Below are 144,179 nucleotides of genomic sequence, written 5' to 3'. Positions count from 1 at the left end.
CCTGGGTTCTGAAAAGCGAAGCCTGCAAAAGCACTATCTATGATCCAGTGTTGGGAAGTAACGTAACGCAAGTAACGCGTTACTTGTAACGCGTTACTTTTTAAGTAACGTTTCCTAGTAACGCGTTACATTTTTTCCAAAGTAACTGTAACGGTAACGCGTTACAAATTTTTAAGTAACGAACCTAGTTTGCGTTACTTTTTTCGCGTTACATTTTGGATGAGTAACTACAATATATGTATATATTTTTTCGGAAACAAATGTTTCTTTCCTGTAAGTGAATTTCTCAGAATGAAACAATCGAGCATGAACTACATATGTCAGTGACCAACAGTCACAGAGAAACAGATAAATTTGTAGTGCCACTTGCTGTTTTTTTGAAGATGAGGACAGCCTTTGGGAAATCACGTGTACTGATTGCAAGCACCTGGAAGATTTTGTCGTAGATTTTGACAGCTCCATATTAATGCATTCAGTGAGTGAACTAGGAGTGCAATGATACCGGTAGTCTATTTTACTTTAATTGGTGTTGTTTTTATAAAGATGGAGAACGAAAATATTTTACTGTTCGAACATTTGAAAGAATACTTTTTTCTTAAGAGCTGAGAATGATGGTAGACAGAATTTAAAAGTAAAGTGTCTGAAGTGCCCCGGCGGAAAATATTTATCAACAACTAGGGTGCCATAATTAACGATTTACAGTAAGGGGTTAATATGAATAAACTGTTTTGATGAGCAGACCTACTTTATTACTAGACAATAGTTTGCTGATGATATGTAATATTGGAGTTCTTTCAGATCAGTTTGCTTACCCTAGAGTCCCGTTGATTATAGAGTAGTGTAATGTTTTTCTATATTCTTTATTTTTAATTTTACATAACAACATTGTTATTATTATGTAATTAGTTTAACAGACTAATTATAAGCAACCATTTTTCTAACTCATAGGGATGAGCACGAGTCAAGCTAAAATTCGACTCGACTCGAATTCAAGTCGAGTTTCGAGTCAAGTGTAGGGTAATATCCTCGAGTCGAATTCCGAGCCGATTCAGTTTTTTTGCGTCGAGTTTCGAGTCCAGTCAAGTTTGATAAATGGCTCGTTCGTTTTAAGTCGTCTTGAAATCATGGCCTGATTACACTGGAAAACGAAAGCCATGAGAAATGTAACCTAAACAGTAATATGGAATACTTTTAGTGTTGCTCACGAGATGGGACACTACTTGCATCTCGTCTCGTCTCGATAACGAGACCACAAGAGATTTTTTATAACAAGCTCAGCTCGGCTCGGCTCAACTGAGAAGATGACTCGAGCTGGCTCGGCTTGGTAGGGATGAGCCATTTGCTCGGTTTGGCTCAATGAGCCGAGGGCTCTAGCCGAGTCGGTTGGGTGAGCTGTTGGCTCGGCTTACTTCTCGGTTCTGGTCGATAGTGAATGAGCTGTGAGCCGAGCTGCTCGAGTCGTTGACAATTCTAAACCCGGGCCAAGCAGTTTTGAAGATATTTGGCCAGTGCCCTATAACTTTTAAGTGTTCGGCTCGAGCCCGAATACTCAACCTAGACCCTCAACCCAAATTCAGAAGCTCGTGAACAATGTCCTTGACTCCTAGACTTCACGACTACCGAGGTCGGCAATCAACTATCTTTTTAGTATTCAAATACAAACCGCCTACCTTGCTTTTTATATACAGTGTTATTATAATTAATAATAATAATAATAATAATAATAATAATAATAATAATAATAATAATAATAATAATAATAATAATAATAATAATAATAATAATAGCGGTAGTAATACGGAAAATTGAAGTCAATTTTTTTCACATTTTTTAAGTGTCGGACCTAAAAGTAACGCGTTAGTAACGCGTTACTTTCGAAGTAAAGTAACAGTTACTTTTTGGGGGCAAGTAACGCGTTACTAACGCGTTACATTTTAAGAGAAAGTAAAGTAACTTGTAACGCGTTACATTTTTACAAGTAACTTACCCAACACTGCTATGATCTATCATATAGGTACTGCAGGTACTATTGCCTGCCACATTCTTCCGTGTGGAAAAGTGTGGTTTATCAAGACGTCCGAGAAGAGTCTTGTGGACATTTCCATCTGGTCTATATACCGGTAGTAATCACCTTACAAAATGTAAGATTATTGGTTCAAAATTATAGCTCGTGATTTACTCATAAATCGGAATAGATATAACTTGTAATTTCGGAATGATGTGAGTTATATGTAACATAATGATTGTAATGAAATTCCGTATACTTTTAAGAGTTACATGTAAAATTAACAAAATTATGTGTAGACTTAATCTGTGGGAGATGTGGCTTACTGATAGAAAAATAAAGTCACAGTTATACAATTCTTTGTCATGTATTTGCTGTTCCTAATCGAAATACTCTTTCATCTCTTCGCCCCAGCTTTCTGAATTCCAGTTTCAGTATTTGGATTTATTTTAAATAAAACATTTATATTTGTAACAGGTGCAGATGCTAGTTAGAGACGTCAAAAAAATTATAGATGGTCTATTCTGATGGACAATAGAAGGCAAGGTCTTCTGCTCCACCTCTTCCAAGGAGAGATAAGTTGATTCTGAGCTACATGGAACTTCCCTGAACTAAATAGATACATGGAAATTTGTCTGCATCGTAATACTACAAATTATGAACATTAAAATATTTAATTATACTTTCGACGAAGTGGATACTTCTTATTTCTTTCTTTCTTCATCACTATTATCAGTGTTTTTCTCGCCTCCGACTTAAATGTAGTCTTAGTAGGCTCCAAATGCTAAATTCGTTAGGTGATCTCTATTGAACATTTCGACTTAAGTTACTATCTTCTTCAATGGAAGGAATATTTCAAGCAATTTATTTGTATTCATCTTCAAAATTGTTCTATACCTTTTTTGTGTTTATAAATATATTTTTATTTTGATTTTTTTTCAAGATTTTTTTTTTAAATATTCCTTCTTATATTTAACTAATTTATTGTTTTCCTTTACTTTTTTAAATATTTATACCATTAAGGAGAATAAATTGTATCATGCTTCGAATTGCTTTCCAATTATATGTTGCTATAATATATTTGTAATTATATGGTTCCATTCCGATATGATAATTTAATTTTTGAAGAAATGTAGATCTTTGGTTTTGTAAGTACATTCGAATAATAAATGATCTAGAGTGCCTATACCCTTATCACACCAACAGTGATAAGTCTCCTTTTTTCTAATTTGAAATAATTTAATTGGGGTAAGTGCTGTACCTAAAAGTATTCTATAATATGCAATGATTTCCTTTCTCGCCCAATGTTTTATGAATTCCCTGGGTTTATGGGAATGATGTTCGATGGTTTCCCAATAAGTATTTCCAAGTAATAATTTATTATTTTGTTGTCATTGATTTACTATTGTTGAAAAATGTGTATCTATAATATAATGGTAACTTCTATAAGGAATTTTTATATAATATGGTTTTCCAATTCTAGTTGCAGACTGTGCTGCATTGTCAATAAGGTCGCCATATTTTAGGCCAATGTAGGAAGGCATAAAGTAAAACTGTACAGTGTAATTCTTGTTTTGAAGTGTTTTGTAAAGATGTTTTATATTTAAAATTGTCCAAGTAACTTTTGCATTCCAATATGTATTTTGCAGTGTTTGAAGGACACTAAGTGAATCAGTACATATACATGATATATGTATTTTTTTTAAATATATAATAATGCCTGACGAATAGCAAAAGCTTCTGCTTCAAAAATTGATAAAGATGATGGTAATTTATATTTAAGAGTAAGATTATTAGATGATATGAATATTGCAGCGCCCACTGAAGAATCTGGGTATTTTGATGCATCTGGAAAAATTAAAACAGTGTCTGTGCGTAATTTTTGAATTTCTTCTTCCCAAATATTTTTATATACTTTATTACGTAATTCCGAATTTTCGATTTTTATAAAATTCGGAATCGTGACATTTATATTTACTAAATTGATAGTATATTGCCATGTAAAGCAAGGAAGAATGGTTGTATGTATTTAAGTCCAGTATATGCTATATAAATCCATGGTCTATTATTGAGATATGGTATCTTTTTATTCCTATTAAATAACTCTTCTATTTGTTCTAACTTATTAATTATTAATGAAGAGGTGTGACCAAATCTTGTTAAAATAAACCTTTCTGCCGCTCGTTGTACTAATATCGTTAATGGAATTGAATTGGTTTCTTCTAAAAGTGCTTGTTTAGGGCAAAATCTTGGTTGTGAAAAAATGATTTTTTGCAAATCATAAAGTATGCTTTCTACTCGATTATAGAATTGTTTGAGATTGTTAGAATAAAATATTCCTCCATAAGTAAACTTAGCCATTACTGTATGTTTTAAAATATTTCATAAACTGAAAGGATTGATACCATATTTCTTAGCTGCTATACATTGAAATAGTTTTGTAAATTTCTTTGCTTGCTGTGTAAGATATCTTAGATGTTGATTCCAATTTAATTTTTTGTCTAAAAATAATCCTAAATATTTGATATAAAATTCATTCGATAATTTGTGATTTTGTATATTAATTATTATTGTCGGTACCAATTTTCGTCTAGTAAAAATTATGAATTTGGATTTTTCCCAGTTTACTTCAAAACCATTAAGCTGTGTCCAAGAAATTAATGAATTAAGAAAGTTTTCTATTCTTTCTTTACCAATTTCCAGGTTTGAAGTCATTGTTGTGATAAGTATGCCATCCGTAAATGCTACTAGTTGTATTGTTCCCTTGTTTAATTTAATTAGATCATTAATGTATATATTGAAAAGTATAGGACTTAATTTACTGCCTTGCAGTAGCCCTATCGATGTAGTACGTGTCTCATTATAAGTATTACCAATTTTGATATATATTTTCCTATCAATTAAAGTATTATGTGTTATCCTTATAATTTTACTCGGTATATTTAACTCATATAGCTTATTAATAAGTATATCTAAAATTACAGAATCATAAGCTTTCTGTAAATCTATGCTAACTGCTAGAAGATAGTTTCTGGAATAAAATGCATGATGAATATCTAGAATTACTGGGGCCAATACATCATAGGTTGAAGTATTTTTGCGAAACCCTGTTATATTATTATGCAGAATTTGGTTATATTCTAAATACCAATTCAGGCGATTAACTATAAGCCCCTCGAAAATCTTATATGCACAAGAGAGGAGTGAAATTGAACGATAATTATCTACTTTACCAATTGATTGTTTTGCTTTTGGAATCGGGATGATTAATACTTTTTTTCCATTCTAGGGGTATGACGCTGGTGTTCCAAATATTGTTATAATATTCTAATAATAATTTGAGACCTTTTTCTGTTAAATTTTTAAAGTGAGGGTATGTGAGACCATCTAACCCAGGTGAAGAGTTTTTGTGATATTTTTGAGTACAAGTTCTAATTCTCTTATTGTAAAGTTTTTATCTAAAACAGGATTTTTGTTACATAGTAATTGTTTCTGTAATAAAAGCCTTGAATTGTTAACAAAAGGTGGTGATAGGTTTTGATGGAAATCATCTATCCGATGTAATTGACTAAGGTATAGAGGAGTATTCGCATTCGACATATTGTTTGTGTATTTTTTCCAGAAATTCAAGGTATGATGCAACGAAGACCTATCAGAAAGTTGGTTACAAAAATCTTGCCAACTTTGTCTTCTGTACTTTGTATTATTTTTTGGATTTAGCTTTTTGTGCACAGATTCCACCATATATGTTTATGTTTATTTTTTCTTTTTGTTTATATGAAGGAACAGTTGTGATTGTTGTGGTTTTCTTAATGATAGAAACAGTTGATTTAATGAATTTAAATATTTGTGAAGGATGTTGACCTAAATATTGAGATGATGAATTGGAAATTTTCCCATCCAGAATACGATGATAATCAGTCCAATTTATTTTTGAATGAATTTTTTGCAGTTTCGACTTAAATCCTAATTTTTTTCATAATTATTGATGTCTTCAGTTGGAAAAAAATGAGTTTTGAATATAATGGGTAGATGATCACTATCACATGGTGTGAAGTATGTCCACCATTCTGTATCAATATAATAATTAAGTTTTGATAACGTTAAATCTGGGACACTTAAGTCTGTGGAAGAAATTCTGGTAGGAGCTCCATTATTTAAATAGAGATACTGGGATTCCACTAATTTTGAAGTGGATACTTTCAAAACTTGATACTGGATACAAAATGGCTTCTGTTTGACAGGGCCGTAACTTCTGGGGGCATGGGAGCAACTGCTTCCCGGGAAGCTCTCCGCCGTTCGAGAGGCGGTCCATTTTAAGACAAAATTTTCTTACTCCATACACGATACAAACATGAAATTATTAATAAAGCATAAAACAGGTTCATTACATTACATAAACAAAACAGCACAGAAAAGGTAAATAAAACAAAAATGAGTCGTGAGCCTATTTCAGTAAAAAAATGTCTTATATTACGGGCCCTAGAAATAATATTTGGCGACTGGGCGAGTAAAGTGCGTTAAGTCAAATATTAGTGTTTTGAAGAAATTGCATTTGGAAGTTCAGAAATAAATTCAAAATCCAATTTAGGGAAAATGATTAACTCTTGTAACTCTTCATGTTAATTAGACTGTTTTTAACGACTTGAAAACACGTCATTCGGAACAAAGCATATTTCAAGGATTTTGATAGAATTATTGTCAGCATGCATAGAAAATAACTACTTACCGCATTTTACACGCACACATTCAGTTTATCTAAACTGAATGTGTTATGTCATTACTTTCTATACATTCGAACAAACTCCTTGAAATACTGCTACTACTCACAGTACTGGAATACAATTTAATCCCAATTACATCATTTCTCCGGTTCCCAAATGTACAGTTCACATTCAAACACTTCACTTTGTTCAAAGACAACAGCACAATTGTATATCTAAGAACGAGACCACCTACAGTTATGTATCTTCATCTCCGTCTTCGATGCTGTCAGGATGTATGTCTCTGGGTGAAAAGGATGTTGGTAGCTTTTTTGTAAAATTTGTGAAACACTACAAAAACGAACTGAAGCAGGTACAATAAATCCTTCTTTTTCACACTGATGGGAACAGGTCCTTTGCAGGCCAAATCTGGTTTCAAAATTGGAAGCTTTCCTCTTCTTACAAAATATACATGTTGGAATCCGTTCTGATTTAAGGATGTTTCGTAGTTAAAGGAAATCTTTTCGTCTTTTTCATAATTCAACAGTTTTAGTTCTCTCCAGCTTAAACGTTCTCCCTCTTGATTCTTGTTTTTCTGTGTTGCAGAGGGCCTCTCAAAAGGGCAGCAAAGCCGAGAAAATCTTCGTTTCATTTCATATTCTATGACTGACTTCTTCTTTGCTGATTGTCTCATTAGTACTGCTTAATCATGCGTGTTTTCAGTGTTTCCATTTAACTTTATTCACCTTTTCAATGATGCTATGGTCATTGTCTAACTCCATATGGGTGTGTCCGGAAACTAAAAACGTATAATCAATGGATTCGAGTGTGTCCGAGTCTTGTAAGACTACCATTCAAATGGTTGTAACAAAACTGTTCTTGTTTTGGTTACCGTATGTGTCCAAAAACATATTTTTGACGTCTGGATTTAAGTAATGAGTCAGATATTTATAAATACAAGAGCTGGCCTCATTAGCACCTCATCCTTTAATCGCTTCATGCCATACGAGGCCGTGCCGTGGAAAAATCAGCGCCCGGGGCGAGAGTATACGACGGTGCCCCCATACATATATTCCAATCAATTTTCCTATATTTTTTCCTTTTCTCTCCCGAATTTTTCGCCCCTCTTACTTCGGCGCCCGGGGCCTCGCCCCCCCCACGGCACGGCCCTGATGCCATACAATGCTATAACACTGTTCGTTGTCACAATCATGTATAGTTAAATTGAATATCCATAACTGTCTTTTATTAAAAGCAATTGAACATTGCAAGGAAGAAATCGGAAGACATTGTTTCATGTCAAATGTTACTGTCTTCCTTGTAAGGTCATTTGAAGGGTAAGGGGAAAAAACAAGAAATGTCCATGTATGTGCTTTTTCGGGTGCTTTGTCCTGTCTGTTGGCGACTCTTGGTACTATTTGACTGTATATGCCATGCATGCCTAGATGTAAAAATGTCCCTGTAAAAAGGGGCGAAAGATTTAATAATCCTATTCTTTTTACACGGTTTTCAATGTTAAAACGCCGTTTTCTCGAAAATGTAGTTTTGTGACATTCCTTCTTTTTCCCCCTTACCCTTCATTTTAGAAATAGCCCGATCGGAGTTCTTCATCTTATATGCTGTTTTTGCTTTTTGTTGATAGCCATCCAGCTCTTTCTGTATTGCTTCTTTATTCGCCTCGAAAGCTGACTTTATGAATAACGTAAGTTTGGCATGTGTCTTTATATGGTTTCTGTATCGATAATTTAATTTCATGAGGTACTTTTTCAAAAATATGTCTGCTTACTGGAACATCTTCTCACTCTGAAAAGCTCAGCCAGGATCACATAGTATGGTAAATACTTTTTCTCAGAATCATTTCTTGCATAATTGCTTTCGTACCTGGGTAGCTATTTGCCTCCCAGACCCCATGCAACTATGCATGCGATGCACAAAGAACAACTTGTTTTTCTGGGTAGAACTTAATGTGAACCGTTACCATTTCTAGTATATTCTTAACTAGAAGAGCTAAAATTTTCCTAAATACAATCCCTCATGTCAAAGCTTTAATTTATTATTTCTGAAGCAAACGAACCTAACTCCACCTAAACCAAATTCAGTATATGCGTCAATGTTCTACCCAAACTATAATCTTATTGCACAGATATATGAATAGGCTCATTTACTGCATTCAAAGACCAGGCAAGTAAGTTTATTGTAAAATAGGATAGCGCTATTTTTTATTTATAATTTATTATTTTATTTATATTTATATTATTTTTTTATATTTATTGCTTTTTAATTTTTTTTTACATATTTCATAAAACATATGAAACATATTTTTCTAATTTGTTAAGATGGTTAATATACGTTACAATTTTTATTATTTATATTTTATATTATTATACATAGGTTTATTTTAGTTTACTACCTGGCTACACTAACATTCTAACAAGATAAGTACAGAATATAAATACAAATACATGATAAAACTTTGGTAAAGCTTTCCAGTTTTAAAGAACATCCATTGAGGCACCTTTCCTTTGTTCTTTGGTTTCTTTTGGTAGAAAGAATCATCAGTCTTTCCCTACTAATTCACGAGGTATTGATTTGATATATTGCGTGGTATGCCCTTCGTCGACTATAGAAGGGATCAGTGTTTTGTGGGTTTATTTTTAGGGATTCAGGCTTGACGCGTGTTCTCCTTATGCCAGGTTAAAGTGTTCTATCTGAGGTAAAAGATTTCTTCAAGCTTATGGGAAGAAGGGATTTACTTCCTCATATTTGAAACTTCGTTACATTTTCTTCATGTTCCGCAGATTTTTCAACACCCTACCGTAGCAATTTCGGCCTCCGTGCACTCATGTCAAGTAATAGTATTCTAGAAAGCACTATATTAAACACAACGTCTGATTTCTACACAATATTAAAATAAAATAACATACATGGACACTCAGTATACAACAATCTCATTTTCTGATATTATTCAATTGTCGCTCACCGAGCGCGCGGTTTACCGATGGTTTCGGGGTTACAGTACACACCATTCCCAAAGAGCAGTGTTGTTGAGCAATCCTAAAGTCATAGTACCCTCTTGTTTCTGTTCTTTTCATCATCCTTTGTTTGAGTTCTTATCTTATTGAGCATTTCCTTATGGAAAGAGGAATGTAAAACTTGAACAGTACTTATAATAAAACATTTGTGTATGAAGAACATTAGTATTTTCAAAACGTGAAATTATTTACTAAAGTATTGTTTTCGTTTCTTAATGTTTTCAAACTAGTGAAGAATGTGTAAAGTCATGAATTAAATTTTAAAAATATCGGTGAAAAATGCGTTTTGTCAGTACATTGTCGACATAACACATTTTACACTCCCACAATCATATTTTTACACCGTGTCTTATGTGATAAGTTATGAACGCCATGACATAACGCATTCTACATACCCATTTCTGTTTTGATCTGAGATAACTCAAAATACACTTCTTCATAACTTCGCCACTATTGCCATTATGACTTATTGCACTATATACACACATTCATCTCACTTTCCTCTATCCAGTGTTTATTATAACTCAATTCGGGCGATTTTTGACTTAACGCACTTTACCCACCCACCTGTGATTTATTCGTATGGTTTTGAGCTTTGTGAATATTGTCCCCTTAATTAATTTGTCATGTATGGAACGGACCAAGGGGCGTGCGGGAGGGCCCAAAGGCTCAGGGGTCCCACAAAGAGTACGAGAAAGATGGAGAAAGGGGTCTATTTTCGAAATTTGCGGGAGGGCCCAAAGCAACTTTTTCTAGGGGGGCTAAATATTAATGCTTGCTCCCCCCAGAAAAAAACTAAGTTATGGCGCTGCTGTTTGATCAACTATAATAAACTAAAACCATACCGTCTAATAAATTAAACGTCGATTGAAAGGGAATTTTTGCTATTATTTAGTACAAACGCTCATTTCTTCTTCTGTCTTCCCGTATTTTATCGAGGAGTTTGGAACTTAAAATACAAAAGATGATAATTATACAAGGGATGGATAAAAAGTAATGGCACGACTGTTATAATTCACAAATGGCCCTATTAACGGTGAAAATACCTCAATGTACTCACCCCTCATGTCCACAACCTTCTGCCACACGTACGGAAGGCGCCGTACTCCGTCAGCACGTTCTTCTCTGGTGATGTGTCGCAGCGACCGCCCTACGGCATTGAGAATGGCTTGTCTGGTGTAGTATCGTTGTCCACGAAATGGTTTCTTCATCGTGGCAAAAATGTAATCGCAGGGAGACAAATCCGGCAAATATGGTGGATGTTCCAGAATCTCCCATTGCTAGGCACGTAAAAGATTCGTCACAACATTGGCTGTATGACAGTGTGCATTGTCATGTAAGATGATGGGGGTCCGTACCAAAAGATCAGGGCGCCTTCTCCGAAGTGCGGGACGCAGATGGTGTTGCAAAAAACTGAAGTAATATGGCGCATTTACAGTCTGCTCTTCTGGTACAGCATGATGCAGGATAACCTCTTGAACGTCATATGTAATGTCCGGATTTGTATGTAATTACATATTTTTTCCTTCATATGTAGGTTCGTCAAATCCTTAAATGTTTTTGATTCACACCTGTAGGGTGCTTCAACCCAAGTTTCATGTAACATATTTTTACATATTTTGAACAATATTACATATTTCTATGGTTTGGACATATATTTTTTTTTTTACATAAAACTGTCTTAAAATTTTGCCTTTACTGAAATTTTAATTTAAAATAAAAAAATAAACTCTCCAACTGTGCAAGGCTTGCATCTAGATTCAATTTTGTCATGTCTATCTTTTCGTTTCTTTACCGAAAGAGAAATATATATATCTCTTTTTTTTCTTTTTTTTATTTGTCAAACCATGTTTCGCAGAATTTCAGAAGAAACAAGTAAAAATCCTCCCTCCAGGGTACATTAGCAGCGCCCTTTATTCTCAACTCTGGAGGAAGACAGATCACGTGCCTGACAGACGACTGGCCAGGAAATTCGTAAAATGAAGTCTATTTGATTGTTATCGGAGGTCAGACGGGAAAAAAGACGAAAGCAAATCCTGCAATTCAAGTTAAAACTGCATGCTAGTGTGCTTCCAGGAATTTACTGCAAGAGCTCGTTCCAAGAAGCTGGCGACAATGGCAATAACATAGCAGGTAACCTAAGGTTTCAAAGAACTTCGCTTGTTCAACTGAATGACAGGAGGACAGCACTCTAGTATCACAGTTGCAAAACGCAAGTGTTCTGCATTGACTGTCGAAGTTAGAAATGGCTCCGGTTACCTCAACTTTCTCCGCGAAATTGCGGTCGTGGGTAACTATCGATGATGCGTTTACTACGGACAGTAAAGTGCTGTTGTGCCAAGTGTGTGATAAAAAAAAAATTGGATGTTCAATGAAGTCTCAGTTAGAACAACATGTACGAAGTGCACTCCATACAAGAAATAAAAATTTGCGAACTGCAAAAAAAAAAAAAAAAAAAGTACCCTTGACACAAATGCATCAAGATACTTCAGTGAGTTAGTTTTTCAAAGACTTGTGCAAAGCAATGATAGCAGCAAACATTCCTTGGAACAAAGTTCAAGTGCCAAAATACCGTGCTTTTCTGGAGAAGTACTGCGGGCGTCGAATTCCTGACGAATCCACTCTTCGAAAGCGTTATCTCGAAGTTTGTTATAGGAAAGCTATAGATACCATTAGGGCAGAAATAGGTAGTTCATATATTTGGATTTCTGTGGACGAAACAACAGACGTTTTGGGACGTTATGTAGAAAATTTAGTGATTGGAAAGTTAAGTGAAGATGCTCCATCTAAATCCTATCTTATTGGAGTAAATTGCTGGAACGCACGAATCATTCCACGATTGCTCACTTTGTAAACGATGGTCTTAAAGTGTTGTGGCCGGGAGGAGTTCAGGAAGGAAAAGTCCTTGTTCTCTATACAAACAGTGCAGCGTACATGTTAAAAGCGGCTAGAGCACTTACAGTTTTTTACCCTCACTTAATTCATTTCACCTGTGGGGCCCATGCTCTTCAGCGTGTTGCTGAAGAGGTGAAAGACCACTTTTGCGAAGTAAATCAACTAGTTTCTTTCACGAAAAAAAATGTTTGTTAAGGCGCCACAACGTGTTCAAGTTTACAGAGATCAACTGCCAGACGTGCCACTTCCTCCGAAGCCTGTGCTAACGCAATGGGCCACTTGGATACAGGCAGTACATTTCTATAATGAACATTTTCAAAAAATAATTAAGCCTGTTGTTTGTAACGAACCTTGTGCCGAGGATTGCTTGACACCCACCTTAATTCTATTCAATACAAATAATCAGTGATTAAGTTTAGCCAAACTATCTTTTGACACGGTTCTGATATCTGGCTTAAAAAATAAAGAATCCCCAAAGTGATGCAGGCTTCAAATCTCCCAAACGAAAATGCAAGGTTATTAAGATTACAAATATTAAATATTATTTTAAATAAAAGAAAATATTCAATTGGCTTTTTATTACAAATAATCAAATATCAAGGAAATAAATACAAATTAACAACAACAATTTTAATTCTGTGAATGAGCTTCTAAACTATAACAAGTGAAAAAGTAATTTAATTGCAACTGAATAATAGGAGAAAGTTACTTGAAAAATAGTTAAATAAACTTTGATAAAATGAATAATTCCAAACAAGAACAATTCTAACGCTATTAACAATTTCAAAAGTTAATAAATTTTACCCGGAATAGAAAGTGTCGAAACTTAGTCAAAAGCGACCACGACTCGATCCAATAATTTTATTACAATATAACGCGAAAACTATTAAACTCTCAAAGCAAGAAACAAACAAAATTTAATTCGACGTCGAAATCAATCTCTCAAATAGCAATATCAAAAGACTAATGGAACGCTAAATGCAATTTTCCTTTCGATATCAAATTACGAATTATTTTCATACCAAGTATTAAATCTAATAATTAATAGTCTAATAGCTACTTCTACTTATGTTAGCAGGAAAAATGTATTAGTTAAAATTGTTAGTTAATTAACCAAACCAAGGTTATCGGGGTTTAGGTTCTAGAAACTACAGCTAGTTTGTACTTACCAATTTTCAAACTGCTCTAATCTGCCATTGGAATCGTCTGTCCTCAATCACCTCTACTCGATTCTACTGTTCCCAATTCGTGCAGTTAATAGAAGAAAACTTGGTAGGAAATCTGAAGTTTTTAGAAAACGCCAAACCGAATTTAATAATAACTTCGTATTATTCCGACCCGTTAATTCAAACGAAGAAAAATTCAACTTCAAACTTTCTATTCCTCCGTCCTCCGTTAACATTCGACCAAATACAACAGACAGGTACTTCCAGAAGAACAATCCAGATGGACATTCCAGATAGACACTACGTCACGCGATTTAACCTTGAGTTTGTTGCAAACAAACTCGCTTCTACAACCTTCGCTCTTATTCTCATTACCTACAATTTTTACTCTTTTTCTTTTTTTAAAAAAAACGTAAACACAATAGATTCTCTTAATCGAGGAAATACAAAAATAGGAATGACTTATACAATCAGATATAATACATTTTTCTTTCTTTCTTTCATATTCTTGTCATTGTCCATATTTTAGTTTCACTTCCAGAGACCAGCATATACAGAGTGTTCCAAAAATACAGGCAGCTCCAACTCAATGTAGCTGAGCATGCTACATTTCTCCCCTTCCAAAGAAAAAAAAATCTGAGAAGGATTTTTTTGTATGGCTACCAGGATTCATCCACCTTAATGTCTCAGCTGAAAAACTCACAAAAAAAATTTCATAACAAAATAGGCATTAATATAATGAAACACTCTCTCCTTTAATTATATTTAAAACAATTCACAGATCACAATTTAAATTTCACTCCAAATAAAAACCATTCTCAAAGTTACTAAAATTTCAAATTATTTTTTAATTATTTAATATCGCAAATTTTAAAAGTTTTCTTTCCAAAATATTTAACTTTAAATGTCTCATTAAATTTAAAAAACATTAAGATCATGATCTTTTTCAACAATTTTAAAATTTTTAATTAACACATTAAAAATTTATATACAATTTCATATAAAATATATCAAATTACAACAAATTAAAATATAATCTGATCAAAGACATTTTACTCCCTTTACATTTTAATCTTACCATTACTGTAATTCCTTTTTCCAGAAAGCGACAAGAAAAATCATCTGATTGAATTTTCAGAGATTGCAATTAAACATTTCTTCTAGGGAAAAACTTCTTAACATCCGACACATGAACTCGCTTATATGAGTCTCGAGAATCATCAGCATCAGATATCAATAATGTATTAGGGGTCAAAAACCTCCGAATAATAAAGGGTCCATCCCACTTAAAGCTCAATGATTTTGCTACTTTATCAGCTAGAGAGGACTTAACATGAGATTTTATTAATACTTGGTCGTTAACAGAAACCACAACTGGACCTCTAATTTTTGATAATAAAGATTTCCTCTTTAACCATGCCTTTTCCATATTCTCAAGAGCATTGTGCCATACGTCAGCATTCTTATACTTGAACAATTCTTGGTCACAAATCTTCCATTTTAATTCTAATGGGGTGTTCAAGGGACGTCCAAAATATAATTCGTATGGAATCGATTTGAGACCAGAATGCTCGCATATATTTAGCGTATATTGTAACACAGGTACAAAATTAGACCACTGTTGTTGTTTTTCAGCACAATAAGCTCTTAATGACGCCTTCAAAATTTTTATGAATCTTTCCGCCAAGTTAGCCTCAGCATGGTATGGACTAATCCTAATATGTTCTATTCCTAGCCCAAATAGAGAGGATCTAAAATGGGCAGATATAAAGACTGATGCATTATCAGTAGACAAGGATTCCGGAATTCCTAGCCTACTAAAAACATCCATTAACCTGTTACAAATAACAGTAGAATTCAATGTTCTTAATTTTTCGAGAAAAACAAATCTCGAAGCATTATCCGCCCCAATTAATATGAATTTAAAGGAATTAGAGGTCGGCAAAGGTCCTATTATATCGACCATTACATTCTGTCCAACTCTTGTTGAAAATTTTGATATTAATGGACCCATTTTCTTTTTGTTGTTTTCTTTGACTAATTGACAGGTTTTACAAGTTCTGACATAGTCCTTAACGTCATTTACTACCGAGTCCCACGTGTAGCGTCGCATTATTTTCTTTAAAGTACGAAAAGTCCCGGTATGACCACCTGTCAATTCGTGATCGTGAAAGAACTCGATCACTAATTTCTGCAAATTCTTCGGAATTACTATTTTAAAAGGAAGGTTTAAGGCTTTACTCATTTTCATTAATATGCCATTATTTAAAACATAATTTCGAATGTTCTCATCATATTCCAACCTTTCTATAATATTTCTTAACTCAGGATCTTCTTTTTGTAACTCCGATAAGGGCTCTTTCACCATAGGCAATTGCCAAGAATTTGCCATTTTAAAATTCCTTTTCATTATAGCCATATCCACAGGTCCGTCCACTTGCACAAATTCAAATGGATCATACATCCGTGTCAGGAAATCTGCAACTACGTTATTTTGGGACCTAACATGTTGGATAGTAAATGAGAATTGACACAAAGTCTCGACTAAAGGACCATATTTTAACAATCTCTTAGAATTACCCAAAATCCAGGATAACGCCTTATTGTCGGTAAAGACCACAAACTCATTAATCAAATAGTGGCGAAACCTATAAATTGCTTTAACGAGACTGATGAACTCGATCTCATAAATGCTCCTGTGTCGGTCAGCTTCCGTCAACTTTTTACTAAAGTACGATACAGGAATAAGATTATTATTCTCATCCATTTGACTTAAACAAGCTCCAATCGCTTTACCTCCCCCGTCAACATGGATGAAAAACTTCTTGGACAGATCAGGAGTCCTTAATATAACATTATCTAATAATTCCTGCTTTAATTTATTCAAAGTTTTCTGATGCTCGATGGTCCATTCGAATTTCCTTTTTGTTGATTTTAACTCGCTTAATGGACCCATCAACTCCTGAAGACCACTACAAAATCGAGCATAATAAGAAAACAATCCACAAATTTTTTGTACTCCGCGCCTATTTCTAGGTGGAGGGATTTTCTTAATAGCTTCGACCCTTGATGGATCAATTTCGATAGTATCCCCATCAGTTACAAATCCTAAGTATTTTATCTTTTTATAAAAGAAAGCACTCTTATCTGGGGAAACAGTAATTCCATATTTTCTCAATCTTTCGAGGACCATTTTCAAAACTTTTTTATGTGATTCTACATCAGAAGTACATATTAAAATGTCATCAAAATAAGTTTTTACGCCTAGATCCTTCAAATCACCAAGAATTTTATCAATTACCCTCGCTAAAATACAACTTCCAGTCTTTATACCGACTGGTACCCTCGTATACTGAAAGCTACCACGTGGGGTAACAATAGTGGTTATTTCGGGTGATCCCTTTTCCAGTTGCAACTGGAAATATGCTTTGGTAAGATCTAGGCTCGTAAAGAATTTCTTACCCGCTAAACTCGTTAAACACTCTTCTAAATTAGGCGCAGGATATACGTCATCCTTAATCAAGGAATTCGCCTTACAGAAGTTACCTACAATGCGATGTGAACCATTCTTATTTCGTACTAAGAAGCAACTACTTCCATAATCTGAATGATCTACTTCAGTCAAAATACCCTGAGACACAAGGTCATCGATACAATCATAAAAATTTTTTTCTTTGTTTTTAGGAATCGGAAATGGATGCTCCTTAAATGGTTTTTGTTCTTTCAAATAAAGTTTAGCTTCAAAGCCTTGACAACATCCTATTTTTTCCGTAATAACATCAGAAAATTCAGTACGAAGACCATCAATGAATTCTAAAATATCTTTATCTTTATATTGAAAATCCGAACCCGAATCTCTCAATATATCCTTAACATTGTCTTTTGAAAACGACTCCGTATGCAAATTATCCTCAGGATCTATTAATTGTTTTTTATTTCTTTTACTAAAACATAGAATTTATTGGATTGCTCTAAATCCATATCTAAAGCTGCCGAATCACTATCACAGAAGTTCATATGAACCGCTGCAACACAGTCTTCCTTTCCTCCCACACATCGTTCCACTGATTTCTGTCTAAGTTCAGAAGAGGTAGCATTATTATTCGAAACTCGACGACTCTTCATTTTCCTCTTCTTTCTCTTCTTTTTCTTCTTCACATCAATCTCCATTGTATCCCCCTTTCCATTATTGGGTGCAGATCCAAACTTCATATCCAACTCTCCTTGATGCAAAGATGTGGAAGGAAACGATCTCAGATTCGCATCTCCATCAGATTTTTTACCCAAAAACTGAAGATAATCGGGTCTACGTTGGCTATTTCTCAAATCATGTGAAGAACCATCATACTGAACTGATCCAGTTAAATTCACACAATGGGAATCTATAGAGTGTCCAATTAAAGTCTCTTTTTGTTCGGGTTGTTTCAATCCAAAAACACGATGAATTTCTTCAAGTTGTGCTAAAGTAGGTGTTTCCAATAGTTGCCGCTCAATGGTTGATAATTCTATATCACATTGGACCCCAACATCCAATGATCTTCTGCCATGATGAACTGTCTGACTCCTTTCCAAATTCCCATATGATCTTGATTGGCCAACCGAGTACCCCGATCTAAGTCCGTTTCTTAGTGACGAATCATCTCGAAAAAACAACGAAGTCGATTTCTTAGATTTAAGTTCATTCCAACCTACACTTCCACCTTGATGGTCAACACGATCAACTGACTTAAATCCTGAAGTCGAATTCTGAATGGATAATGTATCGTCTCTAAAATACAGGATAACTGATTTGCGATTATTACGCAAATTCAATCTTCCACGAACAAAGTCCAAACTCGAAGAGGTACTTTTCAAAAATGGAGTTCCCAGAAGGCAATCACACGGCAAATCATTCACTACTAGAAAACTAACTCGCTCGAACCAACCGGAAAAATTTAGAGTGAGCTTAATCTCCTTACTCTGGCCCACAGGTTGAGAACTCGCAGATGGTAAGTTAAATCCTACCTGTCTATTAGCTATATTGCTAACACTCGAACAAACTTTTCCCAAAAGATTTAAATTACTAGCACTTCCTAACGGGGCATTATTATCAAAATACTCATTTGAAGGGGTTTGTCCTACTTCTGGCTCATTCAAAAACAAATTTCCTCCAGAATGAAAACTATTTCTTTCAAAGGATCTATGGACAGTTGAAGGAGGTTGTGGTAAACAACTAAAGTTTCCACTAAAAGGATTCTCTAAACTGGAACTATTTGCCCTACCAAACAAATTACGCTGCCTTCTATCTCCTTCTACATTTTCACTCGGGCTATTCAGCATTTCTCTATTTTCTCTTGAATTAACATATAACAATGAATCTCTAAGCGGTGGCGTTAAACTCATTGTCGATCTATCAAAAATAATATCGTCAAATCCAGTTTGATCAATTGTATTCCAATCCAAACTCGAATCTACCTCGGACATGTTTATGCTAACGTACACCTCCGACATTTTCATTCCATATAAATTACAAAGTATAACTAGCAAAATACTAAAAACAGCAAAATTATTAAACATATACTATTAACAAAGCAAACTACCACTAAATCTAAGCAAAATACGAGATACTACAGAAACTATCCCCAGGGTTCTAAATATACACAATTCAATCGTATTTTGTTTCCTCGCTCTCTGGAATTTTTCACGCTTTAGCATATATAGCAATAATATACCAAAACAGTAGTAGTCGTTACCCTAATTTTAACAAACAATTCAAAAAAATGAAAAAATTAAATGCCTTACAAATTTCAGGGAAAGATGCCTCATCAAACAAGAGGTGAGTTGCTGCGCTGAACTTGTAACGAACCTTGTGCCGAGGATTGCTTGACACCCACCTTAATTCTATTCAATACAAATAATCAGTGATTAAGTTTAGCCAAACTATCTTTTGACACGGTTCTGATATCTGGCTTAAAAAATAAAGAATCCCCAAAGTGATGCAGGCTTCAAATCTCCCAAACGAAAATGCAAGGTTATTAAGATTACAAATATTAAATATTATTTTAAATAAAAGAAAATATTCAATTGGCTTTTTATTACAAATAATCAAATATCAAGGAAATAAATACAAATTAACAACAACAATTTTAATTCTGTGAATGAGCTTCTAAACTATAACAAGTGAAAAAGTAATTTAATTGCAACTGAATAATAGGAGAAAGTTACTTGAAAAATAGTTAAATAAACTTTGATAAAATGAATAATTCCAAACAAGAACAATTCTAACGCTATTAACAATTTCAAAAGTTAATAAATTTTACCCGGAATAGAAAGTGTCGAAACTTAGTCAAAAGCGACCACGACTCGATCCAATAATTTTATTACAATATAACGCGAAAACTATTAAACTCTCAAAGCAAGAAACAAACAAAATTTAATTCGACGTCGAAATCAATCTCTCAAATAGCAATATCAAAAGACTAATGGAACGCTAAATGCAATTTTCCTTTCGATATCAAATTACGAATTATTTTCATACCAAGTATTAAATCTAATAATTAATAGTCTAATAGCTACTTCTACTTATGTTAGCAGGAAAAATGTATTAGTTAAAATTGTTAGTTAATTAACCAAACCAAGGTTATCGGGGTTTAGGTTCTAGAAACTACAGCTAGGTTTGTACTTACCAATTTTCAAACTGCTCTAATCTGCCATTGGAATCGTCTGTCCTCAATCACCTCTACTCGATTCTACTGTTCCCAATTCGTGCAGTTAATAGAAGAAAACTTGGTAGGAAATCTGAAGTTTTTAGAAAACGCCAAACCGAATTTAATAATAACTTCGTATTATTCCGACCCGTTAATTCAAACGAAGAAAAATTCAACTTCAAACTTTCTATTCCTCCGTCCTCCGTTAACATTCGACCAAATACAACAGACAGGTACTTCCAGAAGAACAATCCAGATGGACATTCCAGATAGACACTACGTCACGCGATTTAACCTTGAGTTTGTTGCAAACAAACTCGCTTCTACAACCTTCGCTCTTATTCTCATTACCTACAATTTTTACTCTTTTTCTTTTTTTTAAAAAAAAAACGTAAACACAATAGATTCTCTTAATCGAGGAAATACAAAAATAGGAATGACTTATACAATCAGATATAATACATTTTTCTTTCTTTCTTTCATATTCTTGTCATTGTCCATATTTTAGTTTCACTTCCAGAGACCAGCATATACAGAGTGTTCCAAAAATACAGGCAGCTCCAACTCAATGTAGCTGAGCATGCTACATGTTCATTCATTTCCATCGGAGTCTGCTGTGTCAGTTGGCATTGCTCAGAAACTGTTTAATAACTCAAAAGTAGCATGTGATATTGCATACATAGACAGCAATTTTGGTTGGCTACCTACAAGCATTAGAAAGCTAGAGACTGTTGGGCGGCCTCTTCCGGAATCCATGGAAATCATAGAGGATGCAAAGAGACTGCTGCAAGGTGTGTGTGGAGATGTAGGAGAAAAAGTTCGAAAGAAACTAAATGCAGTGCTGGAAAGAAACCCGAAAGCCTATTGGCAGTGTGTGAGATTCTCAGTGGTGAAACAAGAACCTCCCCTGAAGATATTTTCCCCAACTACATCCCTCTGTTGAAATATGCTCCTGTTACCTCATGTGATGTCGAGAGATCATTATCTGCATACAAGATTTTATCCGATCGCCGACAAAATTTTACTTCTGATCATTTGGAAATGTACCTTGTAACTCATTGTGCAACAACACACAGTTGAACTGCAGGCACATCTTTTGTAAGTACTTTATTTCAAATTAAAAATGTTCATTAGTAGAAACATTCTTCAATCTTAGTTCAACTGGTATTGTTTAAAATATATAGGACTGCTTTTCCCTGCATGAAATAAATAAATATATATATATATATATATATATATATATATATATATATATATATATATATATATATATATATATAAAACAATACATTTCGTCTTAATTTGCTTTTAGTATTTAAATTTGTATATTGCGTGTAATTCATTTCAAGATTGGGCAGTGGTGACGGATGCGCATTTAGTGTAAAAGGTTCTACATTTGCAATGCTTTTCTCGGGGCTTTCCTGTTTCTCTCTAGCCGATTCACATCTTCCTTCATTCGCGTCTGATCTTTATTATCCTGCAATCAGTCACGTCAGTGACGTATTGCTGTCTCAGCTGTTCAAGCATTTCACATCATTGGGGGACTTGCATTAAGCAGGATAAAGTGTAGTAGATTTTCCTTTTTATTTTCATAATTCGTTCAAATATTGCATACTCATACGCGTGTTAATATTACGTTTTCATAAATATTTAACATATGTAATATTACATATTCTTATATAATATTACATATTTCTTACATTTTAAAACGATTTTTGTTACATATTTATGTACATATTTAGGGGGTTGATATTACATAAAAATCCGGACTCTAGTCATATGCCACAATCAACATCACCCTCAATTCTCCCTGATCAGAGCGAACAGTCTTTGGCCGAGGGGCTTCCATTCGCTGAATTGGCGCTTCAATCATGGTTCGTGCGATCGAACCCAGGTTTCATCAATGGTGACTATCCTGCCTAAGAAATTGTCACCCTCCCTCTGGTGGCGGTCCAGCATTTCCTGTGGCAGTGCATAGCGTTGCCATTTCTGCACCTCTGTAATGGCGTGTGGTACCCAACGTGCTGCAATTTTGCGGAAACCAAGGATGTCGTGCAGAATGTGCAGCACAGTTTTATGGCATACTCCGACCTCTGCCGATAACTCACGCGCAGTCCACCGTCTGTCCACGTCCAGCATGGATGTAAGAAGCTGAATCGTCGTGGTATCCATTGGGGGAGGGGGCGTACAGAACGTTGGCGGCCTTCCACGTTCTCCCTACCTTCACGAAACACTTTAACCCATCGCGCCACGGTGCGGTATGGCAACGCTGCATCACCACAGGTTTCGCGCAGTCCCTGATAACATTCTCGTGCACTACGACCACATGCCACTTCAATTTTGATCCACGAGCGCTGTTCCTGTTTAGTGAACATCGTTTAGAGCACGTCCACTCGCGATATCAATTTTACGCCACTGCCCACGTTGGCTGACTGGCACTGCAGCATTCCCACTCACCTCGGTTGCTCAACTGACATTCCCTTCACAGGTGCTGCCACCTCGCGGTTTTCCGTCACTTAGATGGCGCGTGCCGGCAGGGTTGCCAGTACTTTTTATTCATCCTATGTAATTGTTGTGGTGTACGGTTGCGAAACATGGTCGCTTACTTTGAGAGAAGAACATACTGAAAGTATTTGAGAATAAAATCCAGAGGCGAATATTCGGACTAAAGAGGGACGCGAATGAGAAATGGCGGAAACTCCATAATGCAAAGCTGCATAATCGAAGCAAGTATTATCGAAGCTTTTACTATTAGACATAGGTGGCATTTACGTGTCTGTCCGTCCGTTTATACCTGAAACGTATCCGATTTTCATGAAACTTGGTGTCTGGCTTTCATCCACGTGAAAAATTAATCCTGATGCTTGGGGTTGGAATCCACCGAGTATGAGGTGGATAAAAAGGGAAAAATCTACCCTATGTTCCAGGTTTAAACATGTACTCGCAAGACAATTTTCAATATAAACCACGTATTTTTTTTTTTTTTATTCTACTGTATTATGACAAAACTTAATGTACGTTTCCTCTATGGCATTCGGAATATCCCCACAGCTTGAGGTTACACTCTGCCAAGAATGAAACTGTAGTTTCACCCCTCCCCCTCAATTTCAAAAATGTTACACGATAATTCTCGTTTAAAAAAATTTTTTGATTTTGACATAATATGACGTACTCCCATGCGCAAAAAATATTGCGCGTATACTGTAACTCACAATTTTTCGCAATTATTTCATTTTCCATATGTTTATTGGTAAAATTCAGTTATTAGTACGTGGAGATAATAGAAAGCAATCCATCTAAGGAGATATTTCCAAAAAATATAATAAAATAATAAAAATATAAGCAAAAAACAAAATTATGTTCGGTTTTGTGTATACTGGCAATAATGTTTTCGAGGGAATTTTTGGAGTAGCACAGCACGATTGCAGAGGGAATAACAAGATTAGTAGGAGAAGACCTGAACCAAGGAATGGAAATTGGAGTAAAATATTGCATTTATTGGCTTAAATCTAGGGTGTAAATTGTCTGCCAAATATAAATTAGCTTCTGTAAGCAAGATGTTATGCGAAAATATATAAACAAAGAGAAAAACTGTTGTCTTAAGTTTGGAAGTGACATGCTCTATAGCCATGAGCATTTATTTCTTAAGAAAAAGATAGGCAACAAGAGAAAATCTGTGTGGTCAAGTGGGTAGTGTGACGGACTAGTAATTCTTATATTGTTTTGACACCAGATCGAATCCCATCCGGTCCTGTTCAATTTTTTTTCTTTACAAAACATTGTAGAAAGTGTATAATTTTTATGTTAATAAGAAACGAAATAATATAATAATGAAATAACTTTTTGTTTTTCTGATGACGTTTTTTTTCAGAATTAGCTTACTATTTATTACTAATAGCGATTGTTTTTAGTTTATGGTATGGTATGCTTAACCGTTCCCTCTCCGTTTTTACACAGCTTCAACTCACTGCGAGTGTCTGTGAGTCAGGAACAGGAAAAAACAAAACACGAGCAACCTGCAGCTTTACACACAGCGTGAGGAACACAGTCACAGCGATAGCTCGTTGTCATGAAGAAAAAAAAAACTGTTCTAGTGTTTCTGTGTGTGTGTTTCTTTTTAAAGTATTGACTCTCTCTCTCTCTCTCCTTTTGTTTCATATCCACAAGTGCAACGAATGCAAGTCTGTGTGAAAAAAAAATCAAGAGTGCTTTCTTTAAACAAAACTAAATTTTACAGCTCTCTTTGTGAGGAACGCGAATGCTTCCAAAAGATGCCATGAATATTAAAACTATAATCGTACCGAATTATACAGTAGCATGAAAAATTGATAATAAAATGATGTAACATGCATAAGCTTTTTTTTCTAGAGTAACCACACATTAAACATAACAAATTTAATTTTTGGGATTACAAATTATCACAGTACGTGTCGTTGTAGGCCTATTCGTTTTCACATTCGAGCGACGAAGGAAGAAAGTGTGGTGATAGTTATAAAAACCGAATACTAGATTTCAATAAATTCAAGTTACATGGCTCCTACATATCGAAAAAAATGATTTTTCGATGTCTGTCCATCTATTTGTCTCTCGGTTCATCACGCTTTTACACGCACTCAAATAGAGGCCATACTGTTCAACGTATCTGCACCGAATTCTAGACATAACGTTTTAATAACATAATATCTTTCGAATTTTATGTCCTTCGACACCTAAAAGCAAGGGTAATTTACTGAAGGATTTAAATTTAAAATAATTCAATTTTCTCAAATAAAAAAAAGCTGTGACGATTATATTTACTTTTGATAAATATATATTTTATTAACAAATCTCCACCACATATGAATAATTTTTCTGAAAAAATATATATGGTGTAATTTACTGTATGGTATGCGTTCTTTTTGCATAATTTTCTCAACCACATTTCATAAATAAACGTATCATTAATTACCTAACAATATGACAACTCGTTCGAAGGAGTAGCTTAATCTTAGGGTGAGCTTTCCCCCGATGGTTTTCCCATTAACGCCTCAGGCAATTTTGTTCATATTTCGTAAAGAAATATTTCATTAATAAACTAACATAGAGCATAAATAGTTTATTCCGATAACATACAGAAGAAGTGGTTTTCTCAAGGGTTGATTTTTTTTTTTTTTTTTTTTTTTTTGACAATTGTCTCAGTAATAACTCAGACAAATTTGTTCTAATTTCAGTAAAAATATTTTCTGTAATAATCTTACAATATGGTATAACTCGCTTGTTCCGAAAAGAAAAATCCAAAAGAGATAGTTTACTTTGACAGTGAAATTTTTCCCGACGATTTGCTTAAAAATTACTCGATATACTGTCAAAAGTACAGATAGAAGAGTTTACCTTTGGGGGTAAGCTTTTCCCGATGACCTTCCTAAAAACAACTCAGGAGATGTTTGTTGTTCATATTTTATAAATACGTGTTACATAAATAACCTAGCTATATGGTATAATTCCCTCATCCGGAAAATCTAGAAATGGTATATTACTTTTGACAGTAAGTTTTACCCTGCGATTTTCTCAAGAACGACTCAGGCGATTGTGTTCGTATTTCATAAATAAATGTTTTATGAAAACACTAACAATATAGCATAGCTCGTTTGTACTGAAAAGATCCACAAGTGATAATTTATTCTTGGGGATGACTTTTTGCATAATTTTCTCAGAAATTACTCAGACGCTTTTGCTTATAGTTCACATACAATTATATCCTTTATAATTCTAATATATGGATCAAGTTATTTCTAACGGAAATATGACCAATGGGTACTTTACTTTTGGGCCTGAAGTTTCTTCTAGCAAAGTTTTCCAAAACATTATTTTATTCGCAATTTCCCAAATAAATGTTTCAATAACAGTTGCAGCCTAACGTAAGTCAGTGTAAAAAATTCGAGCGAGAAAGTACAGTGCGTTTACTCCGTACCCTTTCTTAAATATATTTTTAAATGTTACACCTAATCACAATTTTCCGAACAAAATCGAAACTTCTTTTTAAATGTGCCTTGTTGTGGTCAAATGGTTCAAGTGCATTGGTTCTGGATTAGATTTCCAGTGAGAGCTAGTGTATCTTCATCCAAGAGATGTGACACGTCGGTGCAAAGAAGAAAGTGTTTAAATAAGCCTAACCAAGCTAATCAACAAAAGAAATAATACAAGTTACGAAATTATCGTAGAAACGTTGTTAATATTAGGTAGGTTCGACTGGAATGTCCAAACAATTGTCAATTCCAAAGGTCTTTGTTTTCGTCCGGCGGGAGCTCATGTGGTTCGGATTTCACGTTAATCAGTAGGTCCACGTCTCATATAGCCTCGCTGCTGAAAGGGACGATAAACTCAAAATCACATCACACATCTTTGTTTTCGCCTTTGTTTTAGCTCATAAATGTCTCAGTCATAAGCTCTTTAGTGGTTAGCGTACGCGCCTTTGGCGTGGAAGACCCGGCTTCGATTCCTGGCGAGAGCTCACGTGGTTCGGAGTCCACGTTAATCAGTAGGCCGACGTCTCATATAGCTTCGTTGCTGAACGAGACGTTAAACTCAAAGTCAATGTCTTTGTTCATAAATGTCTTTGTGTATGGTTTTGCATATACGTGGCATGGACATTAAATTTTGATTTCTACGCCATATGTATCTAATTACATACACACCTATAGAACGAACACAACAAACTTGGAATATCTACATTGTTTGCGTATGGAAAATAATCACGCTCTACTGTACAGGACAGCCGTGTGTATGGAATTCCATACACATGGCAATCAACGTATTAAGAAATGTATAATAATAATAAACAGAAAACGATACGATCACTTACACAATTTATAAATATAAGTTAACATTTAATAAGCATATAACTGCAATGGAATTAAGTTGTTTCTCTCTCTCCCTGAACGCTACAGCCCTTATTGTTCTAAGGCGTAGAAGAGAACTTGTGGCACCCACGATTTGGGGCGGTGTGTGGTCACAACTTGGTATCCCTTTGTTGTTAGTCCTAGCTTTCTAGACGGATGCAGTTATTACCGGTAGAATATACAAGCAAATAGACTTTTGTATTACTATTAAAGTAAATAATTACACTCATTCCTTCAATGTGATACTTGTGGTTGCTTAACCGTATACAGACAGCTGATCCATGAAAAAATCGTTAATAATAATAATAATAATAATAATAATGATAATAATAATAATAATAATAATAATAATAATAATAATAATAATAATAATAAATAACAGGAACTCGACAAATATTCTTGCAAATAATAGGAAAAAGTTTGCGTCACACTGTTCACTTTGCTGGACACACCAGTGTGGCGCGTTATACCGATTGTGGCACACTGGAATATAGGGTATGTTTTTTTTTTTTTTTTTTTTTTCAACTATTCCAACTGCTTCAATTGAAATGGATCTATAATAATAAGAGAATGAATTTAGTCTTCTTACCCTTCAATTTAGAAATAAGGTTCGCGAGAATTTCATAAAAGAATAATATACTCAGAATTGTATATAGTAGTTTGTTTTATTCGAAATTACATACCGGTACTTCCTGCAACTGTTTTTTGATTGAAATGATTTGAAATGAAATTTTTAAGTTTTACGTTCCACGATTATGCCGGATAGGCTAAAAGAGACAGTGATGATAAGAAATGAATGAAATGGTGGAATGAAAAAAGTGGGATAAAACGGGAGAACCTCGAGAAAACCCACGCACACAGTGTTTGTCCAGCACAAGGTTCACTTGGCGCGAGCATAGATCGAACCAAGGACTCCATGCACCAAAGGTGAACGCTCTACCACTGAAATACCGTGATGTCTGAAATTACTTATGGAACTACCGAGAACTATGCTGTAATATTTGAATGTGCTCCAAGTTTACAATAATTAGTTTAGTTAAATTCATTATTAACAATTAAATAATTGCATTCATTATTAACAGGTAAATGCTGCTGATGCAAAGACTTAAATCTAGCGATACCGCGAGCGTAAGTATTAAACAGAGGGATTTTAAAGAGCCCCCTGAGCTGGGGGCCCTGGGCTCCATTGGCTCTGCCCTTAATCCGCTAATGCCTATAGATTATAAATTAAAGGGGACGGGCCGGGTCCGTTCTAAAAATTCCGGCCCGTGCAGACCTTGAAAATACAGTAGAGTTTCGCTTATCCGACATAAAACAGGCAGGCAGAACGCCGGATAATATGGATGTGTTAAGGAAAGACCTATAAAAAGTCAAACTATGATATAATTTTACACATTACGCATCTAATTATCATCTTTGCAAGAAACAAATATAATGCATTGACTCAGTGATATCCAGCGTGAGGTCCTGGAAGCTGTCCCTTACCAAACCTCAAGCACTTTTTAATAAACCTACTTTTTCCCTTTTGAGTTTTTTTTTATGTCAGATTACTTTGAGTCAGTGTCCAAACTGTGGACAATGCGTTGTTGTTATAATTCTAACAAGTAACACTTCCCAAGTGTAACACTCCGATTTTGATAAAATTTGGCAGGTAGATACTATACATAAAATAAACAAATAAGTGCTTTTTTATTTTATTTTATTTATTTATTTATTTTTATTTTTTTGCTGAAAAACGGTTTAGGGGGCAAAAGCCCTCACCCAAAATTTGAAAGTTGACGCTCGAAAGGCAAAAACAAATGGACCAAAGTGAACGAAATTGTGAACAGATATTGCGGACATAAAATTAGGGAATACGTGTTTTGTATTTTCCTGGAAAAAACGGTTAGGTGGAGCACAGATCCCTCCAAACCTTTGATCATGAAATATCAAAAGTGCTAATAACAGTATGTCAGAAGTGCCTAAATTTACATGAAGAATTGGAACAAAACTTTGTGTTAGGACAATAAGCAAAAAATAAACAAATTCGGCTTTTTTATTTCCTGCGAAAAAACGGTTTTAGAGGACAAAAGGTCCCCCCCCCCATGAATTTTGAAATTTGACGCAAGAAAGGCAAGAAAAAATGTACCGAACTGAATGAAATTGTTCACAAATGTTGTAGAGGTAAGATGAGGAAATACGTGTTTCGTATTTTCCTGAAAAGAGAAAAAAAACTTTTGAGTGGACCGAGGCGTTGAGTGTCGGAAGGATTAGACCGAAGCGAATGAAATTGTCTGTAGATATTGGATATGAAAAATAAAGCCTCTCGTGTTTAACAAGTGTCTCCATCAGATTTCTTCAAATTTGGCAGATCAACAACAAGCACAAACAGTATAGCGTATTTTGTAGTATTTCACGAGGCAACTTTAACCCTTACAATGTTTTTCCGCATAAACAAAAACACGTGCCGATTAATTTCCTGTTTGCTGTTGATGTGCCAAAATTGATAGAGACATCTTTAAAACACGAAAATCCTTATTTTACATACAGTCTATACAATATCTACACACAATTTCATTTGCTTCGGTCCACTCCTTCCTGCACTTTTACGGTAATATTAACTTTTTTTTGGAGGGGCTCTAGGCCCCAACACTGTTTTTTCATACAAATTAAAATGCATTTCATTTATTGTTTTGCAAATGTTCCCTATACGAAGTTTCGTTGCAATTCTCCATACTCTTTAGGAACTTCTGACGTATACATACTTATTTGCACTTTTGATATTTCCTAATCAACAGCTTAGAAGGTCCGAGCCCCACTCAATCGCTCTTTTCCAGGAAAATACGAAACACAATTACCTCAATTTACGTCTAGAATATCTGTGCACGATTTCAAAATTTGGGGGGGGGATTCTGCCCCCTAAAACCAATTTTTCGCAGAAAATAAACCTTTTTTTTGCGTATTGTCCCTACACAATGTGTCGTTCCAATTCTTCATGTCCTTTAAGCACTTCTGACATTGTTTTGGAGGGGTCTGTGTCCCACCGAAACGTTTTTTTTTTTTTTTTTTTCAGGAAAATACGGAACCCATACTCCCTCATTTTTCGTCTACAATATCTGTGCACAATTTCATTAATTTCGGTTCACTTCTTCTTGCCTTTCGGGCGTCAACTTTCATCATTTTGGATAGGGGATTTTGTCCCCTAAAACAGGCATTCGTTTAGTTTTTGCGTATTGTCCAAACACAAAGTGTCATCGGAATTCTTCGTCCTTTACACACATCAGACATATTGTTACTAGCACTTTTGATATTTCATGATCAAAGGTTTGGAGGGGTCTGCGTCCCACCTAACCGTTTTTTCCAGGAAAATACAAAACACGTATTCCTTCATTTTACGTCTGCCATATCTGTGCACAATTTCGTACACTTTGGTCCACTTGTTTTTGTCTTTCGGGCATCAACTTTCAAAAATCGGAGTGTTACACTTGGGAAGTGTTACTTGTAAGAATATACCGTAATGCCATTGATACCAGGTGGAATTAAAGAACACTTTTAAATGGGATTACAATTTCGTTTCCAGTCTGTTTATAACATTACTGTATTAGAACGATACACTCATTGCCATTTGCTATTTTTGTTATGTGATATACGTAGCAGACAGTTTTCCTTACATGTCTCTAGAAAATATTTTTTGATTTCGTGTGAGTTAGAATTAAGTTTGACCGGTTCATAAATGACAAGTAAGAAACGTTTAAGAGAAATACAGAACTGTTGCATTATTATTATTATTATTATTATTATTATTATTATTATTATTATTATTATTGATATTTTTGAAACATTAGAATTACGTGCTTACGAGGATTCGTGTCGGGTCCCCTCCGAAAAGAAAAGCTGGATATGTGCCTGCACTGAATGATAGACGTATGAGTCAAGGTATAGACGAGCGTGCTAGGCGATCGAGTCCGGAGCATCAAAAACAGACTAAGACCACAACTTGCAGTTCTTCTTGCCGATTGATGCTGCTTTTTACCTGCTATGATATGTCGGATAATAATGTGAAATAAAGAAGGTCAAGACCATGGCGTATTGGTGTTTCATGCACCTAAACCTGTAAAATATTTGTGCCGAAAACATCTTTCACTCACTAGCTAAATTTGAGGGTATGATCGCTAATCTTGCCTTATAAAGTACAGTCTTATAAAGAATACATATAGCACAATAAAAACCTTAAGACCAAATTCAATGATTTTCTATAGTTTTCTTTTTTAATAACGGGAAACTTATTCATTTCATCGTGTCGATAAATCACGTTTGATACTAAGATGTCTGTTTCTGACTATATATATTTTTCATACTTTAATGGAGATATTTTTTTTTTTTTCAAGAAAAGACGATGATAAAGGAAGCTATACAACACCATAAACTGAAAGCAATCGGTATTACTAATAGTACACTAATTCTAAATAAATACGTCATCAGAGGAAACAAAAAGTTATTTCCTAATTGTATTGTTTCAGTTTTATCAACATAAAAATTATACACTTTCTACAATGTTTTGTAAAGAAAAAAAATTGAACAGGACCGGATGGGATTCGATCTGATGTCAAAACAGTATAAGAATTACTAGTCCGTCACACCACCCACTTGACCACACAGATTTTCTCTTGTTGCCTATCTTTTTCTTAAGAAATAAATGCTCATGGCTATAGAGCATGTCACTTCCAAACTTAAGACAACAGTTTTTCTCTTTGTTTATATATTTTCGCATAACATCTTGCTTACAGAAGCTAATTTATATTTGGCAGACAATTTACACCCTAGATTTAAGCCAATAAATGCAATATTTTACTCCAATTTCCATTCCTTGGTTCAGGTCTTCTTCTACTAATCTTGTTATTCCCTCTGCAATCGTGCTGTGCTACTCCAAAAATTCCCTCGAAAACATTATTGCCAGTATACACAAAACCGAACATAATTTTGTTTTTTGCTTATACTTTTTTTATTATTTTATTATATTTTTTGGAAATATCTCCTTAGATGGATTGCTTTCTATTATCTCCACTTACTAATAACTAAATTTTACCCATAAACATATGGAAAATGAAATAATTGCAAAAAATCGTGAGTTACAGTATACGCGCAATTTTTTTTGCGCATGGGAGTACATTTCCGTTGAGACTTCCGAATGATCTCATCCGCAGGAGTTAAAATCAGAAAAGAATAAAGTAGTGGATTTACCCTCGTAGCCCCCTCCCAACTTATTTTAGAGTTCCAAGATAAAGTTTCTCATAGTTATTTCCATTTCGTGGATTTGAAATCAATTGAGAAGGAGAGAGTAAAGCTTTCCCCTCCCAAGCTCTTAAAAAATGTATGCTCTGTGATAACTTTCGTAAATATTATTCAATTTTAACATAACATGGTGTTTAATTAAGTTTTTACATAATTTCCACTATTCCAGTTGACGTCAATCAAATATCAGGACTTACTTAACATCCCCACCCGACTCCGGAAGATTAAAATAAAAATTCTGTGATAACTTTCATAAAAAGTACAGTATTGTCGAATATGGTCTCTTTTTTGTCAAAAAATTCCAATTGTCTCAAACGCTTCCAGTTCAAGTGAGCCAATGATGAGGGAGTTGTTCTCCCCAATTTTATATAACATATTTTCCTGGATATTTATTAAACACGCTTGATTTTTATAGGACATTGTGCATATTTTGCAAAATAATAGAGACTTTGCGGTTAAAGTTAGAGAGAGGGAGAATCGCTGGCTTAAGCGACGAATAGCATCACTATTTTATATGTTTACCTAACATTATTAGGGTTATTAAGTCTAAGTGGGCAGGTTAGATAGCCACAATGGAAGAAAGTAAACACGATCCCAAATTTTTAACTGAAAACCAAATTGGGAAAAGACCATTAGAGAGATCTAGGCGCAGAGGGGAAGACAATATATTCTAAAATGATCTCGTAAAAATAGGAATACAAAGTAGAAACTGGATTCACTTGGCTAAAGACAGAAGTCAAGGTAGAGGTTCCATGAATGCGACATGGAGCCTTCGGGTTTCATAGGGCATAGGGTTAGTTAGTACTAAAACACTAAACCTGAACAGTGGTGAATCGCGAGGAAAGTCAAGTCACTAACAATTACAATTTTATCGTTACAAACAAAGGACATGAAACTTAACAAATGCTCTACTTCTCTCGTGATCCGATACTGAATCTCAATTATCTAACCACCAAAGACACCAAGTTACGTTGTAATGCATCATTTCCTAATATTAGCTAAGATCCATGGAGTCGAGGTAGGCCTACCCTACGTCCAAAGTCAAGCATAAAATATGTAGGAGTTATACAGTATTTGATTCGAAACTTAACTGGAAAATACACGTTGAAAATATTAAAGAAAAAGTAACCAAAGGAGCAAATGGAACAAGTTTTTTTTTTTTTTTTTTTTTTTTTTTTTAATATTTAGCTGCAACTACTCGTAGACTATAATCTGATACTCTCGTTAAAATTTGTGGGCACTTTCTTCAGCCATATCTTACATAGGGCGATACAGCCTGAATAGGTGCTAAAAATGGCTTGTATATACAACGGATTCTGAGCGTTATATTTAACAATTCGTATATATCACTAAACTTCCTAGTGTCACTTCTTTATTCAGAGCGCAATGATTTTCTATCTATTACCACATTATATTCATTATACATAATCGCATTGATTTTTCACCTATTACACACATCTTATTCATTACACACAAATAAGCACATTGATTTTCCACCCTTACACACATTTGAGCGTATTGATTTTCCATCTGTTACACATATCTTATTATCATACATATCTGAGGGCATTGATTTTCCATCTATTGCACACATCTAAGAGCATTGATTTTCCACCTTTTACGTATATAAGAACCTATCGATTTTCCACGTATTGCACAAATCTAGTTCATTAACGCAAATCAACGCATTAATTTTCCACTCATTACACTTATGAGTTCATTGATTTTCCACCTATTACACACATTTTATTCATTACACATATTTGAGAGCATTGATTTTCCACTTTATTATACACATCTAAGCACACTGATTCTCCACCTATGTATATATACAGTATATTATTCATTACACACATTTAGGTGCATTGATTTTTCACCTATTGCACAAAGGTTACGAGCTTAGCGTGTTCAGCGTTTCTTGTAGACATATTTCTGAGGCAAGTTTTGCTCTCTTCCCTTATGGAGCTAAGAAAAATAATGTTGCTACTGTGCAAAATAGTCCTTTACTAAGTAATGTTCCAGTCCAACTCTTCACATTTTGATTTTTCCCCCTCCCCAAGGACAAACTTTTCTGGAACTAAGCCTACTTATATGGACAAAATCTGGTCAGAGAAATTTTTCATTCTATTTTCTATAATAGTCACGAACTCCGAAAGGTCATTACAACGCTATGCAACATATTTTGATATTTTGTTTTTTTAATTTCACCCGTCGATCAGCCCGATTACCATATCTTCCAAGCTTGTCATTCACATACCCTCATTCCTTCTTTTATTCATCTTTTGTGCTATGAACAGCACATACCCTCATTCCTTCTTTTATTCATCTTTTGTGCTATGAACAGTCACACTAATTAGATTTTCCCCATATTTTCCATTCAGCAATTGAATTCATATCAAATTGCATAATAACCCCAACGGACGGCAACTTTACGTATCTTGTTCAATCACATTGTGACAGTGGCTTGTATGAAGGCTTTCCTCATATTCATGACTCATTCATTCATTCATATTGAAAAAATATATTAAAAATATACAAATGAAAATAAAGATTAAAAATACAAGCTATAAAAAGTTGAAAATGAAGAGAAATATGAACAGCCACACCAAAATATAAAATTAAGAAAGAAGTCATCTTTATAAGAATTATCGGCTTAAATTATTTTGTAATGCATTCTGCACTTTGATTATTCAATACCGTACATCCCACACTGACATGAAAAACATGGAAGAATGCGGTGGCTCAGTGATACAGCATTCAATACTGGCATGTGTGGTCTATGGTTCGATCCTAGCTCCTGGCAAGTGGGCTTTGTGGTTGACAAACACCATATACACGGGTTTTGTTGGGGTTTCCCGTTTTCTCTCACATTCTTCATTCTACCATCATCATCCACCTCATAATCTCCACGTCTCTCTTAAGTGCTTAATTGTGGGATATTAAACTGAAAAACAATGGGTAGAAATTGCTATTTTGCTTACATTGACATATTTGTGGGAAAATTTTTATAATGATTATGTTTCAATTTGCTTCTACAACATTACAGCGAAAGTTTTGGTAGTTGTAATTACGGGTTTTAAGCAGTATTTCAAATTTTACCAATGTTTACTGCATTTTTAAAGCGGTTTGAAATATCAATTTGCTGTAAACACATTGATTTCTTTTATTTATATTAAAAACTATCTACGTGATAGAATGTAATATTTACCTAAGCAGTTTTTCGAAATAAAAACCTTTTAAGAAAAGTGAAATTTTCAATCTTTTGTCACACTGTTCTTATATACACCGTATCATGGTTGTAGTATTTAACTGTGAGGTACTTCGGATGTGCACTGTTTCGTCTATCTCACTTGCTATTACTGTTCTAGAAGTTTCCAAAATTTAGATGTTTGTGATACTGTAGCGTTCTTAGTTCGTATCACTGGAGTAGATTTGAAATTGTAATAATAACTTGACGTGTTGCTATTTGAAAAATATAACTGTATGTCGAGTTGGGAAAACTTTTAATCTGGTGGGATTTATGAAACAATGTTTCACTGCCTATATTGACATAGCATAAAATGTCAATGTTTATATATGCAAAATTCCTTATGTCATGTATTTGGTAAAAATAACAGTAAACATTAAATATTACTATTGTGAGCTGAATTTGGAATTAAACGACATCAGAAGTGTCACTCTTCATCTCAGTTACCCTGAAAACTATGGATTCGACACTAATATCGGTCATTTTCGATCATTTTTATATATTTTCTCCCTCCCCAAGTTGTGGGGCAGAATTTTATTTAAACGGCGTCGGAAGTGTCATTGTTCATTTCAGCGACCCCGAAAACTATGGATTCGATACTAATATCGGTCACTTTCTATCATTTTTTAAAAATATCTCCCCCTTTCCTAAGTTGCACCGTCAAAGTGCAATGATAAAACACTCCCAGGCCGAATTTCAGCTATGTGGCAAATTTGATCGAGATCGGTCTCGTGGTTCAAGAGTTATTTATTTTTATGTATTTTTCCATATCGCCCTCTCCCCCTCCCCTCCGTTGTACCGTCAAAGTGAAATAATAGAAACATTCCCAAGCTCGAATCTCATCTACGTTAGAAATTTAATCTAGACTGGTCCTGTGGTTCAAGTGGTGCGAAGTCACATAGTCACTTTAATTTTTAAATATAGTATAATAACTACTATAATATAATAGTAGCCTATATAGTATATATCCTATAATAGTATATAGTATAATAACTACTATAGTATAATAGTAACCTATGTAGTATATAGTATAATAACACTATAGTTTAATAACCTAAGCATAATAACTATTAGATCTAGTTTAAAAGTTGGAAATGCTTTTCAAGATAAATGGTCCACCTTGTATATGGTATGTATCATTCTCTTTGCGTTTCAGTGTCACTTTTTTCTCTATCTGTACAATTTTCAGTAATTTTCATGTCTACATGGTATGTTTACTTCCTGTTTGTTTTCTCTCTCTATTTTATAAGGAAGCTAACTCAAAATTCATATAAACTTAAAAGAGAGTAGTTTGTCACTTTTTACGATAGATGTTACTGTAGTTGCCGTTATGTTGCTGAAAGATTTTCTTAGGAATTTTAGAGCAAAATAGGTTGACTATTTTATAAGTTGGTCAATAATTGACAAGACTATAAAATATTTAAATTAAATAACGATATAGCCATCACCTTTTGCACAGAAAAATCGATAATGTTAATATGTGCCCATTGTTGCATATATTTTAAAAAATATGTGAACTTCATATCCTTAGTGATACATGGATATTTTAATTTTTCCTCGAAATTAAGTGCTAAATTCAATAGACACAGGTAATGTTAATGCAAGAATTTTACTTGTTTTGATTTAAAATGTGATTTAGTAAAACGTAGAAAAATTAGAATAACACATGTTAGTATTCAAATGTAATTTATAATAATACTTTAGTTACTTAACAAATTTAACGAGCTTGGAATTCATTAGAATTAATAACCCATTTCGGCCTTGGTCTGTATATATATGCACCGAGGCTAAGGAAGATAATGATAATGAGACGGATTGCAATCTAATTATTCAGTGATATTTCAAGCTTGATGTAGCTTACTAGATTGTGGATTACTCCCCAGCGGTGACAACGGAAAATGGAGTGAATGTACCCTTATTATGACTTAAAATTTAGTTTAAAATGTTATTAATATTGTGATACACGAATGTTTACTTACAACTAATATAGGCCTAATGGACGATAAGTATGGGCATGTTTTGCAAATGACACAGAATCATTGCTCCAATGAGAGCAAATGAACAGTTTGAAAAACAAAACAAAACAAACAAAAAAAGCAAATATATTGTAATTATGTAAAACAACAGTTGTTTTTAAAAGCTGATGTGTTTTGCTATTTCATATCTTTGGCATCGAAGAAAGAAAGAAAACGTATTATATTTCGAAAATAAGATTTCCTTTTGCTTGCAATTCAGGTCCCCAATATACAAAGTCTTCGAGAAAAAATAGTGGGGGTTTCTTGGGGATGCTGTTCAAGAATGATGACACTTGAGTAGTTGAATAATGTGATGCGTTGTTTGGGAATTCAAATATTGTTTCGTGTAAAAACAAAAGCAATGCTACCAGAATTTACAATAGTAGGCCTAAATGATAAAGTGTGTTCACATATCAGTATACGGGTATCGTTAGACGGGGAGACCATTTTCTAGGCAAATCTACAATTTTATTTCGTGGGATATGTGATTTTTTTCATAATATATCGTTTGCTTTTTCTTATATTTTAATCCAGTATTTTGAATGTCTTTTTTTTGTGTGTTCACGGGGAAAGGAGCATATATCTCCTGACCCTCCAGGGTTCATCTTTGTATATTTGTACTGTTATGCATGCGTTTGTTGTTTTTTTAACTACATGAGTCACGTTAAATCACGAAATTTTTTTCTTTAAAATTAAACCAAATCATAATGTGGACTTATAAAAGATTTATGAATGTGAAATATACCACGTCCTCCCAATATATATATATATATATATATATATATATATATATATATATATATATATATATATATATATATATATATATATATATATATATATATATATATATATATATATATATATATATATATATATATATAAACTAACGAGGCCAGTGATCAGTAGGTTTCTACGTGTGCATCATTCACAACATGACAGACTTCTATAAATAGGCTTGCTGCCATACGTCCCGGTTTGATCGGGACAGTCCCAGTTTTAAGGGGTCGTCCCAGCGTCCCGGCCGGTTTTGTGTTTAGTCCCGGTCAGACGGAGAAATTTAGTTTCTGGTCGCAAAGTTATTTAACAACTTCTAGCGCTTTTTTTTTTTTTTTTTCATAGGGAAGCTTAATGGGAGAGTCAAAAAATGAAAGGATTAATGCTCTGCAAAAGAAACTTCGCAATGCCTTACAGTCAATACTTTGATAAAATAAAGGACAATAAATGCTTTTTGAGAAAGGTCCATTTAGGTGAAAAGTATGTTTGAATAATGTGCAGTAGTTTTCTCCATTCCTCCTCTTTCCCGCCAAGTGAACTTTGTGGTGGACAAACACCGTGTGCATGGGTTTTCTCGGGGTTCTCCCGTTTCCTCCCACTTTATTCATTCCACCATTTCATTCATTACTCATTATCACCGTCTCCTTTAGCCTAACCGGCATAACCGTTGGACGTAAAACTCAAAAATTTCATTTCTTTTTTCCTTTCCTCCTCGTTTTGCGGATGTTATATATATATATATATATATATATATATATATATATATATATATATATATATATATATATATATATATATATATATATATATATTTGTATTCAGCAGAAACAAGTCTTGAGAGAAATTAAATTGCCAGAGAAAATAGAACACCAAACTTTGAGACTAAAATACTTAAAATCTGCATTCTTCTTCTTCTTCTTCTTCTTCTTCTTCTTATTATTATTATTATTATTATTATTATTATTATTATTATTATTATTATTATTAATAAGTACTAAAATAAAAATAGTCTTTGTGCATACTAATACTTATGCAGCGTAAATTTGTTTGAAACGGGGGCGGATCCAGGGCGGGCGATTTCCCTCCAGAAGGAGAAACTTTCTTATTTTATATATAAATAAAACCCATCCTAGAGTTTGGAGCTCTTAAAAGTAGCTCTACGTAGCAGTATTACAACCCACCGCTACCCCCCCTTCCCCGAAGTCCGTCCTGGATTCGCCCCTGATTTGAATTCTGAATGGAGTGTGAGATTCAATCTTATATTAAAATTTTGAAGAAGAAAAAACTTGCACAATGAGTTTTCATTGTGCATATGTATTGTCTAGTTGAGAATTTATCACGAGAATTTTTGATAATATATTGGTATTAACAATGTCCCGGTTTGGAGCTTCAGAAATCTGGCAAGTCTATCTATAAACGGTAACCGATCTCACACGAGAGGCTGAGCAGGGTATGTCTGGTGCAACAGTGCCAATTGCCTCGTTGAAGGCAGTGCAACTAACAAGGGAAGAGAGGGAGATTATATATCGAAGTGGAAGATGGTTTATATACCAATCGAAAGCACGAATGATGCCTATTACGAAAATATAATAAAAAATTTCCAAATGCATATACTGTGCGATTTATATGAATATACAGTGTGTCCAGAAAATCCGTTTTCACCCCTAGAAATCGCAAACGATGAGACAGATGCCAAAACAGGAACACACGTGTTTGATCATTTTACAAGTACAATGTATTAAAGCAAAATATGTTGTCCCTGGGCCACCTGCAGGGTCCCAGGCGGAGTCCAACTCAAAAATTGCAAAAGGTAAGGGGTCAAGTATTTGGTCTAGGAATTAATTCGTGCGGTTGGTACGCACACATTGAAGCTGTAGTACAAACACAAAATACATAAATACCTTAAGAAAAATATTGTCCATCGCTAGCCACCACTTTCGCCCATCTGTCAGGCAATGTACGGATTCCGTGGCGAAAGAAGTCCTCATCCTTGGAAGCGATCCAGTCAGAGACCCATGTTTCGATATCTTCTGAAGAAGTAAACCGCTGTCCAATCAAATCGTTGTTCATGCAATCGAACAAGTAGTAGTCCGAAGGAGCAACGTCTGGTGAATACGGCGGGTGGGGTAAAACTTCCCATCCGACATTTTCTAAATAGGTTTTGACCGGTTTTGCGACATGTGGGCGAGCGTTATCATGTTGAACAATAAGTTTATCATGTCTGTTCTCCCATTCTGGTCGTGTTCTGGCCAGAGCTTGCTTCAAACGCATTAATTGTCGTCGATAACGTTCTCCATTCATAGTTTCACCCGGTTGCAGCAGCTCATAGTACACCACACCTTTCATATCCCACCATATGCACAGCATAACCTTTGCACAGTGAATATCTCGTTTTGGTTGTGATGGACCTGGTTCACCTGGTTTCACCCAGGCCTTTTTTCGTTTAGGGTTCTCGTAATGAATCCACTTCTCATCACCCGTAATAATTCGATGCAGAAACCCCTTTCTGCTCTGTCGTTGAAGCAGCAATTCGCAAATGGTTTTTCGTCTTTCAACGTCTCTGTCTTTCAATTCATGTGGAACCCAATGTGACATCTTTTGAATCATTCCCATGGCTTTCAAGCGTTTGGAGACTGTTGTTTGATCAACGCCTAATGCTGCTGCAAGTTGTTCCTGCGTTTGACACGAATCCTGCTCGAGCAATGCTGTCAATTCTTCGTCTTGAAATTTTTTTGGCTGTCCAGCTCGCTCTTAGTCTGCCAAGCCGAAATCACCACTTCTAAACCGTGCAAACCACTTCTGACACGTTCGCTCAGCTAGAGCATGGTCACCATACACTTCCACCAAAATACGATGACTTTCAGTCGCATTTTTCTGCATGTTAAAGTAATGCAGCAGGACACCCCGCAAAAACACTTTATCAGGCACAAATTGCGCCATGTTCACTTAACTACAAACTGGTGTTGTTGACACTTTAATCCACTGCCCTATACTACGAACGATACGCGATGACAGGGGTTTGCAACACATGTGTGGATACACGGAACTGTGGGACGCTCCGTTCGTTGCGCCATCTCTTGTCCACCCGCACGAATTAATTCCTAGACCAAATATATTGTTGCACACCTATTGGGAAATGAAAGAAGATAGAACAAGTCTCGACTCTCTAAAATTACCCTGTGCAAACTGGCGACCGGTCAAATTGTCAGCTAAAACGTCTTGGAAATTTATAGGCACCACCCCCACAAAAAAAAAAAAAAAAAAAAAACGCCATCACGGTGAGAAGGATGTCAGGAAAAAACGTGTGTCATCTCTTCAAAAGTACAATTATTGAAAGTAAAAATACTTGGCCCAGGATCTCAGACGGGGTCCTACTCAAAATTTTCAAATGGCAATGGAAGTCAAGTATCATATCGTAGGTAAACTGTTGGGAAATGAAAGAAGACGGAACAAGTCTCGACTCTGTAAAATGATTCTGTGTAAAATGACGGCCGGTCGAAATGTACCGTACACCTTCATTTCGATTCTCCGAGGGCATTCACTTTCCATTTTGCAATCGGCACTTCTTGTCATTGTGAGACATTTGCACGTATTCGATGTTTTTTTTTTAAATCATTTTAGAATTGATAATCCAGACAACGAGCATACATACCACTATTGTACAGTCATAAACATAAATAAGTAGAGGCAAGAAAGAGTCTTTATTTCTTATGGCTCCAACCTCTACGTATTTATGTTCGTGGTTGTGCATTATATGAAAACTAGTCAGTTCTATACTCAAAGATGTTATATCTTTTCTTTTTTTCTCTTTAGTTCTTAATTTGCTTTTATTTCATTATATTTTTTTTTAAATTTATTTAGACGTTACTGGGCCCAAAGAGCAGAATCTTACAGTAGGGAAATTTCCTTTCTTTTCGTTGAGTGCAAGAATTAAAGTGAAAATAAACTAAAACCCAGTTACAGAAACAGGAACTAAAACACAAGATGTTTGCACAGTGTTATCCTAGAGCGTCCACACTTGTTCCATCTGCTTTCATTTATCAACAGCTTTAAACGATGTGCTACTTGACCCCATTCCCTTGCCATTTGAAAATTTTCAGTAGAACTCCGTCTGGGACCCTGTGGAGGACCCTGGGACAAATATTTTTACTTTCAACCATTGTACTTTTGAAATGATGATACACGTTTTTATCTTCCTGTTTTGACATCTGTCTCACTGTTTCAGGTTTTCTGGGGGTGGCCATAGATTTTACAATGACGATTTTGCTGACATTTTAACATTCCGCCATTTTGCACAGGATTTTTTTTTTTTTTTTTTTTTTTTTAGAGAGAGTCGAGAGTTGTTCCGTCTTCTTTCATTTCCCAACAGGTTTCCAACGATATACTACTTGACCCCTTACCTTTTGCAATTTTTGAGTTGGACCCCGCCTGGGACCCTACAGGTGGCCCTGGGACAACATTTTTTTTTTTTTGCTTTAATACGTTGTACTTGTAAAATGATCAAACACGTGTGTTCCTGTTTTGGCACCTGTCTCATCATTTGCGATTTCTAGGGGTGGAAACGGATTTTCTGGACACCCTATATATTCATATAAATCGCACAGTATATGCACTCGGAATTTTTTTATTACAGTTTCGTAATAGGCATCATTAGTGATTTCGATTGGTATATAAACTATCTTCCACTTCGATGTATAATCTCCCTCTCTTTCCTTGTAAGACAACTATTAACCCGTCTGTGAATTAGCAGCGAGAGGCTAGTCGTCTCCCGGGGCAAGAGCTCGCCTCAGTGCTCCCTCTCCCGACCAACCAAACCAAAACGTTCTTCAACTGCACTTGATATTGGTATCAGACAGTAATCCCCCTATTCTTTATTTTCTTCAAGTTGTAAAGCTTGATTTCAAAATTACAGTGTATAATTTAAAGCTTGATTTCAAAATTACAGTGCATAATTTAATTTTTAATATACCAAACTAATTAGTATTTGATTGCCAAATAATCTGAGAGGAGCACACTTGCCATAGTCTTATGGTCTTATCATAATAACTGCAAATCACAATGTTTTTGGAATCATATCGGGATGTGCATATGTGTAAAATGAATCAACAGAACAGTCTATTGCTTTAGAATAGACTATTTGCCTCGAATATTATATTCGGATATTTTGCAAATCTCTTAAGTCGATGTAAGTTAAATGAAAACAAAAAGCTGGAAGTAAAATTTAACTTTGCGCTCTCTTTTGGCTGCAAAAGTTTTTACAATGTCCTCAAAAGATAGCTTTGAAGCTAACTTATGGTGTACGGATATGATCCAAAAGTTGGTCCTGTTCACTTTTTTTTTTTTTTTTTTTTTTTTTTTTTGGGTGTGTGTAGGGGTGTGTGGGTGTGGGTTGGTGTGATCTTTAGTTTGCTAAAACTCCTTTCCTTGCCTTAAAGTAAAAATATATATTTCCAGTTTTCCGGCCCCAATCCGGCGTCCGGGGCACAAGCTCCGTTTGCCCCCCCCCTTAGTTACATCACTGTGAATTAGGAACGTGATTGACAGACTTAGGCGTCTTGCTCTTATAATAAAGATTAATTGAATTTTGCGTCAGCCCATACAACAATCTAGAATTGTGAATATCGTGAAGATCTATCTTTTCTTCCGACTAATTCTATTCTTCTGTAGTCATTTACTCTTCAAAATATACAGTTCATGTGTTTGCTGTTACAAAATCATGTCCAAGAATTATGAAATGCTGTGTAATAAACTGCATATATTGTAATGATGTAGAAATAAAACAAAACTGCTAACTCATGAGAAAAACAGCAACAACAAATAAAAAAAAATAAAAAAATGTCGCATTGCAAAGTTGAAGCCGAGTGAGCCATCAATATAATAGCAACAGGATCCAAAGTACAGAGAAACAAATGGTTCACGAGGTTCAAAAGTCTGCTGACTCATTTCTCTGTAATTTCCAAGATGTTGTTAGTAATGACTCTTGAATATATTCGGCATAGATGTAGTTGGCTCACATTTCACAGTGATCTATATTACTTGATAAAAATATCCACTGAAATGTCTTTGTTAAATGAAAAGAAACATTTCAATTTAACGTCCCACGTTTATGCCCTAAATGAGACGGTGAAATGAGAATGTGGGAAGAAACAGGAGTACCTCGAAAAACCCCCATGGACACGATATTGTCCACCACAAACTTACTTCGCCAGGAATCGAACCAGAAAGCCCACGGATCGAAAGTAAGTGCTCACTCCCTGAGCCACCGTTCCCCCAAATGCGTCCTTGTCAAATTAGGATTAGAAATTAGATTTCTGCGCGTTCGGCATCTACGGCCATTTTAGCCCGTCACGTATGAGGAATGAAATCCCTCGGCAATCACATTACCCGGGGAACTGAAAAGGAAGAAAGGAATGGGGAAGGAAGAAAGCGGTCTGGAGCCATTACAGTATGTGTTAGATACCATCCCGGCATTTTCCTTTTGTGAATGAGGAAAGTCCAAGAAAACTTCAATCAGGATCCCTGGTTTGAAAAAGTAAGACTTTCTCGAGTAAATGTCTCCACCAGGAAGGAATCCGGGACCGCTTATACCAAAGACAAGAGCATTTGCGATTACACTCCGCGGGTCCACTTCCTCGTCAAATAATTGGTTACAATCAAATATTTGCTCAGTTGATTGATTTGTGTTTCCGTTCTTTATTAATAATGAGGCTATATAAGACGAAACTCCACAGCTTAAAGCGATATCCCAACCACTGTAGTGGGATAGACGGTCCCCCCCCCACTGGAAATCGAATTCAGAACCTCATGCATCAGAGTAACGTGCTCTTTCTCGCTAGCCTAGGAACGAAGTCTCAAAAATTTGATGTCGCATTTCTCAATTAAACATTATCATATAACAATACGGAATATTTTAGTGTTTTCAGTGGAGACCTCGCTCAGTCAGAGAGCATGCGTACAATATCTACAGTCTAGTACAAAAGGAAATAAAATATTGTTTATACAGTATGTATAAGAAGCGTAGGGACTACTATTTTGTTTTGACGATGACTGGAGAAACTCGCTAAGACACAAACGTACAAATACAATCATAGCAATAAAAGAATAGTTCTACTTGTGTACTTGTGACAAACACAGACACAGTGATGGAACAGGTCACGATCTTCGTATCTCGTGACCCGCAAGCAGTCAGACACATTACTCAACTGACCTGGCGATCCAGCATGACCCATCCACCCGGATAAACCCGTGACCTGCCTAGACCCGGTGTGATCCGGAAAAAAACGAATCTCAATTGTGCTAAGGTAATTCTAACCATCATGATACTCCCCTCTCTTCTCTCCCATTTTCTCTAAATTTATAGTTTTAATTCTTGTTACATGTATATGCCAAAGCACAACACTAAAAGATAACTGTAAGAGTATCACGGTGTAAGAGCTTTAGAAACAAGAAATAAAAGCCACATGTTTTTCTCATGAAATTATATTAAATTTTCAAGTCTAACGTCCCACGTTTATGCGCCGAAGCTAAGGAAGACTGTGATGGTGATGAATGAAATGGTGGTATGAAGAAAGTGGTTGGAAACGAAAGAACCTCGAGAAAACCAATGCACACGTGTTTCTCAACCATAACTTCCATTGGGCACGAGCATTTTGTAGCATAAGCGTTGGCGTCTCAGGCGTTGAATAGGTATTTAGTTAAGACTTCTTCTTTTATATCGAAAGACTAGCAGAAGTCCCCATGCAAAGAACGGAACTCTATGTGCACTAAGGTGGGTTAAAAATTGTCCACATTTTTATTAAGATAAGAATTTTTATGAATGTTTCTTTAGTATCATGTCTTAAGTCAAGTTTTTTGTCAAAAATAATATAAATCTTATTTTCTACACAATTTAATGCTTGTAATTTCTAGAAAATAACCCATTTAAAAAAGTGTTCGTGATGGACGTGTTACCATAATAATGCATTAGGTTATTTCTAGTTAAAGTTGAAGATTCTGGCATCAGCCGTCGCTACGAGTACAGCTGACACAAAACGTCGTACACCTAAACGGAAAAGACCTGCTGGTTTCAGATGGTAATAAAAGTAGAATCCGTACGTACATCAAGGAGTTACGCGTAACACCAGACACTAAGGGAGGGTTAAAAAAAAAATGTCTACCACACAAATAGTTAATTTCTGTCCCAGAAAATATAATATTCTTCTCTGGGCAGAATATTACATTGGTTTAAAAGACAAATTTCACTGGCAAGGAGGGCAGAAATACAAAAGTGAGAAGTTGATTGTGAGAAAATGAATATAAATATCAACATTACTAAATTATTATTATTATTATTTTTAATATTTCTCACAGGTCTTCCACCGCAATAGGTGAGGCCTCCCTCATACAAGATCAGGATGCAAGACCATCAAGTATAGCTGGTGAATTTGGGTTTAGATCCAGAAGCATAGACAGGATGGACCGAAAGGGACGAAAGAAGATCACCTTGAAAGGTGTTGGAGATGCTACTTCCCCTGTAGATGAAAAGGACTTAGCCGACACACTCAATATCCCAATTGATCAAATTTGTGCAGCCACAGAACGCCTTGTGAGCCATGCAGAGGAACTTGTGTCTTACACAGAGGAAATCATTTCCGGAGGCAAATCTCGAAAAAGTTCCAGTATTAAGGTAAGAATTTTTAAACAAACGTGTTTCGTTTCAGATTATAAAACTACAGCAAACTTCCGATTAAATACTGAAACCCGGAGTAATACTTCTGTAACTTCTGGTTGGAAAAGAGGGCAAAAGTCAGGAATACAATCTATTCTTTCGGTATTGAATTCATATCAGAAAACTACTTCACGATATTCATGATCGTTTTTTTTTTCTTCACTACGGTGATCAGTGTTGAAACCGAAAGCCGTAGATTTACACTACTTCCGGTTTGAATAGAAAGACGACCTGTATCCTTTCATTACACCAAACTCTTTGTGTTTCAGGTGTGTAGTAGGCCTTACGTGATTACTCATGAGTCATCGGTTCTAACAAAACAATGTTGAAAATCATCACCTTCACATTCGTACCAAGCAACAGATCTTAACAAATCGCAACGCTTGACGCTTTTTAAAGTAGGGATGGTATCGAGACGAGACGAGACGATACTTTGTACAGTCTCGGTTGATAAATAGCGGTCTCGATCTCGATCTCGTCTCGAGTCAAAAATCGCCGTCTCGATCTCGGTTTCGTCTCGGTTAACAGATGCTTGTCTCCATCTCGGTCTCATCTCGAAATAAATAGTGTGAAATTAAAATTGTGAAATATTATTATCTTGCGGTCTTGCGTTTCCGCTTGTTTCCCCCTTCATTCTTAGAGTTATGGAATGGTGTACCTCTTCCTAAATTTGCTTGCTCTAATGCTTTCCATGCGTGTATTCCAGGTTCAGTCATCAGTGGGTATATCATATCTGGAATAAATCCCTTTGGTAATCCATATTTCAGTTTAATCAATAGACTTTGTCTCATATAGCCTCAGTACTGCCTGTACAATTAAACTCTATAGGCCTTACGCAGAGTCGTTTTGGCGTATGATTAGCGTCATACCAAAGGCCTGACTACTGCAGGAAACATGTTAGTCGAACTCTTTAGTATGGCACTAATCATGCATCAGAACGACTGTGCATAAGGACTATTAAATTAACTCCAGTACTATACAGCCAGTGGCGTATTTAGGGGAGGGCTTCCGGGCTTAAGCCCCCCGGAATCTTACCATAGTAAAGTATATGAAATATCTTGCAGAATTTTCACATTTTCAGGCAAAGCCCTCCCCGATAATTAGCAAAGCCCCCCCGAAACAAAATCGTAAATACGCCACTGTATACAGCAGTTTATTTCTTTTCTCTGAATCAGAATTGATCAATACATCCTAACGGATAACGCAACACACAGCAGCACAAATGTATTTTACAATTTCTCATTTATTATCCAAAACATTCTGCTTTGACTGTCATTTTAAAAACAGAATATAAAGTTCATTATTTTTAGAAATAGGGTAAATTATTACTACAATATATTTTGATTCAAATTGATCAAATGCTTTATTACCAATGATTTTGTTTCGCATCTCCGTATTTAATTGACACTTCATAACACGAACTTCCTGAAGCTTGTGGTGGGAGCTGCGGCACTCATCTTTGCTATGTGTGGTCTTGAGTTGGATCATCAAACAACTTCGGTGCGAGCGGTCTGGGTTCGATTCCCGGTGGGGGCACTCGGTCGTAAACGTGTAAAACGCTTTTTTAGGCCAGCCACTCTGAATTAGGTTTTCCTGGGTTTTCCTCATTCACAACAGGCAAATGTCGGGGTGGTACCTAACTTATGGGTCCCAGGCTGCTTCCTTCCTTCCCCTTCCCCGGAGTGTGTACTATATATATATATATATATATATATATATAAACTTTAGAGATAGACTATACAATGTCACTTTTGGTTGAAATTGAGTTAAGAATACTTTTAAATAGTCTATGTTCTTTCTAGTGGTGTAATAATGTAAGTCTAAAAGCATCCTACTACTTTGTAACTACTTAATATAGCTTACAAGTAAGGGACCATATGGTTGTCGTGCAAATCAGATGCAGACATACGCCATCTGATTGAGCATGAAAAGATATGGAGAACACAGAAATTTAAGGTGCTAAGGGCCATAGGAAGCGGAGCGCAGGAAACATTGAATGTCGGCAAAATTGGAGAAAGTCAGGAATGACGGGAAAAGTTAATTTCGTGCAAACAGGGAAAGAAAGTCAACCAAAAGAAAGAAACTAAACATAACAAGGGCATCAAGGACGAAGAAAGATCATAATCAGGGTTGCCATCCGGACCGTAGTGTTGCCAGCGCTGTATAACATTGATATGGAAGATATAGCACAGTATAGCAATTCATGCACAGGGAAAAATATTAGTAACACAAAAGACAATTGAAAAGACTCTGTACACGTGCGTAAAAAGGTATAACGTAGTCGTGAGTGAATATTACACCCGCGTGAATACAGATGGAGGAAAATAGAGAACAGTACGCACCATTTGTAGTTTAATTGCAGTTGACGTGAAGATCACGAATGAATGCGTGGTCAACACACAAACATTTCTCGCAGTAAGCACAGCGGATGAAAGCAAGCTGGTCACACTCGTCTCTGCAGCATTCGTCTGTGAGTCCTTTTTCAAAGCAATATGCGGAAGGTGTTTGAAACTGTCCAGGATGCTCATTGGAGTAGCCACATTTGAAAAACGCAAAGCGTATCATCTTTTGGAATCGCCTAAAGGAAAACTGGTAATGAACAAATGACTGAAGACGGAGAAAGTTCTCACGTTGCCACACATTAATACTGGAGAACACTAACGTATCTGTGATGAACTTCACAATGTTTTTGAATGGAAGAAAGAAGAACACATCAGGAGGTTGTATAAGGCCTGTGCATTTCGGAGGAATCAGTTTTTCGTAGAACTGAACACTGTCAGGAACTGTCATGTTGTAAAGAGTGCCATCCTTGTTTGGAGTCCAGGAGTCAACCAAAAGCAAAACACGATCCTTACCCTGAAGATCGGGCAAACCACCATGGGTTCATCCAGCCCAGGAACCTTCAGGTCAAAACCTGCCTTCGGGCAGAACACCGAACATCATCATCATCATGGAACGATGCTCCCAAACACTCGTTTCTGTGTTATCATGTGTATCCCCTTCACTTTCATGTCTATACTTGTCCTCCCTCATGTACATTATTCACTCACGACTATCGTTAAACCTTTTTACGCACGTGTACAGTCTTTTCAATTGTCTTTTGTGTTACTAATATTTTTCCTTGTGCATGAATTGCTATACTGTGCTATATCTTCCATATCAATGTTATACAGCACTGGCAACACTGCGGTCCGGATGGCAACCCTGATTATGATCTTTCTTCGTCCTTGATGCCCTTGTTATGTTTAGTTTCTTTCTTTTGGTTGACTTTCTTTCCCTGTTTGCACGAAATTAACTTTTCGCGTCATTCCTGACTTTCTCCAATTTTGCCGACATTCAATGTTTCCTCTTTCCTCGCTCCGCTCCCTATGGCCCTTAGCACCTTAAATTTCTGTGTTCTCCATATCTTTTCATGCTCAATCAGATGGCGTATGTCTGCATCTGATTTGCGCGACAACCATATGGTCCCTTACTTGTTAGTAAAGTACTGATTATAGCATATTAATCAGTACTATAGGTCTTACTTAAGGAACCGGTTTCTCGTTTCTCCTGTAACATTACGAAGTTATGACTCGGTTTAGTTTACTTCTGAGGTCCAGATAAAATCATCACCATCATCATTATCAACCATTATCAATCCACTGACGGTCTTCCCGAGTCTTCTCCACAACTATCTTGGACAATTCTTTTCCAGTTTACTACCCAGAGATTCTTGATTTCGTCACACCTTCTTGTATGCGAACGTTTCCTAGGCTGCTTTTGTCTCGTGATATCCAATCTAGAATTGTTTTCGTCAATCGATCATAATTTCTTCTTGCAATATGTCCAGCAAATTTTCCAGCCCATGTTAAAAATTATTTCATTAGTACCAGTCACTAGTTGCCAAATAATTTATTTCTATATATTTGGGTTACAAATAGTTCAAATCCGCTACTTTTGGAGCACAGACACGCTACTTTTTGATCTTTGGATCTGGCATCACTGAATCAATCATTTAAATCAACACACAGTGAGGACTTCCATTTGGTCTAGCGGCTAGCACGCTTCACTTCGGTTCGCGTTGTCCCGAGTTCGATTTCCGGTGGGGGTACATTTGAACGACAGAAGTACAGTATAATTAGTAACTCTATGTCTCCTTTGGCCACCCTAGCATAATCGTGGGACGTTAAAACATACCAAACCAAAAATCAACAAAATATGTTTTATTAACTGTAAGTCGTCAAATAATTGTATATAGCTATATGGTATGGATCGAGTTTGAGGTGGTCGGTGGCCAAACTAAAACAAGTAAAATGTAATTAGGGTGTAATTAGAACTTTTAATTAAGCACGGTTTTAATCTAAAATGTACAAAATGTTTAAGGCTAAGAAGGAATAATTGGGCGGTGTTATGTAACAACCATTCAACCCACAACGAGTCAGTTTTGGAGAAATCGCAGTTATAGGTTTCTCAACCCCATAAGATATTACCGTGTGGGGTTGACCTTTCTCTTCCTAGATGGCAGACCGATCACAAACGCGTTGCCAGGATTCTTTAGTATGTTCCTTACATATGTTCGAACCCTTCAGCAGAGTTAACTCATTTTTTAAATTTTTTTGGGGTTGACTGATTGTTGCATAACACCGCCCAATTAGTGTTACTGAAAAGTTATCAGTTAAATTTAATTTCAGTTAAAATTTGTATTTACATGTATTGCTGGAACGAAACATTTGACATTACCATTATAAGTAGCCCAAAGACAATGAAGAATGTCGTCTTTTGAAAACATTTTTGCACATAAAACAAACTACGAGTAATTTAAAAATATTTTGCAGTTTAGCTAAGTTATTTGCACTATATTTAAAATAATATTTAGCAATCTATTTAAGTTGGCAACACTGCTTAAAATAATGTAACTGCAACTTGTAATTAAAACCACCAAAAACTTTTTCTAATGTTATAAAAGCAAAGGAAGGCAACAATCATTATAAAAAATTAACACAAATACGTCATTTTAAGCAGTAAGGCAACCACTACCCATGTGTTTGGTATCTCTGAAAGTTTGAAATAACAATTGTTATAAATGGCATTATGATGATTTAAGTCTTTTGTATGTATCTACATGATGAGACGTGATATGTCAGCACGTTTTCCAAGTAAAGTCTTTAGAAAAAGTTAATTTCCATTTCTTGTAACTTTGTTCCTTCCTTCATTCGAAATACATTATAGCATGATCATAGTATTTGACGCTAAGATACAATTGATGTGCATTGCACTGTCCATGCCACTTGAGTTATTAGAGATTTCCAAAATGTTGATTTTCATGATACTCTATTTTTCATTGTTACACTGAATAGTGTATGTGGTATTGTGGTTTTATTTAATATCTGAATTAGAAATATGTAATATATTACGTAGTGGAATTTGAAAACATACAACTTTATGTTGCGTTGGCAACACTGCTTGCTTATCTAGTGGCATTGAAAAGTATCTAGAAGAATTTCTCCTTCAATATTTCACACAACATTGTACAAAATTTCAGCATATTATATATATGTATGTATGTATGTATACAGGGTGTAACATAAATGCATGGCCGAAAGTGACGAGATGATTGCGGACTCAAAATGAGCAAAAATACTCCTATAAACATGGGTTCAATGCCGCTTCGTTTTCGAGATACAGGGAGTTCAAATGTTGAGTCCCTATAATGGTTCACTTCGAACATTTTGTCAGTGTCTTTACGAACACTGTCTTCCAAGTTTATGTGTGTATAAGCGAACGCTGTGGCCTCCGTCGAATACCTTTCTCAATTACTCTTGAATTAATCTTTGGAAACATTCAATAGTTGTGGCCTATGAACCGTTGTTTACTATTGTGAGCCGTTAATTGACTTCACACTTGGACGCCTTGTCTTTCGAAAACGAAGCGGAACCTGCCCCATGTTTAGGAATGTTTTGAGGTCACCAGTCATATGCTAACGTGACCTCCCCTATCACCTCCCAAAATCTTTGACTTCCCTCACTGTACACCCTGTGTATATATATCTACAGGGCGCAAAATTTCAAAGTCAGACACTTTCCAATCCAAAACTGATGGTCGCCAGTTATCTCTCATGTATAAATTATGAGAGGTCTCCCCCCCTGGTCTTTAGTTTGACAAAGAAAGAGATTACATCAGGGCATAAAATATTTAAAACCAGACAACTAGATTCATTATAATCAATTTTGAATTGGACAATTCATATAGATGTTAAACAATATCTTACCTTGAGACTTCACACATTTGTGTAACGCGCTCTCTCTCTGCACTGGAGTACCAGTTGTCGATACCAGTGTTCGGATCAAAGTCCTTAAGTGAAGGGCAATTGATGGAAATTGTCATCCAGTGTGTCAGTCTTCAGTGAATTCCTGTAGCCAGTCTTAAGTCTGTTGAGACTGCTGAAGCCTCTCTCACATGGAGCAGTACTCACAGGTAAAACTTCACAAAATGTGACAATTGGAAGAAAATTTGGGAATCTCGTAATGAAGTTTTCACTGCAGATCTTTTTCAGTGTCTAATTCAACGTCAGTGAAGGAAAGAAAAGTTAATATTCTGTCTACTCTGCTCAGACAAGGTCCACTTTTTCACTGTATAAATCTGGTTGCAAGTACTTATAAATCAGTTTTATTTCTTCCATACCAAGGATTTTTTCCTTTAGGAGGCCAACCCAAAGTGTCAAATATATATACAGGGACAGAACTACCTCTGATGATACAGATTGCAAAGTGAGGGGCCAATTACAACGTTGTAAAGATATCGCATTCAGTGTTTTCTCTTACTCAGTGACAATTATTTGCGTGCGAAACAGAAACTGCGCAGCGCTGTGAGTTTACCCAAAAACCATTCCTACTGAACATTGGTCGCCAGTTCTAAATTTCTAGTCGCCAGTGGCGACCTAGCGACTGAAAGTTTTGCGCCCTTTATATAGATAGATAGATATAGATATATATAGATATATATGTAGAGAAAGAGAGAGAGAAGGCTATATATCAGCAGTAGATTTTGTTTCGGGAGAGGCTTGAGGAACGGCTAAGAAACATCTGTGTTGTATGTGCAATTCGAAAAAATGATGACAAATTTATTTCGGGAGGGGCTTGAGCCCAATGTCCACCTCTAAATACGCCACTGTACATCAGTCAACCATTCCCATATTATCTAATACGGCAACGAAACAAATTTTGAGTAAAGGCAATTTTAATAGCTATCAATATTCGAGACGAGACCGAGACTTTCGAGACTGACCTAGTCTCGTCTCGGTTTATTGAGGTCTGTCTCGGTCTCGGTCTCGTCTCGATATATAAAAGTCGTCTCGGTCTCGGTCTTGTCTCGGCATATAAAAGTCCGTCTCGGTCTCGGTACCATCCCTATTTTAAAGCAAATTTAGGATTTAGAATTTAGATTTCTGGGCTTTCGGCATCTAGGGCCATTTAGCCCGTCCCGTATGAGAGATGACGTCCCTCGGAGAACACATTATCCGGGAAAAGGAAAAAAAAAGTAGCGGCCTGGGACCTTTAAGTTAGGTATCACACGGCATTTGCCTGGTGTGAATGTGTACAACCTCATTCAGGATGGCTGGCCTTAGAAATCTTTCTACAATTTTTCGACCGAGTGCCCCCACCAGGAATCGAACCCGGTTTTTAAAGCAAATTTCAATTGCTCTTCGACCCCATCGACAGAAAACTTTCTGAAAAGTAAGGATAATATCCTTAGAACCAGGCGCTCACTCAAAAGTTTTTGTTCCCGGGACCAAAAGTTGAAAATCCGCACCGTGAGGACTCCTGTGAGTGCCGCACAACTTCAAATGCAGCACTTTCGCTGATGGACCAAAATTGCTCAACACTGTGTATGACTTCACCAAGTGCTTCGGCTAACTTTCACGAGAGGGCTTACACTACTTCAATATTTATGAACGTGCTACAGTCTGTTCACCAAACACATTGGCGGATCCAGGGGTGGGCGGTAGACTGTCTCTCCATTTCTTTGTAAGCTTGCTATTTAACATTGCACCACTATTATCGTAGCATATAGTATAAAATCTACCAACAAAAATATAAATATGTATAATTTGTTATATTAAGTATTGAAAATTTATATTAAAGCTATTTGTTTAAAGATTGTACTATTTTATTGTGTTTTGACGCAAAACGGTATTTCGGTCCAGGAAGCGATCCACTCCCTCCAAACGACTCTTCTGTATACAAAGCTGGCTCTAAAAAGAAGCCCAACGTTTGAGTGCCACATAATCTGACTCAAAAAACATTTGCTCGATTGAATTTCTATCGGTGGATCTTTACTGAAAAGTAAAGAACTCGAGACATTTTTTAGGCGATTGATCACAAGTGACGTAAAATGGATAACCTAGGACAATAATGTGCGAGAGAGAACGCCCTGTTTAGCCCTACTTCAGACCTATATCCGTCAAACTGATTCTTCGGTCTCTGCAAAACTCTCTGAATGGTATTAGTTAGTTTCAAAAGAGATCTGTAAATACCACATGCTACATTGTTTTGATCAGAATCACAGAAGTTCTATAGTGATAGAATTATGGTGATGTCAGAAAAGAGGCAGAAGTTAATCAAACACAATGGTGAATTTGTGGTTTCATAATTTTATTTTCAAAACACAATAAATGTATTGTCAACTTTGATTTGCAAAGACTCAATATTTTGTAGACAACCTGATTTACACACAGTATTTCCTCCCCGCGGGAATTTCATACGGTGTAATTTTCATTTCACATGACTTAAGAACATAGTTTTTTCAAGATCTCGGCATCGGTTTCTTTTCACAACACTTTTGAAAGCATTTTCATTACCTTTTCAAAGCAATGAAAGTATAAAAATAACTCATAACCAGGATATAAAACGAAGCTTTTGATCCATCAAGAAATCCCCGAGTGTTTCACGACTACATACCTTGCACTAATGCCGCCACCTGTGTTTTGAAAAAAAACCTTGTACTTGCATTGTATACATAACATAGACATTTCAACATCAGGTTGCACTATCTGTGTCTCTGTGTTTCAGTAGCTCTGTAGTAAAAGTTGTTCTCACGTGTACGGTCAGCGACAAAAATTCTTTCCGTTTCCTAAAGTTTATTTTGGAAATAACCGTGGAACGTACACTGTTTCACCGAGCTTCAAGGCTGAAACATACAGAAAATTACATTCTTTTTAATTTACTGGAAACTGTACTCAAATTGTCCTTCCATTCTGAAGTTATTTACGAAACTAATTTCATCAAACGGAAAGAACTTTTGTCTTTGACTGTACAAGAACTTTGCTGCTTAGCTTGACGTATATTAATGTGTATATATTTTTTATTATACCAATAGAAAAAGAACATAGTGGCGACTCCCCAAGAATCCACAAATGAGAAGAAAACACAAAATACCTCATCACTTACGATAACGGCAAACCAACAAGTTTCACAAGATAGGAGCGAGGCAAAAAGCACATCTGATGTAACATCAGACAATGAGACACTGACAAAGAATATGTCCTCTGGCACAACAATTAAAACAGAACAAGTTGAACCTACTGCAACCAAAGGAAGTAAAAAAATTGAAGATGAGACCGCAGTACGAGCTCTCTCACCTGATCGACAAAGTCCAGAATATGAGATACTGGAACCCTCGCCATCCATGGAGAGACAGGATGAACAACAGATGATGAATGACAACTCAAAGATTGAAGTCCAAAAATCGTTTGAAAGGGAATTATGGATCCTATCACCTGTCACCACTTGTACACTACCCCCAGTTCTCTCGTCGTTCCTCGGGAGTTTCATTTCCTTGCTCTGGAGGGGAATTTCTGCCGTAATAAAAGCCTCTATCAACTTCATGAACATCAAATGTAAAGATTCAGTTGAATACTTTGAATAAAGGTACCTTTTGGCTCTATATTTGTATTAATATTTATTTCTAGAAATATAAGTTTCATTTATAAAATGGTAATGAATTTTACAATACCAAAAAGAAGAAAGCAAAAAAAAAAAAAAAGGCATTATACAATTTTACAGATTCAAAGATTTGTAAAACTTGCAGAAGAAATATCTAATGTTATTTCAAAAGAAAAGGACTATATACAATCAAAACATATGCGCATCTTACTTCTAACATCGCTAATAATGCTCAAGAAAACGCAATCTAAAGTGCACGCTTCTAAGCACGTAACAGTCTATAAGAAATCAATGATAAGCTGAATTTCTATGTCAATCCAGTGTATCGTCATGATATGTCACGATAAAGCTCTCCTACAGGTAAAACTCGCAGTAACATGAAGAACACAGTATGTTTCTCTATTCTAGGTTACATGCATACCCACAAGCTTCGCGCTGCCTTGATTCGGTCATATTCCTTGTTTTCAGTGCCTACCTAGCACTGGTTGGTTTGTGTTCCTAGTACTATAGTTTTACAACATATGTCCGGAGACTGTATTTATATTTCATACCTATAACGATTAAACCTTGTACTTAGGAATGAAATTTCTAACACAAGAATGGTTCATAAGACACTAGAAGGATGAGATACGGATTTCCGGATGAAAGAAGTACCATATTGCATGAATTAACATGTAGATCCGTAAACCAAGATAGCATGATAGAGAGAATGCATAAAGTATTATGAAGATATTTACATCAATTGATCATAATCAATTTCAACTAACAAGGAAAGGACATTGACCTGTCATCCGGACATTCGAATCAAATCTAGTCCATTCGATAAACATGACAAAGATATGTTCATGCACAAAACATTAGGTGCCATGGAGAACGTAGTAAGCCTCTGGGGCCCATTAAACCTTATTAGTATAAAGAAAATCGTAGACTCGCAATGAAATAGCTATTGCATCAACGCTGTTCACTGGAAAGTCATGGTTTATAGTTCATTCTCTTCAGCATGAAACAAGCTTGCTAGAGGTGCTATATTGGAGTTCATAACGTACATGAACAGGGAAAACCGGGAGAATGTCGGGAAAATTCCGTTAAGAAATCCCTCCCAACAAATTTGGATTCCTGTGGAGTGCCCCTGGGTAAAAGCACACAATCCAAATATATCTCGGAAAATACTACAGGCGAAAGTACAGAAATGTGTGTACCAAGTTTTGTATTGATATACAGTATAGGTATGAGGGGAAAAGTTGTATTGGTATACAGGCGTCCCCTATCTTTTCAGATCCAATTTTACTCCTGGTTTCAAGGTAAATATTAAAATACTACAAAATCACAATACCTTGCTTACAAGTAGCAGCCTGTATGTGTCACTGTTAGGAAAAATCGAGCAATAGATACAATCTACTATAAAGGTAACCAAGAAAGTTCTGTCTCTTTTTCGCCCACCACGTTCGAACATCTATATGTAACCTAAGACGTACCTGGAAGATCAAAAATAGTTCCCATCAGCAACAACGACATTCTGCCAACTTTCTGGAAGGCCATAGATTCATCGCGGTAGCTCTTGGTGGGCCGTGAAGCGAAGAAGATATCAAATGCATTTTGCTTCTAATAGGGATTTGAACTGGCGTCCTCTAAGGTGATTGTCCAAGGAATGGAACAGATGATAATCAGACGGTGCAATGTCCGGGGAGTGTGGCGGATGCAATAATGTTTTCCATCCAAGGCAAAGAATGGTGTTCCGGGTCATACTAGCTAGTGGGGTTTAGGGTTGTCCTGTAACAGGAGGACCCCTTTGTGATTCAGAAGTACTGACTCCAGAGTTTTGATTTCTTCTTGAACACGACTCAACTCTTGACAGTACACGGTTACATTGATGCTCTGACCAACTGGTAGCAATCCGCGATGCACGATGCCGCGAGCAGTTTATCAAACATACAGGAGTACCTTCTTCTGATGAAGTCCTGGTTTCGGCTGTTTTGGAATCGGTTCAAAGAATGCTAACCAATGATGACGTAGCAATGGGGCTTCGTACGGACCCACATCTCATCTCATGTCAACACCCTGTCCAGAAATGGCTGCTTCTTCAACGAGACAGCAAAGACCCGACTTTTAGTGCTTCCCAAGTTGAAAGAAGTGCTTCCGAATGGTTTCTCCACTCACACTGAATTGTAGTCCCAATTCATCACATGTCTGGCCACTGTTCGTCTCAATTGCTGTCTGAAGATCTTCATTTTCTACGTGTGTTGGTCTTGCGGCACGCCGCACTGTTCACGTAGTCACAACACCCACACCAAAGGCCTGTCATATCTTTCGCCTCACTGCAGCAATGTTTGATCCCAGTTTGAACTCATACAGGATACACGCCCATTTGACGCTCTATGGAGGTCCAATGTTCTCTCTGTCCTTACGCAAGTTCACGGTGTAACTGAACTGCCACTACCAGGTAGTATGTTGGATATACTCACACCAACAACTGACCTTCACCTTATCTCCATTCGCATTCAAGTCACGGTGTGAGGGTCAATTGAACATAGACCTCCACAAAAGCGAGAGAACTTTGTTGGTTACCTTTATACTAAACTATTAATTTCTTCCTTATACAATGCATAAATTAATTTAAAAAAACTACTCCAGCGGAATCAAAACTGCATCAGATAGGCAAAAAAACGACCTACTTATTAACGTCATAAAAACACACTACCTAGGTTCTCTCGATTTTCTCGAAAGCAACGCATGATAACCCACCTTGAAGTATGTCATTTTATTCCTCTCTATGATATATAACATCGATTGATGTATGTCTTATCTTTGTATAATATTACAGTTAAACAAAAAGTAAAATTTATGAGTTAAGAGTTAATTCTAAGCTATATCTCATTAATCACACTATGTACTGTTATCTTGCTATTCTCCTAATAAAATTCTAGATTATTCTATGTTTCAGGAACACTTTCATCTTAATCCGTGGCGTGATTGTTGTACAGTATATATTTTTACGTTACACCATACGTTACAACATACATTTAACCCTCATCGGAAAATATAAGATTCTAAGGGTGCACTAATGTTTTAAAAATCATTAAAATTGGTGCAGCGGTCGAGGAGTAGTCATCTAACACTGTTAAATCACTTTTATTTATATAGATAGAAAATGCTCGCTCCTCTCCCACTAAAACGGAAATTGTAGAAACACTGGGACCAATTTTCTTTTAAGTTTAATTCATAAAGATTTATATACCGAGTGTCATCTTTCTAACTTGACGAGCTCGTGAGCTACTATATTTTAGCATAAATTTTGATCCCCTTCTACCCCCTTACGATTAGCCTTTTAATCAAAATAATGTGATGAAAATCTCAGTTAGGTCAGGTCAATTCATGTATCAAAATCATAGAAATCGGCCCGTCTAGGAAAAGTTAGCAAACACACATTATTATATTAATTTTTATCTATATAGATAACTATTTATTATTGACGGTATTTATTTCTTTATCTTTGAAATTATATTGTCTTATCTGTAAGTAGAAAAATCATTCTTTGCATTTGAACAGACAAGGAATCAAGTTTTACGAATAAAACGTGAAGTGTAACAAGCAGGCAAGCGAGAAAATCTTCACAGATATCTCTACATGACGTCATGGACAGGGAGCCAATCAGAGGTGGCGTGTTGTTTGCCACGGTGTAGTTTGCCTCGACTCGATTTTGGTGTAGTTTGCCACAATTTTGCCACAGTATTTGCATTCCGATCTTATCAATCTCATTACCGTGACGATTCACATACACCTGGATAAAAAAGGAAGGGTTGCCAGGCATCTCTGTTTATGATTCCCTGGATCAAGTGGTAAGTATTCTTGCCTTAGGAACGAGATAAGCTGAAAAACAACATTAAGCTCCAAACAAATGAACACAAAACATCATTAATACCACAATAGCTTAGTAAATTGATGTAATTGCATTTTCTCATTGATATAATTGATATATAATATATAATTGGTATAATTGGAGTTCCTTATATCACCTCCTACCTCCTATTACATAATGTTCTGTTTTTTGTTATGCTACGCGACTATAGAATTAGATTTTATATATTCAAGAAAAATAAATGAAATATTTCAGTTTTACGTCCCATGGCAAGGCCGCCGATTTCTCTGTAAATTTGGGGGGTGGGCATTCAGATGCAGAAGGTATATATATAAGGATTTTAAGACAAATTGCATTCAAATTATGCCAAATATTGTATATTCATAAATACAATAGGGGGCCCATATGAGCTTTGGGTGCGGCCCGTTCCCCCTGGCCCCCCCAGGATCGGCGCCCTTGTCCCATGGTTATGTCATGTAAGGTAAGGGATATGATGATGATGAGAATGAATGAAAAATTGTGTATTGAAGAAAGTGTGAGAAAACCGAAGAATCCCGAGAAAACTCACGCACACGGTGTTTGCCCACTAGGAAGCATTCTGCATTCTTATAGGAGCTGCCTAGTACTAAGAACCAAATATGATATGAAGTTATAATCATCACTTTATTTGATGCTTCTGAGTGCATAAATTCTCTGTAGTATATTAATTCTATAGAAAGCCTGCTACGGGATATTAGAAACGGGTTAGAAATATCAGAAGGGCTATATGACAACCATGCGCGTCGACTATGTGGGTGCTCCGGGGCTTCAGAACCCACACAAACAATCTTGTGGGTGCGCCGCACTCAAAAGACTTTTAGTTTGATAGAAACAAAATAAAAATAAGTATTTCTCACTTGCCACTATGAAAAAATAAAGCAATTAAAACATTGAGATGGAAGTTAAAATTTCTAACTTCTGAAACATAATTGTTTGTTTCAAATGTGTTTGTGCAAAGGCAAACAAGCACCACACTACCCCTTTCTTGCCTGTCTCTGGCCTAGTCAAAAGCAGTCCCCAATGACAGTGTTCATAAAAGAGTTTAACTTAAAAAAAAAAAAGATCGAGTCTCCCCTGAAAGCATGTTACACGTCCAGGGCCAGACTTCTAGTTGGCCCCGAATCTCAATTAACCCCCAATCACAACTACCCAAATTGCCCACTATTTTCCCGCGATAAAAGCACACTATTATCTTAGATAAACCACACATTTCTCTAGTAGCCACATCATACATTATACAATAAAGATCATAATATAGGATCAGGGTATATGTTATGTAACAATATTTATGAGAATAACACAGATAGTAATCATTAGCTTTTTTTTTAACCATGGGATGGCTGAGATTTGTAATTGACAAAGAACTACGGAGAAATTAATTTGAAGTCAGCACTGGCGGTTTCAGTATATGTGAATAAAGGATACGATAAGCTGCAAAACAGCCCCCCCCCCCTTACGTCTCCCGAATTTTTTTTTCGGAGGAATATACACTCTGGAAAAAGCACGACAAAATCTTCTCGTAAGGGCATGAATGTCAGTAAGCACTTGTAGTTCACGAACTATGTAAAGTACCCAGATTAGGTGTATTTATGCAAATCGTATGCACACGTAGGCCTACAGGGTGGTCATAATGGAATTACATACTATAGTTCATTCAAGGAACGTTCAGTACCTCATGTAAACAAATACACGTGGTGATTGTTTCATTTTATTGGTTAAAGAGCCTTGCTGCATCCATGCGGCAAAAGAAAATAATCCATTGTCAAGTAAGCTGTTTTTCAACGTTTTCGTTGCTTATAAGACTCATTACCAGAAATACAATTTACTTACAGTAAAATAACAGAAACAACACTCTATCTAAGAACTAAATTTAATTAATGCAATAAAAGAGAATACGCATGCGTAGAAACTGGGTTTGGCCCACCTTATGCGCGAATCACAGTTTACAATATGGCTGCGTGCGGGGAATATGCAAAACGCCGACAGGGTACAAGCACGTGCTTCTCGAAAGAAGCGGTGACTGATAGCCAATCATCCGATGACTGGCGGAGTAATACCATTCTACAATGTTTACATCAGGATCAGAAGGTGCGTTGAATGAACTTTTTTTTTTATGGCTGCGACTTGATAAAAGATCAGCAAAGAAATCATCAATAGCAAATTTAATTATTGCTACCAGAAGGTGATGTAATGAATTTTTATTTCGATTTACGTAATTTTATTCTAAAAGTATGTGTATATCCAGTTCTTATTGTAATAGGAATTGTAATATATAAATGCACAACGACAACCGTGAAGCCGGATTCAACAGCAGCCATAGTTTTATATAACCCATTGGCAAGCATTGATAGTACCATTAAAATATTTAGTTTGCTTTTATGGTTGAACCATGTCCTGATCATAATTTCGTATTTTTTAAGTATTTTTGTACTTTGGTTACAAAATACAGGATGTTTATTTCAAAGCAATATTGCCATAAAATAGGTCTTATGTGTAGCTACTAAGCAGCATTGCCCTATTATGGTTAAATATCGTAAGAATACTCTCAGTAATTACCAACAGTTTCGTTGAAATATTTTCGTACAGAGCAAGAAACAACAAATAAAAAAAATTAAAAAAAGAACTTTCGCGGAATGCAGGAGATAAAGCTTCTACAATAGGTTTCAGCTATTTTTCCCGCTGAAAATGTGGAGACTGCTGGCGCCGCCACTCAGGGAAGTTGAGTACTATGAACTATTAAAAGCAAGAACGAATCAAATCATTCAGAGCGCGTGAGTCTTGATACAATTAGCCAATGATACACTTAGCTACCACCAGTAGCAGACGATGCAGTTAGTTACAACTCTAGCCGGTAGTGTCGCATAGTCATTTTCGTTGCATTGTGGGAACGATTTGAATTTCCATTAGGAAATCTTTAAGTTTTACGTCCCGCAATTATGCCGGTTAGGCTAAAGGAGATGGTGATGATGAGAGATGAATGAAATAGTGGAATGAAGAAAGTGGGAGGAAACGGGAGAACCCCGAGAAAACTCACGCACACAGTGTTTGTCCACCACAAAGTTCACTTGGCGGGAGCAGGGTTTGAACCCGGAACTCCAAGCCCAGAGGTGAACGCTCTACCACTGAGCCACCGCGACCCCTAATTTCCATTAGGAATATAGGGAGTGGTTCATCAGGGTAATCGGTGATTAGAAATATCTAAACAAGCGATTCGCAAATCGTGTATATGAATATTGTATGAAAGCAATAATGCCAATTAAATGATCACTGAAGTCAAAATTCGTGCGGACGACGCAATAGAATGCGATGTTGCTTGAGAGCAGGCACGTAGCCAAGGGAGAGGGGTCCGGACCCCCCCCCCTCTTCGAGACCAGAAATGAAAAAAATTAAGGAAGGATAAAAAAAATGAAATGAGAAAAAGAAGGATCAGCGTTAAAAATGAACTACAGGAAGCTTTTGATTACTCTTTCTTATGAGGAAATTTGTATTACAATACATGGTGGTGAGGTGAGCAAGATATCCTGGAAGAGTCAGGGAATTTGAAATTTCTGGAAAATTTACGGAATTCTCAGAATTTCTGCTACTAGTCAGGGAAATTTCAAGCTTTCGAAAACAGTGCCGTTCTGTAATAGTGTAGACATTTTTTGTCATAATTTTTCAGCATCGCTTCTCTGTAGTATCAAACATGTTATTTCAGAAACAGTTTTCTCCTGCTCCTTTAATTTGTCATTTGGAAGACAGTAGTTGACGCAATAATAAAAACAGAAAAAAAATATAGGGAAAGAAAGTTCTTTTAACATTTGATTCAACAGAGAAAGGAACGCAGATACTGTAAAATATTTTCCAAGAGATTATTGAGTATGTACTTTTTATAATTGTGAATATGTACTTTTTTTTTATAATAGTTGAGGCTGAGGCGGCCTTAGTAGTATGCGGGGCCCCGGGCGGGGGGGGGGGGTTCGGTATGCGAAGCCCCCCCGAAGCCAGGAAACATAGGTGAAATTTTTGAGGGGGTAAGGGGTTCTTATGGCATGGGGTCGATATAACTTACGACATTAATGATTCGGAAACATTTTACATGCATGCAAGATCAACGAACTAGAACACATAATAAAACTATCACTGACTTACGAAGCAGCTGCTTTGACGGTCACAGACGGAAGTCCACTTTTCTGGCTTTTCGCTGTGCAAAATCGTTGATAAGGTCCTCGTAGTCCATTGTTGAGGCAACTTCCTTTTCGATGGACAAAATAGCTAAACCGCACAATCTGCTTTGCTACACTGTTGATCGTAGATAGTTTTTGATAAGTTTCAACTTCGAAAAGCTTCTTTCCACGCTGGAAACTGTCACAGGAATTGTCAACATAATTCTGTATGCAATAACGATGTTGGGAAATGAATCTCGAATGGGCCAAACGAACTGAAGACACTCTTGGGCGGCATTGATGTTATCAGGAAGCATTTCTCGAAAAATCTTCAATTCTGCGCACAAGTTAATTCCGTCCAAATCGCGTGAATCTTCTGCGCGTAACATGTTGTCCAAATCCATTCAGCACTTTAACAAATAATCGTCGTTCAATGACCGCAAACCCTTCAAGTTGTATAGAAATCCAAAGATTGAAGCATACTCTTCCAGTTGTTCGAATCTTTTTTCCATTGAGGTAAGTGCTTGATCCACTATCCATAAGAAATATCCTGTTCTGAAGGACTCCTCTGGCGAAGATGTTTCTTCGTCGTTACCCTCATAATCGAATTGTTTTTTCTTGCATCTGACTCTTCGTTCCTTGAATTTCTGAGTTATGTTCATTTCGGACGCAATTTCCTTTGCTGCGATCATAGCATCGGAGAATCCGGTTTCCCGGTACTTTCTCAATAAAGTAACAAGGCCTTTGATTTGCTGTATTGCCACATCGAGCTGCATGTCAGCTGATTGCAAAGTTTTGCTGACAGCATTCACAGCAAATAAAATGTCATACCATATGATTAAGCTCAGAATAAACTCGAAGCTTTCGAGCTCATAATTTGCAAGACATTCGGCTTCACTTTTTACTAGCGGATCATTGGCGGTATCTGCGACAGTCAACAGTTCCTCCCTGATTTCTTTCGTCTGATAACGCAGCGCTTTCACACTTTCCAGGCGGCACTCCCACCGCGTTTCTGAAAGTGATTTTGTAGTCATGAAAGGCACGGTTTCTTCCAAAATTTTCCACCTTTCAGCCGAGGCAGCAAAGCATTTATATATTCTCTGGATGACATCAAAAAACGTCACTGCTTGGGAGTTGCATTTAGCCATGTCTCCTAAAACAAGGTTCAAATTATGGCAGCCACACGGAGTGTAAAATGCTCGACTGTTCATGCGAAGAATATTGCGCTTGAACTCCTTGGTGTTTTCCCTTCATGTTCGCACCATTGTCGTACCCCTGGCCACGACAATCGGCGATGTCCAGACCGAGGTTCGCCAGTTCGGCAAGAAGAGCTTCAGACAACCCCTTTCCTGTTGCGTTGTCCACATCCAGAAATTCGATGAAGTGCTCCACCACCTTCACTTCCGGATCAGATACGTCCACAAAACGCAATATTAGGGACATCTGCTCTTTGTGGCCAACATCAGGCGTGCAGTCAAGGATGACGGCAAAATATTTAGCAAGTTTCACTTTATCAATAATTTTCCCCTTTACTTCTGACGCCATCAGGTCGATAAGCTCGTTTTTGATCCTATGCCCGAGGTAATGGTCGTGAGCCTCGTCGTTCTTAATTCGGCGGAGATGTTCTTGCATGGTTGGATCGAATTTGGCCAGCATCTCAACTAAGCCTAAAAACTGACCATTGTTCGGCGCATAAAGTTTCTCCGTTCTCCCACGAAATGCGCTGTTGTTTTCGGCAAGGTACTGTACAATCGCTAGAATTCTTGTTAACACTGCGCGCCAATGCAGCTTTTCTTTTCTAATTCGTTCTATCATCATGTTATCTATTGCGCTACCATTGGACATTCTCCGAGCTGATTCCAACCACGCTGTCATGCACTTAACGTGATTTACAGAAACTTCGTGGTGCTGAAGTTTATCGCCAAGATGCTTCCAGTCGCAGCAGCCTTCGTTTGCTAACTGGCCTGTCGTGCCAAACAACTTACAAGTAAAGCAAAATATTCTGTCTCTGATCTTCGAATCAGGAGCATCATTTCATATTTGGCTTGGCGGGGGGGGGGGCAAGACCCCTTGATATAACTAAAATTTCGCGTTTTTTGCTGATTTACTACCATTCTATTGATAAAATCTATATACATCTCAAACTCAGGGGGGGCAATTGCCCCTCCCTGCCCCCCTAAATGACGCCCCTGCTTCGAATAACTTAGCCATCGCCTATCCACTGTTTCTCCGTTCGGCATCCTCCGTGTAAAGAAATTGTTTCAAAAAATGTCTGTTACCTTCGTCCTTTGGGTATTCACAGTGACTTAGCCTGATTAGACCCTTCTCCACTAGCATGTCACGCACTTTACTGTTAATATGTTTCCAATTACCTGGATCGTATATGTCCTCGAACAGTGTGCTCGTCGTTTGAAGAGTGTCAGAAGTATGCAGAGGAATGGTCGCTCTTTCACAGGAGAGGTCACTTTCTGGGTCTGTTGCAACAACGTTGTCCCCAGAGAATTGCACCAAGTTTTCATTGTTGCTTGTGGGACAACAGGGCGTAGAAACAGTTTTGTTGCCGGCTAGTTTGTTTTCTTCATCGTACGCAAAACTTGGTATCACAACCTGGTCTGTCGCATCACACCGGTCGCTCACAGTCACAGACAAATCATCATCCGTGTTCTCAAGTTTTTGGTGTTGATCCGCTAATTTTACCGCTACAACAAACTTGTCCAAAGATCCCTTTTGCTTCTGAATGAAATCTTTATATTTCCGTTTCTTGGCTTTCGCAGCCCCACTTTCGTATTTACGGAATTTGTCTCTGTCTCTGCCACTCATGACGGTCACTTATTCTTTGCCCAATAAACGAATAATCGGAAGACACTCACGCACAAACCATAATATTACGTATCCACATCTCACTACGACTGCGCGGTCCGAATTCCAAAGCCAAACTGAGGTGCTACATAAGGCGTGCAATAGGAGCTATTTCTTGGAAGCGATGACTCAGAGGTGTCCGTAGCAACAGGACCACTCTTCTGACCCAAAAGCAGCAAACAACATGACTTCTCACTCTATTTCGACAACAAAGAAAAGTTGAGGTAAGGCCATTTAGAGTCACGTGCATGGTATTAGCGTCGCCTTGTTTGCTGACCCATTGTTAATCCGAAACTCAAGGGCGTAATTATTACGGTACTTTAAAACCAAAAATATCATGCTAAACGCTTTCATAGTAATGGTGTAGATTTCGGGAATTTAAGGCTTCTAAAAGTAAAATATTGAGTAAGAAGTTCTGGTTTATGAAAACTGGTTTCCGAAGAAATCCACCACACCGTATTATTGGCCAAAGTATTCACTTAACTCTAAGCTACGGTACATTAGAATGTTGCAGAGGCCCCGCATATTTGAGCTGACTGTGACAAGAGAATATCCTATCGCGGGGCCTGGGGCCCCAGTCGCCACCCCCAAAGGCCGCCTCTGGTTGAGGTCATAATGAAAGGAAATTTGTTATATTTGAATAGAGGAAGTATGTAAATATTGAATAATCTTTTTCAATACTTTTTTTTCATTATTATTATTTTACTCGACATTTCTTCATAGTTTGTTATTAAAATACCAACATATCCTCATTTTATTGTCCTAACTAATCAATATATGTTGATAGTAAAGTAGTTTAGATCAGTGCTATTCAACCGGGGGTACGCGGAGATGTTTCTGAGGGTACTCAATCCTAAAATAAGCATATATCCAATATTTATTGAATTATCGTAGTTGGAGATTTTTAAAAATGATTTCTCTGCATTAACGTCAATAAAAATGAAGCACAGAAATTGCTTGAATCCAGAATCAGCTCTTAGTCTCGCACTCTCGAAGATTCGACCAAAAATCAACAAGTTGGCATCCCGGAAACAAGCTCAGTCATCTCCTTAGCACTTTAGTTCCAAAGTTACTTTTAGTTTTTGAATTTTTAACATTGTCCTCAGTGTGCGAATTATCAGGGAGGATGAGGGGAAAATCGCCCTCAGTAGAATTGGATGTCTCCCATATGTTTTGAAATTTCCCATGTTGTTTTTCGGATGTGCACTTTATCCCCCTTTAAATAGTATTTGATTGACACACTGATTGTTCTTTTGTTGGGTCTCTGTTTGCCCCCCCCCCTTTTTAATCAACAGAACATGCGTATTAAGGTTAATAAGTCAATTTTGATTTACAGAAGTAATTTCTTTTAAACATCTTCAGGGGTACACAATTGGATGGCGAACTGAGTCTAGCGGTACGCGAGAAAAAAGGTTGAATAGCACTGGTTTAGATTAGTCGAGCTCCTGAACGTTCAGTATTTAATGTAACCCCCCCCCCCCCGTTACGAAATCCTGGCTAAACGAACCAATATATGTTCCAGTAAAATAGTTTAGAATGATCAAGCCCCTGGTGTGATGACCATTGTACTTCATGTCACGGACCCTCTCCCTTCACGAAATCCTGGCTACGTGCCTGCTTGAGAGCAATAGTGCCAAATAAAGGGTTGAAGAATTTACTAATTTTTCACTTATCAATGCTGTAGATTCAAAAGTCTGAATTTATAACCCATTCATTACAATAGCATTCATCTCAGTTCCCACGGTGATTTTCGAAACGACACGAAAAAGACACAAACTACCTCACAGTGTGACTGAATAACTGACCGCGGCTTGACTTCTGATAAAATTGATACTCGACTTCTGACCGCTGATAAAATTGACAACTAATGAAATATGGAAGCAAATAATCATGAGTGACTGAAGAATGCCAAAAGGGATCTTGTTAAACAGGCGACGGCGCTTCGCCGTGATATCATAAATCATGAAAATGATCTCAGATCTCTTTCTGTTGTGTTTTAAATTGCTATTTTTCCTAGGCGAGAAAAAATAAACTTTCAAGAATTGTATTCTCAGGCCACTATACTTTCGGCTCCCTTTTATATTCTGTGATAGGACGCGTCTTGGATTTTACTATTGCTTTTGCCTGCACCGACGTGACTCTGAAGCTAGCATGGCCTATTCTTAATTTAAGGAAACGTGAGTCGCAACAAAATTTTAATGAAACCGTGAAAGAGCTTGATGTATGCAGATTGGCGCCGTGACTGTTCACAAGAATATTAGTTGTCGCGGACTTTTCCACATTTTTTTCCTCTTTCTCCTGACCCTCTCTCTTATTAAAATTTCCTGGTCCCTTTTTGATTTGGCCCCTGTCTGGGCGGCAATCGCCGCCTAACCACCTGGGCCAGTCCGGACCTGAACACGTCCCGCTATTGATACGAACCCTCATAAATTTTGGAAAGTAGGCGCCCTGATGACATCAACTTCGAGCTTCGTAAATTAACAGTTACGAAGAAAACAACTCTCCCAAGGGAGAGAAAAGTTTTAAAATTTGTGTTGCCCATCAACCTATAGTTGAGATGAGAAAGACGTGTTACAGTTGACATTTTGTAACGTGGCTCAGTGGTAAAGCATTCACCTCTGGTGCTTAAAGTCTCCGGTTAGATTCCAGCTCGCACGAAGTGGCCTTTGCATATTTTTCATTAGAAAATGAAATGTATCTTTCAGTTTACGTCCAAGAGTTATGCTGGCTAGGTTAAAGAAGACGGTGATAATGAGAAAAGAATGCAATGGTGGAATCAATAAAGTGGGAGGAAACTGAAGAAACCTGAAAAAATCACGCACACGGTGTTGTTTGTCCATTATGAAGTCAACTTGAAGCGAGCTCGGATCGAATTAGGGTCCCAGCGCACAGAAGTAAATGCTCTACCACTCAACCACCGCACATATCTCAATAGAATTAGCTTATATAAACTCATTAAAACATAAATTAATAAGCGATCGAGTAGCGTCTAATGTCAAACGAGTAAAAACACAAATCCACTAAAATACCTAGCGAACAAAGTCAGAGGATACGAAATGGAACATTCAGATATAATTTAAATTTTGAGAATAAACTAAAACACTCCTAAAATACCTTTGTAAACAAATGTCTAATGAACACTCAAAACTATGGCTACAGAATAGAAGCAGCATGGGTGTAGCCAGCAGGTTTCTGTAGGAGGGGACCGTCGTTTTTGAGGGGGGGGGGCAGCTACAATGTACAAAGCTAAAAAAATGTGTTGCTGCTAATGATTTTGAGGCCTGAAAGAAAGGAAAATTTTGGTTTCCTTCTGGAAAACTAAAAACACTATTTTAGCTTATTATTATTATTATTATTATTATTATTATTATTATTATTATTATTATTATTATTATTATTATTATTATTATTCATAAATTATATTCAAGATAGTTTTCATTATGCTTAATCAAGAACTACTGCCCGGGACCAAACGCTATACTTTTGTGCATAACTATAAAGGTAACCAAGAAAGTTCTGTCCCTTTTCGTGGAGGTCTGTGTTCAATTGGACCTCACACCGTGAGTTGAATGCGAGTGGAGATAAGGCGAACGTCAGTTGTTGGTGTGGGTATATCCAACATACTACTTGGTTGTGGCAATTCAGATACACCGTGAACTTGCGTAAAGACAGAGGGAACATGGGACATCCACAGAACGTCGTAAGAGAATGTATGCTGAACGAGTTCAATTGGAGGTCAAACGCCGCTGTAGCGGGACAGAAGATATGCCAGGCCTTTGGTGAGCACAGGCAAACGATATAGCTCACCAAGCTGTCGTGACGACGCGGACAGTACAGCGATGGTTTAACAAGTTTAAGGAGGATGACGAAACAACCGAAAACAACACGTGCCAGAAGACCAACAAATTAACAAAGAGGAACTGGGACTACAATTCAGTGTGTGGAGAAATCACCATTCGGCAGCACATCCATCAATTTGGAAAGCACTACAAGTTGGGTCGATGGGTCTCACATGTTTTGACTATGGTCCAGAAGGCAACGCGGCAGTCGCCTGTGTTTATTTACTGTTTCGAAGCCATTTCTGGACAGGGCGTTGACATGTGATAAAAAGTGGGTCCTATACGAAGCTCAACGGCGCCGTCATCATTGGTAAGCATCCCATGAACCGATTTCAAAACAGCCGAAACCAGCAGTACCAGAAGAAGGTCCTTCTGTGTGTTTGGTGCATCGGGCATCGGGAATTGCTACCAGCTGGTCAGAGTATCAATGCAATTGTGTAGTGCCAGCAGTTGAGCTGTGTTCAAGAAAAACTCAAAACTCTGGAGCCATCATTTCTGAATTGCAAATGGGTCCTCGTTTACGGGACAACGCTAAGTCCCACTTAGCTAGGGTGACTCAGAACACCATTCTCCGCCTTGGATGGGAAACAATATTGCAACGACTATATTCCTCAGGTATTGCACCGTCCGAGTATCATCTGTTCCATTCTTTGGATAATAACCTTAGAGAACGCCAGTTCAAATTCCTAGTAAAAGTCCAAAATGCAACTGATGCATTCTTCGTTTCACGGCCCACCAAGTTCTAGTACCGATTCCATGGCCTTCCAGAACGTTTTCAGAAGGTCGTTGATGGTGATGGGGACTATTTTTGATCTTCCAGGTTAGGTGACATATCGATGTTCGAAGGTGGTGGGTGAGAAAACAACAAAACTTTTCTTGGTTGTCTTTATATTTAAATTTAAGCCCTTGTATACAGAACCTATCTACACAAGATTGATTTTCTTTGGAATTTCACTTAATTTCTTTACGGTTTCCTGACAAAAATATTTATTTATTATTCGTGACTAAAAAAACACAATTATTTTATAACACTAAGTAGAAATAAAAGAGAGAGCGAATGAAATCCAAATTGAATAAAAACATTGTTTCTCACCAAAAAATATACTGTACTTACAAATCAGTTTAGTACCTTTGTTTTATGACTGTATTTGTAGTACCTTGTTAAAACGTTTGTCTTCAAACTGCCAAATATAAATCGCAGTAAATTGTGTAATCTGCTGTCACAAAAAAGTATCCTATTTTTCGATCGGTATAAGGAAGAGATACTATAGCTACTATTTTTGATCGGTATAGAAAAACAATATTTCTCCATACTATTTTACCGTAAATTATTAATTGCCAATAAACTTTGTTACTTTTAAATGAATGAAGCGAGATTATTTTACTATGATGTTTTAAAAGCTGGTTATTTGGGGGGGCAGGAAACCATTTGGGGGGCCTGGCCCCGATGGGACCCCACTTGGCTACACCCCTGAGAAGCAGTAACAGTGTTTGGGACCGTTTGTAATGTATGTGTTCTGTTTATGAATATAATAGATCTTATTGTTATACAGTAATATAGTCATCTGGCAACCCTCAGTTTATGAGTCGATTTTCTATAAATCTTCACGATTATGATATAAGATAAATCAGGGAGAACAATACCGTTTTAAACAACACAAAAATCGAGTCATGGCAAACAACACGTAATCCAATCAGAATGCTAAACGCGAACTGGGGATACGCGTTATTGTATATACCTTGAGCATATACGTTGATAAGTGTTAGGAGTATATGCGTCACTGCTAAGAGGTCTGTATCACTGTTAGAAGACATAATTTTTATTTAATATACACAGTACATAGAGTAAATATAGTTAGAAACAATCTGTTGCAGCAGAACTGTCAATTATTATTGGCAGAGAACGACGTATATAAAAACTTCTACGCATCAGAATTTAGCCATAAGTATATGATTTTGTTAAGGTCGATGTGAGCTATCAACTAATGTGTGTCATATCTTTGGACGCTGTTTTACTTATTGAAAGAAAACTTTATGTGCGTTGTTATAGAAACCGCCGTTTCCAGGGCAACAGGTCGGTTAGCCAATTGTAAGAAAACGTTAGAAATAAAAAAAATAGTAAACGAAGAAGAGAGCAATGTAGAGGAGTCGCTAAAATTAATTCTCTTTGAACGAGGGCGATTACGAAACATCACCTACTAATTGAAATCCAGATTATTCTCCAATAAAGTAAATTCCAATAAACTTTCTTGTTATTGTTCGTCCCTCAATGCATACTCATCTCATTGTTAATTATCCCATATCGGACTCCCGAAGAAAACTCATCGAAACAACTTATTGACCGTGCCAATAGCGACTACTCTCAGTCATGACTCCGTTTTCTTTCATTCAGAAATAGAAGAGAAAGAGAAGAAAGTAGAAGGGTAAAAGAAGGAGGTAGAAAAGGAAGAAAGGAAAAGAAATAGGGTATTGTAATAAGAAACAGATTACTGGATAATTCCGGAAATATAGTAAGAATTCGAGAAAGTCCTTGAAAGATGAATCATTCTAAATGTTATTAACGACTAATCAATTTTGGAATGCTTCGGAATAGACACATGTTCCCTCATACCACCCAGACCTAGCTCCAGGCACCACGATCGTGGGGTTGCCCAGACCTAGACCTGGAAATGAGAAAAGTGAAATCATTCTTTGTACTGTTATTCCAACCGGTGATTGATAACCATCCAGCATCTGAACTCTGTTCTCTAGGATCGACCACACATATGAATTAGCCAAGAAAGAAAAAAAAATCAAACTTATAACTCAATATAAATTTATGTATCGTATCAATAAGAGTTTCAACTTCTGGAAGAAAGATGTCGTATTTAGGCTCATCCTGTTATTTTTGTTTCACTCCTAGAGCCGATTTAAACCATTAGTAGCGGTCCTTCATGACCTAGGTTATTTACCTTAACACATATATTAAAACATGACACATATATTACAGATGTTAATATGACAAATGATATCACTAAAATTACTTAAATTAAATCTATCATGCATTCACACGCTCACTCACTCAGGACAGTGTATATATGTTTAAAGGAAACCAACTAACTACAAAGATACAAATAGTTTATTACATTCATAGTGAAAAGGAAAAATAATTACAAAGAAAATCTTAAAAGCACAAGTTCTTGGTTATATATTAATAGAGTACATAGTGTTATATTTTAGTAAATTTTTATATATTCAATCATATTGACAAATGGAAAGAAAAAAAATAATTACATGTATTATATCTTAGGCATGCTAAAGCAAAATTATGATTTGCGACATACGCAAAGAAGACACTTATTTCATTTTAAAAAAATATGGACAAAGAGGAAAGAAAAGAAAAAAAACTTTTAGGTGTACTAAAACTTATATGAGTCTCTACCTCACATTGAGCAATAAAATATTAATAATTCTGAGCGTTCAAATCACAAATCACGCACTACTCGTAGTGTCCAGAAACATTTCGCTCCATTTAACTTAGTTTGTGTTTATCTATATATATCTCTCTATATATAGAACTATTAGTTTATAAAAACCATTCATCAACTATATTTCGTTTGTAACTCTTAACAGTTTATATCTGCACTCGCACACTGCGATGTTTATACCCATCTAGGGATTTCGAAAAAAATCACTTTCGCCAGAGGATGTTTCTCCTCTTAGTCAGTCCATTTCCAAACTTATTAATTGGATAATTTCAAGTTATTTGTTCAACACTGGGACACGTCATGAGACCTTTCCTTTATTCACTTTGTATATATGTATACATGGTTCGGATTTAAAACGATCTTCCACAGGTGTACGGAGTGTGATGGTTTAAATTGAGGATAAAAAAAAAACTGGTCAAGTCACAGGATACATATGCAGGTGAGAAGGATTCAAGGTGCACTTTCCACAATGGTTTTAGGTTGGTAGTTCAGGGATAATATTCATCATGATGTGGGTTACGTTTAGACCTGCCGTTACTTTTTAATACATGCCATTAAATAATTACATAGGTTATCATTTACATCTATTCAGAAGAAAAGGAAAATTACTTGAGTGCACGGCGGTATTCTTGACAAAATCTACATTCTTATATTTGTCGGAAAACTTACTGGTAAACTATAGCAACCAATACACGTTTGGGGGGACAGACACGAGCGCTCTCACATATATTCATATAATACATTTAATATCATACTTTTACTTTAAAATCATATTCACATACTAAGTACATATACATTTCGACGTATTCATTTCTCTCTCTCTCTCTCTATATATATATATATATATTTATTATAAATGCGCACACATTTAAATTAATCACCCCAACAATAATTTTTGAAAAGGTTGCAAACATTGTCCAAGAAAACAAATGACTTCCGACATTACATATGAAAAAAAAATGATTTTACCTGATACCGCGCATCTATAAATTTTAACTTTCATATATTCAAATAGTGCTTAAATAATTTTTAAAAAAACTTTGTGAGGCAGGCACGTAACACAGAACATTCCTAAAGATATAACTAGATAACCTAAAATACAATTTCTGGGCCCAGGTCAACTACAAGGTAAACGAAAACCAAAACAGAAAGGAAAGTGACCAATGGATTAAAAAAAACTTAAGAGGGACGACGGTGAAAGAACGTAATCGAAGTGTCGTCAACTACGAAGTCTTTGTTCATTTCGGCGATAGGTCAAAATGTGATGGAGGACCCAATCATTATCTACTCTATCCATGAATTGTGTATTGCAACATCTCAGCTGGTAATTTCAGATCAGAGTTGTACGTTAAATAAATCGTAAGCGACAAGTTCAAAATCGAGGGGGGGGAAGGTTGAAATTAAAAAAAATCTCGAAGTAAGAAGGAAGAGACAAGAGAGAGAAAGCGGCGCCAACGAAAGGAGAAAGATTAAAGTACTACTCACTACACAGAAGAATGATCGAATTTAAATATATAACAACTCATAGCCAAAAATATTCTTAACATGCCAAAAGGGTTCGGCTTACCAAATAAATAGCCGATAAAAGATCTCTGCAAAGATGAGACAAGTCTGTGTCCCCGATGGGATTTTCGGAAAGACAAAGGCTTTAGGGAAATCCCACCTCTCACCGTATCCGGTCAACACCCTTGCAGATACCGGAATCCTCCGGAAGGTTAGAGACGGCGTTAATTTAGAATTTCAAAAGAAAAAAAAATCATCCGACCTCTTGGAAACCAGAAGATTCCAGAATAGTAATGAAATTAGAATAATAGCTAAGATATCCCTAATTAGTGATTTGCCAAAATAAAAAAAATTAAATAAACTGAATTTCGGATCGGTGATTTCTATGGCCAAACCTCACCGATAGCTCCCCTTCGCAGAATGCGCTAAATTCTGAGGCATCGATTAATTTCCATCACTATCTAGTTTGGAAACTAAGAAAAGAAAACGAAAATATTCAAGGGGGGAGAGGTCGATGCCCGGGTACGGTATAATAAATTTCAATAACTAATTGTTTTGATTCTGTAACCCTGTCAGAGCTGTCGCCTCCATGAACATTGTAAGCTAGCCCGAGTAGGTGACGTGAAGAAAAAAAATCTCACGGAGCAGGATATTCTATTTTTAAAACCGACCAGAAAATATAATTCACTACAGCCCTGTTGTATAACTACTACTGTCTTTTCATAATTTATTATTCAATATGTCTAGTCAGCGATTATATGATGCTACCCATTCTATCAGATGGTATTACTATGGTTGATTATTACTATAACACATTAAACTACAAAGTATTACCATAGTCCGACTATATACCGCCCTCCGGTCCGCGTGATATTATGGTGCAGGGGTCAGAACCCGAGATGTTTGTAGCTACACGTATCTATTCAATATATATATATATATATATCCACACGTGGCGAAGTATTCACTGGGCTACTATATATATTTAACTATATGGGTGTTCTATCTTCTATATTCATTTACTACAATATTCATATACTTTCATATTCATATTCATATTCATATAATATTCATATCATCATTCTTTTCATTTACTACGACGCTATATTTTACAAACACCCTGTCTCCTCTATCTACGCCCAGCCTATATACACATTTCATCATAACACTTTAAAATCTATAGTCACTACAAACATTTCCCATTCCGATCACCGCACGACAACCTCACTCGAACTCAAGACTCTTTCATCACACACACAATACTATGTAATACCTGGTAGCTTTATTAAGAACGAAAAAAAATCCTACGTATGTTCACTGAAAATAGAATTATCTGCGATAATATTTAATGTTTACGAAATTCTGACAACAATGAAATTATTCTGCAGCCACAAAGAAAGAAATGAACATTTAATATAATTTCAAAGCGAAGAACTAGCATCATATCGCCCGACTTCTGTTAAAAAATTACGTATTGTTTATTTACTTAAATATTTCGATTTCTAGATTAAGCAGAATGTTGTAATTTTCAGGATATATTAATTTTAGGTCACTTAACCTAACTGTACATCCATATGGGCTGTGAATTATACCTTCTAGGTTTTATTTCGAAAAGAAAGGTCAATTCCATGAAAACTAAATCACTAAGAACATCGACATACGAATGGCGGTTAGTACTGACTTTTGACACTAGGGGCTAGCGACGATCTAATCAACCCTTGAACAACTGAATGTGACCTTGTACACGGAATTATTGTACTATATTACGTTCACTTTTAAATATTGTGTATGAGTTCACTTAATGACGGAATAATAAAAAAAATTATCGCATAGCAAATACTACACTGTCCATATTTAATTATCTCACACACTCTTTCATCACTTAACTACCACTACCACTGATACTACATTACAAATATACACATACTACTTAAACTACAAGACACATCATGCCAATACACACCAATCATCACTATCATTAATACATGTTATACTAATAAATATACACAGACAACATTCAGATTTTACCATTTTAAATCGGCTCCAAAGGAAAGGGAAAGAAAGGAACAGGGCCAACTGGCCCTTGATTTACTAAATCACGTTCTTAAGCTGTTTAGTCAATGCCCCAAGGGGACATATCGAAGTGTTGACTAACAATAGGACCCCTGCCCTAAAGGGGCAGGAACCCGGAACAAACTACATGTTCAACTCATCCCGCTGGAAGCCGTACTCCCAATTTGGGAGTCAGATAGGAGCCCTTACTGTAAATTTACACGTGCATTATGATTACTATCCTAACTATAAAGAAATTAAATACCGCCATATATGTTAAAAAAAAAGAATCACTCGCTACCTACATAAACAAATCTATATATGGACAGGTCTTATAACCCTCAATTAGCAGGAAAATTGGAAGGTGAAAATATCAGGGGAAACACCGATCTTCAGAACCGGTTTTAGGAAAAGAAAAACGGAAATCACACTACTTCTGAATCCTGTCCATAGCGATCGGTAGATGAAATCATGGCGTCACTATATTGCACTTACTATTTCAGCTTTTTAGTCCAGTTTTTTACTATGAAATTTAATAGTTCATGGCTCCTCGAGACTTCCAACGATTTTACACGTTAATAAAATCCAAATGTTACCTTTATTTGCAGCTTTTCTAGCTCATTTTCGACTTTCTGAGCTAGAAGATCCGAATCTGGCTGAAATTCTTGCAGGGAATGGGAATAATCGCGCCCTAATATCATAGCGTGGGTTTATCCTCCAATCAAAACAAAGCATTTTGGCGGTGGGGCTTTGAAACGAATAAAATTTGGTAAAATCTGGATTAAACTAGATTTTAGAAGGACCTAGGTATCTAAAAGAGAGGTGAAGGGTGGTCCTGAAAATTCTGTCGAATTTTAGATTGGTTATTTGATCTGAAAAGTTCCGTCCAATAGTGGACCTATGTTTGCAGATAGCACTGACACCGTAAGAATTGTAATAATCCATTTACACATCCATATACAAGACTTATAACTAATTTAAAATATAAATAAAGGTATTGACTCCCAAAACTATTATTCCTAATAAATTTTTACAGTTTTCCATGTTAATTTGAAATAGAATAACAAACAAAATTACGAATTATATGAACAGCCAGAAATTTTTTTTGTTAAACGTCAAGTACAGTCGGTGCAAAAAATTTCGGGCACCCTCCTATTAAAAACATAATCACATTAGACTGTAATGGCATATTACAAAAAAAAAAGCAAAATTTAAAAATTAGTCATAATTTTGGGCTGTATCCATAACCACACTACATACGTCGTCTTGCTATAGACATAATGAGAACCATCATGAAGGATATTTCAGTATGACTCACCTTAATAGGGTGGTGTGGTTTCCGTTTCAGAATCAATCTTTAGATTTATATTTTTCAATTCTCTCAAAAACTAGGCATGACTTTTTAAATTGTTACATATCATTTTGTTCTACCCAGTGAGGTCTATCGATTGATATTTGTCTGATCTGTGCTAATAATATTGTAGAATATATAATCAGGTTTGAATAAAATGAATTCATTGTATTTAGAATTCATTGTTTTTATGATTCAGTAATTACATTTCCTGACAAATGCGTTACACGAAGAGTTGGTCACGTAAGCATGAAACAAACTAGAGTGAGGGATAGTTAATATGTGATATACATGTAGGCCTATTTGTTTCATGTCACACTCAGAAGGATTCAGATTATACTGACATTTGCAAATGCTGAACTCGAAATATCGTAAGAAATTCGAACGACTTCTTATGGGCATCTTAGCAGGGGCGCCCAAAAAAAATTTTGTAGGGGAGCATCTCCACGGTTGCTGTATTACGTCTGGTATTTCTGGTACTTAATATACGTGGTTTGCTATATTACATATACATTTTCGTGAGCCAGGAGGCCGGGGCCCCACTCTGCCCCCCTTCGGGCTTCCATGCATCTTAGTGAAGTACCCCCAATTCTTTTTCTTGTATTCAAGGTCTCATCAAGAAACTCTGAAACACGGGTTTATTTATTTTAAATGAAAAGTTCAAACATCAAATTTCATATCTGTAGCCTTAAAGTATTCCGATATATGGACATCTCATAATAATAGTAAGTCATCTTTTTTTTCTTCCCATCACTTTTCTTCGCTTCTATATCAAATACCAACTAAAATAAAATAAAATAAAATAAATAAAACCGCTGAAACCCTTGTTTATTTTTTAAAATGAAAATACTAAATTCTAAATTTCATGTATCCACCCTTAAGGAATTTTGAGACATAGTTATCTTATTGTAATAATTTCAACCTCCATTATCCCCTTCCTCCTTTTATGCAGAATTTCCAAAAATCATCGCTTGATACGTACATCACAAATTCTATGTAGATACTATTGAAATTTCAAGCTTTTTTTAAAAATCTTAAGCAGTTTGGCCTAGGCTTTGATCAGTCAGTCAGACACTGTCAGTTCGTAGAAAGTCATATTTTCTCTGCGTTTTTCTGCTCTAGGTCAAAAAAAATTATGACATCCAAAGAACAGTTATTAACGAAATAAAGAAGTATATAAGTTATCCCAGCTATTCTCATTCATATGTGTTTTTATCAGTGGCGTAACTAAAGGTTTGGGGGACCCTCCCGCAGACAGCGTGGAGCGGGGCTTCTTCTCTACGTCCCACTTCATGATTTGGGGCCCCCTGATGGCTTGAGTCCCCCGCAACGCGGGGTCTGCGGGGCCCTTATTTACGCCCCTGGTTTTTGTCTATAAATAAAATCTGAGTGCTCAAAGAAACATATAACTTGACTCAGGGCCTTAGTTATCCAATACGTTGACTCTAGCTAGTGGGGGTGCGTTATCTGGAATTCTATTCATTTCTTAAAATACACAATCATCAGACATTATGAAAAAAAAAATGAAATCTTTCAGTTTAACGTTCCACGGTTACGCCTGTTAGGCTAAGAGAGATGACGATTAATACAAGTGAATAATGATGGACGAATTGGTGGAATGATAATGTGGTAGGAAACAGGAGTACTCCGAGAAAATCCACGGACACGATGTTGTCCACCACAAACTTACTTGGACGGGATCGAACCAGGGTGGGATCCCACGCACCTTCATGGGACGTTAAACTCAACAAATAATATAAGATTAAAATTCCTTCAAATCGAACAACGTCATAGTAAATTCCTCCTTGTAATGCATAAAAGAATTTAAGATATGTTAAGTTGAAGAATGAGAAGTACCAAAGATTTTTTGCAGCAGCTTTGTCCTAATTATTTCGGTTTGTGATGACTTTGTGTAGTGTAAATGGAAAACGTTGTAAACGTGCGAGGTTATAAAAACCTGTCGCCATAGTCGGAAGTAAACAATTGACAATAGAAGGAAGCGAGTGAACTGGAATAAGGTGCTGAGATGGAGAATTCTTTGCTATGACCAGCACATAGTTGCGGTCATGCATACGATCTTTTAGATGCGCACTCACTTCCCCGCATGTTATGTGGCAAATAGTAAGGAATCTTATGGTGTGGTCTAGGAAATGAACTTTATCATCCTTCTGTGGTTCCTAGGAATCATCTTCACACAGGTAAGGGTAGTTCTTTATATCAACTCAATTCGTAAACATGTAGACATGATTTTTGTTGGTTTTCAAGCATTCCAAAGTTCGAATGCTTCTTTGCCTTCGTGGATATGTTGCATTATGCGAAATTAAAGCCTGGCTTATATTCTACATTAGATGTTTTTAAAAAAGATAAGCACGAATTTACTTGAATTCTTTTTAAACAAATTTTTGAAACTTCTTAACATATTGTATTGAAGTTGATTTTTTTTTTTTTTTTTTTTTAAGTTTGAAGCCCTCGATCATATCCTTCAGGTTAAAGGACACGTAAAATTAATAAAAGTGAATGATTGTGAAATTATTTTTTTGTGTTACTCCACTGGAGTTGAACCCAGAACCACGTGCCCCAATGGCACACGTGTTACTTACTAAACCAGCGGGGAGGACTGAAGTTATTCTATCGCCGTTACATACCCGAAATCTATAGTTAGATTCTATAGTGTCCAACACATATGTAATCAGGGTGCGAAATCCCAAGCACATAAAGCGAAATCCTCTCCACTTAATATTTTTGAAATAAAATTCCCCCCCATTAACAACCTAGTCGGAAGTGAATAAAATGACACTACTGTCAAAAGTTTACAAATTAATTAAAGTTAATCCATACATAATTAATATATATTCCATGCACCACTCTCCATAATACATGTTAGCTGTATTTCTAACTCTACATAGTTTAACAATTATGCTCATATTTAAATATTACCGTCGCTTACCCGCTTCGCTGTGTTGAAATAAGAAAAATTAGTAATATGTTCCGTTAGTCAGTCACTTTTTACTATTACTGAAGCACTTACTGATATCGGTCATTTTTGATCATTTTTATATATTATCCTCTTTCTCCCCCAAGTTGCGGGGCTGAATTTGAATTTAAACGGCACCGGAAGTGTCACTGTTTATCTCAGTGATCCCGAAAACTATGGATTCGACATGGGGGACGCAGTGGCTCAGTGGTAGAGCGTTCACCTCCGATGCATGGGGTCCCTGGTTCGATCCCAGCTCGCGCCGTGTGTACTTTGTGGTGGACAAACACCGTGCTCGTGGGTTTTCTCGGAGTTCTCCCGTTTCCTTCCACTTTCTTTATTTCACTCATTATCACCGTCTCCTTTAACCTAACCGGCATATCCGTGGGACGTTAAACTTAAAGATTTCATTTCACTTTATGGATTCGACACTAATATCGGTTATTTTCGATCATTTTTATAGATATCTCTTTCCTTCTCCTCCCTTAAGTTGCACCGTCAAAGTGAAGTGATAAAAACTATCCCAGGTCCGAACCTCACCTATACGAAAAATTTGATCGGTCGGGTCGTTCAAAAGTTATTAAGTAACAAACATAGTCACTTTCATTTCTATATATAGGGCCTATAGATGTGCACTCATTATGTTGAAGTATATCAGTGTTGTTTTAAGACTCCTACCCTTTCCCTCAATAACACACACTGATTTCGCATCCTGTATACAATATCTTATGACTGTCCTAGAAGTAATGTTGAATTAGAATTTATATGTATTTTGAGATCCTTCCCAGGACTTCGAACCATATCCCTGTTCTCGTCCTATTTTTTGGACATTTCGAACACATGTAAACTAGTGATTGATTTATAATCTGTGGATCTGGATTCAAACTCCCTCGCCATCCTCTGGTGTTTTCCCCAGTTCAACCACGCAAATGCTAGGTTGGTATTTTTAAATGTATTTCTTGGCCGATTTCCTTTCCCTTTATAGGTTTTGCTGATTGCTAGTGATTTCATTATAAATAACTCAGATAGGATACGTCCGCGGAACATTTCTTGCACGTCCCATATGTCTCATACTTGTCTCGGGATATTCAGACTCTCAGTTGAAACTTTAAGAACTATATTACCTTTGGTTTGCCATTGAATTTCAATGGAATATGCCTGTCACGAGGCTATATTTGGATGTCCAAAAGTTGTCCTCTCACTATTCCGCCAAGAACCTACCTATCCTACAGGAATTCAGAACTCCCATTTCCCATATATAAACGGATATATGAATTTCCACAGGATAAACATAGAACATTCCATCCTTGTCCTTCGGATAACCCAATATCCCGAGCTCTGTGTTCTGTGAGAAACCTCGCTGAGTGTATCTGGAGGAATTTTCTTAGATGATTAATTAAATACAAAGTTGCTGTTTCTGTCTGGTTTGTCTGGCAAGTGCTGATCTTAAGAATTATAAATCTGATTAGTTACCCCATTCATAAAAAAAAAAAAATCCGTTTATATATGGGATTAAAATTATGTAAGAGTTTAAAATTATGTATTGACTCAAATTTACGAAGTCACGCTCGCTATGTATAGAATGTCCTATCAGGTCTTTATCTTATTTTATTTATTTTTGCAGTATTTGCCTCACTTGTGTATAATCACAGCATGGTAAAGAGAGGCCTCCTCTGATTTCTTGTGCATATTTCCCTTTGGCTGCGTTCGCATGTAACATGCTTTATATCACCTTCGCTTATGAGACGTGCTGTCGCTACAGCTTAACGTGGGATCCCAACGGGAATCGAACCCGGGTTTCCAGCGCCATAGTTGCGTATGTTAGCCATTTCACCAATAGAATACTCTTTCCTGTTTCCAAGTTACTACATCTCCGACTTTTTATAGCTAGAATGACTCGGGAACGTAAATTAATTGGAATATAATGATTGTTGGCTAAATCTCTTAGACGGTTTTATCGTCTCTTTGGTTGATTGTAGATATCAGGGGATTTGTATATGAATTACAGGATAAGTGTTGTGAGTAATTAGCTGTAATTAGATGTAATCGGCGGGTAATTGGCTATAATCACATTTTTACAACTACATTGTAATACCAATGTGTAACTTGATTTTTTTTTAAATGTCTCTTTCATTATCAAACCACAGCAGTAGTGAAAGAAGTCTTGTAATGGACGAAAAAAATAAATAATAATTTAATTAGTAACTATACAGATTTACACATTTCATAATCTCTCTATGCTGTAAATGCAATTTTTGGATGCCGTTTTGCATGTGCAGAGACTAGTTGCCGCGGTATCCAAATAATCTGTCCAGGAAAGGTAGGGAGACGCAATTGAACTGTTCTGGATGGCATAACACAGAGCATTTTATGTCCTACTTAGAACCACTCTCACTTTCACCCCGTTCGATTCTATTTCAAAGTTACATAGAATCTTTTGGGTTGTGTTATTTCCTATATTTCTTCCAAAGTAAGGTATTTTTAGTAACACCAATTACTGGACTGTGTTTTAATGACCTTACAGGGTAACATTATTTATTTCTCTCAGTAAAATATGAGAAAGGATGATTTACTGAGAATGGAGTGTGGTTTCTTCGTGTGATTTTCTTGAAAACTGTTTTCGTTTTTTGGCGAGACCGGTGAATTGATCCTGTAATCCAGCTCTCTTGGAGGGCAGATAGTGTGGTGAGAAACCGCCTATACTGCGATGCATGATGGTCTATGAACTTTTCAACTACATCTGATTCAAGCTCCGGTCGTGGTTTGGATTCCATGTTATTAGTAGGTCCTGCACTTGATAACTTTGGTGTTCCATTGAAGACGTAAAACAAAGACGCAAAATTAATTCGAAAACTACTTTTTAATGTGTTAGTACATCATAAAATGTAACTGTACCAGGCCAAAACCTCGCCTGGCCAGAATCTCGCCCCGCAAAGCATCGCGCGCCAATATCTCGCCTGACCAAAACATCGCCACCGAAAACCTTGCATCCCAAAATTTTGTCTGGCCAAAATCTCGGCTTATCAAAACCTCATCGTCCAAAACCTCGCGTCACAGAATATCGCCTAGCCTAAACTACGTGGGAATAACCTCGCCTAGGAAAAAGTGTCGTCAGTATAAAACAATGGCTTCTACAATGTAGAATGTTTTATATATTGCTATATGCAGTCATTCTATGACCAACTCCACTAATTACCTTTAGTTAAGTAATAAAACTTTCCCGATCAAAGTCGCAGATAAATTTTTTTCTTGTATTGAGGTGCTGAACACGTATGTGAGGTTTGTCGGTTGTTTTATTCAGTGTAGTCACCCTATGGCCAACTCCACTACTTATTTTAATTAGCTCTATCGTCATAATTAAGCGTTTCCGATCAAAGTCGCAGATAAACTTTAGGTTCTGAACGGTGGCATGTTGTTTGCCACGGTGTTGTTTACTACGACTCGATTTTTGTGTCGTTTGCCACGATTTTGTCACAATCTTTGCATTCCGATCTTATCAGATCTGATTATCGTGAAGATACACACACACTTGGAGTGGAAGGAAGGGTTGCCAGGCACTTTTGTTTTTTATTCCCAGGGACAAGTGGTAAGTGTTCCCACCTTTGGAACGAGAAAGGTCTCATTATACTCGCTGCTGAAAGAGAACATTAAGCTCCAAACAAATGAACACAAAACAATATTAATATCACAATAGCTTAGTAAATGGATAGTCCTATAATTGCATTTTCTCTTTTAACGAACTTCTTATTAGTGCTGTTGAATTTTTGTGACATTTGCGGTTTTCGGTTTTTGAGAAAACCGGTTTTCTGAAAACCGAAAACCGCAAATGCGGTTTTCAAAACCGAAACCGCAAAAGCGGTTTTCAAAACCGAAACCGCAAAAGCGGTTTTCAAAACCGAAACCGCAAATGCGGTTTTCAAAACCGACATTTCGGTTTTATGAAATTTCACTCTTTTCAAAAACCGGTTTTCGGTTTTTTCAAAAACCGATTTCGACAGCACTACTTCTTATTATCATCTCCTATTACATAATGTTCTGTTTTTCGTTATGCTACGAGACTAAAGAACTGGATGTTATATCCTTACCATCCTTACCAATGAAATATTTCCGTTTTACGTCCCACGATTATGCCGTGTAAGCTAAATGATATGATGATGATGACGAGAATGAATAAAAAATAGTGTATTGAAGAAAGTAGAAGGAAACAGAAGCCCGAGAAAACTCACGCACACGGTGTTTGCCCACCACAAAGCTAACTTCGCGCGATCTGAAATCTGACCATTTCCTGATAGTATGAAAAAACAGCAAGCAAATAATATAGAAAACCTCAATAAAAGCAAATGTAAACGGAAGACCACACTTCAAACTGATGAAATGGAGATATTTCCTGGCATGACTATAAACGCGTAACAGTATCCTTCTGATTTTTTTTTTCAAACTATGCTTAGATATAAATATATCTCAATAGAATGAGCCTATACAAACTTATTAAAACATAGATTAGTAAGCAATCGAGTGCTGTCTAATTTCAAACGACCAAAAATATAAATCCACTAAAATGGCTTACAGTCAAAGTCAGAAACGGAAAATTTAGATATAATTTAAATTTTGCGAATAAACTAAAACACTCCTAAAATTCTTTTGGAGAAATGTTTAATGAATACTCAAAACTAGGGTTGGGAATAAGAGCAGTAACCCAATAACGTGTTTGGGACCGATTGTATTATATGTATTCTGTTTATAAATATAATAGATTTGATTTTTATAATATAGTCATCTGGCAACGCTCAACTTCTGAGTCGATTTTCTATAAATCTTCACGATTATGATATTTATAAGATAAATAAGAGAGAACAATACTGTAGCAAACAATACCAAAATCGAGTCGTGGCAAACTACACCGTGGCAAACAACACGTAATCTTCTAAACACTTATGTGAAGTTCGTAGGTTATTTTATTCAGTGTAGTCACTCAAGACTTCAAATCCAAGGATTCAAGATTGTGGGTTTATTTTACATGTATATGTCCTTTCGCTTTAAACCCGGCAATATTTTTACGCTTTTAATCTGTAAAGTAAAGATGTAACTTAAGTATATTATTATTATTATTATTATTATTATTATTATTATTATTATTATTAATAATAATAATAATAATAATAATAATAATAATAATAATAATCATAACGTGGAATTTCATATTTAAGAACTCATTGGGTAAATATGAAGAGGTTTCATTCAGCGAGGTTTGGGGAACGAGTTTTTGGGCACACGATGTTTTAGTGAGGTGAGATGTTATCCAGGAAAGATTTTTGGCCCGCGAGGTTTTGTGGGGCGAGATTTTGGTCACGCGAGGTTTTGACCCGCAAGATTTTGGGCATCGATGTTTCGACTGCGAGATTTTGTCCGTAATCCATTATAGGGTTTAGATTACAGCGTTCATACAACTTCTAAACATAAATACGCTGATAAATACGCTGATACTTAGATTTTGGGCCTTTTGTTACATTTCCATACTCCAGTTGATTGCTTCAATTACCAGAAGAAAACTAAAGAAAGCCATCGTGTGCGTGGGTTTTCTCGGGGTTCTCCCGTTTCCTTCCACTTTCTTCATTCCACCATTTCATTCATTACTCATCATTACCGTCTCCTTTAGCCTAACCGGCATAACCGTGAGACGTAAAAATCAAAGATTTCATTTCATTTCATTTCGGAGTATGTGCAACATCCTAATCAGAGTATGTGCAACTACTGTATCTGTAACAACACTTGGTGCACATTCCAATTCCCAACATAATGATTTATCTTATATTTCGTAAATCAACATGTTATTAATAACCAAAATATGTGATTTTATTGTTTTTTGGGAAAAAAAATCAAAACGAGTAGTGTACGGTCTTGTTCAAAAAACTTTTGCGACCTACTGTTCTCTATGTAGGAAATTCTAATTCTTTGGCTCTAAATAAAGATCTCAATTAGCCAGGGAAAATTCATATTTGTTTTATTTAATTGTGATCGTTGTTAAGTGTACAGGGCTTTTCAAAGACAGATGGGGGTATGAATTTTTTTGACCAAGACTGTACTAAAGAGAAAAGACTGGGGGGGGGGGAAGCTTCGTAAAATTTTCTTCAATATCAAATAGTTTGTGCGATTATGTTTCATAAAGTAATATAATTGGTAACCCTCAAATATGTCGACATTCATTTCATTACATATATTTTTTTTTAAACTATAAAGTATATTTGTGGGAAGATGCTGATCCATGATTATCACGGATAATGCTATACATGTCCATGTGTCATTTTGTTTATTCTAAAGTACGATCAACTATCATCAATGCGATTTTATCCCGTGTAAATTTAGAACTCTAAGGAGAACTATAGCTCCCTTAAGTCCCGGTATACACTTCTACTTGTGAAAGTTGTAAAAAAAAAAAAAAAAAAATCTTTATTTTAATGTGATAATAACTGCTAGCAGTTTAGAGATAAACTTAGCATGGAGTCCCCTTTTTTATTATTTAATTGTGAAAATACTGTTCTTATGAATATTCCTGTTTATGATACAGCGGTATGGTACAATGATTTTAAATATTGGTGTTTGAATGTTCTGCTCGATGGTAGGTTTTTAGCTCATTTACCCTAACGTAACGAGGTGAGACACTAAGTCCGTAGAGCTACGATAGGATTTCCAAACTTTACCCTCTTGATTAAAAAAAATGTCTATTGCAAACTTAAAATTAAGAGGTGGAGAAGTGAAATTAAATTAAATTAAATTAAATTAAATTTCCAATTTTACGTCCCACGTTTAAGCCTGTTAGGCTAAATAAAACTGGTGATTTAATGAAATGATTGAATGATTATGAAGTAATTGGTAGAATGAGAATGTGGGATTAAAAGGGTTGTCCAGCACAAACGCACATGGCCTGGAATCGAACCAAGGACCACTGAAATCAGGGGGTGTACGCTCTACCACTGAGGCACTGTCCCCCTAAGAAAAGGTTAACAATTAGAACTAAGGAAAATATACTCTATATATACAAGATATGTATTGTATAGCTTCATAACACATGTCGTTTTTATACGTCAATTAATATTGCTCCGATAGAAAGTACTCTGATTTCCTATAGTGTGAAGAGGTGCTCACAAGCAAATTTTAAAGCCCAAGTTGCACCCATGAGGGTTTTTTTTTCTTTTTATAGGAGGGAACATAATTTTTCATTAAGAATAACGCAATCGAACTTTAATTATACTATAAAGATGCTTTTGGGAATAACAAATTGAATAAATTTTAGGTAGAAAGCTAGTCACATTGGTTTTGTTACAACCAACCCCGGTCTTCCCTAGGTATACTCTTTGGAGGAATTGTTTACAAGCAATTAGGAGGAAGGAGCCAGACTCTTCTCACAAAGGGTATCCTATTTATAAACGGCATATATATATAATGAGTGGGCCACGCTAGTTTCTTATGGTACACACTCATGTTAATAGATGTTGCTAGTGTGCAGATAATTTTTCGAAGTTAAACTATTGTAACGATTTAATTGCAATTTATTATTTCAGTTTAATTACTTCAAAATAGGACATAGGCCTTAACCATTTTTAGATTTGAGTATTAATATTTCTGTATTTGTACAGTAATATAGTACTGTGACGGTTTTTATATAAATATATAAAACCTCTGGACAATATTTTAGTTAATCAGAAATTAAAATTTAACAATAAATTATAACTACATAAAAATATGTCAGAGACGCCTCCAAACCACGTGTATCAGATAGATACACCTATACTGTACTTTTAAGCATAAACATTGCCTTCCAAAGATATCATAAGTATCTAGCAACTGATATTGAAAATTTGTATTAGTTATTAATTTTGGCGATGAACAAAGCTGTGTGTGGTATATTTGACATTTATAACAAGTAACGGGATAACGTATTATATTTTCTGTAATCATTCCCGGATATAGTATGGTAATTGAATGAATTTTGTGATGGCATTTTCACAAGTGAGAGTGCTGCCATTTGTTGTTCCCTATCTGCCACCTATGTTCATTATGTCTCTCTTTGTCGTCTACTATATTTCGTTCTTCGTCACCACTTAAAAATAATTTATGCCTCGTTTTATTATCACTTATCAGAGTCATATCAGTTTAATGAGACAAATAATGTGTTTTTGGGAAAAAATAATTGTCTGGCAACTGTATATGATTAATATGCAGTCGTAATAGTGTGTTACTAAAATGACTCCTCATCATGCCAATGTAGATGATTTAACGACCATCATTTTAACATTGTACTCCAAATTAGAATGGAGTTAGAGTAACATCAATCTTGTATCAAAATTTAACAGAACTCTGGTAACACGATTCCTGCACTGTTCGCCTTTTCCCGTGTCGCCTTATGACCTCTAGCAATGGAATTTGCATGTAAAACCTGTTATCGCTTTCCATCTTGATACAAGACGGAACGGAAAATCTCAATGTGCATTTTCCCGTTTCGCCTTACGAACTTTATGTTGGAAGGCTTGCAAATTCATTCATAGATGTAATTTGATTTGTTTATTTATATAACAAAAAAAAAAAAAAAAAGCACAGTTACTACAAGAAGTACAGAATATCTCTACAAGACGATATTTATCTTCCATATGTATATAATATGAGCAACAGCATCTAAGTATTGCAGTAGAGAAATATGTTTACTACTCAGTCAACATTTCAAAGTACGCACGCGAATATTTAACTATCTTCGCTTATATTTCTGGTGCCTTGCAACATGTTCTGCTAAAAGATAGTCATTTTACACAATAACACACTTGCACTTACACACTTTCGAGTGACGAATTCAGTACTGGTCGGGAACTTTTACTCATCAGACTCAGCATGAAGCTGCTTGAGCAACATATAGATCTTTAAATGAGATATCTAATCGGAAACCTGTTTTCCCTGATTGACTCCTAACAACCAATCGTCTTATAGAAAACAAAGTTACACAAAAAATCAAAAATCCATTTCCCTCCCTGCTCTATCCTTGCAAATGCATACAAATAATCTAATTACATGAATATAAACATTAATTCTTATGCCTTTCCAATAATTTATCCTACTGACAAGAGAAGACTTGCCCTGTCTGGCTATTGGCAAACACCAACATGATGAAGAAGAAACTATATATTTCTAGGAAGAATATTTTGTTTGAAAATTTAACCTTACTCGCTATTGCCAGACAGATGCTTTCAACATTTTCTAGTGCTAGATTGTTTAAATTTTTTCCGTGCACACTATTTTTAAAACTCAAAGAATGGTTGCTTTGATTATAATGTATCAAATATGGTTAAAGTGTATAAGAATAATAAGTATTTTCGATAGTTGGAAATACTTATTATTCATATACACTTATGATATGTTGGGTATGCTACCTTATTGAGGCTTTGGTCTTCGCAGTACGTAAGGATGCCGAGGTTCTCGTGGCGTGATTCGTGTCACTTAGACGTTATGTTGATTCCCTGGGGTTTTAGGCATAGTTTCATAATAAACTTACATGCTTATATTGCAGGATTTTTTTTTTTTTTTTTTTTTTTTTGCTGCGGATTGGACTCCAAATCCAAGGGGGAATGGACTCCAAAAAAAAAATTGATGCAAAAAGAAGACACGAACTTTTCCCTCCCCCTTCTGCCGTGAAACTTTCCACATACATAAACTGTTTATCGATGGAAACATTCATCCTTCAGGAATATATTTATACCAAAAATTACCTTCCTACCTTAATTAGGGGCTGTCTATTGAGGTTTAAAGCCTTAATGGAACAGTTGCGTCAATGGGCGTTTCAAGGTTAGAATAAGCAAGAAGTAGTTTAACAACTAAGTCGGGTTTAGAAAATTGAAGATAAATCATACCTACTCCTCTTCACCATTGTGTACTGAATAGTGAAATAAATATGAATATATGAAAAGTCAACTACATAAAAAAGTTTAAAAAGAAAAGGAAGATGAATATCAAGAAATGTGATTCCAACATTTGAAATGAGATGAGAGTATTCTAATATGAGGCAATAATTGTTGATTTTTCTTATAGATATATACAAAAATATACCCGTCATAATATCAAACTATACAATATGAATATATTTTATATTCTATTCTTACGTTGCGGAATTATGTCTAACATATTAGAAACAAACTTACTCAGCAGTTAAGACAGACGATGCGAGGAAAAAATTAAAATATTTTATGTTAATTAGGTAACGTTGGAATGGAATGTTGTTGTTTCTTCTTCTATTGAGTGTATGTCGTGTTAAGTAGCGCAGTATCAAATATAATGTGAAAAAATATGAATTACATATAGAAGAAAATTATATAGAAAATATACATACATACATACATACATACACACACACACACACACACACACACACACATATATATATATATATATATATATATATATATATATATATATATATATATATATATATATATATATATATATATTAATAATTCATTACTGAAATTTAACGCAAACCAATTAGGAGAATTTTCTAAATATAGAATCGATTTATTGATAAGATTTCTCTTTAATGAAAAATAGCGTATTTTGGTATAAAGTTTTGGGTGTAATTGAAATGTCCGTTTTAGTGTGTGATAAGAAACCACCCTCTAAACAATCAATGAATGGACAGAGCTCATAACGTACGACGTCACAAACTCCATACATGTAAAGAAAATAGGCTGAGGTGCCCAACCAGTCCAGAGATAGAGTTTTGTTGAACAAGGTTGTGTGAAAGTGCACCATGAAGAACGCACAATTGCGAGTGACATTTCTTTACGAGTGCAAACTGGAATTTTCTACACATCTGCTGCAAAAAACAACAATAAGAACGTTTGGGTAAGATGTAGTGTATGAACGCATCGTACGCTGTTGGTTTCTGAAGTTTCTTCTGAGTGATAACCAGGGCCCGGATCTTGTTGACAAGTCAACTTTTTTCTGTTATGCATAGGACAAGGCAAGTTGAAAGAAAAACGTTATTCATCAACTTTAGGTTCTAAAAATATATCTTTTTAGAGTCAGCATTTTGTCACTTTTTGTCGTTTTTAAGTTTTGGGTCATTTTTTAATATTTTAAGGTAACTTTTAGGTCACTTATGGTCTTTTTATTCTTTTTCTTCTACATAAAGAAATATTAAAATGAACACTGTTTACGGATTTGAAGAACACGAAGTTAAATGATCTCTTTTTCTGCTTCGTGACTATTGGGGTGGAAAAACTGTATTCCTAACAAGCTAATGAATACTAAGTTGTAGCTGGTTGATGAGGGGTGGGGGTTGGTAGGTGGTGAAACAGATGGTTTTGGGTTGTTGACCACATAAGATATGATCACGTGAATAACTAGAAATAAATTGAAAGGCGTTCAAAGATTTTAAACTTTTTTATCTATTATTCTTGTGTATACAGTCTATACCTGCGAACTTTGATTTCAAGTTTCAAACTTGTACTGAACTTGTATTTCCTAGTTTCAACTCGCGAGTGAATTGACATTTTCAGTACTTACAATACAGTACAATGGACTGATCATTGAACACAACATTTGATCAATGGGCTGCAGCTAACTGAAACAAAACTTTTGAAAATGACAGAAATGATATTTAAAATCCAATAGATATTCAAAAAATGTACATGTTTAACGAAGTAAAAGTTTAAAAAAATGCAAGTTTAAAGTCAATTTTTGTGCATTTTAGGGTCATTTTACAGGAATTTTAGTGTCATTTTATAGGTCACTTTTTAGAAAAGTTTAGGTCAACAAGATCTAAACAGAAAAGTTTAGGCTCTGGTGATAACATTGAAAAATGAGCCTCACACCCACCTGCCAACAGCATGTTCTGATAAGGTTCTCAGGAACACCACAGAAAGTGGTCTTTCGGGGAAAAAAATATTCATGCACTTGCAGACAAATTAAAGCATACACCATACTAATCACTCAGTGGCTTCGTTCAGTTGGTAAGGTGAAGAATTTGAACTGATGGGTGCCATATGAGTTCAAATCGGTCAACAAGGATCACCTTCTGGAGGTGTGTAGTTCCGTAAGTGACGGAATAACCACAAAGGTTTCGTGCAACAGATTGTCACTTCTGATTTATATATTTAATATATATATATATATATATATATATATATATATATATATATATATATATATATATATATATATATATATATATATATATATATATGTATAAACCTACTACGCCAATCGTAAACGGTCAGGATAGTGATTGGATGGACATCAAAGTCCAGGACGGTTTCCAAAACCATCCCTTTAAACGCAAAGGGTCTTGTTGCCTGTATCCGGTAGTCTAAGATGGAAGTGACTACCCATCATGTCTTTCTTCATCGAAACGAAACCATCACTACGGATTGTTAAACTGTTGAAATCCATTAACCCTTTGTCACATACCGTATTATCTTGATATATCTCCTACCGACTATCATGTCTTCCGGTTAGGGTTGCCAACTACCCGGTTTTTCACCAGCCTGGCCGGAAATATTGCTGTTATTTTGATTAAAGCCGGAGGCCTGTGCAAACTTCTTACCAGCCCATTTATGACCGTTTTTTTCAAACTTGTATCTAATTTGCATTCTGTAAATCCAAAACTGTCACCTTTCACCATCTATCAACGATTAATATATTTTGTTCATCTGTTTACATAATTTAAATAGGTTAGAGATGACAGGGACTGTATCACGGAAAATTTAAAATTTACTTGTAAGGAATTTTACACATTTATTGAGAGCGACTTCTTAAAGCAATTTCCTGTAGTTGAAGTATAAGTTTAAAGAATAAATTTCACTTTCCAAATTCAAAATTGTCACGTAAAGATTAATTTATTTTTTCGATAATTTTAGAAAGCTGGTGATAAATACAATAAAATGATCAACGCCGATTTCAGTTTCTTATTTATAGTAGAGATGGTCAATTCCGGGAAGTGACATTTCCGGAATCTGGATTCCGGAAAATTTTGGCCATCCCTAATTTATAGCACATTGCATCTATTAAGCTTATTAGTGAATGTACTAAGGACATGCAGAATACAGGTGCTAATGTACTTTTTTGTTCACGATGGTATTTTCCTTTACATGGGGGAGGGGTTCGAACAGAGGTACTTCACACTTAGATCTATATCTTAGGGAATATTGAGGGGGCGCCGGTTTTTCTATTTTCCATAGTTGGCAACCCTACTTCCGGTATTTCGATCACTGGTTGAAAACTTCACATCGCAGAGTCTAGTCTTATTTCGTCATGGAACCCAATCGTTGGCTGAGCAATGGAAAAAGTATGTGGCTGCAGGCGGAAGAGACTTTGACTAACTAGGTAATGTAGATTTTTTTTTTAAAGCTTTCTATGTAAGCAAAGGGAGCATATAGTTTCATTACATTTATAAATGTATCTAAACCAAATTTATTGAAGAAGTTGCCCATCGTTTAGGGAACAAAGATCGCTATATTTGGTGGCCCAGCGTGGCCTGGGACTGACTATATTTTCTTTGGCAAAAGGAACTATCAGACAGTTCTTCGGTGTTGAAAGTAATCCAACGGACATTTTTTGACCCTTCTGTCAGAGAGCGTAGTAAATGATATAGTGTTTCAGAGTAACTTATATATACAGCAAAAGCAAAGGAACATCCGTCCAATCACAGCACATGATTTATATGGATTTATGGGTCTTCAGTTTCTTTTTGGTTATCATCGTGTGCCACAATTTTATCATTATTGGAGTGCTGATATTGACTTGTGTGTTCCTGTTGTTCCTCAAATTATGTCACGCGATAGGTACAAACATATTTGATCGAACTTACATGTGAATGATAATTCTGCAATCCCTTCTGATAACCAAGATAAATTGTACAAAATCAGGCCTTTGATAACAGCATTGAACAATAATTTCCAGAAGTACAGACTTCCCGATCAATATCAGTGTATAGATGAAAGCGTAGTTCGTTTCAAAAACAGATCTTCACTGAAACAGTACAATCCGGGAAAAAAACTATAAAAAGAGGATACAAAATTTGGTTTAGGAGCGATATGTCGGGGTACATATACGAATTTGACGTTTACCAGGGTAAATATGGACAACCAATCTCAACGCAACATTTTGGATTAGGGGGGAGCGTAGTTCAAAAACTGACTTCATCACTTCACAATAATAATTACATTATTATGATGGACAATTACTTTATGTCGTTAGAACTTTTTGAGTATCTAAAAAGTAATCAAATCTACGCATGTGGAACAATACGCCACGATCGTTCAGGACTGCCGAAATTAGCACGTGACAAAGATTTGCAGAGAGGTGAATTTGATTTCAGAAGTTCGGATCAGGGACTGACTTACTTCAAATGGAAGGATAGCAAATGTGTCCATTTCCTGTCCAGTTATCACGGCACAGAAACTACAACTTTGCAGCGTACACAAAAGGATGGTTCTAAAATCACTGTATCAGCACCAACGGTGGTCAAAGATTACAACATGCACATGGGAGGGGTCAGGCACGTAGCCAAGGGAGGGGGGTCCGGACCCCCCCCTTCGAGACCAGAAATGAAAAAAATAAGGAAGGATAAAACAAAATGAAATGACAAAAAGAAGGATCAGCGTTAAAAATTAAAAAAGAAAACTACAGGAAGCTTTTGTTTACTTTTTCTTATGAGGAGATTTGTATTACTTGCAATATGGTGGTGAGGTAAGCGAGGTATTTTGGAAGAGTCAGGGAATTTTAAATTTCAAGAAAAGTTATGGAATTCTCAGAATTCCTGCTATTAGTCAGGGAGATTTCAAGCTTTCGAAAGCATAAGTGCCGTTGTATAACAGCGTGGGCATTTTTAATCATAACTTTTCGTCATCGCATCCTTGCAGTATCAAACATGTTATTTCAAGGACAATTTTCTGTTGCTCCTTTAACCTGTCATTTGGAACCGACAGTAGTTGACGGAATAATAAAAACAAAAAAATTATGTTGAAAGAAAGTTCTGTTAGCATTTGATTCAACAGAGAAAGGAACGCATATATTGTAAAACTAGTTGAATATACATATGCTTCGCACAGGGGCTGTATTTGGAAGTCAGCGCCTGTGGGAGTATCAGCGACCGCGAAAACTATGGATTTGATACTAATATCGGTCATTTTGGGATATTTTTTATATGCCTCGGTATCGACACCCCGCTGGCTCCCGGCCCGTATACTTGCAAGTCCTCGCTAATTGAAGTGTCACCATTGATTTCAGCGACCGCGAAAACTATGGATTTGACACTAATATTGGTCATTTTGGATTAGTTTTATATGTCTTGGTATCTCACCCCCTTCCGGTGACCCCCGGCCCGGAGGCGAATAGCGTGAATTTGGAAGTTAATGCGACTGGAGTTTCACCATTGATTTCAGCGACCGCGAAAATATGAATTCGGCACTAATAGCTCAAGTGGTAGAGCGTTGGCTTCGCATTTGGGAAGTCGTGGTTTCGAATCCCGCTGCCTAGCATTCTGACTGAGGTTTTCCAGGGTTTCCCTCAGTCCTACCAGGCAAATGCCGGGATGGTACCTACTAAACAGGCCCTGGCCGATACCTTCCCAAATCCTTTCCATTGTTAATGTTGTTGGATATCCAATGTAAAATGGCCTCTGAGCTGTATCTGGTGATTGTTAAATAAATAAATAAATATTGATCATTTTCTACTACTTTTACATGTCCCGGTAAACGCCCCCTGAGACCCCCCTGGTTCGAATTTCGACAGAAACGTTTAACTCTGGTCTGGAGCCTGGACCAAGGTATTCGTGACTAAAATTTGGTAACTCTAGGTCAATTTGTCTGGTTCCCAAGCCGGTTCCGGTAAACGCCCCCTTGAGACCCCACTGTTTCGAAATTTGAAAAACACGCTTCGTCTTGATCTGGGGACTGGGCCAACCCCTGACCAAAATTTGGTAACTCCCGGTCCACTCGTCTGGTCCCCAGGCAGCACACAGACAGACAAACACACAAACAAACTCTTCATTTTATTTATATTAAAGGATAGTTTACAAGACAGTATTCAGTATGTACTTTTTATAATAATTGAGGTCATAACGAAAGGAAAATTGTTATATTTGAATAAACAGAAGAACGTAAATATTGCAAAATCTTTTTCAATACTTTTTTTTTTATTATTATTTTGCTCGAAATTTCTTCATAGTTTATTAAAATACTTGCCAACATATCCTCATTTTATTGTCCTAACAAACCAATATATGTTGATAGTAAAGTAGTTTAGATTGATCGAGCGCCTGGGCCATCAGAATGTCATGTGCTTCCCCCCCCCCCCCCGCCGTTACGAAATCCTGGCTAAACGAACCAATATATATTCCAGTAAAATAGTTTAGAGTGATCGAGCACCTTTTGTGATGACCACAGTATTTCATGTTACGGACCCCCCCCCCCCCCTTCACGAAATCCTGGCTACGTGCCTGGAGGGGTAGACAAAGCTGATATGTTGCGTTCGATTTATGATCGTGACAGAAAAGGGAAAAAGTGTGGCATCGCCTTTTCTTTGCGTTTATGGAAATGGCCTTGGTAAACTTCTATGTCATCTACAATGATCTGTACGACCATATATTTTTGGTCTAGGAATTAATTCGTGCGGTTGGTACGCACACATTGAAGCTGTAGTACAAACACAAAATACATAAATACCTTAAGAAAAATATTGTCCATCGCTAGCCACCACTTTCGCCCATCTGTCAGGCAATGTACGGATTCCGTGGCGAAAGAAGTCCTCATCCTTGGAAGCGATCCAGTCAGAGACCCATGTTTCGATATCTTCTGAAGAAGTAAACCGCTCTCCAATCAAATCGTTGTTCATGCAATCGAACAAGTAGTAGTCCGAAGGAGCAACGTCTGGTGAATACGGCGGGTGGGGTAAAACTTCCCATCCGACATTTTCTAAATAGGTTTTGACCGGTTTTGCGACATGTGGGCGAGCGTTATCATGTTGAACAATAAGTTTATCATGTCTGTTCTCCTATTCTGGTCGTGTTCTGGCCAGAGCTTGCTTCAAACGCATTAATTGTCGTCGATAACGTTCTCCATTCATAGTTTCACCCGGTTGCAGCAGCTCATAGTACACCACACCTTTCATATCCCACCATATGCACAGCATAACCTTTGCACAGTGAATATCTCGTTTTGGTTGTGATGGACCTGGTTCACCTGGTTTCACCCAGGCCTTTTTTCGTTTAGGGTTCTCGTAATGGATCCACTTCTCATCACCCGTAATAATTCGATGCAGAAACCCCTTTCTGCTCTGTCGTTGAAGCAGCAATTCGCAAATGTTTTTTCGTCTTTCAATGTCTCTGTCTTTCAATTCATGTGGAACCCAATGTGACATCTTTTGAATCATTCCCATGGCTTTCAAGCGTTTGGAGACTGTTGTTTGATCAACGCCTAATGCTGCTGCAAGTTGTTCCTGCGTTTGACACGAATCCTGCTCGAGCAATGCTGTCAATTCTTCGTCTTGAAATTTTTTTGGCTGTCCAGCTCGCTCTTGGTCTGCCAAGCCGAAATCACCACTTCTAAACCGTGCAAACCACTTCTGACACGTTCGCTCAGCTAGAGCATGGTCACCATACACTTCCACCAAAATACGATGACTTTCAGTCGCACTTTTCTGCATGTTAAAGTAATGCAGCAGGACACCCCGCAAAAACACTTTATCAGGCACAAATTGCGCCATGTTCACTTAACTACAAACTGGTGTTGTTGACGCTTTAATCCACTGCCCTATACTACGAACGATACGCGATGACAGGGGTTTGCAACACATGTGTGGATACACGGAACTATGGGACGCTCCGTTCGTTGCGCCATCTCTTGTCCACCCGCACGAATTAATTCCTAGACCAAAAATACCACTTCTTCAATTCAAGAGGCAAGTAGTGCAGGGTCTACTAACGCTTGGCAGGCAATCAGCACAAAAACGAGGAAGACCAAAGCAAGAATCTTCATCCCCTGCTTCAAGTAAGCCCATAAAGAGGAGGAAAACTTCATTTTCTGTTAGCAAGAACATAAGACTACAACATCTAGGAGTGCATTGGCCTCGGTTTGTAACTGAAAGAGGAAGATGCGAATTCTGCTCTATGAAAAACGTGGAGTCACGGTCACACTCAAAATGTACAATGTGTAACATTTTTCTTTGCGTAAACCAGACAAAAAATTGTTTCTATGATTATCATCATGCTTAGAAACCTATGCTTTTGACTTGAATTACATATTTTTTTTATTAGTGCAAACATTTTTTGTGTAAACGACTACAATATGTATTTTCATACAATACTGCGATAAATGCATATCTCTTGTACACTGTACTTTATTATTGCTTTTTGACATTTGTATCCTTTCAATCACGTCATAAATATTCATCTAATTTGTAAAACGAATTATACCGGCCTTCCCACCAGCGTTTTGTAATAATTTCTAAATAAACAAGTCATCAAAGTATAAGCGATTACTTTTATGTTTTACATGTAAATTTACTTCAGAGTCCCTTTACCCGCTGCGCATTGTTGAACAACAATGGAAGATTTTTTTTCTTTCAATGATCATATCTACCCACTATGTGCCTAAAATTTATTTTTTCATCTACCTGCTATTATTAAAACATAATTCAGTCCAAAAAGGGTTAAACAACACAAACAGAGACCAGGTTTAATGAAAAGGTACGGAATTATGAACTGGAATTTAGGTGTGAGAATAGATTATCAATGGCAATAGCTTTTCTGTCATGTATGGTATAGTTTCATTGTATGTTGTCTTTATGACACGAGAAGGAGATTAATCTATATGAAAACAGTGGAGAAGATGGATTCATAAATGTGTGTTTGTCAACTTTTTTCTTGACTGTGATTGCCTCTTGATCTTTCTAGAATCAATCAGTATTGTTTAACATCTTAGGAACATCATATATAATTTGTATGCTTTTTTATGAGTGTTCATTAACAAGGTGTCTGTTTCTATAGCAACGTAGAAATGAAATGAAATATTTCAGTTTTGCGTCCCACGTTGCTACGTAGCGACAGCAACATAGAGTTAAAGAACAATTATTTCAGTAATAGTTGAATCATGTCCGTGTCATTTCTGAGTAGCAACAACGGTGGAAAACTGCTGAGCTATGAGAACTACTAGGGCAATTCGAAAAAAAAAAAAAAAAACTCCGTTTGCGCATGTGAGAGATATGGCTGTGAAAACGACGTCAGTTCTGTGGTGCTGTGTGCAATTTGTTCAGTAGACAGTACGCATTGCAGTTAACTCGTCCGCTATAACAATTGAAATTGAACGCTCCAATAGGAAAACCCGCCAGATGTAAAGTACAAGCGGTAATATGATTTCTGAGTGCGAAAATCTTTCGGCAGCTGGGATTCACCGCGAACTGTGTGGTGTTTCGGACTAAACGTGATGAGTGAAGGTATCGTACGTGAATGTAAAAGTGGACAAACCGATGCAGCAAGAAGTGGGCGTCTATCTGTAGTCAGAAATGAACTCGTGCAGGAAATTGACAAAATTGTCCGTGAAGTCAGTCGGTTCACGATATCTGAACTTTCTGTTCGCTTTCCCCAAGTTTCTCGGATTGTTTTGTACGAGGTGGTGATAGAAAAGTTGGGATACCACAAGCTCTGCGCTCGTTGGGTTCCAAAACTCCTTTCTGAGGAGCACAAAAATACCAAACGGGTTCTGCTGTGGACTTTCTCTTGCATTATTCTGAGGAAAACGGTCAATTTCTTAACAGAATTGTGACTGGCGATGTGACTGGGTGTCGTACATGAACTCTGAAACCAAACAGCAATCAATGGAGTAGAATCATACAGACTCACTAAAGAGCCTCCCCCCCCCCTTAAAAAAATACTTGGCGAACATTGTCTGCTAGAAAGGTTATGGCAACAGTCTTCTGGGATACCAAAGGAGTACTGTTAGTGAAATTCATCAAGCGTGGATTTACCATCAATTCAGAAGTCTGCTTTAAAACGTTACAACTCAGACGAGCCATCCAGAACAAGCATCGGGGCATGCTGACTTCCGATGTGGTATTGGTTCACGATAATGCTCTCCTGCACACCACTAGACGTACTCAAAACATTTGAAGCAGTTCCAGTGGGATGTTTTTGATTATCCTCCCTATAGCCCAGATGTGGGACCGAGCCATTACCATCTTTTCAAGCACATGAAATAGTGGCTTACGTAACACCATTTCGACAATGACAATGCGCCCTTGTTCATATATTGTGTTAATATGAAAGTAAAAGGTAAATTATATTGGAAGTGCGGTCAAGAATGTAAAGCTACAATTGTACTGTATGGAAATGAGAAAATTAAGATTCGAAACTGGATCCGTCGTGCAAGAGATTTTCCTCTTATTCCCGTGGAGAGAGTCGGTGAGGTGTTTCATGTATTTACAAGAAAATGGTCCTGAAGTGCCAAAGAGTGAGACTTCCATGACTGCATCTTGGAAACTTGGATTGATTATGTAGATGCAACATTTTCGCCGTAAGTAATCCTTTCTATTTTTTTTTTTTATTATTATTATTACTATCACTGGGATGCATATTACCAGGCTTAGGTCATAACCGAGATTTATATTTTAACCCTGTAGCATTATATTTTAATTGTCTAATTTTTGCAAAGTTAACTTTTTTTTTTATAAACTGTCTGGCTTGTCAATATATCTTAAGTGAGTGTCCATTTTAGCTAGTTTTTTTTTTATAAGTTTTGAAATAGTACATGATATTAGAGAAGCACGTTATATAATCCAGAGCTCTTATATCAAGAGCCAGCATTACATTATAGAACTTGCTGTGTCTGCGTTAACTTTTCTGATTACTTCAAAGTGTTATGCACACTGCGTATATCTGTTTTTATAAATCTGACGTTGTACAGGCATTATTTATTTATTTATTTATTATTTTTGAGAAATATGGAAGCACTTCGAGAGCGGCGAACAGAGGATGACTAACAAGGTAGAGGGATGCCATCACATATGGAATAAATATTTCTCAAGGCATTATCTGAATATTTTCTCTTTCCTTCAACAAATGAAGATAGAAGAGGGCGAAAACGAGAGAATCATTGGAGGATCGAAATCATGGCCGTCGCTAGAGTAGGAAATGGAGGATACTCAATAATAGGATCAATGTGTTAAGAGATATGTTACTAAACCAAGAGATGGATTTGTTTCAGTACATTGACGTTGTGTCATATTGTACCCATATGGGTTATTAACGTACGTTTTGTAAAAATGAGATTTTGTTACTTTAAAGTGTAAGTACTAGATTCATAATTGAAATAAACGTATACATGGAATACTCATGGTTGTAGTTGATATTTTTGTTAATTGGGGAGCGTTGTCAGGGGCGGTCTGGCATTGCTGGGGCCCTGGTCTGCAGGAGGGTAGGGGACCCCCTTTTTAAAAAATGCCTACTTGCGTATATTACTGAATTCTATTATTGTTGACACATTTAAGTAAAGTTACGTACCATATTGTCTTATAGGGGTTTTATTTTAATAGAAAATCTCTACTGTAAGTTTACATTTTCTAATTACATAAATTCTACAATAATATTCTTTAAAAACAAATTTTCAACGAACTTAACAAGTTCGTTACTGAATTCTCTATGTATGTGTGTCTGTCTATCCGTCTGTCTGTTATTTACGATTTTTTCATCGATAAAGCATCAAAAACTATCTGAGAAAGTGATTAAATTTTCGCGTCACTCTTACCGTTCCCGAGATATTGGCCAAAAAATGACCGATTTCCAGAGATTTAAGCAGCCATATCTCAGGAACCGTAAGTCATAGAGAGATCATATTGGTGTTGATCAATACCTAAAAGGATGGTAGATATTTTGGTACCAAACAGTAGCCGGTGGCCACTGTCTAACTGGCCACTGGTTTGGCCAATGGCCAGTGCCCATCAATTAATATCGGTACCAAGATGTTTAACATTCTATTAGGGATTGATTAACACCAATATCATATCTCTATGACTTACTGTTCCCGTGATATTGGCCAAAAGTGGCCAATTTCTAGATATTTAAGGAGCCATAGCTTGGGAACCATAAGTTGTAGAGAGATTATATTGATGTTGATCAATGCCTAAGAGGATGGTAAATATTTTGGTACTAAATAGCAACCAGTGGCCACCTATTATTATAAGTACCAAAATGTTTACCATATTCTTAGGTATTGCTTAAGGTGGATCACCACCCGGAAGTCAGTATAAGTATTAGTTTATTGCCTTACCCAACGCGTAAAGAAATCCACATATTATAACGTTTGCGGTTTCAACATAAGAATAAGGGGCGGAGATGGAACCTATGCTTGGGACGCTGAATCTATATCAACAAATAATTTCTTGTTATCGCTTACCGTTTTGCTCTATGTAAATTGGAAGTGTGATAAGGAGCAATGCAGAATGACTGTATGAAGTAGCTACAATCATTGGCATAAGTCACTGTTCAATCTGTAATATTATCCACGCTGTACTCAGATTTCGGAATGTGTGTACCAGGATGGTATCACGCCAGTTGATAGACGAACTGAAACAGCGATGTGTTGATGTGTCACGAGATTTTGCTACGCTGTAAACGAGAAGGTAGTGACTTTCAGAAGAGATTCGATACTGGGTATGAAACATGGGTGCACTACTACATTCTGGAAGAAAGCGAGAATGCAATGGCAGTATCCATTATCGGACACAACCATCTACAGTGAAGTTAGCACTTTCTTCTGTTACAAAAGGGTAACATTTTGGAGCGTTACAGCATAGGGAACGCATAGTCAATAATATCTTGTATTCCGATCTCCAAAAAGGTCCTAAACTTACTAGGACGAAGTAATACGGACTTCTGAAAACAAGTTTCCTCTATAACATAACAATACTCGGCCTCATACTACTGCCTGTGCAATGGCTGCAATCATTGAAACTCTTCATTTCATCCTCCTTTCGTACCGAATTTCGCCTCGTGGTGAAAGACACAAGATAAAGAAGTTGCAATCTGATGAAGAGGTGCAACGAATGGTGTATGACTGATTGCGTATTAAAAAAAAAAAAATATCTTACAGGCATTGGGACACTTTGGAAGTAATGGGAAACTTATATTGAGCGTAGAGTGGATCATGTAGAAAAATGAAATTCATTTGTTCCATGCTCTCTCAATATTTTCCTTTTTTAAGTTTTAAAGGTTTTTTGACACCTCGTAACACTAGAAAATTGTTGTTTCCGTAAGCACCGGATATGGAAGTGGAGATACGATTTTAACAACCGGTTCCAAGAACCTGAGAAATTTTAATAACCGGTTCGGGCGAACTAGGTGAATGACACCATTGAGTAAAACAATAGACACGTATGCTCTGTCAACGATCAGACTATGAGCCTGTCAATGATCAGATTCCCTCTGGCGCTCGAGATCGCTGGTTCGATCCCACTTTTCGCCAGGAAGACTTTCTGTAGGACCCATAGTGTGCGTGGATTTTCTCGGTGTTTTCCCACTTCCTTCAGTGCACCATTTCGATAATCATCATCACTGCTCCTTTTAGATTCAGACTATAATCGTGGAATATTAAACTAGAAAATTTCAAATAGCGCCTTCGGCACCCAAACACTCGTGCTAATCGCGTAGTTTTACTCGCTGCGAGAACTTATGCAGAGTCATTCTGACGCGCGATTACTAAAGAGTTCGACTAACATATGTTTCCTACAGTAGCCAGGCCTTTAGTATGACGGTAATCATACGTCAAAACGACTCTGCATAAAGCCCTATCTCAGTTTCCTCATTCCACCTGGATTGTGGAACAAATCTGTATATAAGTAAGCAACCTAGTAAAAGTTAGTGATAGTTTTCATTTAACGTAGCCATGTTTGGTCCAGAAAACGCTGGAATTTTAGCCAAAATGATTATCATCCCGGTAGCCACTCCAAAATTGTAGGGGGGCTCGGCTGAAGTTAGAGGGGGCTCGATCCAACAATATTATAGTTCATTTGCAAGCATACGATGAAAATTTTAGGGGGGCCCGGCCCGCCTAGACCCCCCTGGATACGGGCCTGATGATTATGCCATCTAAAGTAAAGTTACACTAAGACATTCAACTTACAAAATATATGCACTGGGGAACACAACTTACAAAATACCTGCACAGGAATAAACTGACAAAATAACACGCTTGAAAGAACTAAGTCTGTTTTGTTGAAAAGATCGGATTTGTTTAATGGTTTTGTATTTGGATACTTATTCTTAATTTGCACCTTTGAGACATCTAGTTATAGATAAACGTGTATCTTTGTAATTTGCAAAGAAAATTTTACCATGCAAATAGTTTTCGTTACCCCTAAATGCAGTTTGAGTCGAATTTTGCCCAAAAAACGCTGGAATGTTAGCCATGATATTTAAGTCCCTAAAGTAAAACTGCTCCAAGGATTGCAACTTCGCTATAAAATAACATTTTTGAACCTACTAAGAATATGTTTTGTCTTATCTACCTAGGTAATGATTTTGTATTTGTACACGTATCCTTAATCTGCACCGTAGAGGCATTTAATTATAAATAAATGTATAACGTTTAATTTCCGTTTTCTAAGACACTATTGCCATAGAAATGATATGATTTCCCCCTAAATGCAAATTGAGTTGCCCTTTGACCAAAAAACAAGGGGATTTTAGCCATGATATATTAAATCTCTAAAGTAGAGATAAGTTTTACACCAACGATTACAACTAGGCTTATAAAACACCATTTTTGAGCGTACTGAGTGTTTGTTTTGTCCAAAAGATGAAATTCGTGTAACGATTTTGTATTAGTATAGGCATTCTTAATCTGCAACGTAAAGACATCTAGTTTAAGAGATACACATAACGTTTCATAAGTTAAAAATCACTTTTGATCAAATAATATAATTAATTCATATTTTAAAGCAGGCAGTATTGAGTAAAATGGAAATAAAAGCTCTCATTTCTCTTTGTTGTAAATCATGTATAAAATGAGGCCATGTCTAAACACTTTTCTATCCGTAACTCATGTGGCAACATCGCATGTATCGCAATGAGCTCTGCCATCCTGTGAGAAAGTTTTACCCTAAAGGTGACTAGCGATCTAGCTTAACACCAATATCATCTCTCTACGACTTACCGTTCCCGTGATGTTGGTCAAAAATAGCCAATTTCTAGATATTTAAGGAGCCATAGCTTGGGAGCCATAAGTTGTAGAGAGATAATATTGATGTTGATCAATATCTAACAGGATGGTAAATATTTTGGTACCAAATATTAAATAGTAACCGGTAGCCACTGTCCAACTGGCCACTGGCCTTCGATTAATATCGGTACCAAAATGTTTTGCTTTCTATTAGGGATTGATTAACACCAATATTATCTCTCTATGATTTACGGTTCCCCCGTGATATTGGCCAAAAGATAGTTCCGATTTCGGGAGATTTAAGGAGCCAAGTCCCGGCAACCGTAAGTCACACAGAGATCGTATTGGTGTTGATCAAAACCTAAGAGGATTGTGAACATCTTGGTACCAAATAGTAACCGGTGGCCACTGATTAACTGTCTACTGGCCAACTAGCCACCGTTCTCCAGATATTGGCCAAACAAGTTCGAATTTCTAGATATTTAAGTAGCCATATGTCGAGAACTCTGTCATAGAGAGATGATTTTTTGCGAGAAGAGATGGTGCGGATAAAAAAAAAAATACTTTTATATCTAGGAACAATGACAGTTATCCTTCCCGCTCCATCTCTCCATTCTTTTTAAGTTCGTTCTGGCAATGCTCTTGGAGCATTCTCAATAGGTTATTACTTTGATCAACTACTAGGAATACTTTATACTTTTCATACTTTATTACATGAGACTTACATACTTCACTTTATTACATGTAGGTTACTACAAGCTTTAAAATAGTGATTTGTGTAGGCGTATAAAATCTACATAAAAATCCTATAAAATCAAAGAAATGTATAAAAATTGCGTGCGTCCCCCCCCCCAAAAAAAAGAAAATTTCAAAACTATCAGCCTGTAAAATTATGTTTGAATATCTAATACTGTATTCTGTTGATGAAGAAGAATATTGGCATATTATGAATACAACATTTACTAACAGAGAAAAGAAGTCTCCTTCTACCTAGATCAGGTCTATAGGCCTAACGTCTAAATGCTTCATTAAACTAATAACTTTTTCCTAAGCTTCTCACTCGTTATTACTGCATCATCTATAATAAAATTTTTATCAAAATTTAGAAACAAGCCTCCTTCTACATTCATAAAACGTAGCTTAGACATTAAATCTTGGTTTAGCGAAGACCTTAATCTATTCTTAACAATTTTAAGTTTTGAAAAGGTCCTTTCGCAGGTTACCTGCGTACAAGGCAAGAGTTAATATAAATTTATAAATTGTATATAGGGTGATTGCGCCTGTAGTCGACCGAATTTGATGAGGACTGTTACTCTTATACGCTTTTGTGTTCATCCAAAGATAATAAATTCATGCTCAGATGTAAATTAAACTTCAAGGAACATGAAATAATGTTTATTTTCACTTTGTTTTTACTTGTATTGTAGAAAAATATAAAAAATGCAGAAAAGTACCAAAAGCTACAGTAGTCGACCGAACATCGACTGTAGGTCGACCGCTTGGAATTACAAGATACAAAAATGAATATATGCATTATATGACATAATCGCATGGAAATTTTTACTAGATATGGAACACCGAAGTTTTGTGTGCTAGTTTAGTGCAATGATATTCGAGAAGCTTAGTATCAAAAGGGAGTATTTCCAGTTTTCAAGAAAATCAATGGATTGATTTAGCAGGTTTTATGAAAGTAGTCGCAATACACAATGCAAATTGCTCCAAACATTGCCTTTTGGAAATAAACTCATCATTTAATGATATTTAGGTGAAAACAGCTGTTAATAGTACGTAAATTGCACAATACCTTTTTTTACTCTTATTGACCCTTTAAAGCCTCTGTCAGGTAATCTACATCATTATTATCACTGTCATCATGAAAGCATTTCTGGCAACGAAATTCTCGATATTCACTTGCGCTTTGAATGTCCAAATCAGAAAAAAAAAATGCTATATGGACTGTTGGGATATACTAAATGCACTTTTCCGTTACATTCATTGAAAGCACAAATTTCAGATTAGTAAACAACTTTTCGCAGTTCAAACATTGTTCGCTTGAAGCTGAGATTCCTTGCCCTGAGTTTTTTTCTTCTTGATATGAAGAACATCCTGGAGAACTTCTGTCTTCTTGAGCCACATTTGCTTCATCCAGTTCACGTAGAAAATTAATGAGTTGAGTTGATTTTGAGTTTAACATCCCTTTCAGCAGCGAGGCTATATGAGACGTGGACCTACTGATTAACGTGGAATCCGAATTACATGAGCTCCCGCCAGAAATCGAACCCGGGTCTCCCACGCCAAAGGCGCGTACGTTAACTGCTTAGCCACGAAGCAGCTGTCGTAGAAAATTAAGTTCAATACGTTGCTTCCTTTCAAGTTTATTCTTTCTCGCCAATATCTTCTTCGGTCGTCTTTGGATGGATTTTTCTTAAGCTTCCAAGAGAGCCTTTTGCTTTTGTTCTTCTTTTCTTCTTCCATCTTCTTATCATTCTCCTTATCATTGTAGTATTTTCGCCACTCATCAGAAGAAACTGCAGATGGCACTTTTTGGACAACTCTTGTACGACTCTTCTTGTTAGAAACCACCTTGCCAGGCCACCACAAATGTTGCTGAAATGCCGGTAGATTTTTTTTTTTCAGAAACGCTTTCGTTTTCAACCATTTCGCAAGCAGGGAAATTCAAGGTTGGACTAGTCGTTTGGTGCAATTCTGTAATTTGTACAGGATCTGAATTTTGGTTCATCATTTCGTCCTCAGGAAAGTTCAAGGTTGAACTAGTCGTTTATTGCCGTACTGAAATCTGTATGGGATCTGAAGTTTGGTTCTCTATCATTTCGCTTTCACTGAAATTTGAAATTCATAGTTGGACTAATTGTTTGGTGTCTTACTGTAGCTTCTACAGCATCTATCGATGAAGAATTGGACATTCGGTGTGTGTCTTGTTCTTGTAATCCTTGTACACTAAGCATATTTTCATTTTCAGTTGATTGTGAAGCACATTGTTGTCTTCCTTCCGAATACTTTTGAAATAGTTTTACCCAAAAATTGTAGAAAGCTAATTTGTGTATAGACCTAGTTCGTATCTAATTTAAATTTTGATATGCAAATTAGGTATCAGAATTTTTGCATATCAAAATGGAAATCATATGTTAATTTTTAATCAATTAGTTATAATATGGTGTAATTTAAATATTTCTATCATATAAATTTTAATTTTTAAAGCCAACATTATTAGTATTATCAGTGTAAAATAAATATATTTCATTGAAATACTGCTGGAAGGATTCTCGAAAACCCAACATTTTTTTTTTCTGTAAAAGTCTAAAATCATCCACCAACAGTTCACTAAACTATTAGCCTCCGGCGGAGTACTCCAGCACAGAAAAAAAAAAACTGTTGCCAGCTTATCATAGTACTCTGGCCCATAGATTGTATTATTCTACAACTGTTTATGCATAGAACTATCCATTAATTTCAACTCCTAGTTGCTTAGCTATAAGTTAGCTACTCTCGTATACAGCGACGTGCAGACGAGAACATTTCTTTTGTACTCTAGTAGCATGCTAGTGTTAGTTTTTAAAAACAATAATGTGCAATATTCTGTCTTGATGACGTTATTTCTCACCTTCTTCATCTCACCCCGCTACCCCTCAGGACGGACCTACACTAGCTACTGGCGTAGAAATATGAAATTTAAAAATGTGAGTTGGCTCAGTCTCTACCGCAATTATATAAATTTCATAGTTCATGGAACCCACAATGACAAATAGTCTTGCAAGGTATAAAATAAAACAACTGTCAAAGAAAAAAAAAACTGTTCAATCTACCAAAAAAAAAAAAAAAAACAATGGTGGTTCGCATCTCGGTTAAATTGCTTCTTGGCTATAGCTACAGCTGGCTTGTGTACCGGCACCCACTCTCTTCACCCCACCACCGCACTCATGCCCCTTGGGGCATATACATTTGCCATTAGGAAGATCTACAGTACGACAGTTGAATATTAATGTTTCAAACATTGTCACTGTTTCTTGTTCAATATCTTTGTTAAGAACCTGTAATGCAATTTTGTAATTTTCAAATTCCTTTCTATTTCCATTAGCGCTGTCTGCTTCATTAGCTACAGAAACTTTGGAAGCTATATACTTAATGTAATCAACATTTGGGTTGAAAGAGAAAATACCACAAAAGTCTAGTTTAGTGAGCAGGATGGATTTGCAGTTTGCCACTCTTGCACAATTTTCATCCTTCTGTCTTTAAACTTTTGAATAGACCGACAACTGCAGGCTGCAATACGTGGGTAAGTTGGCATAAAGGGTGTAAAGAATGATGACATTTTCTGCGCAAAGTTGACTAGTGGGGAGAGTAAGATGTGTCTTGTGTCCTTCCACTAGAAACAGAACTGGCATGTAATCTTTTTTCTTTTAAACAGGGTATTAATAAGTTCCCTATGTATTCGGAGAAAGTTTCCGATCGCATCCATCCTGAATCTACCCTGTTTGGACTGTTGCCACTAGAGCTTTTGGTGGTTTTATATAGGGAAATATAACCATGCAAGGCAAAACTTCACCATCTGCTCTAAAACCAGCAATAACAGTAATAATGTCTTTCTCTGTTCCTGATGCTATTTCGTACAAATTTTTCCAGCCTCTTGGTCCAATCACAATTCCAGTTCGTGGGCATAGCTGGAAATTGGTCTCATTGGCATTCATAATACGCATGGGATCTGCAAGTAAATTTTCACACTGATTTGAAGCTAAATATTCTTTCAAACCACCAAACCAACCCCTATTTGCACTTTCACTAAAGCATGCACGATCCATTGACACCACTTCTGTAGTTCCTTCGGACCCTGAGGATGACATCTTATGAACGCATTATACCAACCCTTTCCTGGACGACCATCACGAAAAGGTGTATTCCGATTGTCACTCTTTACTATGTTATGAACAGTGTTACGCAAATCATCCTTTTTTTAAATTGATAGTCCCTAAAAGAATAAGGACATTATTATTTATTTGACAATTTCCTTCACCATATTTTGCTGGATCCTTCAACATATTTTCCTGAAAGAATAAGGTCATTATCTTTTACTTCACAATTTCCTTCTCTACTTGCTGTGTGTAATTTTCCCTAAAGTAGAAAGTAAATTGATGGTTGTTGAAAGAATAAAAATACTCCGCCTTATGCAAAGTCGTTTTGACGTACGATTTCCGGAAACATATATTAGTCGAACTCTTTAGTATGGCACTAATAACGCGTCAAAACGACTCTGCATAAGGTTCATTATCTTTTAGTTGACAATTTCCTTCTCTACTTGCTGTCAGTATGTGTTCAGTGTAATACTCCCTGAACGGCTGCTGGAAATAGACACACATCAGTTACAACAGCTGCGTCACCCTCACATTCTCTTATAGGGCTTCATCCTTCTTGCTATAAGGAAATAGACCAATTAAAAGAATTAAAACCAAGAAAATAAGGTACTTAAATACATGTTCCAACAGATACAGTAGTCGAGCACATCGTATTCTAAGGTCGACCACCCTAGGCACGGCCGGCCTTAAGCCGATTGCTCCCAATCGGGTCCCGCGCCTAAGGGGGGGGGGGCGCTAGTGCCGTCTACACTACTCTCCAATGCAGTTTTAACAGCATATTAGACCCCAGTGCTAAGAGTTGTGGTCCCTATGACTAAAAATTTTGCTTCTAATACATGCAATTACTACATGCCATTCTGCTCACGGTGTTCCCGGCCAAGTGACTATGATACCGTTAAGATGGCTGTGCTACTCTTGGTTGTCAAGTACACACAACAACACATTGCAATACAGGTACATCCATGGACTACACAAGGGATTATTATTATTATTATTATTATTATTATTATTATTATTATTATTATTATTATTATTATTATTATTATTATTATTATTTACGTTTACAACTTATGTTGTAAAAATAGATATTATGTCCAGGGAGTATTCTGCACACCCCTAACACTCCCCAAATTTCCTTACACACACCGCTGGGCGTAAAAATATTGTTTTCTTCGAGTTATAAATGTGTAAAATGTATATCATTATTCGGGGTGCACCCCTCTTTTATTTTGAACACCCCACTAAGTAAAAGTTCTCGGCGTTCTTACTGGTTATGTCACGTGATACTACCGTGAATACCAAGATGGAATCAAATAAATCAGCCTCAGTGCGATTTCTTTGCATATCCTTTCTCTTATTATAGCTATATTAAAAATACAAAACAGAGGACAAACTTTGCCCTCTCCTGCGAAAAATCCCGTGGATGTATTTTTGTAAATCAAGTCAGGAAAACCGAATGTGTTCTAGTGCCTACTGAATACGTGGCTGCTTATAAAGGTTTCTATTCTAACTCGAATAGTCCAATGGAAAATATGTCATCGATCTTCCATCAGTTCTTTAAGGTTTGCGATCGTCTCATCAACATTTCATTTTGTCTGCAGTCGATAACAATATCAACCTTTCATAAGTATGACGTTCTCATTAGCGTACATTAGGGTTTCCTGACTTGAATTATTTTAAAAAAGATAGAGGTGTTAAGAAATCTTTGAACTAACGAATTCATATTAATGTGCATTTCATTAGTCTTACAAATATAAACCTATGCAAACATAGACTTCATCATTATATTTCTCGTACAATTCTAGCCCAATTTGATATATTACATGATCCCTTTCCTATTTAAGAAAAAGAAAAGGTCGAGGGAGATACAAGATGACCGATATCCTTTTACCAGTTTTACAAATAAAATGAAAATTTCAAACTTGAAACACATTGTTATGGTTTATTCTGATCAATCAGCTTTTTGATCACTGCCGCTGTCTTTTAAATTTTGCTTACGCTCGTTTCTTGATATTCCACACTTCTCTGTCAAATTTGGTCAAGAAACTAGATTTTGACGTCGATAGGTTTACTTGTAAGAGAAGGAAACTATAAAAGACAGAATCTTCTTGAAAAATTGCAGGGCACAAGGGTGCAATAGATGTATTATAAAATGCATTCACTGTCTGCATTTCCATTTGAGTTATTTCTCTGAAAAATTACCTGCTATAAGCAATGAACAGAATGAGTGTTTTCACCAGAACATTTTGCAGATGGAAAAACGTTTTAAAGGGAAATGGGATCCGTCCATGATGAGAGATTGCTGCTAGTTACTCCTGAAAGAGGACTCCACTACATAGAAACGGGAAAATGTTTCGAAACTATCTTTCCGTTAATAAATTTTCTTAATCAAGTTTATAAGTAAACATGCAGAGTGTTCCGGGGATAAACTGACACTTATCATATGTGTTCAGGATCTCAGTACAAGAAAAAAAAAATTCTGCGATTTTGGTCGGAAATGCTTAATTACGGAGAAAGAGAGCTAATTAAAAGTAATTACTGGAATTGGTAATCTTACCCTTTTATTATCTCTGTCTCCATGACTCGTGTGCATTTTCATCTGTGAACACAGTTGATTGGGATTCACGATTGTTATATCATTAAAATATAATTGAAGTAAGTTGTAGTGATCAATATAAACAATGAATCTCAAATATGAAGTTTCTATTTTTTGAAAAAGTAGCATAAACAGCAGTAGGAAATGTCAATAAAACATCAGGTAAAAGATTCTTGTATATCACTGAGTGTAACTGAAACAATGAAGATGAATTCATTTTCTCATTCATTCATTTTCAAGTATGCCTTTAGTAATGGGTGACACTTTTCATAAGGAATTATACGCAATTATTATATTTTATTCAGTCATATTAACACCCAGTGCAAGTAGGGCCTATTATTTTAACCTTAAACTGCAAAATAACTTTTATATGTATATAATTATATACAGGGTGATCCTTCATAGGGTTTTTCAACTTTAATCAGTTATAATTCTTTATTAAAACCACATACTAAAGACCTGCATGGGCCGGGCTTGGGCGGGCCGACAGTGATTTCCCTTCAGGTCGGGCCGGGCTGAGGCCGATTAATTGCAAATCTTTAATAATTATTGACATTCGTTAAATGATAATTAGAATAAAGGCAAACGTTGAAGAAGTGTGCCCGTGAAAAATGTTACAAAATGAAACTTCGAAAATTTACCGGGCCCGGGCCGGGCTTGGGCCAAGAATTTTTAAAAACTTATCGGGCCAGGCCGGGCTCGGGCCGAAAATCTCCAAAACTTTTCGGGCCCGGGCTGGGCCGGGCCTACGTACATTCGGGCTGGATTGGGCTCGGGCCGAAAAATTCGGCCCGTGCATGTCTCTACCACATACAGACTTGATTTATATGTTGGAGGGCGCCGTGACTCAGTGGTAGAGCGTTCACCTCCGGTGCTTCGGGTCCCTGGGAAGATCCCAGCTCGTGCCGTGTGGACTTTGTGATGGACAAACACCGTGCTCGTGGGTTTTATCGGGGTTCTTCCGTTTCCTACCACTTTCTTCATTCCACAATTTCACTCATCTCTCATCATCACCTTCTCCTTTAGCCTAACCGGCATAACCGTGGGACGTAAAACTTAAAGATTTCATTTCATTTTCATTGACTTATATGTCATTGTACTGCAAAATACTTCAAGTTTGACTCACGTACTGAGCAGTTGCGGAGTTGACCACACGTGGCGCCACATGTCAGTCGTTGAAAATGGAGATTTTCACTGGTGAAAAATGAGCTAAGTGCATGTTTTGGTTTGAAGAAACGAAGTCAGCAACGAGTGTATAGCGTGTTTCGCACACAATACGGCAAGGAACCACTCAGCAGACCAACAGTGTACAAATGGTACTAGACATTTGTTGAAACAGGTTGGTGTGTACGACACACAAAGGCTCCAGGGCGCTCAGCCGTGACTGACGATGTAGTGGAAGCAGTTAGGGAGAATTTTGTCCTCGGTCCTCGAAAATCTACACGACGTGCATCACATGAAACTGGTATCCCTCAGACCACTGTTTAGTGTGTATTGTGTAGACGTTTGTCCATGAAGACATGGACTGTCCTTGGTTCAGGCATTGAGTGAAGCGGATAAACATACCGGATATGAATTCTGTGTTACCATGTTGGATCGCATTAGTGGTGATGAGTCATTCTTGAACAACGTGGTATTCAGTGACGAATCAATTTTTCACCTTTCCGGCCAAGTCAACACATACAATTGTAGTATTTGGGGCACGGAAAATCCATATGCACATGTGGAGCTGGTTCGTGACAGCCCTAAAGTGAACGTGTTTTGCGCTGTTTCCAGAGCAAAAGTTTATGGACCATTCTTCTTTGCTGAGAGCACTATCACCGACATCGCCTATCTTGATATGCTCCAGAACTTCCTTGTTCCACAGTTAGATGAAGGTGACCACGATGACCGCTTATGGTGGCAACAAGATGGTGCTCCGCCGCACTACCTGATAGACGTAAGGGAATTTCTTGATCAGCGTTTCCTAGATAAGTGGATAGATTGTGGTGGACCAATTGCCTGCCTGCCACAGTCTCCAGATTATGCGCCACTTCTTTCTGTGGGAGTTTGTGAAAATTAAGGCGCACATCCCTTCCCTACCTGATAATGTTAATGAACTGAAACATCGCATCACATCAGCCATCGCGGACGTTACCCTCGAAATGTTGGCTACTATTTGACATGAAATCGACTTTCGTTGGGATGTGTCCAGGATGACCGCAGGTGCACACAATGAGTCATAATGGATTTGTCACAAAAAAAAATGTTTTGCAGTAGTATAAATAGGTTCAACAGACGGTGCAAGTTAGTTGTAAACTTGGGGCGCCGCAAAATGTTTCCAATCGGGTCCCACCCCACCAAAGGCCGGCCCTGACCCTAGGTCGCTTACTGTTCCTTAAATGTGTATGTAGCTACAATAACGCTTAATGGTAGTGTTATACACAATTCTACCTCTGTGGTAAAAGTAGTCCCCCTACTAAAAATTTTGGAAAACCACAGTAGTCGAGTTAGTAGGTCGGCTATACAAAGTTACAAAGGATGAGGGTCCATAAGGAAGGGAGGTGTTTGGCTCTAAGGAGTTAAATATTATGAGTTGTGTATTTATAAAGTAGGATCATTAGTATAATAAAATATACACAAATTAAAGCCAAAAGATTGTAATAGCCTAGCTGAATACACTGAAACATTCTTAGTGCAATAAATCGTAAAACATTGCTGTGGCTTGCACAATAATCAAATAAAGTATGCGAAAAACTATGCAGTAATTAGTCCGAACCGTCGTCACAACTTTCTGCATTTTCAGACCAATGAGAAACGTCAGCATTCATGATGTAGGAGGTGTGTGGAAGTAAAGAAGAACCTAATGTTTGTAAATGTCTTTGATATCCCAATTGCCACAATACAGCGCCTATGTGTGCATAACACCGAACTATTCGTGCAACAACCTTGTATTCGCAATACCAACCACGAATTAGAGGTGAAACACCGTTGTGATACTGAATCTATGAGTTATATATTTTGGAAGACGTGTGATGTGACTGTACTTGGACATGAACAATATCATCGCACTCTTTGTGAAAAAATATATCATAAAGACGCAATTCACTCAAATACTTCTTTGTGTAAGAAGTTGCTTGCTTAATTTGATACACCCCAAGCGTCATATCGCGCAGCTCCTGTATAGTTAATCTTGGAAAGTCCATTGAAGTGTTAGCGGACATTTTGTTCTAGGTACTCTAGCGGTTTTTTTTTTTTTTTTTTTTTTTTTTTTTTTTTTTTTTTTGTTTTCGGATTCTACTGGTATTGGTAAATGATTAGGTTGATTCACCAAGGTTAGCATTCGTTCTGCGATGATCTCTTCTTCCGTATCACTTGAGATACGAGAAAGTCGAAAAGCATTGCACATAGCACAAATAATTCGAACAAACTCGCCAATCATGGGTGTCTGTGTATTTGGCATTACCTGTCCTAGAGCTTTCCGTCATTTGAATATACTGTTGACAGCTTCGATCACCCATCTATTACATGTAACCATTCATGATTCATTCGATTCATTTGTGGTATGCTGTTTCTTACTTGGTAAGAAATGTGGCATTTTTGGAATAAATCTCAATTGACTCTTCAATATTTTGTACCACACACACATACAGCTTCGCACAACGTTACTACAGTGCTTTCTGTTTCCCTATAATCACTGTGTGGACCTACTTTCTCTCACATATTCACACTCCGTGCGATCAAACGCGGTTTCGTTTGGTCTCCACAGGCAACTTTCTGCTACATGATGTCAATGCAGCAACCACCTACTGATACATTTTATCTTTTTTTTTTTTTTTTTTTTTTTTTTTTACTATGAGCGCAATCGTGATACACTTTGTTACTTATATATCTTATGTGCTTGGTATATTATATAAATAAGAAAGTGTATCAACGTTGCGCTCATAGTTTAACAAGCACGAGACTAACAGAAAATCAGCATTTTTTCTCAAAAATCCTCCAACTACTCGAATTTGGAACTCTAAAATATACGTAAATATGGATAGCATGAAGCAAATATTTATTGGATCGTTACGTAGGTATGTTCTATATTTAACACGGGTAGTTACAATTGTTGTAGTAACCGATTTCGTTTTTTAGATTTTTAGAGCCAAAAAACCCGCTTATGGACCCTCATCCTTTTACGGATACAGTAGTCGATACCCTGCCTCCCGCGGCAGAGAACGATTGGGCTGCTGCGAAATTGCGTGTATTTATTGGTTATTTAATATTAAATTACACAAAAACTTCGGTAAAGCATGAAAACACAACAACAAAAGGATATAGTATACATGAAGCTGCATCAGTTCCCGAAGGAGCAGGACGCTCATACTTTTAGGGATTATTAATTGAGTATGTACGAACTTACAAAGGGGGTAACAAAGCGACTTTTATTTACTTATCGACTGATACGAAAATAAAAAAGAACGTAATCCCTAAAAGTATGAGCGTCCTGCTCCTTCGGGAACTGATGCAGCTTCATGTATACTATATCCTTTTGTTGTTGTGTTTTCATGCTTTACCGAAGTTTTTGTGTAATTTAATATTAAATAACCAATAAACACACGCAATTTCGCAGCAGCCCAATCGTTCTCTGCCGCGGGAGGCAGGGTATCGACTACTGTATCCGTAAAAGGATGAGGGTCCATAAGCGGGTTTTTTGGCTCTAAAAATCTAGAAAACGAAATGGGTTACTACAACAATTGTAACTACCCGTGTTAAATATAGAACAAGCGTATTTTACCTACCTCTCGAGATTCTCAAAAAATATAAATTTTCCTCAAAACTCTGAAATTCAGCCAATGTAGTCACACATTAAATATTTACCGCCAACCTCTTCATCACTCGTCTCTGAGCCAGGTCTAAGCGATGGTGGAATCTAAGCAATGTTACAGCACAATTTGTTCATAGAGGTCGACTACTATAGGTATGTCGACTTAAGGCGCAACCACCCTAGATTGGTAAAAATTCCAGATTGTAACAGCACGAAAACAATGGTAAGGCATGGCGTGGGAGGCCCGGGTTCGATTCCCGGCGGGAGCTCATGTGGTTCGGATTCCACGTTAATCAGTAGGTCCACGTCTCATATAGCCTCGCTGCTGAACGGGACGTTAAACTCAAAATCAACTCAACTCAACAATGGTAAGGCACATGCTATGCCATTTCTTCTTTACTTAGCAATTAACAGTTCTCTTCGCCTTCTCCTGACTCTGAACTGTCATTGTCTTCTTTGCCTTCATTTAAGTTATTCACATCTATTTCATCATTTTGATCCCACTCATCTTGACAAAATTGTCGTGCTGCTCAGCAAACCGTTTCAGCTCTATTATAAGAACACTTCTATCAACTTTGGCTAGGTGATAAATGGTGCGTAAGACTTCTGTTGGAAATTCGTCAATATCTGCTATTTCAGGGACTTTTTTTTTTTTTGATAAAACCATGAACAATCTTTCAAAATATCATTGTTTGGATTAAATCATTTTTTTTCAATATTTGACCTAGCACAATCGATAATACGGAAATAGATTAGTTTAAACTTCTGAACTGGAGTAATTTATGAAATTTCCTCTTTAGCTTTTTCACCAGGCATTTTTTCTTCTAAATTCTCTTCTCATCGAAGTCCATTGAAACTTCTACATCATCCACATCCTCTAAAATACTATTCACAGCAATTGCATACTTTTTTGTATTTGTCAAGCAGAAATTCAGTGCTCTGAATTCCTTTTAGCAGTGATTTGTTGTAACAAAGTTTGCACCAAATTCCAAGCTGTGCAGTAAACAATTTCTTTACTCTATATTTTGAAACGGGACGAAGGGGGGTATAATTAGAATAATATCGAGCATTACAAAATACACGAGAACATTTTAGAGTTTTGACCATGGATTTATAATATTTCTGGCCGTGAACTTTGATATGCAATCGAAGCCTGTAGTCGATATTTCTCCACCGGGAATCGAACCCGGGACCATGCGCACCGTAGGCACACGCGCTAACCATTCAGCTAAACACAATAGTAATCAGCGCAAATATTTTTAATTTCCAACGTTACTTGTATTTTGACTATTGAAAGCCCACTTCCCTAAAACAGAAAAAATTGTACCAAAATTGCTAGCAATCTAAACTTTCACAATAATTCTTTCTCGCACATAACAAATGAATAACAATATAAATATTCAGTACGGAGTAGTAAACGGGGTCAGCGGAGCCCCGATGCGTTCCAACACCTGCACTGTCGCTATTCTTTACTGAGAACAACTAACAAGGAGAAGGCACACTTTGGTAAGTTAACTTCAGGGCCATTCTTTGCGAGGTGGTAGTACATATTTAAAGAGTTAATATTACAAACTGGGAGAGTGCAATGGGCAAAAATGACGGAGAGAAACAGTCTTTAAGTTTTCTACTCGACGCATATATCGTACGACGCGCAAAATTATCAAGTGACAGCGTGGCAGAGTGAGAAGATCAAGCAATAAAACACAAATAGATGAATGGCACTTTTCAATGATCCACCTAATGCCTTCATTTTAAGTTTATTCGCACAAGGTTAGGTCTGTTAGTTGCTTTGTTCTTTATCAATAAAACAATTTGCTCACATATGCAATCTTTTTCCCTTATGAAGTAACTTCGTAATTCAGGTATACTGTTAGAAAATTATACACGTAGATTTTCACCTGTATTTTTTAAAATAGAGTATCCCAAAGACATATAATTTTGTTGTCTATAAAATTCTATAAACAAACACATTTTCAGGTAAAAAAAAAAAAAAATAATAATAAAATGGGGCCTAATACCAAAAGAAATAAACTTGAGTAGTAAACTTTACGAACGTTTAGATACCGCATTGAAAAAAAAATATATTTGTAATCCAGGGTTAACAAGTCTAGGGAAGTTGTCTGGATTGGCTACCAAACTTCTTTCAGAACTTTCTATAAATCAGGTAAAGATGCCGATGGTGACATGAGGTGCTTGTACACCTGTGTTCAGAGTATCGCAGAGATATCCAGGCTTCTCAGTGGTTATTTCAGCGGAGAGAAGTAGAATGCTCCTCCAAGTATGTGGTAGTCAACTGGGATCTGTTACGAGAGTGGTTGTGTTGCTGGTACTGTACATTCCATTTCCACTCGTATGACAGAAAGAAATAAAGATATCGTTGATTTTGTAGATCTATATACTTTGATGCAGTAAGGGTACGTGTACATTTACCAAAGGTGCAAAAGATTGCTTATACAAAACACCCGAAATTAATAGAGAAGCGTCATATTTTGTACAGTTCCAACCTGACACGCTGGATCCATGGCTTCGTGGAACTCGCGCCATATTCGTAGCTTACTATGAGCATGGTGAAGTCGAAATCGAGACTCATGACTCCATGCTACTCATTGCTATGGTCCAGTCACGGCATTCTGTTGCCAATGCCAATTAAGCGCAGTCTCATATAATGGCAAGTGGTAGCCTCGTGGTTCGTCAGCTTCTGAAGTCCATACGGTGAAGCGGACGCCGTCTACTAACTATCCGACTGGACCTCTTATTCAGTTGGGTGGTCATCTGGGCTAAGATTTGCTGGTTGATTGATTGATTTTTGAGTTTAACATCCCTTTCAGCACAGAGGTTATATGAAATGGGACCTACTGATTAACGTAGAATATGAACCATGTAAGATTTGCTGATGTTCGGTACAGCAAGCAAGAATGAAAATATTTATACCTTGTTCTCCTATTATAATTAGCACTCAAAACTCACTCAAAATATCATTTCTCCTTCCTATAATGTCATACACACATGAAATTAAATAAATAAAATACAACGTTGTTTTCCAATATTGCAATAGACCATTTGTAATATTGTTTTCCAAGAGGTGTAATATTTTCCTAACCATGTATTGTAACAGTTATTCAACTATATAGGTATATAAAATGTCATTGCAAACTCCCTGTTTATATGAAATACGTATACTATTACCTAATTTTCTATTCGAAACATCTTAGATTCTTTTCACGTTATGAAATTACTGTAGATTTCCAAATTTATGTAGATCCAATATTGAAACCGGAAATATATCTATAACTTCCGGCAGCAATAGAGTGACGATGTAAGAGATGCAACCTATTCACCGAACGCTGAGTCCTCATCAAATACAATTTCTTGCTATCTCTTACAATTAGTAAAATATAGGAATCAACAGTCAATATTGAAATTGAAAGTAGCACTAGCTCTTACTATTTCTGACTTTAATAGAAAAATGAAGCTGAGGTAAAATCTATTCTTAAGATTTGGAATCCATGCCATAAACCGTTTGTCATAACTATTACCGTTTCACTATGGAAATCAATATTAGAACCGGAAGTAGTAGTTTATTTTTACCACTTTTTGTTGTAATAGAGGAATAAAGTCGGAAATTGAACTTATTCTTCCAATACCGAATTTAATAAACAACTGCTTCTCTATATATATTACCATTTTTCACTATGGAAACCGGATATTTCTATCACTTCAGGAATGTATATTGGAACAAGTATCGATATGAAACTTATTCTTTGAACACTCAATTTACATGAGAAAGACGTTTCCCCTATCTCTTACTGTGTTTGCTCAGTTAAAATCTATTTTGAAACAGGAAATACTAATAAATTTGTACCACTTTCGGTTTTAGTAGAGAGATACATACATAACCGGATATGGTACCTTTTCTTTAGACGCTCAATCGATTCCTTAAAAAATGCTTTCCGCTATCTATTACTGATTTTGTTTTATGGCGATTAACATTGAAACTGGAAACGGTTTATTTCTATCACTTTCGGTGTGAATAGGCGGTTAAAAAAAAAAAAAAAAAGATGGAATAGGCGGCTAAAAAAAGAGATGGAACCCATTCTTGGAACAGTGAATCGATTTCAAAAAATCGTTTCTCGCTATCTTTTACTACTTCTGATGGAGATCAATATTGAAACCAGAAGTAGTGTTACAGTCTATCGCTTCCGGTTTTAGTAAAGAGATGCGGTTGAAGATGGTTGAATTGAGTTGAGTTAGAGTTCAGCAGCAAGGCTATATGAAACAGGATCTACTAATTAACGTGGAATCCGAACCACATAAGCTCCCACTAGGAAACGAACCGCTTAACCACGAAGGAGCTCGGGTGAAGATAACATCTTTCCTTGAGATGCTGAATCGATTCCAGAAAACCATATTCATTTAATTTAATGGTAATCAATTTTGGAACCGGGAATGCTTCCGATTAGAATAAAGTTAACGGATGAGGCGGAACCAATTGTGACACTGAATCTAATCTCAAAATACAAATTATCGACATATCCGATACCTGTCGTGAGACATACATACAGACAGACATAACCGTTCTACGTATAAGACTCGCAACACTTATGCATTAGAGTTTGGAAATCTGAAAGGCAAGAGGAAAGTTAAATATATATTTTTTTTCTAATAATGAATAATCACAAACTTTAAAAGAATAGCTCACAGATCAAGACAGTTGAAATGCACGATTTCAAGAAGTAGTAGTTTGACATGTATATCACGTAAAGGAGTTCGGTTTCTATGGCGTTATTATTGAAGCCGGGAGTGTTAGTAATTTACACCATTTTCGGTTTTACTAGAGATCTTAGAATAAAAATGGAATATATTCTTGAGACGCTTAATTGATTACACAAAACCGCTTCTCTATATCTATTACCGTTTTTACCTATAGTGATCGCCGTTAAAACTGGAAGTGGTTGGTTTGTACCACTTCCAGTTTATAGATTGTGGGACACTTGATTGACTGAAAAAAAAAAAAACTTCTCGTTACTACCGTTTTCATTCTATAACGATCAACGTGAAAACCGAAAGTGGTTGATTTCCGCCACTTCCGTTTCAGTAGAGAGAATAGAATGGAGATATTTTTGATCGTTTAATTAACAACAGAAAACCACTTCTGAAAATGATTGATTGCTTACACTTACACAAGTTTCAGTAGAAAAAGTCGAGTGAAGATGAAATGTGTTCTTGGAATACTACATTGATTACAGGAAATTCCTTATCGCTATCTATTATGGTTTTTATTCTATGGTAATCAACGCTAAATCCGGAAGTGGTTTATTGTCTCTTCTTTTTTGAATAGAGAGTTAAGAGAAAAAAATACACCTATTCGTAGAATGCTAAATCGATTCCAAACATCAGTTTCTTGCTATCTGTTTTTGTTTAATCAATATTGACACCGGAAGTTCTAATTGACTTTTACCACTTCTAGTTTTAGTAGACTGTTAAGGATGGGTATGGAATGTACAAGGGTCGTTCAAGGTTGACCGGGACTTTTATTTCCTCTGAGGAAACAGCACAAGAAGCACCAAACCATGTCAGCTTTTCAAAGTATTCTCCGTGCGCGTCGAGGCACCGTTGCCATCGTTGTGGCAGCTCCCTGATTACTTTGGCGTAGAAAGAACTTGGTTGTTGTCGTAGCCACTGGAGGACATCGTTCCGCAGTGCTTCATCTGTCATGAATTTCTTCCCTCCCAGATGGTCTTTAAAGGATGCAAACAAATGATAATCACTGGGGACTAAATCTGGACTGGAGGGGGGATGGGATAGAACTGTCCACAGACCGTCATACGTGTCCCCTTCTGATCCAATGTCAGCTGCCGGGGAATCCACCTTGCACAGAGTTTGTGGAAGCGTAAGTGGTCGTGAATGATTGTCTCAAAACTTCCGACACTGATATTCACCTCGGTAGCAATATCCGGAACTGTTACTCGCCGGTTCTCAAGAATCATTTGTTCAACACGTGCGATATTCACTGGTGTGACTGCAGTCTGGCAAATGTATCCATGCAATTCATTTGTTACCAGCTCCCGTCCTTCGCGAAACTGTTCACATCATTCGTACACTCTTGTCCGTGAGTTGTGGTGGGCAAACCGTGCTGGTGGGTTTTCTCGGGGTTCTCCCGTTTCCTCCCACTTTCTTCATTCCACCATTTCATTCATTTCTCATTATCACCGTCTCCTTTAGCCTAACCGGCATACCCGTGGAACGTAAAACTTGTCCGTAACATCGTTTGTTCACCATACTGTGCAATTTTCTGAAAATCTCATTCGGTTTAACTTTCTCCTTCACAAGAAATTTGATTACACACCGCTGCTCCACAGTCACAGACACAGCCATGTTGCAGCGCATGCGCCAAACGTCATGATGGGCGCTAATTACTCGAGAAGGAATACATTACGTCACCCGCAAGTTTAATCATGATCCGTCTATTCATCGATTATTTACGTACGAAAATCACGGTCAACCTTAAACGACCCTTTTGGATACTTAATTTATTGCAGAAAATTACATTTCTTTATCTGTTACCATTTTCACTCTATAACGATCACCGTGAAAACCGAAAGTGATTGATTTCCGCCACTTCCGTTTTCAGTAGAGAGAATAGAATGGAGATTGAATATATTTTTGCATCGTCTAATTAACAACAGAAAAACACTTCTCGCCTTCTATTATAGTTTTTATTCAATTGCGATCTACGCTAAAACCGGAAGTGGTTAATTTTTGCCTTTTCCAGTTTGAATAAAGGGTTACGAGAGAAGATGGTAGCTATTATTAGAAATAACAGTTTCTCGCTTACTGGTATTGTTTTAGCTCTATGTAAATCAATATTGAAACTAAAAGTTCTAATGGATTTGTACGACTTCTGGTTTTAGTAGAGGGTTAAAGGATAGGTAGGTAATGTTTTGTTTGGGCGTTTAATCGATTGCAGAAAACCACATCTGTCTATTTATTGCCATTTTTGCTCTATAGTGATGAACGTTAAATCTGGAAACGATTAATTTCTATCATTTTCGGTCTAAATATCGACTCTAAAAACGATTTAAATTCTTAACTTTTGACCACCTACAGTTTGACCCAATTTAGTGATGGTTAATCAAGTAGTTCTTGAGATTCTTTTGTCTCCCGGACAGATGGACAGAGTAAGTAAATACATAGGCTCTGCTCCTCGAACTGCAGCACTATAAACAAGGAATTTCGTTACCGTAAATGTCGCAGTAAACATACAAATTTGACAACAACGCATTATGGCGTTCTGCGCAAGTTTCTTCTCAAAATCCATTTCCTTAAATATAGATTAATATTTAAATAAAATGTGAAATATAACACGAGAAATGATCAAACGATATACCTACTTTATAATGAGGTCGTTACTTTAAAATACTTTACACATACTAATAGACATTTCACAAAAGTGAGAACAGATCTAGTAAAATTTAACACTAAGTGCTCATTATAAAACGAATCAAGTTTTTCTTTTGCTTGTTACCTTTTTCCATAGCAGAATACATAACCAAATGAATCAGTATCTTGTGTTGTAGCTGAAACATAACTTATTTTAGTGCAATATTTATAATATAAACGTTTCATTGCGTAGTAGTTAAGGGAATGAACTAAAATCTGTACTGACTTCCGGGTGGTGATCCACCTTAAACATATTCTTAATGCGAGTTATTTTTTAAAAAAGAAAATGTATTAACTTTTCAGTTTCTTTTTTTCTCGTAAATTCATAACATATCAATTCAACTGTCAATTCTGCGCTTAAGGGGTAAGGTTAGATTTATATCGAAGTTGCACCACCCAAGCGTGATGTAATGTCACGTGGTATTATCACGGACGCAAAGAGGAATAAAACGGGCCTTCTAACCCCCTTCCCTCGCTGACGCTCGCTCAGCATTTTTTCGTAACGTACGTAAATCACTTTTCTTTTATAAATAAAGTTGTGTGTGTAAAATGGACTAATTACATGTCATTACGTCATGATCGGATGGTGAAACTTCAATGCAAATTACTACACCCGTGCTTAAGTATTTTTTACTGCCAAAGCAAAAAAATTACATTAATTCTGTTGAATTAATAATAATCTCATAACCGAATCTACTAGAGAGCAACTGTGTTTCCTTTTTCTGTTCAAACATTTATATGTTATAGTTGGTTGTTAATTGCGGCATCTGAAAAGAATATTAATAAGATATTAGAAAGCTTGAGGAAAAGTTACGATGGATATTGGCTTTATACAAAAGTTTGAAAGTCAACAGTGATGGTAATTGAAACGAAACGGTCCGATATACCAAACATAAAAGTACAAGATTAGAAAGTAGAACAGGCGACAAGTTTTCAACATCTCGTTTGTAGTATTAGTGTGTACGCGAAATAAACATAAGGATAGGAGTGGTAAAAAGAATTGATTAGGAAGAAGTATATTAATGGGTGTTTGAATAAAGAGTTAAGAACAAGACTTATAAAATATCTCCTCTGGAGCATTATATTCGACGGTTTAGAATCATGGATATTATGTTAAATCGATAAAAGGAAAATATTGAGGGTCTTTAAAATATGGATGAGGAAAAGGAGAGAGAATTAACTTGGTTAAACGGAAAAAGAAATGAGGAGTGTTAGAAGTAGTAGGACAGAAATTAACAATTTTGAATTTTTTCAAAAGGGGGAGGATAAACTGTTTGGGGCATTGTCTAAGAAGGAACTGTATCATGAGGGACGGTGCTAGAAGGTACGGTGGCAGGAAAAAAGGGAAGAATGAGGAGGCTACAGTTAAAAGACGGTATAACAACAGAAAAAATCTACATGAACACAAATACCGAAATAACCTGTCAATTATGGAACCTAAGATGATGAATTGCTATTAAATCAAATTTGGATTTTGTGTAAATTCAAAAATTGTGAAACACTATCTAACTTTGTTTTTCTTTTCTTATTCCAGTCTGTTGCCCGTTGCAGACCTAGTTCCGATGTGATCTCAGACTACCACTCCGATGACACCGACATGTACGAGAGACTGATACAGTTTGTCAACATCTTAGGACAAGTAGATGCCTATCTGGAGAGCAAGGCAAAGTCGTTCTTCAAGAAGCTATCTATTGTCTTTGATGATCGAGATAGAGACTGAATATCGAAACCAAACTATACAACAGTGATTGACTCGTATATATAATAGACGCTGCTTTATTATGGCCCTAATATTAAATTTAACATTGTCCAACAACATGCACTGAAATATATATCCTGTCATACTTTTTTACAGTGTTGTTTTTAAATTGTCCCTAATTCGAATGTGAGAAATACAGTATATTGCATTGTTTACTTAATCTTTTATCCTAATAATGTATTATATAAGAGATTGATGGTGTTAAAGAAAAAAGAAAAGGGAAAAAAATGAAGAGTTAACGCTGCAAACCGAACAAGTTAAGAAATTATCCTTCAAGGTCCCCTTTTCACATGTATACTCATCCATGTGTTCATCTATTGAGAAAGACATTTTCAAAAACAAACTCTGCTCTATTTAAAATTACCGTTTAAAAGGATGGATGTTTAAAAAAGAATAGGAGCACTACTGTATTTTTCCTTTCATTTCTCGGCATAATACATTTTTCAACGTGTTTGTTTCTTGTATCGATCTCAATTGCATTGCATTTTAAAACAATCTTAATCAATCATAGGAATGTATCAGAACAAAAATGCACAGTATAATAACGTATCTGATTTATTAGATAACAAAATTTCCACAAGTTGTATACAGCAATTTCTTACGTAAGGTGTGTCGTACATATCTACGAAAGAAACAGTACGAATCCCACTTAACCCTTTTCCGGTCCGTTTTTTTGTAGATATGATGCTGGGTTATGCCTATTAAAATAAGATCTCCACCAGGCGAATATGAATAATTATGTCGGTGGATTCCATTTATTCTATGTATTTCCTATAGATTATGGGGTGGGAAGTATTCTTCCCACGAGCCTAATTTAAAACGGTTTTTTTTCCCACAGTAGAAGAATGAAGATTTTTTTTATTTATTATTTCGTAATATTTTCTTGCTGTAATGCATGTATTTCAATTTCCAGGGGAGGGCAAATGCCCCCTCTTACCCTCCCCTCCCGATGCTAATGAGTATGGATTGAATTGTATGGAAACAGAAATCAGTAAAAAGTGCTTACTATTTACACACCACATGGTGCGCACTAACGTTCGTGCTAATCACGTCAGCAGAAGCAGGCATTTGTTCTCCAAAATAGTCATTTTCGACCTGCCTTACTGCACGATAACCAAGTGGGAAATGCTATTCCCATCAACCTAAATAATGCATTTTTGACAATATGATTTTGGGAAGATATCTTTCCACGGCCCGGAAAAGGGTTAACGGAGTCTGTTTTTATTAGTTCATTGATTTATATGGGGAATTATTTTTATGTTTTCTTTGAAATGAACTAGAACTTAAATCATTTGGTTTCACTGATTTGATTTGAGTCATTTCGAAGAAAAAAGAGACATTTTGACTAAAGTTGAAGAATATATTAGTTTTCTTCTTTCGCTCCGTATGTTCCCACTTGTGTGAGGTCGACGTATCTGATGAGTTTTCTAAAAAAAAAAAAAAAAAAAAAAAAAAAAAAAAAAAAAACCCTCTGTCTTGGAATTCTTCCCCTGTTAGACCTTTCTTCTTGACGTCATTTCTAACCATGTTCATCCATATTCTTCTTGGTCTCTCTTTACCTCTCCTCTCATCCACTTCTACTGTAATCATTCTTCTGACCACGTAGTCATTTGTTCTTCTCATTCATTAGACCACAATAATTTTTTTCTTGGATCTTCTTAGATATCTTTGCAACCTTGGTTATTCCTCTTACTCTCTCATTCTTCAGTATCTCTTCTTGTTATCCCACAATACAGTATAGCATTCTCATTTCAGTAATATTTAACTTTTTTTCATGTCCTTTCTTTATTTGGCCTTGTATCTGCTCCGTAAATCATTGCTGGGCCAAACTATACTCCTAAGAAAGTAATTAGTGCATTCATTAGTGCTTCCTGAAAATACTGACACTTTGTATGGAATTTGATATTTATGAAGTTGGCCTCCACCAAAAATTTTGAATGAATCACAAAATGTGGTAGCACTAACGTTAGTGCTTAATGTGTTTAAGTGCACTAATGATGCACTAACGATTGTCGTTAACCCCATGTTTCTACCTCTATTTGTACAGAATTTGATATCTTGATTAAATTCCAAAATATGGTAGCACTAACGTTAGTGCTTAATGTGTTTAAGTGCACTAATGATGCACTAACGATTGCCGTTAACCCCATGTTTCTACCTCTATTTGTACAGAATTTGATATTTCTGAAGTTGGCCCCACCACCAAATATCTTGAATAAATCCCAAAATATGGTAGCACTAACGTTATTGCTTAGTGCTTTTAAGTGCACTAACGATTGCCGTTAACTCCATGTTTCTACCTCTATTTGTGTAGAATTTGATATTTTTGAAGTTGGCCCCCCACCGAAAATCTTGAAAAAATCCCAAAATATGGTAGCACTAACTGTAGTGCTTAGTGTGTTTAAGTGCACTAACGATGCACTAACGATGCGCTAAGTTTGGTGAAAATCTGTCTGCATAAAGATGGGTGGGGGCTAACTTCATATGAAGTTGCCCCCCACCAAAAATGTTCAATATCTCGTAAACGCTGATAGCACTAACGATAGCTCTAAATGCACTAACGTGCACTAACGATGCACTAACGATGTGCAACGTTTGGTGTAATTTGGGAGAGGTGGGGGGGCCAACTTCAGGCACGTTCCATCGAATTGGATTTTGTTACATAGATGGCAAAAATTCTCAAAATAAGAAACAAAGAACTGTAGAGGTAAATAACACGCAAGACTGTATTTCGGTTTATGACTTTCAATGCAACTTAAACGAATTCATTGGTCATGTAACTTAAGCTAATGTTGTGACGTCCGAAAGAATATATTCAATTGATTTTTGTTATACTTCACTATAAATACCGTTATGATTTCGTTTGTTATTTGTACTTCATTTGAATTCTATGAAGATAATTCAATGAATCAACAAATGGAACAATTCGTACATTCATGATCTTGATAAGAACTTCTTTTGTTCAAATCGTAACACTAATTTTTGTTGTGATGTTGATTACACTAGTCAACAATTTTTAACTTTTTTTCTGCCACATGAGAGAAAACACCTGATCTTAAAGGAACTTTGGCCGCTGAATTCGATTCTGCAATCCGTTTTTCTCAATCACGCACAGTTTTCCCGTGACAGGGATTTTCGGGAAATTTCCCCCAAAATTTCCCTTTTTCTTCATTTTTGTACCTCTTACTCGGGTACCCTTAGGCATATAAACATACAAATTATATTCTAGGTTAGCTTGATTTATACTTAGTAAACCCTGTAAGTTTCATCTGAGTCGCATCATTCTTCATTGAGAAATAAATATATTTCTATAAATATATGCTATGTGTACTGTCCATTTTACCATATACAATAGGTGCAGAAAAATCACATGTAACTTCCACGGGAATTACAATATAAGCAAGGTTTATACTTCATTGGATTTATAATGAAACATACTTTACAATGATGTATACACCATGTCCGCCATTTTTATAAGAGGGAAGTTCTAGAGGGATTCGGTAAATTCCCTAAAAAGTAGATTTTTTGTCTCACGTCACTGTTCATATAGTGATACAGAAGCGGGAATTGCGCCAGAATATATACTCGCCGCGACCTTATCTTGATAGCCGAGGTACGCAACTTCAATTCGGGCGACTCCGCGCATGTTACATAGTTCCTCACGTTACACACGTAAAACATTCCTAAGGAGATCATTCAAAGAGCTAATTGAGTTCAAGTATATACAAATGTTAATGCGTTCAAGTATATAAAAATGTTAATATAGAAACAATATTTAAAATAAAAGGTATTAGATTTATTAGTAACGTGTTACGAAAATGACGTCACGACTCAGAATCGAAAAGAGAGAAGGAAAGAAAAAGAGTGAAAAGCCGGTAGCTAAGATGCGAGTCTCTTGCAAGTGTTGCAAGATTATAAACTTGAAAAATCTTTTATCAAAAACAGAAGACCAGTAAAATTAGTTAATTGATCAGTGTTAGAAATCGTCCACAATGGATAGGAAATGGCTTAATATTTTTATATGATACATAAATTAGGGTTGCTACCCCGTAAGAAACTTCTATGCCTGCTGATAAATGAAACAAAAGAAAGAACGGGACTCACATGTAACTTCTGCAATTTTTGTGCAGAGAGTAACACTGCTCTGCCAAATATCGTCTTCGCGTTTGCGTTAGTGTGGGTACGTGGGTGAAGTGAAACTGAAACCATGGAGAGCGTTAAGCGCGAAATTGAAATCATGAATGAATCCGAATTATCTTCTCAGTATTATTGCAAACACAAGGAAGGGAAACCTCTTTAAAGTGAAGCAAAGTAAATTGTCAACAATGTGTACTCTCGACTAAGAGAAAAATATGCAGACAAATCTGTTGAAGAAATTGTTGATATGATTGTTGCCGGTTCGCAGCTGGTTTACTCATTGCTAACGTAGAGTTGCTGTGCTTTGAGAAAAAAAAAGTCGTATTTTTAATTTATTATGTGGGAGGGTGGCTGCTTGTGTGTTTCTGTTTATGATTGACCTTTTCCAGGTAGATATATGAGAGTAACTTCATTTCTTATCCTTTCTTACCTTAATCAATTGAAATGAATAATCAAAATAGTTTTCATGCTCTCGAGTTTTAATTGTGAGGATTGCAAATACATCACGTGCGAATTTCCAATACATTTATTACTATTGTCGTGTCTTCATGAATTATTAAAAACAAATAAACCAAGAAACATTTTTCGTAGCGGCAGGAAAAGAACGAGAAATCACCGCTCCGCGCATATCAGCTGAGACCCAGAGCAGCGCCAGTTGAAACCCTGGCGAATAAGAACCCAACCAACACACACACACACACACATACAAAGGCTTTCCTGCGAAAAGGTTCGCGAGGCAACATGTATTAATGCGCTTGTGATTCAGCTCTCAAGTTAACACTATGTTTAGTATAGATTTATATCAATTCAATAAATCAATAGCTCACTATAGCCTAACATTGCGTTTAGTATAGTAGGAAATTTCCTGAAAATCCCTCTGTCACGGGAAAACTGTGCGTGATTGAGAAAAACGGATTGCAGAATCGAATTCAGCGGCCAAACTTCCTTTAAGATCAGGTGTTTTCTCTCATGTGGCAGAAAAAAAGTTAAAAATTGTTGACTAGTGTAATCAACATCACAACAAAAATTAGTGTTACGATTTGAACAAAAGAAGTTCTTTTTAAGATCTATATATATAAAAGAGAACGCACAAATCCTTTGTTCCCTCATCACGCTAATACGGCTGAACCAATTTCTTTCATTTTTGGGGGGTTATTAGGATTTGGACCCTAGATGGTTTTTATCATATCACTTTAATTTTTAATTACCAGTGTCTTGAGATAATTGACCATTCAAGTGTCCATAACGTACAAATCCTTTGTTAGTTCATCATAGGTAAAAATAAACGTATTTATATGCAACCCGCATGACCGTGTCACTCGGCGGGTTAACATAAATGACAGGCGATATAATGTTAACATTTACTGCAATCTACTATGGTTTTTATCATATCACTTGAAAGCGAAAAAGTAAAAATTATCTAAGTAACAAAGTTTATTGTGTTCCGGGGTGACCGCAGCGAAGCGGGGCGGGTTAACATAAATGACAGGCGATATAATGTTAACATTTACTGCAATCTTCTATGGTTTTTATCATATCACTTGAAAGCGAAAAAGTAAAAATTATCTAAGTAACAACGTTTATTGCGTTCCGGGGTGACCGCAGCGAAGCGGGGTGAACGCTGCTAGTCATGAATGTACGAATTGTTCCATTTGTTGATTCATTGAATTATCTTCATAGAATTCAAATGAAGTACAAATAACAAACGAAATCATAACGGTATTTATAGTGAAGTATAACAAAAATCAATTGAATATATTCTTTCGGACGTCACAACATTAGCTTAAGTTACATGACCAATGAATTCGTTTAAGTTGCATTGAAAGTCATAAACCGAAATACAGTCTTGCGTGTTATTTACCTCTACAGTTCTTTGTTTCTTATTTTGAGAATTTTTGCCATCTATGTAACAAAATCCAATTCGATGGAACGTGCCTGAAGTTGGCCCCCCCACCTCTCCCAAATTACACCAAACGTTGCACATCGTTAGTGCATCGTTAGTGCACGTTAGTGCATTTAGAGCTATCGTTAGTGCAATCAGCGTTTACGAGATATTGAACATTTTTGGTGGGGGGGGCAACTTCATATGAAGTTAGCCCCCCACCCATCTTTATGCAGACAGATTTTCACCAAACTTAGCGCATCGTTAGTGCATCGTTAGTGCACTTAAACACACTAAGCACTACAGTTAGTGCTACCATATTTTGGGATTTTTTCAAGATTTTCGGTGGGGGGCCAACTTCAAAAATATCAAATTCTACACAAATAGAGGTAGAAACATGGAGTTAACGGCAATCGTTAGTGCACTTAAAAGCACTAAGCAATAACGTTAGTGCTACCATATTTTGGGATTTATTCAAGACTAGCAGCGTTCACCCCGCTTCGCTGGGGTCACCCCGGAACGCAATAAACCTTGTTAATTAGATAATTTTTACTTTTTCGCTTTCAATTGATATGATAAAAACCATAGAAGATTGCAGTAAATGTTAACATTATATCGCCTGTCATTTATGTTAACCCGCCGAGTGACACGGTCATGTGGGTTGCATATAAATACGTTTATTTTTACCTATGATGAACTAACAAAGGATTTGTACGTTATGGACACTTGAATGGTCAATTATCTCAAGACACTGGTAATTGAAAATTAAAGTGATATGATAAAAACCATCTAGGGTCCAAATCATAATAACCCCCCAAAAATGAAAGAAATTGGTTCAGCCGTATTAGCGTGATGAGGGAACAAAGGATTTGTGCGTTCTCTTTTATATATATAGATATTTGGTGGTGGGGCCAACTTCAGAAATATCAAATTCTGTACAAATAGAGGTAGAAACATGGGGTTAACGACAATCGTTAGTGCATCATTAGTGCACTTAAACACATTAAGCACTAACGTTAGTGCTACCATATTTTGGAATTTAATCAAGATATCAAATTCTGTACAAATAGAGGTAGAAACATGGGGTTAACGACAATCGTTAGTGCATCATTAGTGCACTTAAACACATTAAGCACTAACGTTAGTGCTACCATATTTTGGAATTTAATCAAGATTTTTGGTGGGGGACCAACTTCAGAAATATCAAATTCTATACAAATAGAGGTAGAAACATGGGGTTAACGGCAAGCGTTAGAGCGTGATTAGTGCACTTAAATGCACTAAGGACTAACGTTAGTGCTACCACATTTTGTGATTCATTCAAAATTTTTGGTGGAGACCAACTTCATAAATATCAAATTCCATACAAAGTGTCAGTATTTTCAGGAAGCACTAATGAATGCACTAATTACTTTCTTAGTGCTTGAAGTGGGAGCAAATTCACGATGACCACCAAAGATATTTTACTTGTAGCAGCTACACTAATTAAGCACTAACGTTAGAGGTTGGTGCACGAAGAAGCACTAACGATGCACTAAGGATTGTACTAGAAGTAATCATTAGTGCTTTTTAATTTGGCAGAAATTTGGCTCAGTGAAAAACTCCCCTTAAATTTCTAATGTGAGTTTCCTGAGATGTAACTGGCCATAACTACACTAATAGTGAAGCACTAACAAAACTGAAAGTATTTTCTAGAAGCACGAACGATGCACTAACGAACGGCTCTAATTTTTTCGTTGTTGGTTGAAGTTTTGTTAGCCAAGTTCATGAAGCCTTCCAAAGGTTTTTTAATTTGTAGGACCTACATTAATGAAGAACTAACGTTAGGTGTTAGTGCACTATGAAGCACTAACGATTTCAGTAGAAAAGGTCATTAATGCTTTTGCTGTCGGCGGAAATTTGACGCAATGAAAAATTCCCCATGAATTTCTTATGAGACTTTGTGGCATATAATTGGCCATATCTGCCATATCTACATCAATAGTTAAGCATTAACGGAACTATGGGTGTTTTGCAGAAGCGCTAACGATACATTAACGAATGTACTTATTTTTCGTTACTGCTTGAAGTTGGAACCAAGTTCACGCTGGCCCGCAAAGGTTTTTTACTTGTAGCACCTACACTAATGAAGCACTAAACTTAGGTGTAAGTGCACTAGGAAGCAGTAATGTAACAAGTAAAGGCGGATTTTCATGTGTCCTTTACCTCCGTGAGTTGCGAGCGATTGTGCTAAACAGCCAATGAAATCACGCATCGGAGATGGCGCGCTACACTCGCATCAGAGTAGAAATTTGTTCAATTCTGACGGAAGTAGCGCGCGTACACTATTGTATTCACTGACTAACATGGCGGAGGTAAGAACAACGTTTGAAGAACTGCTCGTAGAACAAGTAAGAGAAAACGAAATTTTGTACAATCTTAAGCATCCGAAATACAAGGATTCAGTATTAAGGACAAAAACATGGCATCAAATTGCTGAGAATATTGCTATCGATGGTTAGTACTTTTATATTTGTGTAGTTAATTAGTTGTATTACCGGGAACAATAGATAGTTCATACAATAACTGGTATGTACAAATTATCAATCCCTATACAAAATAAAAGCAATGTAATTTGAAACATGCTTTAGTATGATTTATAAATATTTTTATTTGTTTTATAAAATTTATCCGGATCGGATTTTAATTCAAAGAAAAGGTTCCTGTATATTCCGTATTCTCGTCGAAGCTGGAAAATGGGGTGAACCCACCACATTTTCCTAACATACTTCCGACGGCGGCGTTTTGAAATATAATATATTCCAGCTAAAACGATAGCTCTCCTTCGGGAATCCATTATCACAAACTAAAGTCGCAAACTTTCTATTTTACGCATGCGCATTAGCTAGCGAGTAGTAATTTGGCGCAATACACGCACGGATGTATGAAAACGAAAATAATTTACGGTGAATACGCTACATGTGATGCTTCCGTTCTAACGCGGGCATGAAAATCCGCCTTAAAGAAAACTTTCGAAATTAGCGTGAACTTTGCCCCCACTACAAGCACTAACGAAAAAATTAGTTTTATTCGTTAGTGCATTGTTAGTACCTCTAGAAGATACAAGTAGTTTCGTTAGTGTTTCACCATTAGCGTGAATATGGCCAATTATAAGTCACAAAACTCCCATAAGAAACATGTGGTGAATTATTCATTGTATCAAATTCCCATCGCATTCAAAAGCACTAATTACCTCTGTTAGTGCAATTGTTAGTGCATCTTAAGTGCTTCATAGAACACAAACACCTAAGGTTAGTGCTTCATTAGTGTAGGTGTTACAAGTAAAAAAGACCTTTGGGGAAGTCAGCGTGAATTTCGCACCTATACTTTAAGCACTAACGGATAAAATAGTGCTATTCGTTAGTGCTTCTATAAAGCACTAACAATTTCGTTAGTGCCTCACTATTAGTGTAGTTATGGCCAATTACATATCACGAGACTCAAGAAATTTATGGCAATTTTTTATTGAATCGAATTTCCGCCAAATTCAAAATCACTAATGATCTCTTCTAGAGCAATCGTTAGTGCATTGTTAGTGCTTCTTAGTGCATTTACACCTAAGGTTAGTGCTTCATTAGTATAGGTGCTACAATTAAAATACCTTTTGAGGCCAGAGTGAACTTAAATCCCCCACTTCAAGCACTAACTAAAAGCTGAGTGCCATTCGTTAGTGCTTTTAGAAAACAATAACAGTTTAGTTATGGTCAACTACATGTCACGAAACTCACATAATAAATTTATGGGAAATTTTACATTGCATCAAATTTCCGTCAAATTCAAGAGCACTAATGATCCCTTCTAGTGCAATCGTTAGTGCATCGTTAGTGTTTCTAGAAAACACTAACAGTTTTGTTAGTACTTCAATATTAGTTTAGTTATGGACAATTACATGTCGCGAAACTCCCATAAGAAATTTATTGGGGATTTTTAATTGCATCAAATTTCCGCCAAATTCAAAAGCACTAATGATATATTCTAGTGCAATTGTTAGTGGTTCTTAGTGCACCAAACCCTAACGTTAGTACTTCATTAGTGTAGGTGCTACAAGTACAATATCTTGAACTTGCCCCAACTTCAAGCAGTAACAAAAAATTAATGCCATTCGTTAGTGGATCGTTAGTGCTTCTAGAAAGCATTAAAGGTTTGTATGGACTTTGATATTTCTGAAGTTGGCCCCCCACCAAAAATCTTGAATAAATCCCAAAATATGGTAATGCTAACGTTAGTGCTTAGTGCATTTAAGTGCACTAACGATGCATTAACGATTGTCGTTAATGCATGTTTCTACCTCTATTTGTATAGAATTTGATATTCCTGAAGTTGGCCCCCATCTAAAATCTTGAATAAATCCCAAAATATGGTAGCACTAACGTCAGTGTTTAGTGTTTTAAGTGCACTAACGATGCACCAACCATTGCCGTTAACCGCATGTTTCTACGTCAATTTGTTTAGAATTTGATATTTCTAAAGTTGCCCACCCCACCGAAATACTTGAATAAATCCCAAAATTGTCCTCTAGTCTTCTCTAGTCCTCTCATATACAAGCAGATTCCACCGTATATCTCTGCATAGTGCGCTACGAGCACCCGGCAGGGTGCGTTAGAACAAAATGGATGCTTGAACATTAAAAGATAGTGATCCCCATATGAATAAAGATTGAGTATATTGACTCAAGTGTACAAGGCGAAAAGGAAAGTTCTCCCTGTCCGAGCATATCTAATATGCTCGCGACCAGTGTTAGAACAATACGAACCAACAAATTACTACCGACGATATCAATAGAGTACTGTTTAGGTCCCTTTAAGAGTCACTTAGACCTGTCACTACGCGGTCTTTTTCTGAGCCAGTATACATTATACCAGTGCATATAATGTCCACGCTACCCAACAAGTGCAGGAAAGCCCCCCGGGCCAGACAAAGGAAATTAAAAAGAAGCTCAAGGGACTTCGATACACAGCACTCGGTACCCGCCCCCGCCAGCGCGTACCCCTCCCCGCTAGCAAGCTAGACAAGTGCAGCCAAGAAGTGATAGAAAACAGCCTCCACAACACGGAGCTGTATGCTGCAGTTGATCTCACCGCACACAAAGTTACCATAGCGTCTGCTAGCGACCCCAGTTCCAGCTCCCCAGTGGACCTCTCGACACTGTACATCAACGACCTGGTGGTGGTGGTGGTAGACATGGACGACGCCACAGGCCAGGCCCCAGGTCCCCCCTGGATTTCAATATCCCAAAAATACGGCGCGACCTTCAACAGAGGGCCCCATCTTCTCCCTAATGCAGTTTAGAAACATGTTTTCTCCCCTGAGTGTCAATGCCCAGAGTGATGAAAATGCAGCTTCCACGTCGACAGCACCCCCACCGGGAGCAGCAGCCAAGAGGATCCCCCCGATCTACATCTATAAATCCACAGTCAAGACCCTATCTACCCCTCCCAAACTGGAGTAGCGCCGCAACTATGTCAAGTTTCAATGCACTACACCGCGCGACTTCGAAAAGTTGGACGCCTTTTGCTCCAGCCAAGGCTATTCCTATTCCACGGAACTTCCAAAAGCATCCCGACCAATGAAAGTGGTCATACACAAGCTTCCCATAGGCGCTGAAACCAAGGACATTTACGAAGATCTAGTGGACCAAGAATTCCTGGTCCTCGGTGACCCAGCTTCAAGGCAGACCTGACAGCACAGGGCAGCGTCTTCGCTTCCCGCTCTTTCTGGTGCATCTCACTAAGTCAAAGGAAGCGGAAAAATCTATGACCTCCGCTATATCCTCTGCTATAGGGTGGAAGTTAAGCCCTACAAAGGCGCGGACATCTTACAGTGCTTCCGCTCAGTGGCGTAGCAGCTGTCCCCGCAACCCCCGCAGTGCAGGGGGGCCCCGAGGTATAGGAGGCCCCGAAGTCTTGCGATGAATAAAGTTCTAAAGAAATAGAACTTCAACCTTACTTCTGTCGGCTTTACAAGTGGGTCCCCTTCTCTATGCTATGCGGGAGGCCCCGCAAAAGTGTGCTACGCCACTGCTTCCGCTGCCAGCGCCTCGGGCACTCCAAACTGACGTACCAAGCGGATGCCCGGTGCGAAAATGCAGCGGCCAGCACCAAACGTCGGAATACACCAAGAAGACCCGTGAATCGCCAGCGTCGTGTGTCAGCTGCGGCGGCAATCACCCCGCCAACTACCAAGGATGTGAATATATCGAAACGGCTAAGAGCAGAAGAGCAGCCAACCAAAAGAGTCCAACACCTGCACAGAACAACCTACTGCAGAACCCAACAAGAAAGCTCAAACTGTTTCCAGCCCCTCATCGGCCCCCAAAGCCAAGTCCACACCCGCCAACAAGACCACCTCCCATCAAAAACAGCCCCGCAGCAACCGCATTAGAACAGTGACAGTAAAACTAGTGATAGTGCAACCAGTGACAGTGCTAAGATTACGACAAACACTCAGTCAGTGCGACCCACGGATGCCACCGCCAAGCACTCCCGCACTAGCCAACAGACCACGCTTCCACCTCCAGAAAACAATCCACCCAACGAACCCTCGCTAGCAGCCTCTATCAAAGAACTTCTAGATCTCTTCATGGAACTGAATCTCACATCCATCATCGGGAAGCTGAAGAAAGGTTTAAGAAAGATAGTTGCAGCCACAGATCCCATCAAAAAATAACTACTGTCCTGGAAGTAGCCGCAGACCTTTTGGATGATGGGACGCAATAAATTTGCTGTTATTCGCAGTCTGATAGTGGCGTGCTGAAACGCTGCCGGCATAGCAGACCAACGTGAGGAATTACAGGATTTCCTCACCCGAGAAAGAATACACGTGGCCCTCATCAGCGAAACACCTGAAGCCCGACAAGCAATTTACTGTCAGGAACTACACAACATACCGCTCAGACTGACAAGGACCCATGGGCGGTATGGCCATTCTCATAAAGTCGCACATTGCCCACGACCCTCTCCCCACGCCGGCACTAACCTCACTTGAAACAATAGGAGTCACGGTCCACTCCACGGACGGCCCACTGCAGCTGATCTCCGCCCACAAACCTCATAATGGGCCTCTTCACCCGCCAGACCTCACTCTTCTCAGGAGGCTGGGACACCGAGTGCTGGTTGGTAGAGACTTAACCAGAAACACCCACACTGGAACTCAAGAACCTCCAATAGAAATGGATACATTCTCCATCTGGCTCTCCGTGGCGTCGACTTTCTGCCTTCCGCGCCCACGGAATGGCGGACAGTCCGATATCTTGGACATGGTGCTTAGCGCAAACATCGCCTTGACGGATGACCCCATTACCATTCCGGAACTCAGCACAGACCATATTCCCATGAACCTAACAGTGACCCTCCGCACACATGTTCCTGCAAGGCAACTACCTACACTGCGACAGACCAACTGGCAGCAATACACGGACCTTCTGGCAGCGTTGGTGGACCTCCGTCTCTCTTTACGCACCCCCAAAGACATCAACGCAGCAGTAGCATCCTTAACCTCCAACATTCTCACTGCGATGGATGTGACCACCACCACCAGCAACAATCCATCTCACCAGCAGCTACGAGCCCCGGAAAAGGCCCGCACATCGGCACTCATCCACCTCAAACGAACAGCACGAAAACTTTGGCAGCGAACACGACACCTAGAATACAAGCGTGAATGGAACTCCCTTTCCGTAAGAATAAAGAAGAGTCTGCTACACAGGCCTCTGTAAAAATGGAATAACACCCTACAGGAGATGGCCACACCTTCATGTGACTTTTGGCGACTAGTCAGAACACTTGCCCGACCTACTGGCCCACCACGTGCGCAACCACTCAGAGGTCCACAAGGATTGGTATACAACCCGGAAGAGCAAGCCACCCTCTTTGCGTACTACCTGGAAGGTGCTTTTCAACCGAATGATATACAACCTAACGCTGAGACTCTGGAGGCAGTTCAGCACTCCATCCACACTGCCAATCACCTTCAACTGCTGAACCACCCCCAACTTTTAGGCCCAAGAAAAGTGGAACAAATTGTAAAGCATCTCCCGACCCACCGTGCCGCTGGACCGGATCGCATCCCACCCCAAGCGCTCAAACACGCACCA

General features: G+C 36.8%; 4 protein-coding genes across 4 annotated transcripts; 2 read left to right on the top strand and 2 right to left on the bottom strand.

The window, feature by feature from the left end:
- The first annotated feature begins 37,385 nt into the window (after positions 1–37,385).
- Positions 37,386–57,303, top strand: LOC145691825 (uncharacterized). Its single transcript, XM_081767137.1, has 3 exons — positions 37,386–37,472; positions 47,025–47,340; positions 56,737–57,303. The coding sequence occupies exons 2-3, from the start codon at positions 47,128–47,130 to the stop codon at positions 57,283–57,285; spliced, it is 762 nt and encodes a 253-aa protein (XP_081623263.1). The 5' UTR covers positions 37,386–37,472; positions 47,025–47,127; the 3' UTR covers positions 57,286–57,303.
- An 8,443-nt stretch (positions 57,304–65,746) lies between these two features.
- Positions 65,747–66,490, bottom strand: LOC145692279 (uncharacterized). Its single transcript, XM_081767575.1, has one exon. The coding sequence runs from the start codon at positions 66,488–66,490 to the stop codon at positions 65,747–65,749; it is 744 nt and encodes a 247-aa protein (XP_081623701.1).
- A 22-nt stretch (positions 66,491–66,512) lies between these two features.
- On the bottom strand, positions 66,513–67,217 carry LOC145692277 (zinc finger MYM-type protein 1-like). Its single transcript, XM_081767574.1, has one exon. The coding sequence runs from the start codon at positions 67,215–67,217 to the stop codon at positions 66,513–66,515; it is 705 nt and encodes a 234-aa protein (XP_081623700.1).
- Positions 67,218–82,427: 15,210 nt separating this feature from the next.
- Positions 82,428–130,144, top strand: LOC145691824 (uncharacterized). Its single transcript, XM_081767136.1, has 2 exons — positions 82,428–82,611; positions 129,805–130,144. Exons 1-2 carry the CDS (start codon positions 82,564–82,566, stop codon positions 129,988–129,990), a joined length of 234 nt encoding a protein of 77 aa, XP_081623262.1. The 5' UTR covers positions 82,428–82,563; the 3' UTR covers positions 129,991–130,144.
- The last annotated feature ends 14,035 nt before the right edge of the window (positions 130,145–144,179 follow it).

The sequence above is a fragment of the Thermobia domestica genome, chromosome 8 (assembly GCF_964235325.1).
Source record: "Thermobia domestica chromosome 8, izTheDome1.hap1.1, whole genome shotgun sequence".
Lineage (NCBI taxonomy): Eukaryota > Metazoa > Arthropoda > Insecta > Zygentoma > Lepismatidae > Thermobia > Thermobia domestica.
This window is presented reverse-complemented; position numbering and strand designations above follow the sequence as displayed.

Excerpts from the sequence above, each read along its gene's own strand:
- LOC145692279 (XM_081767575.1), bottom strand. The coding sequence starts at position 66,490 with ATGGCTAAATGCAACTCCCAAGCAGTGACGTTTTTTGATGTCATCCAG.
- LOC145691824 (XM_081767136.1), top strand. The coding sequence starts at position 82,564 with ATGAACTTTATCATCCTTCTGTGGTTCCTAGGAATCATCTTCACACAG. Across the intron at positions 82,612-129,804 it reads TAGGAATCATCTTCACACAG|TCTGTTGCCCGTTGCAGACC; the intron begins GTAAGGGTAGTT and ends TTCTTATTCCAG.
- LOC145692277 (XM_081767574.1), bottom strand. The coding sequence starts at position 67,217 with ATGACAGCGTGGTTGGAATCAGCTCGGAGAATGTCCAATGGTAGCGCA.
- LOC145691825 (XM_081767137.1), top strand. The coding sequence starts at position 47,128 with ATGGACCGAAAGGGACGAAAGAAGATCACCTTGAAAGGTGTTGGAGAT. Across the intron at positions 47,341-56,736 it reads GAAAAAGTTCCAGTATTAAG|AAAAAGAACATAGTGGCGAC; the intron begins GTAAGAATTTTT and ends TTATACCAATAG.